General features: G+C 47.8%; 7 protein-coding genes and 1 long non-coding RNA gene across 17 annotated transcripts in view; 3 read left to right on the forward strand and 5 right to left on the reverse strand.

Annotated features, from left to right (window-relative positions):
- Positions 1-51,671: 51,671 nt before the first annotated feature.
- lhcgr (luteinizing hormone/choriogonadotropin receptor) lies at positions 51,672-62,607 on the forward strand. Of its 2 annotated transcripts, XM_029835599.1 has the most exons (12): positions 51,672-52,064; positions 55,074-55,527; positions 55,623-55,694; positions 57,308-57,382; positions 57,631-57,705; positions 58,295-58,369; positions 58,574-58,651; positions 58,812-58,883; positions 59,186-59,260; positions 60,618-60,806; positions 60,876-60,929; positions 60,998-62,607. In XM_029835599.1, exons 2-12 carry the CDS (start codon positions 55,358-55,360, stop codon positions 62,145-62,147), a joined length of 2,085 nt encoding a protein of 694 aa, XP_029691459.1. In that variant the 5' UTR covers positions 51,672-52,064; positions 55,074-55,357; the 3' UTR covers positions 62,148-62,607. The 2 variants fall into 2 exon arrangements, with proteins under 2 accessions (XP_029691459.1, XP_029691460.1); XM_029835600.1 differs by lacking the exon at positions 51,672-52,064 and having other exon boundaries at positions 58,815-58,883.
- On the forward strand, positions 56,424-57,282 carry LOC115249632 (uncharacterized). Its single transcript, XR_003888321.1, has 3 exons — positions 56,424-56,938; positions 57,021-57,101; positions 57,165-57,282. It is a non-coding gene; the product is annotated as an uncharacterized lncRNA (long non-coding RNA).
- Positions 62,608-62,811: 204 nt separating the features above from the next.
- Positions 62,812-73,288, reverse strand: ston1 (stonin 1). The gene is made up of 11 exons (XM_011603446.2): positions 73,143-73,288; positions 68,060-70,003; positions 67,688-67,890; positions 65,525-65,626; positions 65,304-65,427; positions 65,079-65,131; positions 64,779-64,872; positions 64,140-64,702; positions 63,492-63,719; positions 63,336-63,425; positions 62,812-63,262 (listed from the first exon to the last, which is right to left on the reverse strand). The coding sequence occupies exons 2-11, from the start codon at positions 69,918-69,920 to the stop codon at positions 63,155-63,157; spliced, it is 3,426 nt and encodes a 1,141-aa protein (XP_011601748.2). The 5' UTR covers positions 69,921-70,003; positions 73,143-73,288; the 3' UTR covers positions 62,812-63,154.
- A 751-nt stretch (positions 73,289-74,039) lies between these two features.
- Positions 74,040-83,070, reverse strand: ppp1r21 (protein phosphatase 1, regulatory subunit 21). 2 transcript variants are annotated; one of them, XM_003964200.3, is made up of 22 exons: positions 82,396-83,070; positions 81,632-81,700; positions 81,308-81,454; positions 81,090-81,191; positions 80,838-81,002; positions 80,691-80,749; positions 80,497-80,591; positions 80,293-80,345; positions 79,847-79,996; positions 79,657-79,758; positions 79,478-79,566; positions 79,261-79,397; positions 79,058-79,150; positions 78,822-78,949; positions 78,301-78,450; positions 78,067-78,159; positions 77,217-77,471; positions 76,968-77,003; positions 76,746-76,862; positions 75,918-76,016; positions 75,713-75,841; positions 74,040-75,226 (listed from the first exon to the last, which is right to left on the reverse strand). In XM_003964200.3, the coding sequence occupies exons 1-22, from the start codon at positions 82,453-82,455 to the stop codon at positions 75,197-75,199; spliced, it is 2,358 nt and encodes a 785-aa protein (XP_003964249.2). In that variant the 5' UTR covers positions 82,456-83,070; the 3' UTR covers positions 74,040-75,196. The 2 variants fall into 2 exon arrangements, with proteins under 2 accessions (XP_003964249.2, XP_011601747.1); XM_011603445.2 differs by having other exon boundaries at positions 81,290-81,454.
- A 1,205-nt stretch (positions 83,071-84,275) lies between these two features.
- Positions 84,276-98,483, reverse strand: foxn2a (forkhead box N2a). Of its 5 annotated transcripts, none has more exons than XM_011603450.2 (6): positions 98,321-98,481; positions 90,908-91,485; positions 88,632-88,756; positions 88,487-88,536; positions 87,851-87,919; positions 84,276-87,398 (listed from the first exon to the last, which is right to left on the reverse strand). In XM_011603450.2, exons 1-6 carry the CDS (start codon positions 98,328-98,330, stop codon positions 86,974-86,976), a joined length of 1,257 nt encoding a protein of 418 aa, XP_011601752.1. In that variant the 5' UTR covers positions 98,331-98,481; the 3' UTR covers positions 84,276-86,973. The 5 variants fall into 5 exon arrangements, with proteins under 5 accessions (XP_011601752.1, XP_029691463.1, XP_029691462.1 ...); XM_029835603.1 differs by lacking the exon at positions 98,321-98,481 and adding an exon at positions 98,057-98,262; XM_029835602.1 differs by lacking the exon at positions 98,321-98,481 and adding an exon at positions 97,661-98,010.
- Positions 98,484-105,916: 7,433 nt separating this feature from the next.
- On the forward strand, positions 105,917-113,525 carry fbxo11a (F-box protein 11a). Of its 4 annotated transcripts, XM_029835000.1 has the most exons (23): positions 105,917-106,227; positions 107,697-107,821; positions 107,899-107,980; positions 108,172-108,316; positions 108,486-108,615; positions 108,691-108,774; positions 108,859-108,991; positions 109,078-109,184; positions 109,271-109,382; positions 109,455-109,561; positions 109,633-109,770; positions 109,868-110,085; positions 110,163-110,343; positions 110,464-110,586; positions 110,664-110,749; positions 110,861-110,937; positions 111,020-111,163; positions 111,238-111,348; positions 111,452-111,559; positions 111,640-111,748; positions 111,843-111,941; positions 112,017-112,097; positions 112,377-113,525. In XM_029835000.1, the coding sequence occupies exons 1-23, from the start codon at positions 106,134-106,136 to the stop codon at positions 112,390-112,392; spliced, it is 2,610 nt and encodes an 869-aa protein (XP_029690860.1). In that variant the 5' UTR covers positions 105,917-106,133; the 3' UTR covers positions 112,393-113,525. The 4 variants fall into 4 exon arrangements, 3 of the variants coding, with proteins under 3 accessions (XP_029690860.1, XP_011601753.1, XP_029690859.1); XR_003888202.1 differs by having other exon boundaries at positions 111,640-111,690; positions 112,017-112,801; XM_011603451.2 differs by having other exon boundaries at positions 112,017-113,479.
- Positions 113,492-118,947, reverse strand: msh6 (mutS homolog 6 (E. coli)). Its single transcript, XM_003964203.3, has 10 exons — positions 118,545-118,947; positions 118,043-118,245; positions 117,793-117,962; positions 115,147-117,712; positions 114,635-114,909; positions 114,443-114,560; positions 114,273-114,362; positions 114,032-114,186; positions 113,767-113,966; positions 113,492-113,685 (listed from the first exon to the last, which is right to left on the reverse strand). The coding sequence occupies exons 1-10, from the start codon at positions 118,805-118,807 to the stop codon at positions 113,604-113,606; spliced, it is 4,122 nt and encodes a 1,373-aa protein (XP_003964252.2). The 5' UTR covers positions 118,808-118,947; the 3' UTR covers positions 113,492-113,603.
- A 6,010-nt stretch (positions 118,948-124,957) lies between these two features.
- Positions 124,958-140,682, reverse strand: part of kcnk12 (potassium channel, subfamily K, member 12) — an 18,107-nt gene continuing 2,382 nt past the window's right edge. The window contains exon 2 of the mRNA XM_003964204.2: positions 124,958-130,239. Within this exon, the coding sequence (XP_003964253.2) occupies positions 129,347-130,239 (893 nt within the window). The 3' untranslated portion in view covers positions 124,958-129,346. The remainder of the gene's footprint in view (positions 130,240-140,682) is intronic.

Consider the following 140,682-nt stretch of genomic DNA (forward strand, 5'->3'; position numbering starts at 1 on the left):
TTCTACATGCGTTAAAGCCCCAGATGTATGAGGCAGCAATAATTTGCTCTCCTACACGCAATCCTCCACGGCCGCCATACCTTAGCTTGCATAGCACAAAATTTCACGACCATATTGAACAATCTTCCACTTTAGCATATTTGTTTTTTCTTGTTGCTGCACTGAGTGGATGAAAAGTCTGTTTTGTGTGTATTCTTAAATACTGCAGCTGAAAACTAAACAGAAGGACACCGAGAAGTGAGAGGTCACTTAACTTGTTATCACTTGTTTTGATGGCGTTTAAAGGAAATGTGATAAATGACAATATGAATTTAGGTGATATGAGCCGTGCTGCCTGGGTAAAAGGCTCCTTTTTCCTCTCAGACTTCAACAGCTCTGGTGCTTCCTCTTCAGGATGAGGCAATTGTTGTTTAAAATACCAAAATCAATCATCGTGCTTCATCTGCGAGGACCAAACAGAGGCTGCTGCATCTGCTCAGCTAGTAGCCGGATTATCTTATTAGCTAATGCTAGCGTTGGTGTGATTAAGACATGAAGGCTTTGAAATGTAAAAATGCAGATATCTTAACAGTCCCACTTGGGATCATTTGCCACTCACAACTTGACTCATGTTGGAGATCTCTCTTCCATTACTCTTGCCAAGCTGCTAATGATACTTTCTGTCATCCCTCTGATCCAAAGAGCCTGAAATCACCGACATGCCCACTGCCTTGGTTTTATGGACAGACTAAAAGCCACATCTCGACACACTCAATCAACAGAATATATCCTCACATTCTTCACACGTGCGCTGCCCCCACGATTGAGCGCACGCGACACCCACATGTGAAATAGGTGGCGCACTGCCCCCCCCCAACCACACACACACATGATAGCACACAGCAACAATTCTGCTAATTTGGATTTGAATAGATTTTGGCATCTGTGTCTCGCTGGTTAATTGAAGTGCAGAGCTCTAAACTCCAATTACAGTGACAATAGGAAACAAAAGGAACTTTAACATGTCAGATTTGCTCAGATAATGTGGGATTAATAGGAAAAATGCATCCTTAACAAGTGCAATCTGTGGGTAAAGGTGTCCACGGTCTGACAGCCTATATTGTTATATATGGTATATATTAGATTTGTTGTCAACAACACCAACGCAGGGACACGATTATGCTGCAAGTCCCAACATTTTGCCACAAAGTGCCGCATTCAGAGAAGAATTGCTCTATTAAGAACCTTCTATTATAACATTTACTCTCCAGTCGCTTGAAAGCAAAAGTACAATTGTGCATAAAAAGCATAAACGCTGTCCATCAAAGTCAGCTGAAAATCTTTACCACCATTGACTCTAAAGACGTTATTATTTTAAAAGAAAGCATGTTTTTGTGGTGGTTGCATGTCTTGATTTCCGTGTTTAAATATTAAATTCTGCCAAATCCAGTATTGGAGAGTGTGAATTATGAATGTTACATGTCAGCAATGCATCTTTCATGTTGTCATTGGAAGCAGAGGAAGCGTCTGATTGGTGCGACGCGATGCCTTAAGTGAGCTTCTGTGTAATCAAGGATCCCAGATTATTCTGCTTTTCCAGTGGATGTTTAGCTTATTTTTAGCCCTTTCTGTCTTTTCCCGCCCGTGTTTCTGTCCTCGTGAACAGGCGGAGGTAATGGATCCGCCTCATGTTTAATGAAGGTTCCGGTGAAGCAGCAGAACCAAAGCAGGCAGAATATTACAGTACATCTAATTACTGCCGACAACGATCCGGAGCGGGACGCCTGAAATACGCTCGGACGTGTCTTTCTTTGACAGATCCGTATTACAGCTGTGATGGGGGATAATCGCGCTAATGGCTAGCTCCTTCAATTGCCTGACAAATACTTTTAGCAAATGAACAATTGGAGCCAGAAATGAAAAAAAAAAAGACTCAAGCATCAGAACAGCAGCCCTGAAGTCAGCTCTGAAGATAATTGCTTTTTTTTGCTTTTGTTCCCGTTAACGTACTTTAAAATCCTCCTTTTTGTTTATTTTAGACGATTCAGAATCCGACCAGACAGGAGCGAAAACACGTTGCCGACCTTGTGTCGCCTGTGCCGGTCCTGGAGACCCGCCTGCACCTGAACGGGCTCCAGTCTCACCATCATCCACGGCTCACACTTTAAATGAATAAAGGTGTTATAATGCTGTTACCTGTGCGAGACACTGAGCAGCACCGCTCACTGTATAATGGCCTTAAACCACACGGCGGCTGCTGCTGAAATGCCGTAACAGGAAGTTAACGATGGTCCCCGAGGAGCCCGGTGTGTCTGCTCGCTGTAAGAAATGGAGCAATAAGAGCTGCCGTTCCTCCGTGATTACCTCAGTGGGACGGAACCTTTGCAGATTCAGCCTTGAGCCACCGCTGCTGCGTCTCCTCGCCGATGCTAAGTTATTGTCATGTTCTTCGGTTGTGCTTTGCTTCCTCCATTCCTGCTCTGGTTCTCTCCCATTTGATTCTGGTAATCGCTCCTTGTCTCGTTCCAGGAGACTTCCTGCCACTGTTGTGTCTATATTGTCCGTGTCTTGTGACACTTAGACCTTTATTATCAGACACTTTTGACACTTACAAGTCAGTAAAATACTGTGGATGTCTGACGCTACGTCGAGCTAAAGAGCGCTGCTAGGCTGAGGCGAGCTTGAACAAGATACTGTGAACATCATCATTGAGCATTTTCAGCGCCGCTTTAAGGTTGTTATATGTTGTGCTGTGAATTTACACCTGTGTCAAACACATCCTGCTTGTCAAATCCTTGAATTCCCAGGATCTGCTGGTTCAACGCTAAAACAATGAATATTCCGCACGCAAAAATAACATCTGTCACTCATCTGGGGCTTTCAGGCACTGTTTGCTGCTGATCTACGGTCTCCTGGTAGACGGCGCGTCTGTCCTCAGATGTGTTCGTCTCACGTCTTCCATCTTCAGAAATGTCACTGTATTATAAGCAATGCTCAATGCTCGGGAATCACGTGTAGCCGGGGGTGGCCTGCGCACCAACACGCTGCTTCGGGTTTAGGCACAAACTCATCTGTGAGTCCCAGGATGCAGTTTGAGAGGTGCGGGTAAAGGGGCGGCGCCCCTGCTGAAATACCCCGCGCTATAGGGGGCACTTGTTTGCTGACAGCCCCGCAGAGGCAGCGAACAATCACCTGCTAGCGCACGTTCCTTCAGGGGCAGCGATGCTACATTAATGCACGCGGCCTTCCACTCATTATTCATAGCTGCTCGACTCCAGGGGGAAGGCTGCGATGATGGAGCCACTACGGAGCCAAATGGATGCCGGGTCATCTTTGGCTTTCCAGGTGCTGCCATGCAAAAAGGGAATATGGCCCACGGAGACATAGAGGACAGGGGAGTGGGGGGGGAGCCCGTGTCATTTAAACTAGGAGGCGAGGTTAAATTTAGCTTGAAGTGCGCTGATCACAACATGGCGCCCGTCCTCGGGTTTCCTGCGCTTAACCCGCAAATGCTGAAAATAAAAGGTGTCCGCTGTGACACGGTAGCAGAACGTCCCGTTCAGGGGATCAGCTCTTTTCTTTGCTACATCAAAGCAGGAAAAAGACTAAATAAGCTGTTGGAAGGAAGAGATCAAAGCAGGGAAAGAGAGAGACAGTCAGGTGGAGCTTGGTGTCCGTGGCCGTCGACTTCATTGGTATTGTACGTGTGGAGCGGGACTTCAAAGAGACGGCGGCTCGGATCGATAGCGCAGATTCAGGGTATTATGTTGAGTCTTGCAGCTGGTCTCGACCTTAAACGGGGGGGGGGGGGGGGATCCTGCTCCACTCCTGCTGCTACCATTGATCCCATAATTCCAAATAAGTGGAATTCAGACAATTTGGCAAACAGCTAATCTGCATCCCGACCAAGGCCGATGATTGGCTTTGCTTTGATGTAACAGTCGCGAGCGTGTTTCACTGTGGACATTCGTTTTTGATCATTTTCATTTAATCTTCTGGTCACTGTTGCGAGAACATTGATCCAAAGTTAATCTGTGAATAATCGAATGGTGACAAATCTTTAAACAGCTTCAGTCACCCACAAAAACACTCACTTTAAGAAGGAGAATTAAACTATTTCTACTTCTGGTATAATCCAGACGGTCTTTGAGCGCTTTTGTTGGTTTATTTACCGTTATTGGACCAGGAGGTCCGACAGAGTAGCAGCAACGTGTGCAGAAAGGCCTGTAACAAGGAGAAACTGTTCCTTAACAGGAAGAATCCCTGAGCAGGACCTCCTGGGAGACTCGTTAGGCAGCAGGTTATGGATGTGTGATGGAGGCTAACAAAATGTTGCATTATTCATCAACTCTCCACTTGTTCTTCTGGTATTTCTTTACCTGTGATTTTTCTTTTTAATTTCACCCTCAACATCCACAATCGCCCGCTGTCCCGACTGTCCGAGGTGACGGGACATCAAACGCCGCCGTAGACGGATGAACTGGCTAAGGTTAGCGTTAGGGTTAACCCTAAACGCCGCGGTGTGAAAAGAACTGCATGGAAGCGTCTGGGTTCCCTTTAAAGGCTGTGAAATAAAGAGGCGGCATCCCAGAATGATATTAAAATGGCAGGAGAGCCTGTGTACAGGGCGGCTACGTCTGAAGCAGCCGTCTGTGGGGGTAAAATCTCATTTGACTTTCACATTTTAGGAGTCAAAGGTGTGTTTGCAGCCTCCCGTCACATCCTTTGATTCACTGCACGTCTAAAAACAGACATGCAAATGTGCTTCCTCTTAAAAGGAACAGACGACCGTACACGGAAACAGCTCCCCGCGGCTTCAAGGGAGAGTTCCTGACGGCTTTATTGGGGGGTTGACGTAGACCCGGGGGCTTCAAAGTCCAGCTTAAGATAAGGCCGTTAATGTAGATGAAGCCACCCGAGAAGGGCCGGGCCCTGAGAGACAAACGAGCCGGGGAATGTTTCAGCACGTCATCGCCCACAAAGTGTTACACCTGTGGACGGAAGGTGCACCCTCCCAAAGCTGCGGCGGCATCACCGCCGAGATGACGAGTTTAGCTTGGCACAACACTTTTGTCTGCCTGTTGTGCGATGGTCCTGCTTTAATCAGCGGAGGCTCGGCTTTGGTCCTCGGGATTCAGAAGTGCCTCAAAGGACCCTCCGAGTCCCAGGATGGATACTGAAGATCAGGTGTGCTGCTGATTTCACTCAGGCAGTTCAAAAAATGGAAAATAAAACCAGGAGAGCAAATATTTACCCGGTAAATAAATATGTTTAGCATGTATAATTAGTCCCGTGCAGGGTTTGCTGCTTAAACATGCAGGTTTGGAGCTGAGCGCCACCCATAGAGGGCTACAGGTGTGCAGTGCCAGGTACCACAGGAGCCTGATGGCAGCGCCTTCATCCTCATTAATATCTGTGATTTCGCTCTTCGCACGAAGACGGTCGTGCTTTGTTCTCTGGAAAATGACAAAATCCCGACAAACGCGTTCCCTGGCTCCTGAGAATCATGCATTTTTACGCGGCATATTCCCAACGTAGCCCAAGGTGATTGTTCTATAATCCCCCAAAAAACAGAAAAAAAGTTTAATGTCTACAAATGTAAACATAGTAGATTGCGACCTTTTGTTAAGAGGTGCATTTGTAACCATGAATGAGCCCAGAACAGAACGGTGGGATTAGTCCGGAACCATCAAATGTCTTCATGAACGCTGCTGCCTAAAATAGTGGAACCTGAACTGGTGCTGTTTGGACCCAACAGACGTGTTCGGCACCTCCCAGAAGATCTGCTGCTACCTCATTAATCGGGTCATCATCTTGGAGCACGTGAATATATATAACACCCGTGCACGTTGGTGCAATATGTTTGTGTTTTTTAGAGGGTGAAACCCTGAGCAGGACCTGACTCTCCTGCCGATGGCCAACCTGGGAAAGTATCATCTCCACAGTCTCTTCTCGAGGCCTCACCACCGTTATCCCCTTCGCAGCCCACCGCAGCTGGAAATATAGGATTACCAAGAGGTCAGAGGTCATACGTGTGAATGGTAAAACCCTGTTCTGCAGCACTGCTTTCAAGAGAATTTAGCAAAAATGCAGATGATGGCTGCAAAACAGTTAAAGGGACTTCGATTTATGTGCTCTATTACAGCTTTTGCTAGAGCAGCGGCCTGCTTAACCAGCAGCTTCATGTCAGGGGTATTTGAACGCACCAGAACGTAGTGGTCTAAATGATATAATAATGAGTTTTCTACACTGAGTAGTTTTGTAACAATGTGAAATTTACAACCTGCCTCGCGCATGCCGAGGAATTCTCTTTCTTTTTTCGCTCCTCTTCCCCTCATTGGTGGTGCAGGATGTTAATTTATTGAAGAGTTTATTAATTTTAGACACTGTGGATGTTCTGGTGGGCGCTGGGATGCTACAGCGGTGCTGCTTGGTAGGCGAAGCACAAGAAGAAGGATAAAAGTCAGATGTAGACACTGTTAGAGGCAGCTGCCGAAGTCCAGCGGCTTAATAAATCCAACAATCGAGGGCAATGGAGTCGATCAACGGAGTCAGAGACAGAAATCTAGCTGCTACAGCACGACTACAGCTCCTGTGAAGGGCAACAGAAATTACCAGCAAACAGAGTAAACAAAGGAAACTTATATGTAAAGATAAGTGAATCTCCAAAGTCCTCGTTCCATCAGGAAAAATCCCCAAAAGAAGGAGGTTTCCACACAGAATTGGCTTCAGGTTCAGCAGCAGAGCAGCCGAACGACGCAGAGATGCAGGAGAATGCACGCAGGGGTCAAACAAACACATTACAGCGCGGTGTTGTTTGGCTTACTGCGGCGTAAATGTGCAATGCTACGTTGCTAAGCAACTGAATTTCTCATCTGGAGATCTGCTGGCAACATCTCAGTGACTGTACCACGAGCGTATTATTTTAGAAATGTGTGAATATTTGATTTACAAATTAAATCAGAATGGACAATTACAAGCATTAATTAAGGCTAGCGTGCGGTCCGGCATGGAGCCCACGTCCAGCTGCTGTATCCAAGATTCCTTTCTGTTTTTCCTCCTGCCTATTCTCTGATGTTTTGGCCCTTTTTTCTTCATTTTATTTAGTGTTTGTAATATCTGTTAGCTAACAAAAACATCATTAGCCACAGAACATTTATTTCACTGCGGGGACAGATACAATATTTAGCATAAAGCATTAGCGTTATTGTTGCAGAGGGCTTTGCTGCAACTGCACACACCAGTTGTGTTGTGTTGTTGTGTTGCAGCTGCTCTGGCTCCCGAACCGCTGTCACCCAGCGACCAAAGGACTCCTGTGGTTCAGCTTTCTGCAGACATCCGTGCACAAATGCAACCAAATGCTACTGATCTTTATCTCAGCTGAATGATTGCTGTGATTGAGCTCGAACCTGTGTGATAAGATCTGGGTGTCCTGGTAAGATCCCGGTGTCCTGATAAGATCCCGGTATCGTGGTAAGATCCCGGTGTCTTGTATGTGGTCCATGGTGCACATGAACCAGTAGTAATCCTAATTAAAAGCTCAGCAGATGGACATACGGTGTGCAGGCCTGTCCAGCAGCCCTGCCCCGGGCGTGTCTGCCCTCAGGGCTGTGGAGATGGTCCACGCTGCCATCCTCCCACACCCGGTTCATCCCTCGTTCCCTCTGACATCTGACGGATGAAGACTTCAGTTCCAAAGCGACCTCCCATTTCGCTCAGCAATCATTATTATCTCGCCATATATTCATTATCCACATTTGACTGGGTCTGGTTGTGTTTGTTCATGTCTCGGCTTGTTGTGCAGGTGGCAGCACTTTAGCTGCTGGCGGCACCAGCGGTGGTCAGCAAAGGTGTGGAGATGAAAATGTAGATCATTATATTAGCATATTCTCCAACTTAACTCCCAGAAAATGATCAGGAAAGGATACTGATGTGTTCCGCTCCAGCATAGACACCCAGGCTGTGGGAGGCGGAAGCACCACAGGAGGAAACGGTCATTGTTCTGACTTTTTATTTGCAGCTCTCAGCAGCGTGGAGGGAACGGCAGAACGCAGGGCGCAGCGGTCAGCTGATTAATGGCGTGCACGATGCAGGAGGATTAATGCGCAGAGCATGTTCCCACCTGCACCATGGTAAATACGTCATATAGTTTCATCTAAACAACTCCACTGACCAGAAATCCATGAAAACATTGATAAATGATGAGTGCAAATGGTCTCATTTGTTCCATGAGCCTGATGAAGAGAGCTTGGGCTGGAAACATGGTGTTTTATGCATCAAATACGGGAATAAATGTGCTGTCTGGGGATCACCTTTTGGTTTATTTTAATTTCCACACCTGCCCTGTTTAGTGTGCACATTAGATGCAACGCCCCAAATTCCCAGCACCGGTTATTTTTAGCAGCACTGGCACAGCAGCGCGTTCTGTGTTGGGCTGATGATAGTAGAATACAGTAAATTTGGTAATTGTGGACAAAACGGCTGTCATGACGTCACATGACCTACGTCACTGATGCAAAACGAGACGATTTTGGATCATTAAAACTGCGATAGTGAGCAAATCCTCTGGTTCTCTGGGCAGCTGGAGGTGTGAGGAAATGCTGACTAAAAAATAAAAGCACATCTAAAGTTGCTTGGTCACCAATGCGGGGCCCGTCGCTCTGGCCGCACGTGGTCACAATGAGACTCCAGGCAAATGTCCATGGATGAAGGAAGAATCTGTTCCACAGGCTGGAGCTGACAGCCGTCCACTCCTTTCACACGTGCAACAGCGTGCGATGACGAGCTGTGAATGCTAGCGTGTAAATAAAGCGCTAACCTGAGTGTTTGTGCTTCCTGACGAGCTCTGATAGGTTGGAAGCCTGCAGACTAGTGCAGGGGAACAAGATGGCGTGGACGAAGTTTTGTCATCATTAAATTAGCAGATATGAACTATAGAACATTTTTAAGATATATATTCTACAAAGCGTCGCTTTTCTGCCGTTGTCCGTAATTATCATAGCAACAATTAAGGTGATATCGACTCATTTCCCCTCTGTTATTTCTCTCCTTAAATCTGAATTTCCTCGTCTCGCCTATGAAAGAAAGAATGAAAAACCATCTTTCTTCCCAAGCAAGTCTGTAATGAAAGTAATTGTCTGGTTTCAAATCACAGCCTCACTTGAATGGCCTCGTGCTACCTGGGTCGGAAGAACCGTTGATGAAAGAAGCTTCACCGTTTTCCACTTTTTTCTCCCCATTCAGCTGCGTTTTTATTGCTTTTCCTCAGACGACTGTAGATGTTGCAAAGATAAAATTCATACCTTCACCCATCAGGAATAACATCACGACCGCTGCTTGTGAGGCGAGACCTTTATAGATTGGACCTGTTTGTTCAGCCCCCCCCACAAATATGTGTTGTGCTCCATTCTTGAACAGTCTTTGCTTGGTAAGAGGACCCATTATCCTTCTGAAAGAGCCACCAGGGCTGCTGAGACAGGTGGTCCATGTCAACGTAACATCCACATGTGCATCCTTGTCCAGTGTGTAGAGCCGCAGAACCCCGTCATGATTCACCAGACCTGGGTACCTTCAGCTGCTGCTTGGTGGCCCAGTTCTGATGCCTACAGGCCCAGTTTGGATGCCTACAGGCCCAGTCGTGATGCAGGCCCAGTTCTGATACCTACAGGCCCAGTTCTGATGTCTACAGGCCAAGTTGTGATGCAGGCCCAGTTGGATCGGACTGGACCAGCCTCCAGTCCATACTTTAACGCCCCCCCCCCCCATACCACTGCTGACCCTGTTAAACTCAAGAGTGCCTGTTTTTCCTGCTTCTAACGCTCCGATTTTAAGGATAAACTGCGCATTTGTTGCCTGATCTGCCGGGTGGACGTGTCGTCAGTGCCGCTGCTCAGGGCCCATAAGGTTCTGCCCGATCGGCCAACGTACAGGATTCCTCTCCTGTGGCTCTCCGCTCGTCTGCGTATTCATGGGGCTAAAAACACAACAGCAGCTCTATTAATTGATTGCTATTGACCTGCAGATCAGATATGCAGCGCTCCCGTGAACCCAAGGTGGGTGATTTCAGCAAGGTCAGTCTTTTTCTCAGCGTTGAGCGCTGGAGATCAGCAGCAACGGACAATATAATGCAGAGTCAAGGCCGGATAAATCCAATCACGGAGAAACGACATCATTCCTGCCCGGGAAGGACAGTATGATTTGGAGGCAATTACTCCGTCCTGAGGCTGGAGGTGGGGGCTCGGTATAGTAGGCCCCTGTGATGGTGTGAGATTAAGCACAGAACTAGATTATGATTATGGGCTGGAGAGCAGGAATCGTATTTCATTAATGGGACAACAAAGAAGCACAGCCGGAGTAAAGCCGCGCGACTGTTGGAGCCGAAAGAGGTGCTTGAACAAACCTTGACACCAACAGCAGGTGAGTAGTGAAATATAACTTGGTATCTGCTGTTTGTTGGTGATCCTGAGTGAATTAGCATCTATTACGGTCCGTTAAAGAAACTCTGACCCCCCAAACAATTAGTTTTATGCAACGCAGAAAAGGAATAACCCTCCTTTAAAAGGTAGAACCTGAGAAGAGCGCCACCTTCCTGCAGATCGTTGGCCAAAAAGACGAGGAGAAGGGAAGCTCTTCGGAATATAGACCTTTTTAGTGCTCTTCTACTCGTCCGATACGCATTTTACCACCAACAACAGCACTATTACGAAAAAGGAGCCATTTTCTCTGACGAAACATTAAAACGTGACAAATCTACGGGTCAATATCATTTGCAATCATAGACATGGTAAATATTTTTTAATCTGTTTGCATAAATAGGTCTGCAGCCCACACAGGAGCAGCAGATCATGTGATTCGCAGGAATAATCCGGAAAACCCACATATATTTGCTGTTGGTCTGTGTAATAAATATGTTAATCAGGATGAGGTTTTCCCATAAGCAGGCACATGTCCTCATATTCTATACCCACCAAAACACCAGCAGAGTATTTCTTTATTTTAAAAAAAAAACCTGCAGATCAACGGGTTTTGTGAGACCAAACCAAACTAAATGCAGTGAAACGCAAACAGGACTGTTTTTAATTACGTGTTTTGATCTGGCTGGATTAAAATAATCCCATTATATTTTGATATTTTCCACATGTTCCTTTTTTCTTTTTCAATGCTACGAAGCATTTTTTGCTTCACGTAGAGGAGAAACTCTGAGAGACGAGCGGGTGTGAAAGGTCACTCGCTGGAGAAGCGCCTGGCCTCTGAGGTGAGGATCCACCACAGAAAAAAATAAAATAAATAAATAAATAAAGCCTCTTCGTGCATCCGTGAGATCAATTGCAAAGTACTTTGCACTTTGCAATCTCGCTCCTCTCTGACACCGCTGGAGTCCTCGTGGGAAGACGACTGGCGGAGAGCGTAAGCTTCTCGTGTTGCAGATCAAAAGTTGCCACATAGTGGGAGGAAACAGAGACGGCGCAGACGGGGAGGAAGTGATGCGGCGCTACGTGGGCAATAAGGCTGTTCCTGCCAGACGGGGGGGGGGCGAGGTGGCAGCAGGAGGCAGTTTCACTCTTCTTAGGCTTTGTGAAGCCCCAAAGGTCCATGATGGCAATGATAATAATAGTAATGCCGATAATAATAGTAATATTACCAATAATAATAATAACGGTCTAATTAATCACCTATTGCATCATAGTTTGTTTTCAAACTCAAAAAGTGTTCAAGATGGTTTCAAACAGGAGTAAAATGTTCAACAGTGGCGGAAATATGAAAACCTCCCAGTTATCAGGCGATGATGTCACCACCACAGATGTTATATAGGCAGATGTTATAGACAGAGACACAGGTGATGATGTCACCACCACAGATGTTATATAGGCAGATGTTATAGACAGAGACACAGGTGATGATGTCACCACCACAGATGTTATATAGACAGATGTTATAAACAGAGACACAGGTGATGATGTCACCACCACAGATGTTATACAGACAGATGTTATAGACAGATGTTATAGACAGAGACACAACTGATGATGTCACCACCACAGATGTTATATAGGCAGATGTTATAGACAGAGACACAGGTGATGATGTCACCACCACAGATGTTATATAGACAGATGTTATAGACAGAGACACAACTGATGATGTCACCACCACAGATGTTATATAGGCAGATGTTATAGACAGAGACACAGGTGATGATGTCACCACCACAGATGTTATATAGACAGATGTTATAGACAGAGACACAAGTGATGATGTCACCACCACAGATGTTATATAGGCAGATGTTATAGACAGATGTTATAGACAGAGACACAGGCGATGGTATCGCCACTTCCCTCCTACATTTATGTTGCTGCCCGCCGGTGGTGCCTGGATACAGAGAAGTGGGCGGAGTTTGTCACAGGCAGGAAGTGAATTCAGTTTCACTTTCACGCCACATTAGGTTTAATGTCATTAAAGTCCAAAAGAACAGTTCAGGAGGCCTCTGACAAAGTTACAAGGCAGTTTAGTTTCCCGGTCACACGAGCACTGCGGGCTGCCGCAGGGACGTGGGGCTGTTTGTACCGAGGGTGGCGTTCAGGAGCCACATTAATATCGCCATTCAGTGTTCATCACTTTTAATGAGCAATATAATCAGCCAATTATATTCATAATGGCTGGTGCAGATTTCCAATTTACAAAGATGTACAGCCATCCCCAAGTTCTGTGAGTGGGAAGCCATCAATTGATCTAATACAGATGAAAATGGATTTGAAAAGCGCCTCAACTCCAATTAAACAAAGAAAATATCAGATAATAAAGAAAATCCACTTTGATTTGCATTGACGGCTTAAGAAAAGCTTGTTTCAGAACAGTGCAGTGATCACGTTAAGAGTGTGTGTTCAGTGTTTTATCAAAGAGAGGCACAGGCCACTCTGCATCAGCGACCACAAATCTGACGCTTATCACCTCACAAAACGCTCCTTTTGCCAGCGGCTGCGCTCCCTCGATAACGCCGCTGCATAACTGCTCACTGATGTAACGGAGCGCGCTGTAAAACCTCAGGTTATCATTTAAAATAATAGACCTCCACTTTGACCTGCTGGGACTTTGTGTAGCAGCCGTAAAAGTACTTGATCGCACAGTTATATAAAGACACACAGTCTGGAAGGATGGATGGATGGATGGATGGATGGATGGATGGATGGATGGATGGATGGATGGATGGATGGATGATGGGTGGATGATGGGTGGGTGGATGGATGAATGGATGGATGGATGGATTTTATATTCCAACAGTAAAGAAAAGATTATAACTGGTAAATATTATCAACAAACACTAAAGTTCTTCTAAAGTTCTGGGCTGTTTCTGGTCTCTTTCAGTGGATTGATTTTGTTTTAGTTGAATTGTTGTTGTTTGATTGTTAATTGTTCAGTATTATATTAATTGTTAAATATTCAATATTATGTTAATTGTTAATTGCTCAATAATATAACCCACATGCTTCAGAGTCCATGTAAAAGCCGTGAGCTGGGTTACTTCGAAATCCACTGATGTTACCATGACAACCGCTCAGCTCCACATTGTTGGAGTCCAACAATTCAGACAAACTCAAGATTTAATGTACCAGCGAGTATTCTTTGCTTTTTCCTTTCAGGATATGTCGAGCCGCCTCCCTGTGTGGAGGCGATGGAGCCGATGGAACCATCAGAGGTGGTGTCAGGCCCACAGAGACTCTCACAGGCACCGAACACCAGAAACAATTATGACTTTTGAAAGTTTTTTTTTCTTTTCCTCAGTTTCCCGAGCTAGGTTTGTATGCAAGAGTTCTGCTTGAATCCCCTCGCAGACCTCTGTTCTGCAGAGTCTCTTGTTCCATGGACAGTTCCAGGCTTCATTGAGGTCTGCAGGAGGCAGAAATATTCCACAGTTCTCTCCTAGATGCTGAATTTTGTTGTCCGATTTGCATTTCTTGTGCATCTCCAAAGCTGCCAACTGGCTGAAACGTCTCTTGCAGGGAATCGGTATCTTAAACTAATATGCATATATCAATATCAAGACTTCGGCACAGCCTCCTCTCCTGAACTGTTGCTCCAAGTGGGCTGAAGTAAGAAAGAAGAACAACATATTGCAAAGAATGTAAAAGTAATTTTAAATAATCCTCAACAGGCTTTCCTTGGTGGAGGGCTAGCTGCTTGTTCTCAATGCATCAACCCGGCAGAACTTTTTTTCCTCTGGTTTCTGACGCTTGCGATTGGTCATAAATCGGAAGTGGGCGTGGCTTCTGCATGCGTGAACGCTGTCACTCCAGAGGCTGTGCAGCGATCTTTGATTTTGAGGAACTGCCGTGAAGGCGAAACTGGACTAGCAAAAGATGGCGATAGCTCGGTGACAAATTCGCCAAACGTGTTGGGGCCTGGTCCTCAAGGGCCACAATCCAGCAGGGTTTTCTCTCCTTCCAGGTCGAAAACGGCTTTGACTAAGAGAAGGAGTTGTCGATCCGGAAGCTCAGACACCCCGTTATGTACAGATGAGAGGATTTGAGGCGTTCCATGAGAGCCTCCTAGGAGTTCTACCCTTGAGTTTCTGGAGTGGTACGAGATATCCCGGCCATAACTTTGTATTCATGCGAGCTTAAGAAAATGAACTATTGTCATTGGAGATTATGGAAGAGGCTCGAGGCCCATTTCCATGGGTGAAAGAGATCATGTGGTCCACATTATGTTGTTTTTTTTTAAAAGGAGAGATGTTTCCAAACACAGCCACAGAGCGGAATTGTTCCACAGTGTAGGGCCATTCGCACTGAAATGGTAATAACCGGCAGAGAGCCACTTTAGTTTTGCCCTTTAGTTGGCAGAGACAATGTATTTGTTGAGTGGAAATGGCTCTGTGGAACATTAGGGAAGAGCTTCATTTATGCCGCCCAGGGGTTTCCAGAGGACCCAGATTCCTAACGAGATACCCACGCTGCGAGGTTTAAAGCCCTCACCGACAGGAGAATTGGGGTTTTTAGTTATTACTCACGTCCTCTGTTACAAACATCTTCCTGGCCAGAACAGGAGGCAGAGAATTCTCCGTTAAAAACATACCGCAGCAACGAAATGGCGCGTGACTTGTGACGGAGCGAGAGGAGGAGTCCTAAAGGTGGCGGGACGTGGGTGGAATGATGGGGGCAGGATTCCGTCTGTAGAAACTGGGTTAATGTACAGCGACATCTGAGTACACGACTCATGTGCACCGAGACGCCATATTTTCACAGTCTCTGTTTGGAAATGCCGGGGGTGTGGACCAGGGAAGAGAATTTAATCAGGAACAGAAAGAAAAGAGGAAGAAGAAGAAGGAGAAGGAACCCCTCTGTGAAGATCTGTGCATCATGTATAAAGAATGTCGGGGAGGCCTGATTTCAGTTCAAGGAGAGAAAAGATGTGGCAGCGCTGTGATTCTGCCTTGAATGTAAACAGGGTTTCAAAGGAGCTCTTTTTAGATGGATGTTTACATTCGGCCTGTGGAATTTGGATTCCCTGACAGTGGGAGATATCCAGCCAACACAAGCTGTGCATGAATGGCACAAACCTGGAGTTGCAGCTGGATTTTCATGCACGTTTAGCTCAGCCACGTGCACCAATCAGACAAGAAAACATCTCAAGGGCACGGAAAAGCGTACACCCTGAATATTTTAGCTTTAGCGGACCTCCAAAGATCCACTGAGAAATCTCAGATTAATGTTTTAACATTAATTTTTGTCTGGGCTGATGAGCACCACCAGATCCCGACGCACAGTCATGTAATTGATTACTCAGCTGTGCACGGGAGAATTCTACTGCTGGAGAAGAAACGCGATTGGACAGAGTTATCTTAGCACACGAGGGAGCGCATGCTCACGCTCGCCACTTTTGTTCGGTGCTCTGAACCCTGTAGACCGGCTCCCGTCATGTCTGTGCTGATGGTTCTGTCTTTGATCTCCGTGTTCTACGTGTAATCGTGCCGCTTCGCTCCCCACATCCGCACTTTGTGCCATCTTTTACGTCCAACCTTTTATTTTCTGTTGTTCTGGGTGGAGAAATACTGTATGTGACCCTCGGCCGACGCGTTCATTACTTCAAATGGAATAAAAACGACACCACGCAGCTCCCAAACTGCATTTTTCTCATTTGAAAGTAAGGCTGACTTTAGTGTCACGCCATCATTCTTCCGGGTTTTCCCAACTATCAAAGGCTCCTGTCACTCAGGGGTTTAGGTTACTCTTCAGGACACACTTTTATAGTGGGGAGCTGTGACAATAAATATTCAAAAAGAAACTCAAGTTTAAGACAGAAGGTGACCCAAAGGTGACATCCAGTAGTTTACTTGTGTTGGATATTTTGGTGGGGGGGTTGGACCCTTTTTTGGGGTGCTTTTCCTACAAACAACAACACAAAAGATGCTGAGGAATCATTCAACAACCCTGTCACACCGTGTCGTAGCTCTTTAACTGAGACAAAAACACATCGCAGCCTCACGTTTTTATCATAGCGAGTTGTTTCCCCCAGTAGGAGGAAGGAGAACAGGAAGCTGTTCCATGTGTCTCAGCAGTTTCCATTTCTGTCTTTGTTAGTCCAGCTTTGTCCGTCTCTGCCTCTCGCTCTGCTCCGTTAACTGTGTCCCCGACTGTGCTGATAACAACCTCCGCAGAAAACACATCGTCCTTGATCCCAGATGGCCACATCTTCTCTATTCAGACACACTGTTGTCGCTCTGAGGCCGGGCTGCCGACCAAGGGAGCCATTACAGGGGTTCTGAGTGATCCAGTGACTTTGGCTCGTCTGAACATTAAGCTGGAGTCCCTCGAAAGTTCCCAAAGATTCCATCAAAGATGCTCAATAATGTAGCCCATATTTTAAAAAGTCTCCCTCACAGTTGGACCAGAGAGGCAACAGGTCCACATTTCTGCATTCGTAATGTTTGCTGCGCTCTTCATCTCACTCTCACAACACTTTCACCCTCTTGCAGAGGCTCCGCAGTAGAAACAGGATCAGACCTCTCGAGGACCTTTCAGCGAAGCAACACCGACTCACAAATCCATACATTTACGCTTGCATCTGACTTCTCGCCAACGTTACTTCTGCAACCATTTCACTGCATTTAAGCACTCTTTCGACTGGAGGCTTAATGGTGTGATACACCTTTGGACTATTCATAGATAAAGACATTCAAAGCTGATTGGTGTTAAGTGCCTGGCTCGCATCTCCACCTGTAAAGCCTTAAAACCTCAACGTAGACAAAGGTGTAAATAAGGCACATTGTTTCCACAACCCACTGGGAGAAGCGTTCATTACTTCGTGTGTTTAGGAGACGAGCCAGGCTGAGGTTCAGAATTAACCGCGTTAACGGCGGCGGCGGCAGTGTCATCTCCAGTCGGGCTCGTTAACCTGAAGGTCCACGCTTGTTCTCAGAAAATCCTCGGAGACCTTCTTTCCTCCCACTAAGATGATGTAGTCTGAGACTGGCCGCACTCACAGACAGCAAGAGCTGTTAAAAAGTTCTTCTCTGTGCCGTCAAGGTCATTTCAGAGTGAGATTTAGGAGGAGAAAAATGCTGAACGTGCCAGACGTTCAAGCATCTGACCTTCCTTTTTTAAGCTGAGGCTTGCTTATGCCGCTGATTTGGTATCAGTGTTTTACACAATATGTTAGCATGTTATCGCACTCCACATGGAGGCACGTTGACACAGTTATCGCTGAAACCGATCGAGACGCGTTTCAGAATTATGAAAGATTTAAATGTCTAAAATCGTTTTCAAAATCATCATCAGTGGATCAAAGGAAGGGCTGTAGTTTGATGAAAACTACAAGCGTCAGTTGGGGATGAGCCAATGGAGATGGAAGAAAGTGAAATTCTTGCAGAATAAAACTCCTGCAGTGAAATTATGTTTCTCAACAGGGGAGTCGGATGGCTTAAAGTTGGCCACTTCTCCCAAAAAAAGTTTGATGATGGAAATAATTTCAGTTCAAGGCCGCACATCTTCAATCTTCAAGTAAGAAGTTCACAAGCATGACGCTGATGCCAGAGAACCACCCGAGGTGACTTTATCTGCTAAATCTGATGAGTGCTTTTAAAAACGAGCCACCATTTCGTATTGCACGAGTAGTGAGATGTGAAAACATTTGAAGGTTCACTGTGGGAGATCTGGTGCCACCTACTGGTGAGAATGCAGACTGCAGCTTCTTTGCGAGGACATTAACAGTGAAATTGAATTTTGTTGAAGACGTATTTCAGGCCGGCGTGTTGAAACAGGGAGGAGCTAAGCTAGCTAGCTAAGCTTCAAGGTTAAGCTGCGAGGACACTGGAACAAGTGCTGTGCAGCTCATTCACTCAGCAGAGAACAACTCCATTGTATACTCGGGCTTTTAGTGCTGACATCAATATTGTTCAACTCATTTATATAGTTTTAAAAGCCCGGTTCTATTCACTAAACACTTCACTGCAAATATTCAAAGCCTTGAGTTCTAGCTGGTACTTACACACCTCATGCGCCTCTTTCCATACAGCTTGTTTGATGCCTCTTAAAGGAATGTTTCTTTTATCTTCAGCCAAGACTCCCCAGCCCATGTTACACCCCTTTGCTATGTGTTGTTATTTTTCCAATGCGGCGCGCTCCCTGTCAAAGGAACGCAGGTGTCTTTTGTTGCCGTGTGTTTTGAAGCTGCTTTGGTACTTTGTCGCTGTGACTGGGAACATCTATGCAGAGGGAATCGTACGGACCTGTCACGGCAGGACACAGTGGCTGCTATCGACGGGGAAGAGACCCCTTCACTCCTGCATTCTGGTACAGTGTTACAGGGAAATTACTGTCCTGGACGGCCTCTTCCAGCAACAGTATCTGTGTATCACATGGATTATTTGTGTATAAAAGTGCTTTAGATCCATAAAGATCCTCAGAACTTGTTATTAGACACTGATACCTGGTGCTTTTTGCCACCAGAGTACAGGATTACCAGGATATTACAGCCAACATGGCAGCCAACACGGCAGCCAACATGGCAGCCAACATGGCAGCCAGCTGCTAAAATCATGCCTCTCATCTGACTCCGCGTACTTAAGGCTAAAGATAAGGGAAAAGTTTAGAGTTTTTAAGCTATGTCCAGCTGAATCTGTGCATCACAGAGGCCCAGAGGAGACACGAACAGCATCGTTATCTCCTCGTCTTATGTGCTGATGCTTCCACTGTGACGATATGCTTACAGTGTCAAAAAGGAGCTCTGGCTGGGATAAAGTAAAAGTAAATTGAGCGCTCCACTATTCAGACGCCTTGAAAACAGGGTTCAGTCTGATAAGACTCGTCCCCTCGGTCCTTACAGTATAATGAGCTGAAACTTCGGCGTGTACCTGCACCCACAGCTGTGGCACCAGGCGAAGGTCCCGGGATGATTCGGGGTTTCAGAGCAGCGTGCCGTTTCATTCCTTCTCTCTCTCTCTCTCTCTCCTTTTCTGCTAAACGGCTTCAGCTTTCGTCGTCCTGCCGCCTGGGTTTTGCTGTCTATCTGTCAAGGATACGACTTCCTCCCTGAGACGCTGCCATTGGTAATTATGGCCCGAGATAAACTCTGCTGGAACAGCTGGAGCTGGCGTCCGACATAAAGCGCCAAGGTCGAGCTGTGAAGGACGCTCGCTGTAAATGGGCCTTTCGAGGGGGGAAGTGGCAGGACAGTAAAGCCGAGTGTACATATGCCCGAATCCCTCCCCTCACTCGACCTAACGAGCTTTTAATTTGGCTTCTGTAAAGATGTGTCTGGCTTTATAGCGTAACCTTTGACAAGCATTACTTTTTATTGCCTGTGTTTTCTTTTTGTGTGTGTGTGTGTGTGTGTGTGTGTGCACGGTTGCCCCTCACGTCTCTGTCTGGCTTGCAGTTACAGTTTTATGATAGTGAAAAACTGCCGTCAGCTTTACGCCAGCGCTGCGATGGAAGACATTTGGCTCAGAAGTGGATGGAAGTTGATGCTTTACGGCGCTGGGCCGGGCGGCACTTACAGTTGGGAATCATAAGTCTGCCTCCAGCTGACGGATGAAAGAAGCAGGTAGTAAATAATAGGAAGCACGGGGGGACCTTGGAGGTGCCCCCTCCACTAGTTTGATGCTGCTTTTCTGGATTTAAAACAGACGGCTGCTTTTTGAATCCTAAAAATGTCCTCTGGAGCTGGACTAACCTGAACCTAACGTGTTCCGTGCTTTGCTTGTCACGAGTCTTTGCCACCTGCCAGGCGGACGCTCGCCTCCACTTGTGAAAACGAGGAACTCGGGCACATCGATTTTCATCTCGAATCGGTGGGAGGGAAGTCGAAATCAATGAGAGGGTTTGTCTCAGCAGTATTTACACTAAAGAGTGGCACCAGCCAGACCTCTGGAGGGAGACGGAGCACATGTGGGTTCGAGCTGTCGCCTCCCGTTTGCGTATCCGACCCAGCCGCTTCCCGCCAGCTGACCACACAAACATTCGACTCCATTTCCTGTCGCCGTTGCACCGGCAGCAACTGCCTGGATTGTGTCGAATCCTCCAAATGTGACCTAAGATGTTTAGTTTGAGTCTATAACCACAGGCTAGTGGGCAGAATAAAGGAAAAACACTCGCATTCCAACTGGAAAAGAAAAGAACTGGAAACATCGGAAGCTAAAATTGAAAAAGGAGAGAGAGAAAATGAAGGATTTAGCATGCACGCGTGGTCTTTCCAGTGCTCCTCGCCTTCTCCGCGGACAGAAGAGGCGGGTTCCTAAATATTCTGCATTCCGCTTATGTCTGATTCTAAATGAGGGGAAATAGAAAACTATATAAGCTGATATGTTTAAAGCGGGGCTGTAATGTCACGGTTCCCATCACCCCGGGCGTGCAGCGAACATCACCAGCATTTTCCTTCTTGTTTCTGGTTGTCCAAAAACCGCGTGGCTGGGTTCTTTTCCCCTCCCTCCTGATGCGGGCGGCTGTCGGCCTTTGATGCCTGATGATACAAAAGCCAGCAGCATGTAATGGGGGCTGCAGAGCGCCTTATCATGCATAACAGGCGGGTCAGAGCCGGGCGAGAATGGCGGAGGAAGCATTTCTGGATGGCTCATGAGAGGACAGTTGTTTGTTTGCATCCCGAGACACCTGCTGCCAGAGGGTCCAGCGACCCCCCCCCCCCTTAATGAAGTTTGACATAGTGGAGATGACAGGTGCCATGACAGCACTCTACCAGGATAGAGTGTGTGTGTGTGTGGGGGGAAGGGGGGGGGGGGGGGGGGGGGGGGGTTCTTATAAGTAAGCACACCTGTGCGCTGCTGCTCCGCTGTCCAAGGTGAGCGTGTGATGGAAGTGCTGGTGATTTCCGAGTGGACAGGTGATACATCATTCCGCTGCGATGCCGCAGGGACGCGCTTTCAGCGGAATAATGGCACGAGCGGATTTGAATAATTGTGTGGCGTTCAGGCGCAAACACAGGATGGACCTTGACCCGATGTCGTTTAAACCTTGTACGGTGGATCCAGGTGGGGACCAAGCTTGTGCTCCCCCCGGGGGGGGGGACAGCGGCGCCGACAGCGTTTCTGTTCTGTTGTTTGTGTTTTTACACGCCGCTACAGCTGCGTTGTCAGATCGACCCTAATTATTTCACGGATGGATTATGTCTCTGTGAGTCCCGTTTCTCTGCTTTAGACTCGCACCTCCGTGGCTGTTTGGGGAGCATCAGCATCGTGTCCCATGTTTGAGCGGCTTACACATAAAAGTGGAGGATTTGAGTTTCTCTGTCAATACTCTGCCAATTATCGGTTATTGCAGCTGTCATGGAGGCTCAAAGATGGTTTAATGATCTATTTAGTAAATGAATAGACTTAATGGCAGGTTTATGAGCACTCTGATAGTTAGCTCAAATGGTGGCTAAGGGACCCTGAGGTGGCTGAGTTCAGAGGACCATCCTGACCACAGAACCTGTCGATCTCACTGGGTGTTCTTACTGGTTTCCCTGGATCAAAGCTTCCGCCTTAAATCCTAGAATCAGAAGCAGCTAATGCTAATGTTAGCAGAGCAATTAGCCCAACACGGGGGGAGGAAAAGGTGATTTGCATGATCCACACGGTTGATTCACTTATTCAACATTTCTAAACTCCTTTGTTGGCTTTTCCAGCAGTCAGTGACTGGCTCGATCAGGCTGAATCTGGAACAGTTGGTAAAAAAGATCATGTGTTATGTGACGGGTCATAAGAGTAGCGACCTTGGACAATAAATGTGTCCCACTGGGGAGTAAAATGGAACTTAAATGGGTACTTCAGTTCAACGTTATTTAATATGACAGTCAAGACTGCATTTAGGTGCTTTACAGAAGCCCGGAACATTGACCTTTAAGCAAGCAGTTCAAGGTGAATAGAAAGAGTGTGTAATAGGTAGAAACCAAACGCAGGACCAGGGTCCAACTGCCTCCTGCTGGTGGCTGAAAGAGTAAATCAGGAGGAGAGTGGAGGAATGCAGCCACAGAGCCAGTGACACCTTCAGAAAGGTAGAGAAAAAGGCGTGACGAGCATGACAGGAACGCAAAAATCACCTTACAACGCCCTCTACAACGTGCTCTCTCCTTGATTTGACCTTGGCCGGACGTCCCGACCCAGGACGCGCTCAGATATTCTTCACATTTCAGCGCGCGGCTGGTGAATTCGGCGAGCCGTATCTCTGGTGTGGACGTCCTGCGGGGGAGGAAACGTTACAGAAACATGAAAACCTTCCCCGGAATAATCAGGCGCGCGTCCTGGCACGCTGCAGCCGGCGCCGTGTCAAATCCCTGGACTGCACCGCTGCTCGCCTGGAGCGGAGCGCTCCGGGACTCTAACAATGGGAACTCCAGTCGCCCTAATTAAAACTGCAATTTATCATTAAATTGTAATTCATGGATTTGGGGTACGGCCTCAGTAGAAGCGACAGCCTTTAGTGGCGTGCACAGATGTGAGACGAGCGGGGCCGTGAATCTGGGCCAACCCTGACATTCAGACCCAGTTCTTCCACTGACAGACGCCATAACAATTTGTTACCAGCTGCCACTCACTTTAATGACTTATGTGGGACATTATCCGAAGCCACCAGCGCAGCAGAATCAATAGTTTTTCAGGGAACATTTGACAGGCAGAAGTCCCCCTCCCCCGCTCCTAAAACACCACCGCTGGTGGGAAACTCTGCGTGAGAGATGGCGAGGAGCGAGAGATTTTTCTGTTTTTTGCATTTTTCATCTGGGCGCCCTCTGTTTGCAGCGTCCGCCCGGCTCCTGCAGACCGCGGCTGCTGCGCTGTGGCGTGTTTGTGCCGAGGGAACACGGCGCTTGACGGGCGTGATGGACGGCAGCCGGCACTGAAAGAAGTTGGGCTACAAAAAACTGATCTAATATTTACAGAAGGGCTGTGTGTGAGAGACCAGTGACACTCCCGCCTGACAATCTAGTTCTGGGCCGCAGGGCCGACGTGAAGACGCAATACAACACACACATAACACACAAGTGTGTGCGTGTGTGTGTGTGTGTGTGGAGGAGATAACTCTTTCATTTGTGTGTTTGTCAATCCTCTACCAACTCGAGGGACCCTCACGCTTGTTCTCCACACTTTTCTATAGAAAAATACAGTTAGATCCAATTTTTTGGACACACCTTCAGTATGTGGCCTCTGTATTTCAACAATAAATCTGAAATAAAAGCATCAAAATGTGATCAGGATTCAGGAGGCCGACGCCGATACATTCATTCATCCTGGGAGCCGATGGACGCTGGAGTGACGGCTGTTTGGTGGCCAAGCGGCGCGATCCCTCCTGCAGGAGACATGAACGCCAATAAAAGGTCTGCAGGCTCCTTCAGGTGGTGTTGGATCGCTATTTGGCTGCTGTTTGACAGGAACTATTAACGTGACGACCAAAAGGAGGAGCAGCCTGGCTGAAATCCAAAAGGAGATTCTTTGATGGATTAAACCGAGATAAACACGGAGGCCGAGTTCCGACGTTGGACCAGCCGGATGATTTCTGGATGGTATGGATCTAAACTCTGTTCCTTTAGCTGTAGCCACCGTCCAGAGACGCATAGAAATGATTAAGAATAATATGTAAATGGATGAAATTGGGGAAGCAAAACACCGTTTAACAGTGTTGTGTTTAATAATACATAAAATATCTGGATGGTGGTTCATTTTAACTGATGCTTTAGTTAATTTATCAGCTAACAACAGTCTCCAGCTCTTTACCCAACACTAATTTAATTGATGATGGACTTTATTGAGAGCTCATTTTGAGAGAGACAGCTCCCTTTGTTGTCCCCTTGGTTTTATTTTCTACAGCAGAAATTTGACAAGTTGTTGTTTTTTAGGTTGGTTTTTTTTTTTAAATCTCAATTTTACAACAGTTTTCACTCCAGTTGCAGAAATTGCTTCATACATATTACATCAAGTTTTACTTATTTATTCATTACAACTGTTAGCGCCATGGAAGACACACACATTTATACACATTTATGCAGCCAGCAGACTCCACGTCCTTTTTCTCTGCCGCTGCTCAGTGTCAGCTCACTGGAAATCCACATTTATGATGTTGATTTATCTATTCCAGTCTTAGTCGAGCTCGCCTTGTACTGAATGATGCATATCCTCCTGTGTTCTTCTCCTGCTGTGTGGGTAACATCTAAAGCGCAGCAATCAGCGCAGAGCTGCACAGAAACCATCAGCCCGGCCGGATCAAATTGCACATCAACACCTGATGGGATGCCCAAACAAACATTGTCTCCCTCTCAGGAGCCAGTAGTTGCCACCTAAATTGGCAGATTTTAAATCTATCCAAAACCCAGAGGCTGCTGTTGGAGTTAATTAGAAGCTGCCGCTAATGGAAGCGACTACAGCTCAATCACAGGCTGGATTTGATCCGGTTGTTGCAAAGCAGTGACGCAGCAGCGTTTCTGACTCCTGCACCAATTAAAAGGAGGCGTGTTGAGGAGCCCAGAAGCTTCCGAATCGCCTCTGCTGTGTTTCTACGTGTGGAATAATGAGCCGCGCTAATCTTACAGCTCCGCTTTGATTTATGTGGTGGCGGAGATGCTAATAGCTTCAAATCTCCAACAACACTGAACTGTTGGACATCCACGACACGTCTGCTGCCCACAGAATTATGAGGGGCTTCCTCCTCCCTCTGCTGTCTCTTTTGAGGGGGGGGGCACTTTTACAGCTTTGCTGGGCTCATAAATACATGGTTTACACATGCAGGTCAGTCATGTTTTAAAAGCAGGACTCTAATCCTCAGGCAGTTAAAATAGCATAATTCCACATATTACACCATCAATTTGATGTTTGGCGAGTATCTTCCCCAACGTCTTCAGCATAACAAACCGGAACAATGAAATCTGTCTCTGCTCCGTCTGCCCGACCTCAACCTAAACCCAGTTTAACCACATCGCTCTCAAACAGCCAGCATCTTTCACATTTATTTAGATTTATTCAGCATGACCAGAGCGTTCCTGTGAAGCCCCGACTCATGCTGTCATCAGATACCAACGCATTAGTCAGATGGCAGCCAAACCTCCCATTTGGGACAGTGTTTGAGGTCTTCCTGGTGGTCTGTGAGCCCCATCACATCCCAGAGACGCGCTACCTGTCCCGGCACTGACAGGAGGAGTGTGTGTTGACCCCAATAACCTCGGGCAGATGTTTGGGACTGATCTGAAGGACATGCCTCCGTCTTCAGGCCATCTCTGCAGACACCCACACGCGCCTGTGAAGTTGGGAAACACCTCCAATGAGGCGAGAATACAAATGCCGAGTGACGGTTTCCGGGTCCGTTAGGAGGAAAAACCAGAAATCTTCAGATTATTATATCTGAAAGTGACACCCAACTCTCGTGCGCTGCAGCATGTGTTTGCATCTATCCCCCCCCCCCGCCCGCCCAGCGTATTAAATGCTTTATTTTGACCATTTTTTAAAATTCTCTACTCCACAATGGCGAGCTGTTATTGCTGGGAGAAACGGCCGCTACAAGCAATTACAGCTAAAGGCCTCCGCACGCTCGCTCCAGTGAACTATTGTTAGTTTCAATTCTTTCAAGAATATGAGATTTAATGTGAGCGAGGGGACACTTTTCATTCCACGCTACGGCGCCGGCGTTTTGTCCGGTGTGTTTTTTGTTTGCGGGCGCTAAGGTATTGTGTTGACAGCATGACAATTTATTCCTGGCCAAACTCATTTAAATTATCCCAAAGATAAGGTGCTTTAAACACAATGATGTTGTCCATTTCCCCACATATCTGCTGCTAGGTAAGGTTGGTTTTTTTTTTTAGAAATTATAAAATACTCTGTTTATTTTATATGGGCCATTGTTCTGTTAGTGGAAGTTCTGGATTTTTGGAAACACGGGGTCCTGGAGCCTCCAGGTCTCATCAGACATCTTTGTACGGGTAGAAGGAAAATAGCCGAGTCATGTTTGGCGTTTATTACATGTCACTACCGAGAGGCCGAGACAGAGGACGGGACAACAGAGGACGTGTCCACGTGTTCTGTCTGGTGTTGAATCTTTAATAGAACCCTTTAACATTTATCCAGGATTCTGAAAAAATGAATGTAACTCAGTCCTTTTCCATCAAAAACGTTGAAAATCCATCTTTTCTTTTTAACCCAGCTCACTAAATTCCTGGTTTAAAAACAAGGCTCTTGGGAATGTTGATGCTTTTAGCATCAATCGTCAAAGCTTAAGCGGTCCCAAACATTCCAAGCTGGAATGTGGAGCAGCGGGACAGTGGTTCCCTCACAGGAGGGAACGTTCCTCCAGGAACCTCCTCCCGCCGATGTTCTCCACCGATGCTCATATACAGAAAAGCAAATCCTTAAATATGTTTATTATCCTTGTCTTACGCTTCAGATTTCCATGTCATGTGTTTCGTGTGTGTTTTGGATAAAAGCCACTTCCATTTCCCAGCTGTGCAGAGCACAAAATGAGGCACGAGGAATCATTTTGGTCTCTGTCGCCGCCAACGACGACGGTTCGGAGCGACTCTCTAATTGCATCCGTCTCCCATCTCGCCAAAGTCAGGCTTCAACAAAACGCCATGTTTTACCATTAATTAGTAACTTAATCAACACAGCTTTACAAGTGAACTGACAAACTGTGGCTCCAGCTGTGGAAGTGGCGTTTAATTAGACTTCCTGGGGAAAAACACACACTGTCACTTCCTAGACACACAAGGTGCTACAAAAACACGACGCATCGCTGTCAAACCGGCGTTAAACACATCAACTTCATAGACTTTCAAATTAAAAGCTCCGGAATCTTACAAATTGGCCATTTAACTTCCTTTATGATCAACAATGAAACCTGATGATGGACGTGACTCTGAACTTTGAGGGTGTGAGAGGCCGGCAGTGTGTCCGGGGTGCGTTCCTGCCTCCTCATGCATTTTACCCAGCTTGAACTCCTTGGAATTCCATGTTTACTTCATTTTTCTTCCCATTTTTATTGGCTATGCTGGTTCGTTTTAAAGATCAGAACTAAACGTGTGATAAATCAAACTCCCTTTATGTATCAGCCTCACTCACCTTTGAGTGTGTGGAAGAGGGAGGACGGGATGTTGCCTGCTACATGATGACAGATGAGATTTTCTGTTGATGGATCCAAAGGTGAAGCGGCGAGGACGCTGATGGCTCACAGAAAGAGGCAACATTCCCTCGTTTATTCGTGTTTTGTTGAGTTTGGTGAATTCAATGTGAATGGATGAACGAGCTTTACAGCGTCTGGCTGTATGGACGCTATATGCTGAAGGCCAGGCTGTTTTCTTCCCTCCTTTGGCAACAATTACGGATCATCAACAATAATTAGTCTTTAAGCTTTCCTTGGGGTTCTTGATGTTGACTAACAGACCACAACAAGGAACTCAGTTTTCTTTAATCACATCCGTGCTTATTATTTATTCCGCACTCCTCACAAATCCCTGCAAGTTTCAGAGGCTCAAATTAAACCCAAAACGGCTACAAGAGACCATGAAAGGATGCATTCTGTTCTTTAATCTGCACAGTCTGCGAGCATTTGTGGTCATGCATATTGAATAAATGTAAAAATGAAAGCGGCGGCAGTAATAAGAGCGCCACGCATTTATCTTGTTATTGTCATAGTACAGCGGCTGTGCTCACAAAGGGGGAGCGCCGCCATTCGTGCTCCATTAACGCACGTGCTTTTCAGAGGAAGTTTAGCTTTAATGGATAGAATAAAATTTTGTAACATTAGGCAACATTTGAGGGGACCCAAATAGCCAATTTATTCTTAGAGTGAAGAATTATTCGTATTAGAGAAACATGTTTGTGTGGAGAAGAAGCAGGCTGCATTTCAACTGAGGTTCTCTTCCCACGGCCTGGTTTAGCCTCAGGGTTGTAAAGTTCTACCCCCCACCCCCACCCTCAGAAAGGCCTCTGACAGTCTGATGGAGTAATGAGCAGCTCGGCCTGCATCCCACCTGTCAGGCCAAAGCCAAGCACCCGTCCCATCAAAGAACACCTTTGATCTGGCAGGAGGAGAGAGCGGGACGGCACCGGGCCCAGACCCGCGTGGAAAAGAGAAGGCAGTAAGGTTACGATAGTGGGGGGAACCAGAAAACCGCAGATTCATCCTGTGCATCGGCTCGTCCTGCCTGTGGAGTCGGAAACTCGTTTTATAATAAGAATAAAAATAAATTTATAAAAATGAGGAAAGTGCAGCGCTACGGCTAAAGGTAGCTGCTAACTGTCAAAAGCTCCATCACTCGAAAGCTAGCGAGACCCTCAAGTGCTGATGCATGAAAAATGCATCAGCAAAGCAATTTAGCGCCATCTATCACGCGACCTGTGGCGGGTCGGTTAGCAGGCAGACTTACCCGTGATTATCCAAAAGATGAATGTTCCTCTCTGAGCAGAACACAGTTCATCAGCAGTTGGAAGAGTCTTTTTGGCTGAATTCTCCATCGACACTCACACTCTAGGAACCATCAACCACCACAGCCCTCCATGGGGGGGGCAGACAGAGATCAAATCTTACTTCCTGTTAGCGTCTCAAACTGTGCCGCCGCTGGGATTCGCTCTGCCAGCTCGAGATGCTGGTGAGCACAGTTACACGGTTAAACTGCAGCGGCCGCCAGCCAGGCTCCTTATCGTCTTTGCTGGGCCGTCTGACTAACGTAACTTCACACAGCGGCGGCCTCGGCGAGTCAAACCTGCTCAGTCTGGATTTGTGTGGTTAAAAAACATCGGCACAATCTGAACGGCGTCAGATAGAATCGAGTGGAGTTCGTCACTCGGGGAATGAAGGTTTTCCGACAGCTAAATGAGACTTTTGGTCCACGCTTTAACAGTTTAACAGACACTAAAAGACCATCAGGCAACAACCACGGTGTTGTAATTGAGCCCTAATCAACACATATTAGCAGAATCAGTTGTGCACTGCTGATGGAAGCCCTCATTTAGAGAAGAAAAGTGCGATTTAAATAAATTTGAGAGCTTGTTAAAGTAGTTTCCTATAATTGAAGGAATTCATGGTTTTTAACAATCAATCCTTTTTTTATCATCATTATGTAGAGGACAAGAGATCAAACTGTCTGTCGGACATATCTGCACAGACGCAGGACCGCCACCTCCAACCCTACCTTGTCCTCCTGGGTTTCCCAGTCAAACAATCCATCCATCATAACATTGACCTCAAAACCTTGTTGCTGCTGTTTGAAATCTTGAGGTTAGCATTGATAATCAACGGCCTTTTTCCTGTTCGTGTAGCCTCGGCGTCCCAGGATCATATTCCACATCTCCGAACGGAGCACGTCACCCCACTGCTGATCAGGCTCCCCTGGCAACCTGGAGCTGCCCGCGTTACCACCAAGTCACTGATGCTGACCTACAGAGCTCGAGCTGCACCTGCTCCCTCTTCCCTCAACACTCCTGTCAAAGCCGTGCTACCCCACGTGCGCTACATTCCACTCGGGGGTGGCTCGATTGTGACAGCTAAAATGCAAATGTCTCAGGTGAAGTTTGCAAAGCACCAACCCAGAAGGTCCCAACCAACCAGTCAGAAGACTGAAGCTGCAGTGACACAGAAGCCGGGACAGGAACAATGGTGAACAATCCCAGGAGCTGCTGCTTTTTTACGTCCCCTCGTAATCAAACCTTCAGCGAAACAGCACCAAACTCACAGATGTTGGCAGATGTGACAGAGGACATCAGTTAAAACACATGAACAAAGACTCCTGAATAAAAACGATGAGCTAATTAATGTTCCCACTCCCTGAGATCTTGAGCTGTGTGAAGCAGAGTCCACACAGACAAGGTGATGCAGATGGCGGCACGTGATGAAGGAGCTTTAAAAATGTTTGGTTTGGTGCTGACAGGCAGAGAAATCTGTTCCTGCACTTCATAAAGGGGCCCATATAAAACAACCCAGACAATATTAACCAATAAAAGAGACTTTAGCCATAAAATGAAGCTATTTCTGTCTCCTCTGAGGCTCAGGCAGAACCACATACAGTAAATGTTTAAGTCTCTGATATGAAGTTTACAGTGAAAGCGAAGAAAAGTCCAGTTGTCCTTGATGTGGAACCAGTAAACCTGCCGACAGCAGCGTGAATCCAAGGTGACATTTACAGAATCAGCAATCTTCTCTCAGTCCTCCTAAAACCATTTTATATGCGACGAGTTGATCGGAAACGATATTCGCGAGGCTTGGCGTGATGTTTCAGGCTAACACCCTTATTTGATCCCTCTTGTCTCGTACAAACATAAACTGCTCCCAGCAAAAGTCTTGTTGACCATCAATCAGTTGGATCATCGGTGCGGCGAGATTCTCGGGGCGGCTTCGGAGTTTGGGAAAATGCGATTTATGTGCTTCCCAACTACACTTGACGTGAATTACTCTGCTCTAATCAGACCATAAAGGTGCGCGTCGCTCCCAAATGGATTTGAAAATCACGTGCGTGGCGCCCATGCACAGAGAGCGTGCATGACATTTGAGCGGAGACCCATCTGTCTTTGTCACTGTGTATCCGGCTCACAATATGACCCCGAGTACCGCGACTGTTTAGCCACGACTGCGGGTAATTCAATCATCTGTGACTGTACTATTTCATTATAGGTAATCTATAGTCATTACAGTTAACCACGACCATCATTTGTCATAATCTTCCCATCACTGTTCCTGGATTCATTTCATGGTCAAAGATCAGACGCTCCAGAAGCAGGCGCGCCTGTATTAAACCCGACTTGATCCCACTTCTGCTCTATATTTAATCTGTTTTGGGAGGGGAAGTGTGGGGGGGGGGGGTAAATTATTCATAATCCATGTAACAGATCAACCTGACAAACCAAAGATATAAACATGCTAAAATGCTTCACAGTATCTTCTTGTGACACCTGGTATCTGACTATAGTTAGATTACGCGTGTAGCATTAAAAAACCCAAAAAACATCGCTCCAGTAGAAAAGCTTGCATTTCCCAGAACGCCTTCAAGTGTCTCGCTGCAGACTCGGTTCACCTGGACTGGCTGAATCCAGCTGGGTTTTACCTGCATGTGGGGGGATGCGGCAATATTCATGATTGATGACGGTCCAGGGATGCAGGGAAAACAGGCCCAAACCTGCTGGTGTGGTGTGGGGAAGCTGGGTGGACTGATGAAAAATATATTTAATTTAAAACAATCTACGCATGCTTGATGGTTGGCTGAGCCCCACAGAGAGAAATAAAAGCTTTAATCCCTGATCTTTACAGAAGCGACACTCTTTGGATTCCTCCATGTGAGACAAAGTGGGAACACTGGGAAACGCTGATGAGCAGTCAGGGTTTGGCCATCGGGAGCGCTGCGCAACAATCATCCGTGCAGCTGCTGGCTGCTCAGGCACCTAAGTCTGGCACATCTGTCACAGCCGGCTAATGTGTTTACCCAGAGCGCCACTCGGGCTGCGTACCAACCCGGCGAGGCCGCAGAGGGGGCGTCCATCATCGCTCCGCCCTGTCCCTTCCTCAGCCCGCTGATCCAGACCGGCCGGAAGGTGAGTCGTGCTAACGAATTAGCTGTAACAGCTGTTAGAGACAACCGACTTACACGCTCCATTTTGTTGTTCGGCATCTTCTGACCTGTCAGAGAGACCCTTCATCTGTCATTAGGAATATTGGCACAGAATGAGGAAAACTCTGCGGAAGCGTCCATAAATTGTTCCGTAGCAGCTTCTATTCTTCACCAGAGCCTCTACAAAGGCTGCTGTTCTTTAGCCTCTGGTATTACGAAGACACTTCGCCTCTCACAGTTCTCAAAGAATTGGTGCTATGTCATTTTCTCTGGTCATTAGAGGCACCTCATACCTACAGGTACCCTGGACTACACCGGGACATACGTAGCTTTAGAGTATCTCCAATTATTTTTTAGTCAGGATTGCATATATACACTTCAAAATCCACCCTGATGTGCAACATTTAGAAGTATCAACAGTCAAATTGTCCATTTTTCCCTTGGATGGTGACGCCAGGACCCACCTTACCCTGCCTGTAATTGGCTAGTACTCACTGTATTCACAGAGAAGATTGGATAACATGAGGGCTAATGTGCCAATTAGAGGCAGAGCAGGGTCACGGCAAGAAAAATATTGCTAAGAGACAAATTCTTTTTTACGAGGTTACTCTATTCTTTTACCTCTGAAATAGATGAAGAGGTCTGATGAAATGATCTTTTCAAACAAAAATTGTTTTCCACAATCATAAATGCCAGCAGCTCGGCGAATGTTGCACCATCAACAGTTCTGTGAGCATTAGCCCAACACCCACACGGGCGTTGCCCCCCACCCCCATCAGAGAGGAGGAGACGCTGCCTTTAGGTTTGTTGGGTTATTATTACTGTAATTGTTATTATTCCTTCATTTGTAAAGCACTGTAAAACAACCATAGTTGGCCCAATAAGGTGCTGTACATAATGTAGAAATTAGTATAAAAGAGCATAAAACAAACAATAAAAGCAACAGAAGAAGACAAAAAGTCTCATGCAGAGTTAAAGAGCCGAGGAGAAACGGTTGGTTTAAAGATGGTTTTTAAAAATGTGTAATGAAGAAGCCTGTTTAATGTGCTGTGGCAGATTACTCCATAATTTAGGAGCACCAATCGAGGGGGCTCTGCACCCCCTGAGCTGACATTTAGATTTCAGAACATCTGACCAGGATCATCTGATCAGCGGTGCTGAGGGACCAGCAGGAGGAAGCAGCTCAGAGAGGAAGGGTGGAACGAGAACATTTAAGCATTTAAAAACAAATAAGTTCACTCTATAGTGTGCAGGCAGCCAGGGGAGAAGGTCCACAGCTAACGTGCTCCCTCTTCCGTGGAAGCCGAGCAGCTGGGTTGGAGACTGAGAGGAAGGACTGGCTAACTCCAAAATAAAGTGCATTGCAGAAATCCAGTTGATGTAATAAAGGTGTGGATTACTGCTTCAAAGTGCCGGGAGAGGACGGGATGAACTGGCTGAACTCACGTCCATCATGAAACCCAGGTGTGTGTTTGCGTTTGATAGAGGAGGCATCCATTTTAAATAAATCGCAGTGGGAGGCTAGACCACGCTTTCTTAGCACGCATCCCAGGGGAAACGCATAGAAGGAGAAGAGCAGGGGCGCTAAAATTGATCCCTGTGGAACCCCCCATGATGGGACAAAGGAGAATCACAACCGGCACGGCTTATTGATGCACCAATCCAGGGTTAATTTGAATGACGATATTAAATTTATGTGTTTGTGGGTGTGTATCTAACGAGGCATCGTAAAACAGTGTTCAGCTATTAAAAACTTTACATCTTTGCCTCATGAGGAACATCTTTTAAATTCACGTGGTCTTACATGTCGCTGTTTCTAAATCAGGACATTTCCCGGGCAAGTTTCTTTCTTTTTCAAATCACCCAAATTGAGAGTATTCCCACTTCTCCTGGGACTACACCGCTGATGAGAGGTGAATTACCGCTTTCTCTTCGTTGGTTTCGAAGGAGTGAAGCAAATGCAGATGAGCGAGCAGCCCGAGGCTCCTGCCCGCCTCAACCTCAGGCCGTCTTCCTGTCAATCACAGGTAATTGCATCAACAACAAAGAGACACGGGCAATTTAGGAATCGATCCAGGGAAATTGGGGACTCTAATGGCCGCTCGCTGCTGCGCGCAGCGGAGTCCACGTGCACGATCACGTACAAAGGGAAGATGAAAGGGTACCGCATGTTCTTCATGCACTTCATGTTTACACAGTAGCGGCACCTGGAAGTTTGGATTTCTGGAGACTGCAAAAATGGTTGTGTTTCCCTGTTTGTTCTCCAAAGCTGAACTGGTTTGGTGAATCAAGACTAAGTGGTTGCATGGTCCCCAACAGGTGTAACACACTGGTAGGTTGTCAGACACTATCACAGTCCCGGTTTGTGTAAATCCTGGAAGGGAAGCGTGCGGTGGTTCTGCCTGGCTGTCAGCACACTGCAGAGACCTCATCCGGCGTCAGGTGTAATAAACCCGCCTTGTTCTGCACACAGTTGACTGGAAGCACAACAAAAGTGCACAATGGAGCCACTTATCTGCCATCCTGTAACAAATCCATCAGCCACATCCTGCGACATGATTTCAGCTCCGCACGCCTGCCGATGCTTTTCCAGGATCCAACTCCAGCCCTGCTCTAAGCCACGCCCACCTCTTCCTCAACCACATTAAGGAGGCACATTCTCGCACCTTTCATTCCTCCAGGTCTACTTGTAAGTGAGACGAGTTTCCATGGTAACCCCCAGTGCAGGTATTTTCTGTTGAGAGTTTTTAAGGTCTGAACACAGCAAGATGGAACTAGGAGCCGCCATCTTCCCTTCAAAGCTCAGGGAGGCTGAGGACACATGTCAGCTGAGGTGTAATTACAATGATCCTGCTAAACATAACTTGTTATTAAAAGAAGCCGAGCGGGAATCGGTTGGAACAAGTTATAGTGAAATATTAACAGCCTGCTGTCATTTAGAGTCTCTCTTGTAAATGCTGTTGACTGAGGCTCAATCGCTCCGATTCGGCTTTGTTTTTAGCTTTCCAGAATCTCTTTTACTCACGTACAGTAGTTCACTCTTGACCTGCCCTCGTTGTTCAGAGAATCGACCCAGAAAAAAAAAGGTTTTAGCAGAACAACAAAGAGGCAGACGGGGCTGGATTTACTGACTTTTGAAAAAGTCTGGTTTCATTCAACGTTCTGTGTTTGACAGTAGATTTATCTGTCTTTCATAATGTCTGTTTTGCTATTTCAGAAGCAAGGTCAGAGTCTAAATTCACCAATCATTGGCAAACTTCTGCGAGTTACACGGTAGCTATAACACATTTAACAGCCTCACAGTTACACTCGTCCTCCTGTATATATATAGAAATTATATATATATATATAATTGTAAAATTTTCCATGGATAAATTGAGATGTTCTGCGTTTGCGCGTGAGAAAGTTAAAACCAAGCTGATTCTCCAGACGATTCAGTGGTCTGTGTGGTCACCTGACTGTTATCCAAGAGGACGTGAATGAGCAGCTCATCGCCACGACAACACACTTAGTTCCATTTTGAAGGTCGCCATGTCGTGAAAATAAGCGTGAAGATAGTCGCGCTGTTTTCTATTAAAGGTCTTTTCTGTACATTTTGTATTTCTAATCCGCTGCTAACTTGAATTCTAAAACACAGAAAGTGTCCTTTTTGCTGTGAAACGCCTGCAGATTTGCGGTTTGGCAGCGTCCTATTCAGACCACATTAATCTAAGCCGCCACACAGACGAGAGTATTGCGGCTCCAGGAGTGCACAATATCTGCTCACTGTTATATTTAGACGGCATTATGAGTCACGGCCATTGTTTAGCTGTGGAATGCCTTTTGCCTTTTTAATCGGGCCAGTTATTAAATCTCTGCTATTGTCCGGCAGCAGCCACCCTCCAGGTATATATTTACAGTGTTTTGTTCTCCTGGCTGCAATCTCATCCCCCTCCTCTTCCTCCTCCCTTGCATCGTCCACCTCTCCTCAGCACAGATGGGGAGTATTAATCAAAAGAGTCGTGTCTCCCCATCCCTTCCTGATAAGCGGGGAGTGAATGCATGGCTGCCCCCATCACAAATAGCAATGAGACCCTGGACTCCATTACCGAGGGCTTGTTAATTCATGAGGCGCCCTCCTTGGAGGTCTGTGCTTTCACATGCCCTCCTTCCTCCTTTTCTCCTTGATTCCTGGGATATTCCGTGCCCTCACACCGTCACTCCTCTGATTTCATTGTCATCTTTAAGGATGGAGAACATTGTTTCATTTTGGAGGGCTTTCAGTCCAAACCGTGTCTCGTTTCATAATTCAGCGGCGTGCAAGAGGGGGAAAAGTTATTCCCAGCCATGCAAGAATAACTCTGACACTTCCACTGCCAGCTAATGGACTTAGACAAACAGCATAAGGATGGAGAGGAATATTCAGTCTTTCTGGGCTTTATGAGAAAAATGGCTTATCTTGAAAGCGTTTGGCTTTATTCTCGACTTGACGCTCTGCAGCGTGTGTGTTTTTTGCACTTTTATTTGTCAAATAGATTTTTTTTTTTTTTTTTTAAAGTGGCAATAACGGCGTCTGATGATGAGTAAATGGAAGGCTTCATTTTGCTCCGAGGGAACAGTTTTATTTTAAAGCTGTGACATTTACGACGTGAACAACACTCTGGTTTGGGTCAGCACCGGTCCTGCTTATGCATCATCAGCATGTCATAACACTGCATCCGTCTACAAGAGCGGGATGAAAACAGCAACAATTCTTATTCCCAATGACAATATCAGTCCCATGCAGACTGCTGATTCGGGTTAGGCACACGTAGCTGCGCATTACGGATGGCTGCGGGACATCGTGTTTCTGTGGACAGAGATCGTTTCTGAACGTGACATTTAGGAAAATTGGATCATTTGACAACAGGCGAGAGAATGAAGCACCACGAAGGTGAAATGCTCAGTAAAAATTGCCTTGTCCAACCTAGAAAAACACCAACACAAAAGGAAACTGAAGCTCAAAGACAAGTTCCTCCTCACTGGCTGGGGTGGTTGCAAATGTCGCCCCCTAGACTTTGACCTGCACATCAAAAAGCCCACATATTTAAAACAAGTCCCAGTGAGATGGAGTGCTGGGCTTCGACATCCCTGATTTAGGCCGTTACATCATCGTTGTGGCAGCAACTCCTCGGTCAAACATCAGTTTCCCTCCAGTCCTTCTGTGATCTCCCAGAACAGCCGAACAGCTTGACTTAACTGACCGCCTTTGCTCTGATTATGAGCAGCAAGGAACCACTTCATCACACCAACGTCGTTACCTTTTACAACGGCTCGCTGCTCTCTCGCTGAGCTGCACTGCTTCCTCCTTCAGATTCAGCAGAAAACCTCCCTCAAATCAAATATGCACACTAAAATAGTTTAATGGTTATGTGCAGACTGTAGAATCTTTAGAAGGGTGGCCAGCACGACAGGGTTTTGTTGAACAAATAGACTTTTTTTCCCCCTTTAACAAACATTGTGATATCCAGAGACAGCCATATTTTACTACCTAGTTATAGATAGCTGTTTTTTGCAAGATTCAGTCTGTGTCTTATGATTATTTTACAATTAAAGAGCAAAAAATGTTTTTTTCTGGGAAGTCTTAACACACTCCAGCTAAAGGCCGTTAGCTTATTATGCCATTGAACAGGCTGCTCTAAAGTATTTGTTACCTGCAGCCTGCGGCCATGTTGCCTGAGTCTTCCCGCTGTCACCGACATAGATCGAGCACCCCGGTAATATTCGCAGAGCTCATTTGCACTCTGTGTGGCACCCCGAATTGCCATTGACTGCAATCTTGCAAGCTCTCTCCAGCCTGTTATCGACAGTGCTTGTTAAAACCGCAGCAAGAATAAGTCCTGGGATCGGGGCACATGCCTCTGGGGAGTCCAGGGAGGCTAACAAGTACATTAGGTATGGCAGCTTTGTGCACGTTGTTTACAGACACACACACACACACACACACACACACACATGCCCAAAGAACTCGCATGCATTGGCCTTGAATTGGAATGATGAAGAGGGAGTTAAAATGAGGGTTTTTTTTTAAAGCCTTTAATGCAAAAGGGACGCGTGAGTTAAGCGTCGCACGTTGGGGAAGCGACAACAAAAGGTCACAGTCTGGGTAGCGAGTGTAATGAGCTGTCACCTGTCACGTCTGGGGCTCTTTAATAGGCAACGTCTAATAAGCTAAAACACAAGAAAGTTGTGTTTATATCATTTTGCCTAACTGCCTCCTCCTCCTCCTCCTCCTCCTCCTCCTCCTCCTCCTCTGCATTCTGGTGCATTTACCAAAGAATCAGATTTCTCACATGGACAACTTTTCTCCTACTGAGAGATGATTTCAATAAGAAATAAACAGCCTTCCCCCGCAAGGCGCGATCTCGTCAGAGTACACGGCTTTAATAATGAATAATGCATGCGTTCAATGTTAACTAGCTTATAAGAAAGGGGGGGTGAGCTCTCATGCTGCCAATACGGAACATTTTACACCATCAAGAATTTTAACAACACATGCTGCTACTGATGCAGTGAAATAATTAAGTAGCACAAACACACACACATGATTTCAGCTAGCTCGAGCAGGTTTTGTACTGATGCGCTCACATCAGCGCAGACAGAGCAAAATCAATGCTAATAAGATATTTGTAGCTTTGATCGCTGTTGTGTTCAGGCTGCTTTAGCATCGCTGCGCCAGTGCTTTTATAATCAAAGCATTAAATCTGAGCTGTGTTTTAAATTTTACCCTCTGAGAAACTGTAAATGGACACCGGGATTTCAAAGCACACAATCATACAGGAGACGATCCCCCTCCTTCTGGCCTAATGTTGTAATTAGCGCCTGTGCTCCACAACGTTGCACTTGGAACAGTGTCCTCCCCGTAGGAATTTTATTAGCCATCAGCACATACTTTAGTGTGGAGTAACTCAACTTTTAAATAATCCACAGAGCTGTAATGGTGCCCTGCGATCGATCTGGAGGTGATGTAGACATGCAGTGATGTAGTCATGTTCCTCCCAGCTTTAAATGATTCTGGTGGGCCCAGAGAGCAGGTTAAACAGTGTTAGTTTAATCATTTAGCAGCAATCGTTCGTGTTTTCCTTTAACATTTGAAGGCTTCTTTTATAAAATATGGCCTCTGGTAATGGAGCTGAAACCTTTTGGGCTGTAGCCCAGTGAGCGTGTTTGGCTGGCGCCCGGCGCTGTTTCCATTAATCCTCATTGAGATTTTTGGCAGGTGTGGCTAATTGATCGCCGTTACAGTGTGAATATAAACAAGAACGACAAAACATGAGAGAAACGATTGTTCCGCGCTATCACGAGGACTCAGGACATGGATCATAACATTGTGGTGACACGTGTGGAAGGTTGGCATGCAGGGATCAAACCGCGTAGACACAATAATCATAATAATAATAATAATCCATGAGTAGCCTTCTAAGATTACCCTACAGATGAGGTCAGAAATCAGAAAACTGCGGCTCGTGGGCCACAAGCGGTACGCCAGTTCACAACTAGTGGTACAGTAACAACTCCAAGGACAAAAATTGACGTCAACCAGCACGGCCACTTTGTATGAGGGTGGTCAGAATTTGATAACCGTCCAAAAGTTTTTCGCTTCAGATTTGATAGCCTTCTTACATAAACCCGCGTTTTCAGACGCCGTTTTCCATTTCTTTCTAGGACAACATTGTAAATGATTCAGGGAAGTTTTTGCGTGTTTGTTTAACCAAATGGGATCATGTGCATAATGGATGTATGATGATTTGTGAATAATACACAAAAGACCCTCTAAAATATGAAAGGAATCTGTTGGAAATATGGTGCAGACGGATAACTGGTGGGTACTTACACATCTAGCATTATTGCCAGTTGTGGCAGGCACTTAGTGTCTGAATTGTGTATTTGATGGTGACGTGAGCGCGTTACCGGCCCTCCTTTACCAATAAAACACATCTCAGCCTGAGAGGAGTGAATTGGCTTAAAAGATGTTTCAATTGTGTAGATAACACCCCGGTGTACCTTTACAGGTGTTTTGGTGCACCAGGTATCCCAAAGAGACGTGAAGCGTCTGTGGTTATTCAGAGCATTCTGCTGATAAAGGAGCTCTCGTTCATCCTTTTCCTCTTCCCTTGATCAGATTTCACCTCCTCTAGCTCAGATTATCCAGCGCAGCAGCTATAATTATTCTGGAAATCTGATCTGGTTCCACTGCAAGTCTTTTTCTGGAGGCTCTTGTGTTCATATTCATGCAGGATTTACAGTTCAAATTTAGGTACTCAGACTTTAGATTAGTTGATTGCCGGAAAAAGAATCAAAGATGTTCAATTTTTCAGAATAATTTGAATAGTTAATTAATCAGGAAGACTTAAAATATTCTCCAGCTGCTTCGCTGCTTTGCCAGAAAAGTGTATCTTAATCACGTGCGGCTCCTCCAGAATGCAGCTTTGATCATATATTAACATGTTTGTGGGGACGTGCACACGCGCATCGAACAAGCAGACTTGTTTATATTGATTCTATCCTCTTTTCTTTTTTACTCTATCAGTTTTGTACATGAGGAGGAAATTTGCACTTCCCTCATCTCAGCTAAACCCTTTTTTTTTCACGTGGATCTTTTCAGCCGCTCATCTTTATTCAGCTGGTCTGATTACAGTTTGCATTTTTATTTCATGATTAAGGAGAGGGCCCGACGAGCAGGTTGTGTCAAAAAAGTGGACTGATTAGAGGAGGCAAAGAATATTCGGAAGTGGGCGTAGAGGCACCGCGGTTCACGTCGTTGGAGGAACACATCTCAATCCCCTCAAAGTCCACCCACCACTAGGGGGCGACGTAGAGGAGCAGCAGCGGTTATCAGCCTTCCAATAGTCATCATCCACCTTTCTTCTATCACATTCCTTAAAAGTGTCCAATTTACCCTCCTAACACACAAATGGCTCCCCTTTAACTGGAAAATGTGTGTTTTCCTGAATGTATGGACGCAGGAACACAAAAGCAAAAGTTTGACTCCTTGTTGTTGGGGGTTTTTCTTTGGAGAGTGCGCACGTTGTGTGAGGATAATGAGCTTTAGCTCCCAGGCAGAAATAGCAGCGAGCGCTCGAGTGCCGAGCTGGAAAACAGGTCTTTTCCGAAGCACGCTCCAGAAGACGACGCCCTATTTGGATGCAGTTAATTAGAAAGGTTGATTGATTGTTTGGCCCTGGCGGGACGGAGGGAGCGCGCTGGGCTGTGAAGGTGTGCACGCTCAGGTCAATACGGACGCCCTGCAGAGGAGCTTTAATAACAACATTAAAGACTCCTCGTCTCCTCTGCGTCTGTTTCCGGGACACAATCTGCACCTAATTACAAAAAAAGTCAGAGAATTTTTGCTTTTTCCGCTCCAAATATCTGCGCCGGGTTCCTTTAACAGCACGTAGATTCTCATTCGAGGGACAGAAATAGACGATTTTAATGAAATGTTTGCAACGGCCTGCTGTTCAGAAAGACAAATACCACAGCTCCTGCGATAATGATGATGCATTTATCACCACGGGAACAACTTTTGCCTCCAAATAAGCAGCAAAACAACTCTGCCTGGAAATCTAGACATTATTCACATCATGCAGCCCCCGCCCTCTATCAGCAAGCTCAACTCTTTACACACTCGCTGGTTTATAATTACTGGGCAAAACTGCTTATTCAAGAGCTTAGCTGAGAAGATCCTGGAGCATCTGCTGTCATTTAGACCAGGAAACAACAATTTAACTACCTTCATTTGGACGAAAGGGAGCCTGAAACCTGAAGGCACTTTGATCACAACCATGGTTTCCATGTCTGACCTTCTGACCTTCTGGAGTCCTGGAAAACAAGAAGAGACGAGTGGATTCACGTGCACAGGTGTGACGCCGCCGCTGCTGCTGGAAGCTCGCCGCCTCGTCTCAGATATATATGATCTTCCTCACACACACACAAACAAACAATAAAAGTCAATCATTTTCCTCTGACATCCAAATTAAAACCAAGCGTCCCTCAGGGGGGGCGTTTTATTGGAGTGCTGTGTGCTTATGACAGCTTCATCACAGGGGCCATGAAATGCAGACCAGGCCAGGGGGGCATTACTATTTACCCTCCAACCATTAGCAAGCATTCTCTGGTATAAATCATTCTTTCCATCCTCTTGGCCTGGTCGTTTTCACCGTGTTTCTGCTGGTTTATTAATACTGGCACCCTTCATGCTCGGCTGGACAGGATGAGCCCCAGACTTCTGGCATTATCCATGCACCTTGTCATGCGGAATTGATCTTGCTTTGTTGCTTTTGGGTATGCACTGTCTGATGATATCCAGAGCTGTAATTGGCGGAGGGCTGCATTGTGCTGGACTTACATAACCGACCCTCCAATGTGACCCCGATCGTGCCGTTTGGGCTCATCATCGTCATCATCAATAATGCTGACATCATCCCAACCGCAGCTGTAATCTGATCATAGACGGATACGGTCGTGCAGCTCCTTCTATTCTTCTTTAACACACTTTTTTTTAAGACACGCTGCAAATTATCTTCCAACACACAGCGCACATGGTTCCTGCTTTTACACAAACATCTGAGTAATTAAAATTCTTTAATCTGATTCCAATCACGCAACTAAAGACAGATTTTTTTTAAGTGTTTTGGGTTTTTTTTTTGTTAAAAACACCTCATTGATGTGTGCAAGACTGCGGCTCCTCCGTATTTCTACAGTTTCACACCTGAATATAAAAAGACTTTCTTAATATTACTCAAATTTACGTGGTTAAAAATCTGGTTCTGGTCCAGATTCCTAAATATCTGGGGCAGAAACGTATGCATGGTAGCGTCAGCATCTTCATCAAAGAGGATCTTCTTCTTGAATCATGAAGCGTCACGTGATGATAAATCGGCGAATAAAGATTGTCAATAAGAATCGTCGCCGCCTTCAGTCCGTGAAATGGAACCGTTCAATTTATTTGCTGAAGAGAAAGAGCCCAAAGAGCAAACAGAGATCATGAAGCTCAGATCCCACATCAGTGATTCAGGACCTAAATCACAACGTCGAGACTTTTTACAAATATGCGCCGGTTCCGCTCGGTTGATCCAGTCACGTGACGGCTGATCTCAACCTGATCAGCAAAGAACTGATAAGACTTTGGCTCTTGCAAAGCCGCGCATGCTGATTGGCTGTTTATTGGTGACGCGACCTTTAAATTCAGTCAGAGGATGAGAAAATGGGGAGGAGCCGCTCCATGTTTTGGGATGTCGGAGCCATATCAAGCCCCAGCGGAGCCCCGGCACCTCCATTTATGCCCCCAAGCACTCGTGAGCATACACTGCGGGGCGGATGCTACAATATCAATCATGCTGTGACAGTGCCCCCCCCCCCCCCCCCCACCCCTACCCCCCCGCCATCCCCCAGCAGCCAGAGGTGTCAAAAGACTCTCTAATTCTAGTTTTAGCAGAAAATAAACGTACATAAAAACATCTCGGGGGGATTTAAAAACGCATACAAAGAACAGCTAACAATATGTATAATTTAAGGTTGCAGTCTTGTGCCTTCGGCATGTTGGTGGACGCGTGAGAAACGTTCTCAGGTTTAGAACAACAGCCGCAAAACAGCTTTACGTCCTGCTCAACAAACGAGTGCCAAAATACCTCGAATCCAGATATTTTTTGGTGTTTTTTTACACATTAAAGGCAGGATCTGAATTCACCTTGCTGCTGGTAGAGTCCTCATCCACATTCCCGCCCTCCAGTCTCGAGCAAGTTTGATCTGAAAGCGAACTGTGGGCTGTTTTTTGTGTCAGTTTCCACTCTAGTGTGCATATTTTACATCAGAACTACCGACACACTTTACAGATCCCTGAGCTGATCTTCCTTATCTTTGCTCCAGACGGCCACTTGCTGCTCCACAGGTCCAGCCGGCAGGACTGCTGCAGAGCTAGCGGTGGTGCGTTGGTGCAGAGCAGAGCGCCGCAGCTTGGACGGTCGATGCTAACCAGGTTTGTGTGTGTGTAGGACCGAGAAACGCAAGTGAAGAGAGACGAATGTTTCGCTGTGAAGACTTGAGGTATTGTCAACAAGGTGTAAAGGCCTGACAGAGGGAGAGGAGGTGGCCACGTTGATCGTTGTCAGCGTAGCGTCCGCGCTGTCTGGCTGTTTGGTTCCTAAATGTGGGGAATTACCTTGTTAGCTTTGTGTTTCATCTCCTTGAGTTTTCCTCAGCTGCGGCGTATTTGACCTTGTCAGACTAAACCAAGTGTAGCACGCCAGGGCGAAATAATGACAGCGTTTGACCTTTCAGGAGCACAAAGGGAAGAGACATTGGAATCCCTCCTCTCTATTTGTGTTAGCTCGGGAATTAGCGGAAGAACAAAGATATTTAAAATAGAACGGAACTAATGACAACAGATGACATCTGCTCAACAGATAAAGTCTCAGTAGATCCCCTGCTTCAGTATCTCAGACTTGGTTCCTGTCAGGACATGAAATATACATCCAAAAATGTCCGTCCTAACAACTGTATAGCAGTCCCTCGAATGTTTAAATAAAAAGTCCATCATGTAGAAAAGGTCCAAGAGATTTGATTTAGCTGTTGGGTCATTAACTGCGGAACATGTTTCAAGTATCGTTACAGTCTGAGTTCGTCAAATCCCTCTGCTAGAGATGCCAGCAGACATTTCCCAGTTACCCCAGGGCAGGTATCTGCTTCCGTAGCTCCCATTAGCAACTAGCTGATGATTTATCCTGGATGTCTGGCAGGCATTAGCAGACCTAATGAAATTTCACGTTGTTCTTCAAGCAGTATTATCCCCGTGACCCCTCGCTCCTTTCACTCCGGCGAGATTTAACTGCTGAACGTCAACCGCAGGATAAGCCTGCAGCATCGAGCTAAGTTACTTCTTTTTTTTTTTTTTTAAATCCACTCATTTGGATTTGTGTTCCTCTCAGAATAATAAAAAATCACTCCCACCCACACACACATCCTTGTATTTCTATCTTTGTTGAGACAAATAACCTAACGCTGACCATTCTAACCAACCCCTAACCATACCCTAACTTAAACCCGATTAACCTAACCCTTAAAACCACGTCTTAACCCTCAAACAGTCCTTTGAAGTGTTGAGGACCAGCAAAGTCCTCACTTTGCTAGGAGAATGAGAATGTTGGTACTCATTCAACTCAGCAAAAACCAGGACACACACACACACCCACCCACACACACACGCACGCACGCACGCACAGTCCCCTCCCTCAGTCTGAGGTGGACCGCGAGTTAATGACATCGAGCTCCGCTGCGCTTGGCCGCGTCCCCGCACATAATTATGGTCTGATTGTCACAAAAATCGCCTGCACTCGCACCCCGCCACAGCCGCCGCCGTTATTGTTGGCGCTCAGGGGGCCCCAACCATATCTGTCCTGAAATGACTAATTAAAATTTTGCTTTATACCGATAGGTGCAGCCTGCTAATTAATTGCTACGCCGACACCACAATTCCCCGTTTTGCCTGAGATCCACCGTCGCTGGCTTGTAGCTCCGGTACATGCAGCAGTGGTGCAGTGTGTGTGTGTGTGTGTGTGTGGGTGTGTGTGTGTGTGTGTGTGTGTTGGGGGGCTTTAACACTAACAGAGACTTAAAACGGTGTCATAGACTTCATTGTTTGCTCATGATTCAGGTTATTTTCCTTTATTAATTTATCCCGCCCGTGCACAGAAACGGTGCCGCCGGCCTGAGCACGGACCTCCTCTGACATCAAAGGCGTGTGACATCTTTCCTGGCTGCGTGTGTCTCCTGGTGCAAACGCTCACCGTGTCAGCTTCCCCTTTAAAAATAAAGAAATAAATGAAACACTTTCAGGGGTTTTTTTTCCCCTGGGAGTGAGAGTTGTGCGCCGGATGTGACGTCACCCACAACATTTGGCGGTCCTGCAGCAGCTCTGGGGTTCATGGTGGAGCTCAGATCCCATACTGGGTCTCAGCAGCTCCAGTTTAGCCACATGACAGGGAATCTATTAAAGGTGCCCCATATGGACAGGTGGGACATGTGGACAGGTGGGACATGTGGACAGGTGGGACCAGAGAGGGCGCAGAGAGGCTTTTAAATCTGTCTGTTTTAACAGAGGAGCAATTAAAAATTCCTGACCAGGAATCTTCGCCTCCAGTTTCGTGCTCGTCTCCTCAGCGCAGCTTCACCACTGGGATGAAGCGAGGACGCGCACGGAGGACGTGTTGAACACAGTAAACAGGACACAAGCGCGCCACTCTCCTGTCGCCCCTCCCCCCCCTCCCGCATCTCCCGGGACTTACCCCCCAACTTCAGGTGGATGCGGTTGTCATGGTAACCACCCAAGAGCGAGGGCTGTTTTGCATGGTTTCTGTTTGGGGGGGTTTGTGGTTTTTCCAGCTCTCCAGTCATGTTAACCGCTGGCTCCAAACATCTGGGTCTCTCCTCCTGCTCCGCCGCTCTCACACAGCTGAGGCAGCTGGGCATCCGCACCTTTTCATCCAGAGACCAACACGCGGGCTCCACGCACGCCGATGCAAGCGCACGCTGGGCGATCGCCTCATTTCCATTATTCATGCGCACGCGGACTTGACAGGCTTCATCAGATGATTGCCAGACCTCTAGTGGAGCCTCTGTCATGTGACTAGAATATCCATACCGGAGGTGAACTATGCAAAGAGACCAGAGCAAAGACAATCATGAGTTTACTTGGATGCGGGGAGGGGCTGGTTTGAGGAGCACTACTGACATCTGCTGGCTGACATGCGAACTTTATGTATGTATGTTGTGTGTGTTTGTTTGTTTGTTTGTGCTGATTCTGGAGGGTGGGAAATGCGCTCTCAATATGAATGCCGTTCCTCCCATAGGACGCGTGCGCATCCCCGATGAGCGCAGTGGCTGTTTTCTCTATGTTTTCCTTTCATTTCTGCAAAAACCTTCAAAACGCAGAAGTCTTCCGAGCGGGAATTGACGGGCGAAAACAGGAGCTTCGTTTTGCCCCTCTCCCTTGTTTAGAAAGGGAAAATGTCTCCGTCAACATCTGCGCGCAGTCGTTGGATGCGGGGAAGCCGGAGCAGAGGAAGTCAGGTGCTGTCGTGTAAAAATGACAGATTAAAGCCTGGGAGACATGTTTTAATCAGTCCTGGCTGTGTGTATGTGTGATCAAGGTAAAAAGGGAGAAGACCCAGAGGAGCGTGAAGAGGCCCTGGAGTCTGCAGGCTCTTATTGTGGCTCTGGATGGATGCCAGTGCTTCACCAGCAGAGCAGCTGTTTGCTGAATTCACATTTCTCTATCCAACCGCTGAGTGTTTAGTCTGCGCCAAATCTTCCAGCATGAATGATTTTAAATACGTGGCGTTATAACATAATCAGCAGGTGCCACTTTGACCTTCATATTTGGTTTGGCCCATGCAGAAAAATGAGATGTTTAAGTACCAACATTAACTCGGAAGCATGTGATTTTGAATGAACATAATTTATTAAAAACTCGTTTATTCCTGCTACCGGTGGGGAGGTCACCATTGCTGACCAGTTCAGCCCCCCAGTTTGGGCTGCAGCGTTCATTAGTGACGATCCAAAACCCCTTTCAGTTTATCTTTATAACCAAACCCCATCACATTACAAGTCAGAGCTATTGTTAGCAATAAATCTAACGAGTGCAGCCGATGAGAGCGTGTATCGTCGCAGGGCTTCTCCAGAGGATCTTGTTTGGCGAAGGGAATCGATACCTCCAGGAGAATGAATTCTGTGCTCTTCAAAAAGAGAGATGAAAACTTTTCTCAGCTTTTATTACTGTAAACAAAGCCCGTCCTCCCACTGAAGATGCCTCTGAGTTGACCTGCACGCCGCAGAGGGCCCACGAAGGAAACAGCCGGGACGGTGAATCACAGAGTCGACACCGCCGGGGCAGTGGGCAGTGGAGGAACATGTGCTGCCACTGAGAGCTTAATCCATCTTATCGATGACAGGCCCGTGTCTCCGCGGAAGCTCACAATCGATGGCACTTGACCCCTTTAAACAGCCGGAGTGCCGACATCCCTCTTGTCTCCGCATCGCTCCCAATCAGGATTGATTGCAGCGCTGCGCTGCCTTGCTCGTCCACGGACAAGTGATTGCCGGACGTTCCTCATCTTTAGCACTGATGATGTCGCGCATTGATCCCGCCGCAGCTGTGTGTCATTCTGAGGCCTTTTGGAGTCCCGGGTCGCCGTTCGTCATGACTGATCAGATCCGGGAAGCACAGACGCAAATACGGACAAAAAATATGTGGTTAATAGTGCACGTGCTTCTGAAAGGGAAGAAGGATTTCCCCCCTGAGGAAGGAACCAGGCAGCCTCCTGCTTCTGTCGTCTGCCTCAGCTCCCCCTTTACCTGGGCAGCCGTGAGCAGGAGGGTCCTGGGCCTGGTTGAGGTTTCTTCCTGTCAAAATGAGGCGTTTCCAGCCTGTGTCAGGGGTCAGACTCTGTTCTTAATGCAGAGGCAAACTGGATTTTAGGGTAGAATCTTTTTAAGGGATCTACGCCGTCGAGTGCTCTGACCTGATGAGCGTGGCTCGGTCTTTCTGATTATAGTTGTCGGATGACTGGAGAGCACCTGTAAGTGTCTCCGAAGGAGCCCCCCCCAGCGAGGCCATTGACCTTTGTTTTCACACCGACTGTATTTCAGGAACGCTGTAACAGCCAAAGCTGGATAACCTGGAGGTGCGGTTTATGTGGTGATTAATGCTGCTCTGCCCCAATCTCTGAGTCGCACAAGGGCCTCTCTGCCAGCGTGATACACGTCCTCCCAAATTGAATCCCCCCCTTTTTCATCCCCTTTCTGATGTAATCGCACATCCTCCTCACAGGGCCCCTGTCCTCTTTTCATTTCCAGCAATAAAGTGCTGCGTGCGAGCCGGCATCATCAGCGGCTGCCAAAATTCATTCGGCGCTTTCGGGGTCAAGGCGGGCATTCATCAGCGACCCCCCCCCCCCACCCGCGGAGGCCGTAATGATCAAAGTTTGAACGCTGCAGGCAGAGCGCAGTTTGCAGCAGCCCAGAGTGTCCTTACGCATCGCTCGGCGTGACACTAAGCTTTGCATTGTTGGGACCAATTATTTGGGCCGGCGAGGGGAGCGCCGCTGCCATTCTGTGCCACTGCTTTGCCAAATAAATACAAGCTTAATGACCCTCTTACCCCCCTCCTTTTCGGCTTAATTAGAGGGTAGCAGGTTTTCTGGATGGATGACTCTAAAGCGTGCGACTGTGGATCTATAGCAGGCGGCGGCCAGCCTGCCGTTTGGTCGGCAGCTGCGTGATTGTTGCCCGGGCGACTTGACTACAGCCGACCGCCATCACCGTCTTCCTGCTGTCTGAGCGACCTGCTGCAGGCTGTTGATGAGCGACCATGAGGTGGATTTGAGCGTCTTTTCTCCAAGGGTTTTAAACCCGTCTCTCTGTTTCTGGCTCTCTTTGATTTATCCTTTGATTCGTTTGTTGAGCCTTTGATTCCCTCTGTTCTTGCCTTTGATTTTCTTTGATTTGTCCTTTGATTCTCCTTTCTTTGGCGGTTCTTCAGATTCCTTTTTTCAAAATACGCCAAATAGTCTCAAGCCGTGTTTCTGCTCAGAGCCCCCACGTGCACGGGGGCCCAGCATCAACAGGTTGCATGTTCAGGACAGCGCATGTTTCCAGCGTCGGGCTCTGCCCGGCACCCAGACAGAACCACAAATTCAGAATTTGAGTCAAAAATATTGTTTTTTTAGATGATTTTTCCTTACGTGAGTTCAGGAGGAGCCAAACATCACTTCTATTCCTGTCAAATCCAGTCACAGTGATTGTTTTAGGGTCACGCCGTTATGCAACACAGCACGCACACGCCCACGTGCACACACGGATATAGAGGTGTGTGTAATTTATTGATCCTGAAAAAGAAACAACACAGACCTGTGCTGTGCGGGTGCCTCAGCACCATCCGTGACACGTTTCCAACAAAATAGATGTTTTCTAAAAGCGCTGCTTCCTCCTGGGGGAGAGGCTATAAAGGTGCTGTGCAGATGACAGAGCTCCCAAATCTGTCTTTGCTGAGGCCATGAGTCCATGTAAGAGAACCTAACAGATCCTGGATGTATTTTTTCCCTGACATCTAGGAGGCACAAAGGCAGGAAGATTTAGAGAGGAGGAAGTGTTTGAAGAAGACTGATAAGAACACAACCCGGAGCACCATGTATCATCCTCAGTCGAGGAGGAAATTCTCCAAGCAGAGAGAGACACTTTTGTTTGGGGGCTTCTTTTTTTTTTTCTTTGACCAGCAAAACAACACACTCCTCAACGCCATTTGTCAACACGGTCGACTGGCAGCACAACGAGCTCGACTCTGGGGGCCCGCAGGTTCCATACATTCCTTTACAACGGCCTCTCTTCTAAGGATGCTTCTTTTTAAAGTGTCCTCATAAATATTAACACGCTTTAGCCCAAATGGGTCGGTCTGCTGTGACTAGGTGGCCTAGAATTATTAAATGTGGTGTAATCTCATTACAGTTGAGGCCTTCCCTATTTCCAGCTTCATATTTAGCATATTTGGTAGCCACCAGGAGTCCCAGCTGCTCGTGCACGTTGATGGGAGACGCCAGCTGCCCTCTGAAAGCCTCACGCGCTGTGGTCTCGTAACGCCGCTGCAACCCCAGAGCGCGGGAAATCAGGGCACGCCGCGGCCTTCTGCCCATGATGGCGTCCACAGAAAAGGGTGCACGGAGATGTGTTTATCTACATAAATGTACCAGAAGCTTGTCTTTGTCTCACACACACACACACACACACACACAGGTGCACGTGGTGCGAGGGCTGTTCTGTCCAGCTGGCTCTGAATGGACCTCTTTGATGTTGTGAGAAGCCAAGAGAAAGATTTCGCTGGAGCTGAATAAAGGGTGGGAGTTGTGGAAGTACCGTAAACCCATTTGCAGCGAACCCGGAGACAACAGAGGAACTTCCTCAACAGATGCACCGAGGTCGCGTTGCTTTACTCGTTGTATACGGATGAAAATTGAAATTTCCGTCCATGATCATTGAGACAAACCAAACAGTTCCCCGTTAGATTGCTTTATATCTTCAAATGAGTCGTCACTCTTCCTGCCAACATTCGGCTATGTTAAATGAGGACTGTAATGATCACTGATTGCTAATTAGCTGTAATTATTCTGGGAAAAGCATGAAATGGTGCCGATTTGCATTCCACCAATGTGATGCTTGAGAGGAATATTGACTTTCTTTTTACTTCTCAGCGCTCCAAACAGTCATTTAGCTGTTCGTTATCTGGCTGCACATCATTCAGATATTCCTCTCCTAAGATTCGTCTCCAAAGAAGCGGCTCCGGTCGCGCGTTTGAGCGCGTCCACGCAAACAGGAGCTCAGTTCCGCGCCGCTGAATGGAGCTTGCTGGCGTCCACGGAAACACGCGCGTATCCCATTTCCACAACATTGCTTATAGATCAGAATGAAACCCATTTGATCGCTGATTCATTGAATGATTGAATGCAATCAGGGATCAAATAACAGCTGAGTTCCAGCCAAAAGGCGGCGCGGGATGCACCTCGATGGTGCTCCCACGCACGCTAATGGTCAAAGGGGGGATCCGAGTCCAGTCCGAACGGGTCTGAAGGGTTAATCCTCTTAAAGTGATATCTCTGCGCTTCATTTCAGATGTCCAAGGACCAGTGAATTCCTGTCCCGATAAGCCGCCGAGTGTGTTGCCCTCTCTGCAGACAGCGTGCACGCTGCAAGGCGCGGAGGGATGGAGAGAGCACGGACACGTTCAAGGTCACACACTTTCGACAGGGAAAAACTGCACAAATGCCACAAAAAGGGAGAGAAAGAATGGAGGGAAAGTACTTATTACATGTTCATGTTCGAACATCTCATCATGTGCTGGAGTGAAGGATATTTTTGTGTGCTTTTTTATCTCTACTTTGTCATGTTGAACTCTCTCATTCTCCTTGGCCGCCACTTCCTTCGCTGGTGATACGAGACGGCTGCGATGGCCTCGAGCCCAGAACCTTGATTTTCGATGTTCTGAGGTGGAAGTTAAAACAAGATCATCATCATCCTTCCAGGTGGGTGCTCCAGGTGACCCTTAGATCCAGCCAGAGCCCACGAACATTTACAGCACCAACAAGCCAGTAACAATGAATTGTTTCTGAAACATAAATATGCAAGAAAAAACATTCTTTTCCAGCAGGTTGCAGAGATCTGCTGACGTGTTTTATGAGATTTGATTGTTATTCAACGGAGATATTTGTTATTTAGGTTAGAGGAAGGTTTTCATTCAGTTACGCTGACTGGTGGGAGGGAGAAAGCGCATTTAATTGGAGTTGGTTTGATCAAATTCATTAAATTGGTGGCTCAGTTTAAATTTGCAGCCTCATGTTACAATGCTGGAACCTTGTTTTGACATCCAAAAGTGTCAACAAAACATGAAATATTTGCTGGAACGCAACCCAGATAAATCAGACAGCGGGGTCATTATCATGTGGCTGCGAGTGTGTGTGTGTGTGTGTGTGTGTGTTTTGCTTTCACCAACTGAACCAAACACAAACAAAGCAAGTATTCCATCCAGGATAATGAAATTAATTTTAAGGATTCGAGGGACTTTAATATCGGACTTTATTACCACATTAGTGTTTTGGGGACACTAACGACAGGTGTTGCATTCAGGTTCAGGTGGAAAGATGTTGCTCTTTGCTGCTGAGCTGCAGCTACACAAACTAAGTGAGAAGAAGACGCTCGGCGGCCCCGTTTCCAATTACTCCAAATGTCGCACGGCTCTTGAACTCTGTCCCTGAAACTCTGTAAGCAAACAGCATTTGACATCAGTTACGCCTTCCGCCATTTTTAGTCATGACCACAGGCCTGTTCGGACCCGGCGCCGGCGTTTGTTCTTCGCGTGCGATTTAAAGTTGTGATGTGCTGTTTGTCGTGTCCTGATTCACTTTTTATGAGCTACAGGATGTTGACAGGTCAACAGCCCTTCAGCCACAGGTAGGAAGCCTGGAAGGTGACAGCGTGGGGGGTGAACGCACCACGAGTTCATGCCCATTGTGAACGCTACCTTCCCTTAATTACCAGTAACATTGGGTGGGTTTCTTCTCTTACAAAAGGAAAATAATGAGGCCAAATAACTGGCAAGACACAAAAAAGCTCCAAAAGCTCACAAATCTACCACAAAGCTGCTCAGTCTCACGTAAGAAATGACAGGAAATGACGACAAGCCGGTTATTGAGGGTTACCATGTTAGTCCTGCTGCATGGGGGGGGTCACATGACACGCCAAAGACCGAAGACGTTTATTAACATCACGCAGCTTCATAGTGGAAGAAAACATTCTGGTATTTTTAAATATGTGTTCATACTAACATCAGCTCCCCCCTGACCTGTCGGGCCTTCCAGAGCAGTTATCTTCACAGCTGCTCTCACCACTTGGTTTTCACGGTCAGTGTGAAAGTTGAATGCACAGTTAAACCGGTGAATCTGTTCATGTGCTTTTCTTTGAAACCCCCCCCTCCCCCCCTCCCCACCCGCTGCGTGTGACCTTCTGGGTGTGAAGTGATGCACAGCACGGCAGGCTCGCTCGTCGCATACGTTATTACTCTGTGTGTGTGTGTGTGTGTGTGTGTGTGTGTGTGTGTGTGCATATGGAGACTCAAAATACTCATCCTAATAGCAAAGTGGGGTCATTTTCTCTGGGCCATCCAACTTTAAAGGACTGCTTGAGGGGTAAAACAGGGGGTTTAAGGTTAGAATTAGATGAGTGATGCATTAGGCCTATGAAAGTCCCCGCAAAGATAGAAATGTGTGGATCCACACGTGTGTGTACTGCTGTTCTCCACAGCACCATAAATGGGGCCAAGGTATTGACAGCAGAGGTGACGTAACGCTTTTCATTTGACACAAGGGTGTAAATGGGACCTCGGGTTGTCGTCACTTGTGATGTTAAGTGTCGTGAAGCAGACGTCCAAGAACAGCTTGTATTTGAGAATCTTTCCTTTCTACTCTCCTTTCCAAAGAGGAACCGCTCCTCGAGTGCAAACAGCTTTCTGACAGACAATAGAGGCCTCTGACTTGAGCTTTATTCGCAGTCATGTCAGACGTTCTGATATTTGTGGATGTGGTGTTCAGTCCAAACCAACCTGGAGGAATCATCATAGAGGTCTACAACCTTTGAATGTAAATGGGGTAACGGGGTGAGCAGGTCCGCCTCTCACACGTGTTAAAAGTGCTGCTCAGTTGCGGAGAAACTTTCCACGACTTCACTCCTGCCCTGGCTTTGAGTCAGCAAAAAGGCACTTCCACTAATTAAGCTCATTGGTTTTCACTCGGCTGGCTTTAATGTGTACGGTGGAGCTGTAACCAGATGTGAGAAACCATCCTGTTACACCGCTTCCATGTCCATTCAGGCTCAACACCAACAAATTCCAACAAAGTACACTTTGTCACTTAGGGTCCGAGTTTCCAACCTCCTCCCTCGTCAAAAATAAGATCACAGTGAAATAACGTCTTGCTGCAAGAGGCATTTCTACCACTGAAATATATCGTTCCGCTGGGAGACTTTATGTTAGGATATTCAGCCGCTAGAGGCTAAAGGCTACTTCCTGTTTCTATAAGCAGAAGCAGCACAAAACAGATGTTAAATATTAAAGTAGCAGTAACCAAGCTTGTCATCCAGTAAGGTGGAATCAAGAAAGAAGTGATGACGCAGTTGTGTCAAGATGATTCTTTTCTAAATTACTTTTTTGTTGTTGAAAGAGTTGAGTTTTACTGGAACGTGTTGAAGATAAACTTAAGTTATTTCAAACGCTTCTGTCTGTGACCGGTTTCCACCAACTCACCTGTGATTGTGATGGATTATTACTGAAGGATAATATAAAGGTTGACGATTTATATTTAATTCTTATCCATTGTCCAATTATTTTTGTTGTTTTACGTTGTTTTACTTTGCCTCATGTTTCGTCGTGGATGACCTCAAAAATCTAAATGTTAAAACCCTGAATTTGCCTCAATAGGAGGAAAAAAAATCCTGTGAAGACGGAATGAATCCTTTCAACAACTTTGCTCTCCTCCCACTAGGACGTCACGTCTCTTCTCCTCAGGCTGTCAAAGAAAATCCTTCTTTCCACTTTCCTTCGTCTTCTGACAGCAGAGTTCTCGTAGTTACGACAGCGCCTGAAGGCAGCAGCGCACTCATAAGGAGTCCCACGTGTGGAAAAACAAAACGACCGGATCGTTCTTTGCCTTCGGTCCGGTGACCCAGTGCTTCATCCCTTTAACTTTTCAGGAGGATCTGTGTTTTGGTTGCCGGGGAGGCGCGCGCGTGTGTGTTTGTGTGAGGTGTGCGCGCCCCGGTCTCATCCATGGCTCCCCGGGCGGTCTGGCTCCTGGTCGCGCTGTCCGCTGTCCTGAACGTGCGCTCCTGCTGCGCCTTTAGCTGCCCGGCCATCTGCCGCTGCAGCCAGCACACCTTCCAGTGCAGCAGGGACACTCAGCTGGCCTCCAGGCCAGCAGCCAGAGCGGTGCCCAGACTGTAAGTAACCCCTGAACGCACCACCGTCAGCTTTTCTTTGTCTTTACTGGGACTTTGCTCAGACTGTGATGGAGGACTTTTATTGTGTCCTGCAGAAGGCTGACGCACATGCCTTTGAAAGAAGTCCCCACTCACGCTTTCAAGGAGCTCATCAACATCACGGCGATGTAAGTTCACTTTTGCTCACATTTTCACAGTGGAGAACGATGCAACATGTTTGATGGGGAGAGGATTTGGGCTCTATAGCCATCCCAGTCACCATGCGACACACGTGACTTTTCACCTAAATTCGAGATCATCTCACGCCAGTTAAAGAAAAAACAAATCCGGCCACTTTTCCCAGGAGCATCGTCTGATGGTGCTTCTGTCCACGCAGAACATTTACAGCATGTTCTCCTGGGAACAGATAACACTGAAATGCCGAGCGCTCCGTTTCACACTGCATCCAAATATGTGCACACGCGCCGGTGCTCCGGATGCTGAGGCCGCACGGTGGATTTACGGCCTCTGGATGGAAGCGTTGATGCGGGCTATGAAATCCCCCACTGTCGACCACCATTATATAAAGGCACATATATGGACGCCTGTGCCATGACGACGTTCTTAAACGACTTAAATCTGGTTCGGATCTAAATGTGTGCGCTGTTTGGGGGGGGGGGGTTACACTGGGAGTGTTGAGATTGAGAGATAAAGGCTCAGAAAGTAAACAAAAGCGACTTTAGCAGCCGCTGAAGTTTGTTTTCATATTTCAAGTCTTTTTTGGCTCAACCGTTTACTGGGATTTCGAACATTTTTCCCCGGTGTCTGACTAAAATTTAAGGGGCGTTTGTCTGCGTGAGCTTAAGTCATTTTCCAATTGAGAGTGTTGGGCCGTTTGCCCAAGTCAGGGACGGCTCTTATCAGTCCGGAACACTTAGAGTACTCACGCGTAATGGGTTCATTATGTTCCAATTTAGCCCCCTATCGCCGAGACGCTGCGAGCGATTTAAGGGAAGGAAAAAAGGTTGACACGGAGTCACAGCCTTTAAGCTGCCACGAGTCCGCGCTCCAGCCTGCTGCAGGCCTATAAACGGCGGTGTCAAGGTGGAATGCTGCGAGGAGCCCCGGTGTCTCAGATGACGCACGCGTGGTGTGCGCGGCGTCCGCCGAGGCGAGCGCGTAAAAGAGGAAAGATCTTTTACGAGCTGCGAGCGTCACACCGGCGCCTTTGGCCGTCTGTCCCGAAGGGGAAACCGAGCCAAATGTTAGAAAAAGTGGCAAACTTAAAGGGATGGTTCACCAAAAAAGAAGAAGGGAAAAAAAGGAAATTGTTCGTGAGAGTTTACGGCAGGTTGAGGTTCAAATATCTTCTGGTCTGATGATAAAACGTGGTGTGAAGGGCCTGAGAGATGCAGTTGTTCGAACTTAAATGGTAAAAAGACGTTTGGGTTTGAATTTCTTTAAAAATGAGATTCACCTGCTCCAAAACGTTGGTTTGTTCCTCTGATTTCCAGACATGCGGAACACGTGTGTGTGTGTTCTGCTAGCAAAGTGGGGACATTTCTGGAAACGGAGGACATTTTGGATAGAATTGGGTTGGTTGGAGTTATGGAGTAAGTTGTGATGGTTTGAGTCTCCCACACAATCTCTTGTCCTAGTTTTTCCAGCGAACCACGTTAAATACGAACGAGGACGCTGGAGAACGGCCCATGTCGTTGTGCCTCCTCATCATCTGGGTGTTTAGAAGGATCCTGTGTTCGCTCCCGACGTGCTAACCTGCTGCCGTGCGTTTGTGCCACAGCGAGATCTCCCAGAGCGACTCCATCGCGCAGATCCAGAGGCACGCCTTCCTGTCGCTCCACAGCCTGGCTCAGATGTGAGTGACGCCCGGATCTCCAGCACCCGACACGTCCCGACCGCACAACACGAGCAGTTATTCGCTGGAGCAGCCGCTTTTTTTTGTCCTGCATTTCTCGGGATGGCGCTGCCAGTCACGACGCTGCGCCTTTAATGCTCCACATCCAGGAGGGCTCGTGTGTGACCGACGCGCACGCGTGTGGCTGTTGACAGCAGAGGGGTAATTACAGCTGATTTCCACCCACAACTCTCCTCTCGTTTCTGCAGTTCTGTGCGGAACATCAACAGTCTGAGGGTCATTGAGAAAGGGGCCTTCACTGACCTGCCCAGGCTGGAGCATTTGTAAGTCAACGTCTCCAGCTCACACAATGCATCAAAAAGAAATCCACACCCCCAAAATTACACCAATTAAGGATGTTGTTCGTGGAACTGACGAGTGTGTCTCTTCCAAAAGGCGCCCATGTGTGTTTTTAATGTAAAATGTCACTTTGCCTGCTTTTGCTTTCTTTTGAAAGTCAACGCAGCCAGTCTGCGAAGCTTGTTTCTATATTTCAGGTCTCTTTTTTTGCCTGAAATATTAAAGGTGGGATTTCGAACCTTCATGAAATGTCAACTTTATGAAGGAAAGAGATCAGGCAGCAAAAAGGGGCGACAACATACAGTATATTGATGCTGTTTGGAGGTCTGTCCTCCTCTGCCCAGTCTCCCCTCCTCCTCCTGCTCCTGCTGGTGTTCCACAGGAGCCCCCCCCCCCCCCCCCCCCCCCCCCCTTCTTGTAAGAAGGCAGTTTTTCCTGCCACTAGCTTGTTCAGGGGCCTGACTCTGGTTTTCTGTAAAGAACCCAGGAACAACCTTGAGTGTAACAGATGCCAAAGTAAAGTTGGCCTAAACTGACCTGTGAGCTAAACGTTTAACCGGTTTTATCTCACAGGAGCATCTGCAACACCGGACTCATACACTTCCCCGATTTCACCACCGTCTCCTCCCTGGCAGCCAATATCATCCTGTGAGTATGTTGTTCCAGTCGACGCAGAAATCCCGCTTGTTTTCGCTCTCAGCCTCTCTACCGGCGTCACCCTGCCACCGACGCTGCCCCCAACATGGTTGCTCTCCTCAAACCACCACTTTTCCTTTTCATAAACATGAACACTTTGTTTTTTAAATCGATGAATGAGGCAAACGGCCGCTCGTTGGTATCTGGCCTGTGCAGGGAAATCGCTGATAACATGAGGATTGAAAGCATCCCTGCCAATTCCTTCCAGGGGATCGCGGAGGAGAGCGTTGACATGTGAGTACAGAAACTGCAGTCCTGCCGCGTTTATCTGAACTCACAGCAACAAGTTGCCACTGTTGTTAGAGAATGTGTTGAATTTTTTGAATATACCGTAAGTGGATGAATTGAATGTTCAGTCCTCTGGTTTCTGGAATGAAAAACATCGTGTTCTCAGCAGGAACCTGGTCCGGAACGGCTTCAGAACAATCAGGTCTCACGCCTTCAATGGAACCAAGCTCAACACGCTGTAAGCATGAAGAAAAAGTTGTCTTTCCCTCCAGGGTTCGAGTTTACGCTGTTTTATCTAATCAAAAAAGGAAAGAAAACCAGAAAGTGCCAGTAAACAAATATTATGTAAGACTAAACACAGATTGGCGTCCTGTTGTTTTCCCTTCGAGACACCCAGCAGTTTTAAAAATAATGCTCATCTCCTGCAATGTCAAGTTCAGGAAAACAAAACAAAACCGAAAAAAAAAGAAAAAGAAAAAAGCGGGTGCAAGAATGCGAAGATGAAGGACGCGGCGTGAACCACCGCTTTTGTTTTTGCAGGATACTGAAAGACAACAGGCACCTCCAGGACATCCAGGAGGACGCGTTTGAGGGAGCCGCAGGTCCGACTGTTCTGTAAGTGGGAGCAGCTGAAACGTGCAGGATGATTGTATGACGTGTAAAGTGTTCCAGTACGCTCTAGCTAGCTCTTTAGCTCTAGCTCTATCCGTCAGCTCGCTCATGAGCGTAGCGTTTAGCTTTGGAAGGAAATGAGATGCGTGGCTGGTTTATGTTGGAGTAAGATGAGCAAACATCAATCCACCTCAACAATAGTGATTATTCTTTACTCCTTTCCACCCTCTCCTTCCTTGACTGAGTTTCCCATCCGTGCTCAGCGATGCTGTTGGGATGTTTTTGTTGTTTGTACTGTAAAGTTTAGCTCGGTTTAACACTTCCACGGAGCTTCCCGTGGAGAGAACGGGCCGTACGGGCACACGCCGCGTGCCGGTTGAGTGCTTTTAGGAGTTTTCTGGAAGGAAACTTGCAGGCTATCAGTGTCTGTCCGGCTGAGAGTGCAGAGGGCAGCATGTCCCTCCACCAGTGCAACAGGCCTACACACAGTTTGTGATGCTTTTATCCTGATGTCAAACACAGTTTGAAATATGCAACTGCTTGTACTTCATTAGCGAGCTCCTGTTCTGGTAAAACAGGACTCATTACACACGGTGCCCTGCTGCTGCGGCATCTGTCGGTGGGGGCAGAGACATCCCACTCTGCAGATTACAGGAGGCGAAACAACGTTTAGAGTCGGGGAATTTCTTTATCTGCGTCGAGCAGGCTGTCGTTTGAAGCGAGTCCAGTCGTGGAGCTGTTGCTAATTTCAATTTAGCAACATAATGAAAATAAGGTGGACGAAAGAAAAGTTGCCATTTCACAGAAGAAGAGTCAAACGGCCCGAGTCCGGCTGTAGCGGCTCGGCCCCCCTCGGCTCCGTGGGCGAGCCGTAAAAACCAGCCCCACCTAAAGGTTACGCAGTATCAGTTAATGAAATCTGCGACGCCGTAAAACAAACGGGCAGAAGCAAATTTATGTTTGTGGCCTGGCTGGATGCGACAGTCGTCTATCTGCTGTTGTTGAAATAAGTCAGGCGGTCACATTTGAACTGGGTCAGTGAAGCTTGATTAATATTCCTAACAAACGTTATCGTTCTATTGTCCAAACACTGACAGCCTGTCTGTGTAAACAGGCAACAAGGCTGATTAGTGAGCAAATACCAGTAGGGAGGCAGAGATACGACGTTCTCCGAGTGTCTGACACAGAGGAAAGGTCAAAGGTGAACATGCGCCCTGAGTGGGGCTTTCAGGTCTTAAATTACATAAATAAGAGTAAAAAAAATCCCAAAGGTTTGATATTTTCCACTCAATTGTCCTCTGCTTGCATGGAGGGAAATCCAGCAGTTTTATTAATGGGATGTCTGCTGGTCTCCATTCAGGGACGTTTCCTCCACAGCTCTGAGTTCCCTCCCACCCAGGGGCCTCAGGCAGGTCACGACCCTGAAAGCCACCTTGACCTTCGCCCTGAAGACCCTCCCTCCCCTGGAGAGCCTGGCGGACCTGCTGGAGGCCGAGCTCACGTACCCCAGCCACTGCTGCGCCTTCCACGCGTGGCGCAGGAAACAGAGGTAACAACCCCCCCCCCCACACTGACAGTCTTTTTCCTGGTTTGACCTTCTCTTTGTCTTCTTTAATAGGGAAAGTTCCTTAAAGAATCTGACCAAGTTATGCAACCTCAATGCAAATGAAATGTAAGTTTCAGTCCTTTTTCACCAAACGATCCGTAAATGTGGGATTAAAAGCCGAGCGTCTTCTCCAGAGAGTCCGCCGCCGAGGACGCCGCGCTCAGCGATTACATCAGCTTCCAGTATCCAGACCTGGACCTTTACTGTCTCAACAACCCGCTTGTGAAGTGCACCCCGAAGCCTGACGCCTTTAACCCCTGCGAGGACCTGTTGGGCTTCTCTTTCCTGCGCAGCCTCACCTGGATCATCACCGCCTGTGCCGTGACGGGGAACCTGGTCGTTCTCGTCATCCTGCTGGCGAGCCACAGCAAGATAACCATCTCCAGGTTCCTCATGTGCAACCTGGCCGCGGCCGACCTGTGCATGGGCCTCTACCTGATGCTCATCGCCTTCATGGACTTCCAGTCCCGTCACCAGTACTACAACCACGCCACCGACTGGCAGACGGGGCCCGGGTGCGGCACCGCCGGGTTCCTCACGGTGTTCGCCAGCGAGCTGTCGGTGTACACGCTGACCGTGATCAGCCTGGAGCGCTGGCACACCATCGCCAACGCCATGCGCGTCAATAAGAGGCTGCGGCTGCGCCACGTCGCCCTGATCATGGCGGCGGGCTGGGCCTTCTCCCTGCTGGTTGCGCTGCTCCCCCTGGTGGGGGTGAGCAGCTACAGCAAGGTGAGCATCTGTCTGCCCATGGACATCAACGGCCCGGGCTCCCAGCTCTACGTGGTGGCCGTGCTCGTCCTCAACGTCGTCGCCTTCCTGGTGGTGTGCTACTGCTACGCGTGCATATACCTCAGCGTCCGCAACCCCGAGCACGCCACCCGCCACGGAGACACCAAGATGGCCAAGCGCATGGCCGTGCTCATCTTCACAGACTTCGTGTGCATGGCGCCCATCTCCTTTTTCGCCATCTCCGCGGCGCTCCGCATGCCCCTCATCACCGTGTCTCACTCCAAGATCCTGCTCATCCTCTTCTACCCCATCAACTCCCTGTGCAACCCCTTCCTCTACACGCTGTTCACGCGGGCTTTCAGGAAGGACCTGTTCCGGCTGCTGAGGCGCTGCAGCTGCTGGCGTTCCAGCGCCGACTTCTGCAGGTCGATGAAGCCGCCGCCGCCACCGCCGGCCGAGTCCGGCCAAAAAAAGGCGGGCAGGAAGTCGCTCAGCTTCTACGCTTATCACATCAAGATGAACGACTGTTTCCTGAACAAAGGGACCACATGACAACAGGACACCGACGTGTCCCGACGGACCCAAACACACCGTCTGCTCTATGAACGTAGCATTTCCAGGTTTAGCTCAGACTGAAGAGATGGTCGATCTTGTGTGTCTGATTCGACGTCAGTTTTTGTTGCTTTTTAAGAAAACTGAAGGCGAGAGCTGTTGGAGCCTGGACTGTTGAGATGGTTCCAACGAGGAGCTGGCAGAGCCCGAGGACGCTTTTACTAACCAGCTTCTCTCAGTCTGTGCGCAAGTGACGCTGATGACTGCGCAGATTGTCGAGATGTTGCAAAAAATGGATTGAAATCATGCAGAGATGAGTATTCTTTAAAACCTGTGGTTTGGATTTCTTTGTAGTCCAGTGATTTTAGTGCCGTGATCAAGTATCTGCACAGAGTTCTGCTCTGGAAGATACAATGTTGTTCCAATTCAGCTGGATTTTCAACAATAAAAGCGTTATTTCAAAAATCAGTATTGATTTCTGGCGCTCGTTTAAACATCATAATGGGATAATCGTTAGCAGATAACAGCAGATCTGAGAGATCAGATTAACACACCAGATTTCTGCCCCAACATCCTCGTGTGCCCGTTACCGTTTCTACATCTTCCCAAGTTTTTTAAATGCTCCTAAAGGGTTACCTTTCTACCGTTCAGTTACTATCTACGGTGACCTTTATAACTTATTTTATTTCTCCAGAAAGTGAGAACATGATGAGCCTTTACGGTGCAGCCGATAAGATGGTGCATGAGTCTGCAGATACGGAAGATTTATTGTCTGAAGGACAAAAATGTTTGAAAATTAAGCATTATTAAAGCTGCATGAAGCCAACACACACACAGCAAAGTCCTTTTTTTCTTTTTAAACAACTCAGGAAATCTTAAACATTGCCAGCTTAAACCGAGTTATCTCTATCTTTAATTACACAGAACCAAAAAAAGAAAGGCCGACATCCATCTATGCTTTTGTTTTCTCTCCTCAGCGTGACATTTTCACACCTATCACGCGCTCGTTACCACTCTGCCTCCCCGACAGCTTTAGAGAACACGTAGTCCCTGCCTCTGTGGCACATCACTCCATCCTTAAGGTGAAACTTCCAGCGGTTCTTGCTGCGGTGAATCTGCGACAGAAAGGAGGTTAGAGCCCCCGCTGTCGGCGCCAGCGCTCGCCATTACTGACAGACGACCGCCTACTTTGTCGTACTGGCAAACGATGACATTGTCGGTGTCAAAGAGATCCGGGATGTCCTGCTCGATCACATCGTCACCTGAATTCAAAGGATCCTAAAGGAGAACAGAGTGCATTGTGGGAAAGCACGCAAGCTTTTGCAGGATTAACGAGCCTCTCACCTCGTCCTCCACACTCGCCAGTTCGTCAGCGCTGTCACCGCTGGTGGAGCCGCTGGTGTCGTCGCTGCTCACTTCGCCCTCCTGCAGGGCCTTTATGGCCTCGGCGTTGATCATCCCAAGAAAGTCGTTCTCTTCCAGAGCGCCCGTCTCTTCCTCCTCGCTGTCGGTGTTGTCGGCAGCGCCGTCCAGCTGGACGATGTCCGACAGGTCGCTGTAGCTGTAGACCAGCTTGGCGGGGATTACAGGAAGTGTTAGCGTTGTTAGCATCAGTACAACCTACGATCCGATGCTTCCTGTTACTTCCACCTACTTTAGGATTCAAACTTCCATCAACACATCCTCTTAATCCTCTCACCTACACACTTTACACTGAGATTGAGGGCGGGAAATATATATATTCATCAGCAGAAGACATAATCTCTTAAATACAAGATACAACCAGTAGCCGGTTGGTTGAGCATAAAAGATGGATTAACAAAAACCTAAGAGGCTTTTGAGGCCACTGCTGGCTTCAGAAACATGTTTAACAGATATGGGAGTCCTCATTAAAACTGTAAATGAGATTAATCCTCAAAATACACAACTACGTGCACGCACGCAGCGCAGCAGAATCTATGACGATATTTCCTCAGTGATTATTCAAATTACCCTGAGAACCTCCTCAGACTGGCTGTCAGTCTTGGCTGCTGCTCTGGCCTTCTCTGCTTTCTCCTGCTCCTCCTCAATAACCCTCTTAAGGATGTCGTCGATGTCGCTGCTCTTTGACTGCTCCGCTTGTGTCAGAGGCTCCGACGTGCTGATCTGGAAGTCTAATAACTGACTGCAGGGCGATTCGTTCGTGCTGTGGTTGAGCGCTTCCGTTTGGGAAGCGGGCTCGTTTTTATCTAGAGCCACCTGCTGCTCCGGAGCCTGCAGATCCTTCAGCTGTGGGGCCTCTGCAGGAGCGACTGGTGGCAGCACAGGGAGGGTGCTCTCCTGACTGGAGGGTGAGCCGGTGTTTGGCTGGACTGCACTGGGAGGTGTGACAGAGGGAGCCTGAACAGAGGATGGCTCCACCTCCTGGTGCCGAGTGGGATAGGAAGAGATGGCGGCCAACTGAGCGGCAGACGCTTCCTTCCACGCGCTGATTTTGTGTGTCTGCTGGGCTGCAGCCTGCTGACCTGCTGCAGATTGAGTGACCACAACAGGAACGTTGACCTTGTAGAGCTGCCCTACATGACGCAGAATGAGCCATTCAATTAATGCAAATTATAATCCCGGACGGGAGAGTCCACACAGGTGCGTTACCAGAGGCTGTCTGCAGCGTGACTCCTGCTGGGATCTGCACGGGATAAGACAGCCCAGCAGGGAGGGAAAACGTAGCAAGAGTCTCCGAGTTGTTCTGCAGGGAATGAAGAAAACATGAGTGTAAAAAAGCTGCTTAAATACGATTAGAAACTAAAAAAAAATCCTAAAACCTAACAAAAAGCGGTTCAATTTTCCTGTGGTGCAGTGTGAAAAATGAAGTCAGGGTTCGATGAAAATGTTCCGATTTCGATTCAGATATGGACCGGAGATTTGGAAGTAGATGTACTGGGAAGCACTTGCCTTGAGCCTCGAGAAACCGTGGATATTCTGACTGGAGGGGATCACAACTGATGCTGGCAGAGAAAAAACGGAGCAGAACACACACACACACACACACACACACACACACACACACACACACACACGTGAACTGTAACGTGAACTCTAATGTGAGCTGTAATCCTCCAGACTAGTGCTCTGGTGGCTACACGCTTAAAAAGGCGTCTCATTCCAGGCGGTTGTTACCTGCGGCCTCCTGGTCGGCGCGTCGGTAGTTGGCAGGGAGCTGCAGCAGGAAGTTGGCCGGGTTTACGATGCCCTTCCTCAGGTCTTCAATTGCTCTTGACTGCATCATCTTTGATTCCCAGAGCTGCAGAGCAGAAGACACCTCTGTCTGACTCCTGCTAACGCACATCCGACTAAGATGGTTGATATTGCGCAACTGTGCCAGGAGGAACACAACTTACATGTCTTAAATGGTCCACAAGGCGGTCTTCAAGCCCCTCATCCAAGAAGAGCTCCCTTATACTCTCAATCACATCATCAATTATGGACAAATAGACTTTAGCCTGCATAATAAAAAGACATTTTGGGGCCGACTGTGAGAGTAGATTGAACTAGCTAGACTCTTCAAAATTAAGGAAAGTAGCTTTGTTTACCACCGGTCCGGTGTTGGTCAGCATGTTTTAGATGAAAAAATGACTTCGATCCTCAAACAATAACCTTTGGCAACATTAAGCGTCTGTTAACGATGACAAAGTTGGTTTCGTCTACATCAACTCCGTGAGCAGCGTCGACGCAGGTGCTAATAATCAACACAGGTGAAGGTGACATAATCATGGGAGCGAAAGTAACTACGGCTTTTTGGTTGTTGTTGCTTTGTAACACGGGTTTGATTAAAACAACGACAATCCTTCATCTTTCCACGCACTTAAAGTGTGCTCACAGCTTAAGAGAGTTAATTAATGGCCCCATTTGCCACATCTCAGAATAGCGCGAGGGCGAATTTCCCAGATGTCCTTAAATGCACCATAAATCATCGCAGAAATGACGTCAGTCTCTCAGTATTTCCAGTATTACATTTAATCTTCTTACAAAAAGCTGTTTTTACTGAATGTCTTCGAAATATTGATATTGAACACTGATAAAGAGAACCCATTTCTGTCCATCGCAGCCTTGCCAGTTAGTGTTCATCGCCTCATTCTTGTTTTTTGTTTGTTTCATCAGAACTGGGAGCTCAGAGGTTCTGATCCATCTTTGTGTGTCCCAGAGTTCAAAGGCCTTTCATCTCTCATTCTAAAACCCTCGTGCCATCGAGCCGTGGCTGCGGGGCCCATAACCTTCATCCTGACGCCCCTACAACAGATTAAGTCGAATGCGTTGCTGAGGAAGAGAAAAGACATTTCATTAGGCGATTCCTCCTCCTGAGATGAAAGTCATCGCACTTCTCCACATGTGCACGCAGTCAGGAAGCCGAGTTCAAATAACACGCAGGATGGGCCCCTCAAAAGATACCTGACAAGTCATTTATCTGCTGCTCACTGCTGCGTCACAAACGCCGACTTAATGACATTTAAAAATAATCTAAATTACAAGTTCTATTTTTTTTTTACTGCATATTAAACATGATTGCATTTGCCAAGAAAAGTGCCTCCAGATGGGTTGATCGGTAAGGAACAACTTAAATCAAAGAGGAAGGAACTTAAAAGAGAAATATTACAGCATATGTGAATAATTACCAAGTACAGCAGGTTTAATTAAATCTTTACTCTTCATGTTCATGATGTCCAACTTTAGCCAGGTCTGTTTAAATCTTGTCTCACAAACCTGGCTGACAACCCAGTGGCAGTGGTAGTTTGCTTAGCTAAAATTACAGTCTTGCAGAATACAAAATTGGCATAAAGTGGGCAAAAAAAGAGATAAACAACAAAAGTAAAGCGATGGTTATTGACATGTTCTGAATCTGATTCATCAGATTGTCCTGATAACTGTAATTAATTCACTTCATGTTTGTTTTCTCTTTAACGATCCAACGTCAGCTTAGCTTTTAAATATATCAGAGCAACAAAAGAAAAAAAAAATCCAACAATAATGAACTTTTCTCAGTGACAGTAACTATTGCTCATTATCTAAGCTCTTTATCTGATAAAACCCGTACAGCACGCATTTATAAAGGATGCCAATCACTCTGGAGGACAGTGCAGACAATGCAAGCTTATATACAGTACGTAGATTGTTATTTTAAAGTTAATTAAACTATTAGATGTAAAGTGCTAGGCAAAAAAAAACAAGAACACCATGAGCTGTTAGGCCCCGACGGTCGAGGGTCAAGGATGCAGAGTTATTTCATCTCGTGAGAAACACTACGAGGCTACGTCTAATTAGAGGAAGTTCACACCAGCAGTAAGCAGAAATGCCCTCATCACCCTTGGATCTGTTCAATATTGCTTCTCCTTTAGCGCCGTGAGGAAAATGTCTCGGACCAAAGCGTCACTGTGTCGTACAGCCAGACTGCCTCTGGGACTCTGTGTCGATCCATTTCTTTTCTACTTCCACCTAAAAGAGGGGGAAAGTGCTTAACGGGTAACGGATTTCGAACGAGCGTGTTTGCAGGGCGCCGCCCGCCTCACCTGACAGTGGTAGCGCGTCCAGCTGGTCACGTGCTTCTGCGGCTGCATGTCGCTGCTGGTGCCCAGTGACTTCACCCTGGTCTGGGAGACGACTGCGCCCATGATTTCACACTCCATGGTGACGAAAGGGTACCAGTTGCTCGGAATTTCCTGGTCAGAGCCCAGCTCCAGCTTACAGGAGAAGGAATGGGGATGATCCACCGCTGCGAAGGGAGAATCAAAGGCTGAGCACAACCGAGGTGGCGAGCTGGGCTTCTACACACAGCACGACCCTGGAGCTGCAGCTACGTGCATGTAGCATGTAGCATGTAGCATGTAGCACTGAATAACGTGCACATTCTGGACAAATAAATACTTAGATGCAGGAGTTACCCGTGTTCTTTGCCGGCAGTCTGTCGATCCTCCAAACAATGGCCGAGTACACATCCTCATACTTGACCGTCCCGACTGACACTTGCATGACGGGCTGCGAGTCGCTGGCGCTGACGGCGCCCAGGCAGGCGTTCCTGTTCATGCTTCTGTTCATGCGGGCCTTCAGCGACCTCTGCCGGAGCAAGGCCACCGTCTGCGTCACTTTGACCCAGTTGGCCGGCACTGGGACGCGGAGAACCACGTTCTCGCACAGCGGGTGCGCGTCCGACACCCCCGTGAAGGACAGGAACGAGGGCGTCATGTTGAGAAAGGCCTGAAGCTCCACGTAGGCGCCTTGGACCGTGACCACAGCTTTGATGGAGAAGGGCATCTCCGTGCAACCTAACGTGGCCGTCTTGTACCGCATCAGCTCTGCCCTGCAGGCCTCCGGGGGTGAGAACTTAAGCAGTCGACACCTGTGGAACTCGGACTCGTCCACGCATCTGTGAAAACAGCAGTCGGCGATCTCCATCCACAGTTCGCCGCCCTCCTCGGACCCATAGCTGGAGTCGAAGCGCAGCAGGCCCAGATCATTGAGGGCCAGGAAACAATCCCCTGGTCCGTTCAGAAAAGCCAGACAGTGGATCTGGGTGAGTGCCGTCCGCGCCATGACCTTTCCACACGTGTCCAGTTGTATCCAGATGTGATCGGTGATCTGCAGCGACAGCTCCTCCGCCTCGTAGTGCCGCCGGGGTTGGTGGGGCGGCGGCAGTTTGAAAATCTCCTCCTCCATGGAGAGAGCCAGGTCCTCCATGTCAGCGTGCACAGTGGAGCCAAGCTTGAGCAGCTGTTCCACCTCTGGCTCATGGGCGACCTCCAGCTTGGGGTGGTAGCGTTTCCTTTCAGTGTATGAAAAAAGCTCCACCTTGAGGGTGAGGACCTTGCGTGGCTCGCTGTAGCTTTCCACTTTAAGATCCGAGACCCTGCACTGAGGGAGCAGCTGGAACTCCTTGTAGGGCCTCTCTAGGCCCTTCTCATAGTACATCTGCAGAACCCCTCCCGGCAGCAAACGGAGATAGATCGGACCCCACTGTCGAGAGGACATGCGGTTCTTTTTCTCTGGAATTCTAATCAGGACAGGCCAGCCGTCTCTCTTCTGACTGCGGAACAGACCCCGAGGAACCAACTGGGAGGATCCCTCCGTGAAGATCTCGTTCCTGCCACTTAGCTGCCTCTCTGCATCGTGTTCCGTCTCCGCCACTTGGTCCGTGTCTGCTCGCAGGCCTTCCAGTTTGTGGCAGATGAAGGAGAAGGAGCTCTGGAGTTGGTCTTTCTCTCCCTCTTTGGTCCGAATAAAGAAACGGGGTAGGCTCTTCTCCGATTCCGAGTCTGAAGAGGAGCTATCAACATCCTCACTGAAACTAGACCCATTCCAGAAGGGGTTATAGTGTCCCGAGTTCCCTTGGAAAGAAGGAAATGGGCTTGGTCCATCTGAGGTCTGAGTCAGTGCTTCTAGGGCAGTAGAGGAAACAGAACCGGTGGAGGTACTGGAGCAACTCCGGAAGAACTCGTGCTTTTCCCACGTGTTGGAATAAAACGGGGAGGAGGTGTTAGTGGGGACCCCACTCACGGGAGTGCAAAAAGGTGTGTTACATGGTACACAGGAACTCTCATTCAGATTTGAGTGACTTTGAGGGGATTCTAGGGAGCTAGTGAAGCTCCACGAGGTGTCTCTGATCGGAGGAAGCACTAGTTTCAGACCATTGGGGCGCGGTATTGATGTTTTGATGTTCCCGGGGGACGGCGTGGCCTTCTGAGGAGAGGAGAATGGTGTGTTGTCGTCTTCAAATGTGACCCAGTTGGAATGGTTTGTGGAGCACATGGCCGAAGAGGAATGTTGACCAGTTCAAAGGGAGATTCCTCTTTTACCACATTGACTGTAGCCCACTTCACAGAGCTTCTCCCCTGCAAAAAAAAGAGGTGGAATATGAAAGAGAAACTAGACATATTCAGCAGTATAAAACAAATCAGTGTAGGGATGTATGAATACAACACCCGCGCTTAAAAAGGCCTATTAAAAATTTAAATCCAGGCTGATCTGGAGAACCTGGGAGCCATTTTGTTCATTGTTAATAGTTAAATTATCAAAGGAGAAGTAACAGCGGGATTTCCCAGCTTGGTCTGGCACACATAACCAGAACTGTAAAGCTTTATTATCCGTCTTTGGGGGAAATTCACAAATTAGCAGTGAATAAAACCATCCAGAATGCCAATGGAACACGTCTACGGAGCTGGAACGACATCGATGAGCAGTAAAAGAAGACAGAGTAGCTTCTCCTCAACACCGTCGATGCTCCAGGAAGAGGATTTTTGTGTTAGGTTCCTGACGATTTATTCATTACGCAGGACCTCGGTGCAAATTTTAATTTCTATGAACTGTAACTTGGGCAGCTGTTAGAAACGGTGGCACGAAGCAGAAATGGGGCCTAAAAATGCCGGATGAAACACTGATCCTGACCCTTATGTGAGCCGCACTGACAGTGTTCTCACTTGAACTGCGTTTCCCATGCGGCCTGTAAAATTCTGGATGTTATTAACTGATTTAATGTCTTCCTGTTTCAGATTCATGCTGCAAATAACACAGGCAGGAGACGTGATAGCAGAGAACGCAGATCATTTCCTGGTAACAGATTAGCAAGATTGATATTACAGTGATGTGCTTAATATAGAAAATCAGATTCTTCCTTTAAGAAGTTCACTCTTATTAAACCCGAGAGCCTGATTTCCATAACTTGTGTATGAATAAACAGCTTTAACTCAACAGCCTGAGCTAAAGTGCGTGAGAGATTCAGCCACGGCAGCAGATATCACGCCTCATTAACCAGCACGAGGCCAGCGGCCAGATTCAGGTAAAATCAGACGCGGTAGCTCGCTCCCAGTTAAACGTGCGCGATATCGCTGCAACATTAGCCTCCCGCCCTCTTCGATGGGACACCTGTATTCATCGGGTGTTCTGGCACTAAATAACCAGCAGGCGCTCAATATTCATGCCGTTGTGCGTTTCATTCGTGGCTCCGCTCAGCTCAGAGACCACAGAGAAGTTCAAAACCAAAACAATAATTGAATCCAGAAAGGCGGCTTCAGTGACAGCCTCCATCTTCCCAGCCGGATCGCAGCATCGGAGCGGTAAAGGAGACATCCAGTGGCAAGTTTCTGGAGCTATAAATAAAGAGGGACGCGAGGATTGTGATCCGGGGCGGCGGACTGTCAGCAATGCTGGGAAACATCTCTGTAATGAGATGATGTTGGCAGCAGCACGGGCGCGTCCCTCCACATCAACGGAGCCACTTTGCTACAATTACACTGGCGAGGAGGAGGGTGACCTCTCCGTGGGGGGGGGGAGGTCACCGACAGGCCTTTATCCTCCTTTCCACACGGCCATCTCTTCCCCGAACTGTAGAGTCCAGAAACGGGACTTTGCAAAATCCACAGAGGACAAAAGAACACATTCCTGGGATTCCACTGGGAGCAGCAGCTTTGCACACAGGAAATACCAGCCTGCTATATTTACGTGGACCAGCAACAAATATTATCTTAATGATGTCCAGTCTGATCTCAAAACACAGCAGACTTGAAGGTCATGCCCTCGGCCTCGAAGGTCCTCCAGCGGGACGCCGCTGCCGCTTCCAAACCTCCGAGGCTTTAATAAACGCTGTAAAACGCAGCGCTGCAATTACCACGGGCTGTATGTCAAGATTTCTGTCACAAGTTACTGCCACACGCTGAAATTACTACCTGCCCTTGTGAAATCTGGGCTTGGCACCGTGCACGCACGCACGCCCTGCGGATTCTACTGCTCAAAGCCATTTTCTCTTAATTATTAACCAGTTTTGTGTCACACTGTGTTTTCAGATACCACAAACTTTAAAATAGGCCAGCCAAAAAGTCCAGACAGATCCAATTACAGATGGGAAACAAAGACGTGCGCGGGAATATCACGTGCAAATACACGCGACAGCTTGGGGAAAGCACATTTTACTCCAAATCCATCCTGATTTGACCGTATATGAGTTCACTGGGGCCAGTGTGAAACGGTCCCGACTGCAGTTGCTGAATTTACTGATGAGACGGAGAAGAAATGAAGCCTGATACACGTGGACAGGAACAGCGGCCTCGCACGCGATAACAGAGAGGAAACTGGTGTGGGACAACAAAAGTGCTGCTTTTCAATCATATTTGAAGTGGAGGACAGATGCTTCCTGGAGTTCCACCGGGAATCTCCAGTTCAATCCACCCGCCCATAACCCGCTCGCTGTCATACTTCCAGGTCTCACTACATCTGATGGAAGGTTCTGTTCCGTCTAAAATAAACATGTGAGGGGGGAGAGAAATAGGCAGAAACGAATGAGAGAGACACCTTTTCCATCCACTGGGCTCGAGTTTCCACAAGCATCTCTGATTCATTGTGATTGCAGCCATTTAGGGAAGGTAAACATGTCATATTTTTAAAGTCTCCTTCAAATTCATGAACCATAACTGTAACTCAACACTTCCCTGCTTGAGGAACTTCAGCCTTTTTCTGAGTTGGCTAAAGTTACTCAACCACAGTTTTATAACAGAAACCCTGGACAACTTTTCTCCGCTCTCGTGAGTTTTTGTCCATTATGTTGTAGGTGTCAACAAGTATTTATCCTGGCTGACAACACTAAATGGTTTAAAACGCATTTTTCTAGCATGGTGTCAGTAAATACCAGGGAAAAAAAACAGAGGCACATGAGTTACCGGGTCCCCCCCCCCCCCCCCCCACCGACCCAGGCTGGAGAAAGAAAACAGTTCCCGCATGCTGTCAGCCCGCAGCAGAGCCAAGCCCGTGTCCCGGGACACAGGGGCCCACTTTCGGGAATCACTATTCCACTTTTGTTTTGATATAAGCAAAGTTAAGAGTAAAGTTACCGCTGCGTTACTTTGGGTCGCTACTCTGCAGAAGTGGCGCTGAGCGCCATTCACGTCCAGCCGTGGAAACTTTTAAAGTCGATTATTCGCGGGGCTTCCACGGTCCTCTACCGAACACACCCGGCCGTAAGCACAAGAGAGGCATACTCACTTATCTCAGAGCCGCTTCGCTTGTTTGGGCCATGACATGTCGACCGGTTTTGCTCAAAATGGCAGAGTGTAAATCCTGGGAGTTTTCCTCTCCCGGGTTCACAGACGGTCCGAAAACACAACACCGCGTCGCAGTGGTGCCTTCACGAGCGTGGGAAATGTCAGTATCAGGAAATGGACGCTTACGCCGATGCGTCGGAGGGGAAAATAGAATCCAGTTTATTCATTTCAAATCACTCATTTCTTTATTGGAGACGTTTTTATTTGTACAAGCTTGTGTTTGTGCGGTGATTATTTATTTTATATAGATGGAGGTGCATTTTTTTTAATTCTAACGTCATAAAGAACCAATTAATGATTGGGAATTATATAGTCACATCTTCATTTTACATGATAAACGCGGGCTTTGAAACGGGGTTGTGCAATTAAATAAAGCTAAAAAGTGAATGAAAATCTCTTCAATTAATGGAATGTTTCACAGATGATTTAAGGTGGAATCTGTCAATTAATTTCTAATGGAGCGAATCCATGCAGTTGCTATGGAATAATTTTAATTTTCACCAAAATATCTTTTTACCCAAGATTTCTTGTATATTCTTGCAGTTTTTAAATACCTGATTTACCTACAGAGGAGGTGGTGATGACTGATCTCTGTAGGTTAAAGACAGCTCCACGAATGCATAAAAACAGTGCGAGTACACGTAGAATGAGAAAATAGTTCTCCTTCCAAAGCAAAGTGACGACATTAAAATGTAATCCTGGAGCTGTGCAGCAGTATTTCCCAGTTGGGAGGGTGTGTTCAAGGGTGTTTTCCACTGGTAAATTTCAATTCCCTTTCTATGAAACCAAACAGGGAAGAGACAGCGCGGACATTTTGAAGAAAACCATAAATCAAACCTGACGGACAAACGTGTGTTTTATTTTATTTTATCTGCACATTTATGATGTGTTCCTGAACACCTCACGCTGGGAAAACAAGAACGTTCTTCAATCTCTGGGGGCCGAGGCTGACCGGAGGCATGAACGAGTGGCAGTGTGGGCGTCTGAGCACGTGTCACGACAGGCCAGAAACTCTTAAATCACGAATCCGACACTTCACAGCAACCTCATCTTCCAGGCAAATTACCCAGAATCCTCTGGAACATGACTACAAGTCTTTGTGTACACGGATATATATTAGAAATTACAGTCCGGCAGTATCATGATTTCCTTTACACGTATATTCACATGAACCCTTTCTGTCCAGACACTCTCCAAGGTGAAGAGACCTCGGCGCCACGTCAGGCTTCTGCCTGGAGGTGCGACTGACTTTGGTGATTAGAAACAAAGAGCGTTGCAGATGCATCAGAGACAGGTGAGCACGGTTTCACGAGCTCCGGCTTGTCCGTGCTGTCCTGTCCCGTCCCGGTAAACATGCAGGGCGAATCAGTGCTTGGAGTACCTCCTTTGTTTCAGGTTTCCAAATGGCAAAGTTCAAGTGTGTTGCTCCTAGTTTTAAAAGCCCTTGGAATTTTTAGACAAATCTGTGTTATGAGGATTTTCCTTTCTATATGCAAACAGACAGGGGGCCACTTGAACAAGCATATATTGAATTAAGTGTAAACGCAAAACTAGCCTTTAAAGCAAAGTAACACAATAACAGCACCAAGCAGATGAAAAGATGAACAATGACAATGCAGCTCGTGTCACACACACACACACACACACACACACACGGTGATTAACAGGGTTTGGTCTTCAAGTCTTGACTTCAGAGTTTTTACTGTCCCTTTTGAGAAAAAGCTGCTTCTCTCCCACTTAAACAGCTTCTGCTGCATGTTTTTTTTTTTTTTTTCGTTTAATGAAAGTCCCGTTAAAACTGCTGCCGTCACGCTGAAAGGTAACAAAACAAGAAAGAAAAGCTCCTCAGTCAGAAGTGTAAGAGCCTCGGCTCAATGGTCGCTTGTACTGCGAGTGCCTGACAGAAGAGGAGGCTCCTGTGGACAAAAGTATGGGTCTTTACAGACGAAGGTGGGGTGCAGGAAGTCAGGTGGAACCACAGCCTCAAAGGCGGCTTTAACGTCCTTTGTTCTTTTTGGCATTTCCCTAAAAGCAACAGAAAATGCTCAAGTTTAGTTCAGCAAACAGTTTAAAAGTCACCGCTGGGCTTGTTCAGATGGGATGCATTCAGGGGCAATAAAGACCGTCCGATTTTGCATTCATTCACCTAAGAACGTGTGGAGGCTGGTCCGAGACCTTTAAGAGAAAATGACTACTCTGAGCTCTCGAACATGTTCTTTCCTGCCACTTTCACAAAACGCAGCTGCCTGCGTGCGCATGAAGCAACACGCCGCCAGCGCCGGCCGCCGCTTCGCTTTCTGCGACTTAACGACTTTTCCAGACGGCTCCAGCGGGTGCTTTTCCCATCAGGCGCCGCGGAAACGGCAGCGGCGCTCGGTGCCACCTGGTATCCGGCGGAGACTCTATGTCACGGCGATCTTTCACGCTCCCTTTTACGTTTATTCCTCGGCTAATGTTGACAGAAAGGGAACGAACCATTGAAAGACTCCGGAATCGAAATGATTTCCCGACCTTGCTGCCCAGTTTGAGCGTGTCGATCTCCTCCCTCTGCTTGCTCAGGGTCTCGTTCATGCTGCACAGGTGGTCGCTCATCATGCTCAGCTGGTCTTCGTAGCTCCTCTTCGTCGTAGTCAGCTCGTCCTGCGCGAGAGAGAGAGGCCGCGGCGTCAGCTCGGCCCGGCTGCCGCCGGCGTGCGAGGAAACCGTGCCGACGTACCTGCAAGCGCGTGATGTTCTGGTTGGCCCGTTTGACGTCCTCGCTCAGAGACTCTCGGGATTTCTCTGCAATAGCTAATCTCTTGGCCAAAGCTCGACACTAGAATGAGGAAAAGGGAAGTTAAAGTACTATATCCGTCACCTAGGTTTGATAAAAAAGGGAAATATTACCCTGAGAACCCAGCTATACATCCAGTTTTGTATTAATTACCCTCTCAAATGATCCACCCTTGGTGGTAACCAGCTACAAATCCTCCCTCGGCCCGAAGGACATGAACTAGAACATCTAGAACATCCACCTTGCTTTAGTTCAGTCTTGGTGAACTTTGATCAGGACAGTGGCAGCACATATTTATATAATCCTGGACACCTTCCTGAGCCTTCCAGGACCTGCAGAAACGGCCCCACAGCGTAAAGTGGCCACCGTCCCGATTCCCCGAGGGGAGGGCGCGTCCGTGGTGACAGACACAGTCTAGACTGACTGTATAGACTAGACAGCCTTTAGTCTATAATCACTGGAGACACATTCGTGGTCTCCTGAAGCTATCATGGGTCCAATCCCACCAGACTTTTCTTTGATTAGGTCAGTCATTCTTCATTGCTCATGACTGCTTTGCTGATTTTGTGCTTTTAAAGGAAGAGATTCAAATGGGGAATTCCAATGAGAGGATTCTTCGCATTCAGCGGAATCGAAAAACTAGAAATGCGAGGCGCCACATGTACTGTTAGACATGAGAGCAGGGGGCGCGTTTATTCTCTACTCGCTCGGAACCTCTTTGTTCAGAAACGGGCTGGCGAGTTGGACAGAAGATCCCCGTAGGAGCTTCACCTCGGAGTGGAAGTGCACGGCTTTGCTGTCTGAGATCTGGAGCTGGGTGGTGAGCTCCCCCACTCTGGCCATGTAGTGAGTCTTGATCAGCTGCTCTCTGGACTCCTCGTCTCCAACCTGCAGGCACAGACCAAACATCGGGATTCTCGTCCTTCCAGGGACGTCTCCCCACGCCGCTGACTGATTTTACGCAGCACATTTGCCAATGGTGAAACAACTCACATGCTCGACTGAAGGGGTTGTGCACAACATGCCCACCTGGCGACAGCAAAAAGAGTGATGTGGAGTGATGCGTGACATTTTTTAAAAGGTTAACACTAATGACGGAGCAGCGCACAGACACGAAGCTCTGGATCGGGACAGCATAAATACCAATTAAGCTAAGTTACAGCTTTGCCTGAGAAGCACATGAAAACAAAAACAAGACGACACTCAAAGGCAGAAGCTTCGCTTGGAGGAACACACACTCACCAGGCTCGTGCACAGCGTCAGCTCTTTCCCGGCAGCCGTTGACTCGGCCTCCGTGTCCTCGTGGCTCTGCGTGAGCGTGCCGGCTGCCGCTGACTGGGCAGCCAGACTTCCCCCTAGAGCTGCGGCCAGCTGAGCTTCCAGGTCTGCGATCCTCTGGTTCTCCTTTTCCAGCCGCACCTTCCCCAGCTGGGCCTCCAGGAGCCAGTGTTCCTTCTCCTGCTCCAGCCGGGCGATCTTCTCCAGGCTTTGCTGCACCTGCAGGAGTCCCACAAGGGCCGACAGTGAGCTCGTGGGGAAAGCAGAACTATACGATTCATATTTCCCATCCAATGTTCTCTTTTATTTTACTAGCAGTGCTTTTATTTTGTAGATTCCCTGGTGCGCCACTGAGGTAATAAAGTGGGAAAAGAAGGGTTTGAGAGGCTGATCTCAAAATAAATAGTAATAAATGATGACAAAGACATTAGATAAAAGCTGTCAGGAGGGTCTGGGTCACTCGATCGGGCCTCACTGGGGTCACCTCTGACATGTTCGTCGAGCCTGAAGGCTTCAGAGCTTCATGGTGACGGATTCAGGGTTTGAGCTGCTGACGCTCAGCTAACGAGCAAGCGCCTCTTCTGCTCGTTCCAGCTTGAACCACACAAACAGTTGCAACCCTCCTCTGTTTTTACTCCACCGTGCAAACAAAGACGGCCAATAGTGATTCACACATGATTACTTTGTTCAGCGGCGCTGTAGCCGCCGGCCACGTGTGACCCATTTGGGAGAAAATGAAACGTGCCCTTTGCACAAATCGATTCTCATTCGCTGAAGTGGGATCTGAAAAGAGTTTTTCGAGGCACTGACGTACCTGCTGAGTGAGACCTTCTCTGCTCTCGGTGGAGCTCGTGAGAATACGCCGATTCGACAGGGCTTCGCTGTACGGAACTGACTGTGGCCTGGGCTAAAGGTGGGAGAGAGAACAAAGGCAGAGGGAGGGAGGGAGGGAGCGATTATTTTAACAAACTTCGTGTCAACTAGTTCCATTATGTTCAAAAGCAGGTGGTCAGAGGAGGATAAACCACTCCTGCAGAGACCATCTAACCTTTTTAATGGCACTGATATAGGCCGAAGCTTTCTTCTTGTTGGCTAGCATGGTCTCTGCTTGCAGAGGGCTGAGGGCCACGGTGCTGCCTTTAGGGCTGTAGGCTGGCGATGTGAAGAAGTCCAAGTTGTTGCTGAAGAAAGTGGCGATCTGCAAAGACGGACAAAAACAACCTGCAGTTCTGGGAGCAGGTCCTCACTATTCACACCAGAGGGAATTGACGCGACATCCCGAGTGACAAACTGGTCACATGATCGCTGCAATAACGCACCCTCAATATGACACCAAGCATTGTGTGACGGCTTGTGTGCATGGACCTTTTAATCCTGATCCTCAATTCATCCAGACAAACCATTTATCCAAATCAGAGAATTTAAACAGCATGTTTGAACACCTACTACCTGTCCACCTGAATCATGAAATTCTGTTTCCACATTACTGCCTAACTATAAAATGATCCAGTAACAGTGAAGACACCTCACTGCTCATGCTTAGGAAAGCCTGCCCCCTGTCGGACGTACCTTTCCAGTGCTGCTGGTCAGAGACCCTAAAGATCCGAGCAGGCACTCTGAGGTGGTCAGGAGCTTCTGGGTGACCGTGGGCAGCTCTTGCTCTAAACCAGCCTTCTGATTATAGTGCTTTGACATCTCTGGGCACACAGAACGTGAACACAACAGGGTCAAGTCACGCAGAAAACACCGTGTCCACATTCTGATGGGTCAACTGTTAGCGGATGGCTACAAAGGGGGCTGCTCACCTTTAATGGCATCGTGAAGACTGTGCAGGCAGCCCGCCAGCTGGGTAAAAACAGCCGAGGTGCTGCTCTGCGGCACCACGTCCTGACACACACCTGCGGCACGTTTAGAAAAGGACAGTAGTCGCACACTTTCCCTCCCATTAGAGAAGGGCACAGTCACAGAACTCTGAGCTCGTCTCAGCCCAATGTGAGCGCTAACTTACTGGGTAAGGCCAAAACGTTAATGTAGTTCTGCAGTTTCTCAAACATCGATGTGACTCTCTTCATGTCGCCGTGTAACTCCTGATTTTTGGCAGTGAGGGCAGCGGTGCAAAGAGGAGCCTCGCACTCTTCCTCCAGACTGAAAGGAAAAGACGAGACGTCCGTTAGCACAGCCTCGTGCGCTCCAGGTCACTATTACCGCACACACACAGCACGGACCTTTTCAGCTGGTAAGGGAGAATCTTTTTCAAAAACTGTACGTAAGAGGAGAAATGATCCGCAAAGCTCTTCAGTTTGACAACAGTTTCCTTCAAAGCAAAACGGAAAGAGACAAGGATGAAGAGCGAAAGGGAAAAATCAATGAAACAGCTTCAACGTTAAAAACAAAACCCTCTCACCAGGACCGTGACAGTGTCCTCAGTGATGCTTTGGTGTAACTGCAGGAAGCTCTCCTCCAGGGGGCGCACGTAAGCTGCGTTTTCATGTAGGTACTGAGAAAACTGGTGGGAGAGGAATTCCAGGGTAAATCAGGAATACTCACTCAAGGGATCCTTTCATTAACGACAGTTCTGCCTGAGGAGGCTTCACCTTCTGGTTGAGGGCAGAGATGGGCTCGATAGAAGAGTCTCGGGGGTAGATGTGAACTCTTTGTTCTGTGTAGGAATGGAAGTTCAACAGAGCGGCCACGAGGTCCTGGATAAAGCTCAGCGCCTGTCCCACCACATCCCGGGCTTTAAGCTGGAACAACATGAAAGAAAAGCACTTTTCTTAAGTTTGAACTTCTAAATTTGCTCCATTTACACTGTATTAAAACCTCTGTTAGCTTTGATGACCGCAGGTTTATGGCGTGGGACGTTAAACTTAAAGCTTAAAGAGAATATGGATAATGGATAAATGGATAATGTCTGTTCGTCTGACGTGACCACGTTGAGAAGATGAGAAACATACAAATTGGAAATTTAAGGTAAACAAAAAAAAGGAAAAGTGAAGCAATGGTTCCCCCCGAACACACACAGACACACACACACACACACCTGATGCCTTCGATTGTGTGGAGGGACATTGAGGCTGTTGTAGTGGACGAATTCTGCAGGAACGAAGGAGAAGAGCAGTGAGCAGAAGAGACTTGATTCTATGGACCGGAGCGGTGGAGCCGTCGGCCCGTCCGTGTTGAACAGACGCCTCCCGCTCTACTCCTGGGCCCCGGTACGAAGGCAGGCGTGGGCTCAGGTACTCACTGGTGTCGTTGAAGGGCACTTTTTCCTGGATAACGCTGCTGCTTTGCTTCACCTGCCTGCTCAGCTCCGTCTGGCACCGCCTCAGCTGCTGCTGGCTGCAGAGACGGGAGCGAAAACTCCGGTTAAACAGCTCAGGTTCTGCAGCCTAACTGGTTAATTAATCTCAAAGCAGCCAGTGTGAAGGATGAAAGTACCAGTCTTCCGCTCGCATGCGGCACTCCTGTGCTTCCCTCTCCATGGTCTGTGTTTTCAGCTGTAAAACGGTACGAAGTGTTAAAGTGTTGTAAACATGCCTGATAATTAGCTCACATCAGTTAGCTTCAGTCCGTTGATGCCCTCACCTCTAATCGCGCTTTGTCGCTATGCAGCCTCTCGATTGTGTCCGTGTACTTTGTGTTGAGCCCGTTGACGGCGTCCTGGTGCTGCTCCGCCTCCCTCTCCAGCTCCTGCAGTCGGGCCCTCAGCTGGGCCTCCTGCCTCTTGTGCAGCTCGTCTGCTTCATAAAACTGGATCCCCCATCCAGCAGGATAAATGCAAGGTCTCGACAGTACGGTGGAGTTTTAAAACAATAGGGGCCGGAGCCGGGGGCTTACCTGGATGTGAAGTCGTTCATTTTCTTCGATCTTTTTTTGCAGGTCCTCGTCAAACACGTTCTTGGTCTCCAGGGCGTGCTGTGAGGGAGAGTCGCCCTTGTTCTGCAGGGCGATACAAAACGAGCCTCGGTTTTTTGTTTTCGCTTCAGGACGACTTTAGATTCGTCCTGGAAGGGTAAATGCACGACCAGCTAACACACCACACAAGCCTGGATCACCTTCCCCTTTTTGCCTTTGGCCTCACACACAGCGAGCTCCTCCTGCAGCAGCTCCACCCTCTTGGCCAACTGTTGGTTCCTGAAGCTGAGACTGTCCATCTCCTGCTCCTGCTTCCTCAGGCTCTGGTCCCTCTGCTTTAACTGGTCCTGTTCAGGTTCAGAAGAAGCAAAAATCACAGCGAGAAACCAGGATATGAAGTAAACAATGGCGCCGGTTGGCTGTTAATACATTTTATGACGCCATAATTGCACGGAGACAATTATGGCTCATGTAATAATTCAACTTTTCTACTGCTGAGTGCCACTGTGACTGCAGCATTCTACCTTGAGGGAGACACAGTTGGCCTGTTCATCTACGACGGCCTTTTTCAGAACCTGGTTCTGAGCGCGGAGCTGTGAAAACAAAGAAAAACAGCACGTGACATTTGACCAGACTGAGATTTCCAGGTGATTTTCAGCTCTAAACAGACCACAGGTTTCCCACAACGAGCTGGATGTGAGGTTTGCTCGAACCTTCAGATATTCACCACAAGGCAACAGACAACCACGTCAAGGTGGGTTTGCAAACCAGGACAGCAGCAGTAAAACGGAGTAATAATTAAGCTACAACTGCACTTGTCAGAGTTCCATTTGTCAGCTCTTTTTGAGCAGGAAATGTGCTGCCGATCAGATTTGAACAGGAAGCGTCACACACTCCACAAGCTGTCAGCTGACACAGAAACACAATCAGTTAATGGGTTGTAGCACTCAAAACAGGATTTTAAGAGTTTTTAAACTCTTTTTCATCGCTGAATGATACCTGGGTGCATATTTAGATGTATTTACAGTTGCTCGGAGGCCACATTTAATGCCAATTTCCTGATCTTTGCTTCCGCAACCTCAATAAATAGAAGACTTTGGTCGCTTTAAACTTTGCAATAATGGGTCGGTAACATGGAGTTTAAACTTCAACAGTACAGAATTGTGAACCCTGCAAACACGTCAAAATGGGTGAACATTTAGTGTTAATAACGAATGTGGTCCTGTGCTGTCAGGACAGCTTTAATGTCAGCTGTAATAACCACTAATCTGGAGAGGAAAGGGTTTACCTTGGAGTACTCCTGTGCCAACTTGCTATATTTCGTCTGCAGGTCTGTAACGTTAGCCATTGCTGGTGGAAACCTTCCCGTCGATGATATATGATGCTTTTAAACGGTGCCAGTCGTCGGGTTGCTGCTTGTCCAGTTAGCTTAGCCGGCACCGCTATCTGCACTTCTTCCTAAAGCCTGAGCTACTACCTGGCAACCTCCAATTAGCCAGCTCACCGTTATTACAAGTTAACTAGCTTCTTCAAAGATGCTGGCTCCCTCATTTTCTTCGACTGCCCACAAATACATCGTGAAATAAAACATGCGGTGAGTGTGGCAGAATCACAACCGGTTGCTGGTTATCTGATGTATGCTAATTTCTTTAGCCGGATGTGCTCCCGACTTGACAGCGACCCGTTTTAATGTAGCACCAGTAGCCTTGATGCTAGCCGACTGGGCTAATAGCTATGTTAGCATAACAAATGCCAACAAAGGACACCAATTATAGGCCATTCTGTATCCCTGCATCCGTGTAAACGACTGTATTTGCAAACCGAATAAAAGAATTCATTTGTTTTATGATAATCTAGTAAAAAAGAGCTGTCAATCGATTAATGTGCAGAATACTTTCTTTTTTTTAAGCCGCTTACACCCTGAAGAGACGAGGCGACCGGAAACAGACGCCGAAGTGAAAGTTCACGTGACATGTCAGGGGCGGGACTTAGGGCGCCCTCTAGTGTCCGCGAATGATTTATGATTCCGGTATAGCGAATAAAGGTTCCGATCTAATTTTATCTATTTGTGAATACATATTGTAAGCATTTGGTTTCAGCGTGTATCAAGCCTAATTTTACTGGAAAAGCAATAGTCAACATCAGCTTACGCCAGTCGTGTTATATCCGTGATGAAATGCTTACATCTGAATTTGAGTGGGAACAAAAACAGGGTCAGAAATGATCATATAGACTCCATATGATAGAGTCACTTCAGGAAGGACAGCCTCCCCGGTTCCTCTTTCAAAACGCACATGACCTCATTTATAGATCACGACTGAAACGACATGTTGCTAATGCAGCCATCGCTGGTCAAATCCTGCAAGATTAATTTCAACTAATCCACGGTAATCTCCTCATATTTTCACTGCGGCCTCTTTATTTCCTTACACCCTATAACGAGTTCCCCGCTGCTCAGGAGTTTGTGCCTCAATTCCAGCATTTCTTGCGATGCCTCATCCCTTCTCCTGCCCTGAAACTCCCATCCGCACGCCACAGCCAGCGGCTCCAGCATTGTCTGGTTGCCTGGCAACTGTTAGCGTGGCGTGGTTGCTAGGACTGTGTGTAGTGGGGGGAGATGTTCTGATTTCAAGCTGAATTGAGGCAGTCAGTAGGGAGAAGCCCCCCTTTTCCCATCCACACACAGGACTCCATTGAACAATAGAGCTCTGCCTGCGAGCCTGAGGCTAGTCAGACAGGCCCTTGTCCAGGGTCACACTTTCCTCATCCTACATTTCTCCCTGACAAATTAACTTAGAGCCAACAGTGCCATTGGGAGCTCCGATGGCGTGTCCATCGCTGGAGTCTCCTTAGAATTTACATCTGTGCAAGGTATATTTGTAGCATGCCTCCACGCCGTTGCTCTCCACCAGGAGTGTCGCGCCCAGCACAGCTGGTTCTGCAGCACCAGCTGCAGGATCTGAACCCCCGCGTGAGGAACGTGAGACAGCAGCCACATGGAGAAGCAGCCAGCTGAACAATGGGCAGCCACAAGGTGGAATTTCCATCGCAAGACCTTCACAGCAGGTGGCAATGTTGATCGTATCCCTGTCAAACGTGGGCTCCCAGCTACAGGAGGGGTTTTTTTGCAGAGGAAAGCACAGGTTAATTAAAAACTGTCCACAGGGGTAACAAGAACAGTTTTTTATTAATATTTTGTAATACCATATATAATGCAATTGCATATCTTTGGCGAAAATAAATCTTATAAACATTTTATCAACAGAGGTTAGCATACAAAATGAAACCAGAAAAAAAACAAAAACAAGGTGTGTCGTCCAATAGACGCGGCAGACTACTGATACTGGATTGGCAGCTTTGTCAAATGCAACATAATGTTTACACCCATCACACCCAAAAGCAACTGCAACAGAAGTCTGAGAGGAATAAATATTTAACAGCCATCAGTGATGAAGCAACTGCAATCTGTGATTGACCAGTCAGACCCTTAATGTCTTCCGGTAGCTCGACCGGTGTCAACATTTTGTTTGCAAGTGCTACTGGGGATAGGGGGAGAAAAATGAGTGGGAGTTCCCTCTACGGGTCTCAGTAGAACCGCTCCGCGCAGTTAAACCATGTCTGGAAAGCGTTTGGTAGCAGCGACCTGCGTCCAGGCTGCTCCAGGCGTCACCGGGAGGTTTCAGAAGCCAAGAATACAACCTGGGAACGCAAGATACGATTGGCAGTGTGGTTCCACGCCGGCTGACGAGATCGGGAGCGATTCCCGGCTTCTTGACTACTTTACATCTACACATAAACATAAAAACAAAGGAAATAAAATGGATCAAGTCCTTTCCGTAAAGCACGGCACGCGTCTTGTCTCTGTGCTGTACGTTTATTTTGGCAACGAAAAGGGTTTCAGGCTTCAATGTTCATTTACTGTTGCTGATAAAGCAAAGAAAACATCATTGTAAAATTTAAAGAAATAATATCCTCTAAATATATCGTCAATTACCTCATCACTATAACATAGTGAAAGAAAACACAGGTATTGCTGTAAAATAAAAACCAAAAACATCTTTAAAAAAAAAAAAAAGAGGAGCTCACAGATGGAGGAAAAATGTAGCCATTTCTCTGAAATGACCAGTATTTGACAGTATTTATTAATCTTATAAATTAATGTCATAAATAAAATGATTAATGAACAATCAATGTGCTCATTTTTTTCACAGCTAAATAAAACCAGTGTAAGTGACAGTTCCCACGCTAAAGCCACACAAATGAAAGCAAAGACCGGTCGGGTCGCCGCTCGCGAGTCCGCTCCCATTTCCTGTTCAGATGATTTCCAAAAGTAGGACACTGCTGCTCAAAATCTCAGCTACACGGTGGAAATGGGGGGGTTGCATTAACGTTGGCCGTTCGGGTTTTAGTAGTGGCACAAGAAATGGTTTGGCACCGGCCAGGCCTGCTATCTAACACAATCGGGTTATTTGTGCGCTGACTCATTTTAAAGGTTATTTTCCGCCGTGTCCTCGTGTGCTTTTAATGCTACCATGTACTGTACGACGAGACGTGGCTCCTTTATGTAGCTCAGGACGAAAATCCTGGTCTTTTAACACCAGAGCCTCCTGATTTCCTGTAGTCGACTGACACTAAACGCTCCATTTCGTGGCGTGAGAGAAGAGCACGCACTTCCTTATTTTGTCGTAAGCGGAGGAGGACACAGCGCTAGCAGCCGGGGCCGAGGGGCGGAACCCCGCCGGCCTCTTGCTCGCGCGTGTTAGCACCAAAAGAATACGCTTGTGCATTAATTTGGCCAGAGGATCACATGACGGGGACAGGGTTCAAGTCAAAGTACAGTGGAGCTCAACCCGTGGCGTTAAAACGCAGTCGTAGTTTATCCCGACGCGCAGCGAGGCGTCTGGTCGCGCTCGGAGGAGCAGCGCCACCGACGATCACCTGCGGGCACGCGCTCCACGGCTGGCGACGCGCGGCAGATGTTCACTTTGCATAGGCTGCGTCACAGCGTCGCCGAACATGTGAACGCGTGTTCCGCGCCGCCGAGTGCACCACAACGGTTAAATGGGGTCAGCGGGATGAGAGGGGGATTTTTTTTTCTCTCTCTCTCTCTCTTTTTTTGGCTGCACCGTTGAGCAAAGCTTGCAACTAAATTTGGCAGTGGTAGACGAATACTATTTCAACATGTCGCCCAACCTGACAGGCGTTCAGGACCCGGGCGTGACAGACGTGACGCAATGATTACACGAGCACATTCACACCGCGTCTTCCAGGCTGGGAAACCAAAAAGGTCCTTTTTGCCTCCCTCGTCCAAGAGGTTCCCCGCTTCGAAACGGTGGCTTTCTCTTTTTTTCCCCCCGCTATCGCTAAAAAAAAAAAAAAAAAAGAGGAGAGACCGAGAACAGCAGGAGGTTAGAATCCGTCTGATACAAACATGCACTCTTTCGTGTCATAAATAGGTTTAACTTGGAAGAGGATACAGGTCTGAGAAGGAAGCATGCAGTCCTTGAAGTCCGAAAACGTTCAGCTGTCCCCCTCCGTTCTGTCTTTCAGAGGAAAACTTTTTGATTCACAATCTTCTAATCCAACAGAAGGTGGTTTTGGATAGGCTTCGTGATGGTTCGCCATCGCCCAGACACCCCGAAGTTCCGAACGTCTCTATATGGCTTTGTTCTCCTGTGTGAGCGATACTATTGCCATTTGTTTTTGTTGGACAGGGACATCCCGGAACAAAAAAAAATAGCTTGAAATGGTCAATGAACGATCAGATGAGGAGAAGGAGGCACACTGGGAAACGAGATCAGGGGTCAGAGGTCAGGGTTCACAGGGTCCGGAGTCTGATAGGAAAAAAAAAACCAAAACAAAAACTTCATTTCCTGTTAAATTTTGTGCTCTTGACAGTATGTTTGGTGCCCTCTGTGCAGCTGCGTATGCCTGCGAGGTGCAGCAGGGAGCCGGCGGCTTCCTTCAGCTCCTCGTCCACCTCCGGCTTGACCTCTCGCCGTGACCTCTTATTGATGGGCCACTTAATGGCAGGCGGACGTTGGGAAGTCTCGTGGAGGCCTCTCTCTTCCCAGAGGTCAGAGTCCTCGTCGCTGTGGAAGCCCTCGCTGCCAGCACGGCGGGACTGCCCGCCGTTGCAGCCTCCTTCGTCCAGGGAGGACAGGGACGAGGAGGAGGAGCGGGAGGAGCAGCGCTGCAAGGCCACACTGCTGTAGTTGTGGTCCTGCTTCGGATCGCTGCTCACCAGGACTGAATCTGGCCGAGAGAGGTCCAGCGGACCGTCAGAATTGCCTGAGGTGGACGAGAGAGAACAATAAAAAAAAAAAAAAACAGACAGAATGAGGTTTGACTGGCTGTAAATTAGCTTTATCGACACATGAAATTAGTTCATTGCAATGGAGAGAGGCTGAGTTTAGCAGGAACAACAGCAGGCTCTATCAACTCTGCCTGCCAAAAAAATAAACCACCTGCCACGTAATAATCACTGCTAAACTCAGTCTGGATTATTTATTAGTTACTCTTTAGAGGCTAAATATTTAACTGGTTTTAAGGCTAAGGTGCGTTTCCAAAACTGCTCCTTTAACGTTTTTAAAGCAGCATCCACCAGGAAAACAAGTCAGGCTCATGTGACAAAGTGAAGCACACAAAATGAGATAAGTACTGAAGCGATGAGAGGATGGCGCAGGTGGAGGTGGCACACAGAGAGAAGAATGAGGGATGTCACTGCATGGAGATTCTCTTACATGGGTCAACGTGGTGCCCGGGGGCAGAGTTTAAGAGCATCATGGCAGTGGCAGCATCAATGTCAGACTCTGGAAGAGGAGAGAACATGCATGACGGTCAGTCCTAAGGTGTGAAAGCAATGGCGGCGTGGCGTCTGTGCTCGGACTGCGAGGGATTCCTTCGGATCCACAGCAAGCCCGACAGCGTCGGTGTCAAATGAAATGGCTGCACGTTGGGCCCAAAACACAACAGGAGGATAAATCAAAGCCACCGTGCGTCTGATCTTTAAGAGCTGACGAGTAAGAAAACTCTAAAAGCCTCGTGGCTCACTTCTGGCGCTCTAAATTATTAATGATTACAGAGAGTCTGAGTGCTTGACACGCAGCACCGGCAGAACCTCTGCCTGTCGTCAAGGTTACAAATCCGAGAGGCAGAGTGGGGAGCAGGAGGAGGCGGAGACGTCACCGGGAGCACTCAACATTATGGTGTACATGAGGCATCAATGATTGAGAGCAAACAAATCAAACCAAGAATTGGGGATAAAAGCACAGCGATGCCGACTGTACCGAGGCAACGTGATCGGAATACTGCAAACACACACGCGTACAGAGGACACAACGGCGCCGGCGGCGAGGCGAAGACGCGTCCAGCCTTACCTTTGAACGAGCAGCCTTGTAGAAAGAGATGACGAGGGGGTGAAGAGGCACTGCGCCGAAGAACAGACAAACGTGGCGGGTCAGAGTCGGTTTTAACCAAAGGAAACGCACCCGCGGCGTCGTGCGCGCGCCCTGACGTCCTTACCTGGGTGGGGAGGCAGGTGGTGTGGAGAAGGCATGTGCGGCGGGGAAGTGCTGCTTCTTCAGAGCTTGGATCAGGTTTGGGCGGTACTCGGGGTCAACGCACCAGAGAGAGCCTTTCCCACTGGCCTGGAGGACAGAACAGAGTCAGCCGCTGTCCCACATGGCGCCGCTGTCCCACACGGCGCCGCGCTCACAGCGCAACAGTGCAGAAGCAGCACGGCGTGAAAAACAACAAAAACCGTTGTGTGCACAGATGCATAGTGCACAGAAGTGGATGGCAAGTGCCTATTAATAAACAGCACCTCTCCATTAGGTCACCAGCGGAGCGCTCAGGCTGAGAGCTCGCTATCAGGTTTGCCGATTTTAATGGGACGCCAGAAACAGGTGACCTTTAGCCCTGCCGACGTAGATTACTCAGGCATTTTAAGATTTTTAACAATTTGCCAGCAGAAATTGGAAGAGACAGGGGGGCACGTGTAGCCGTTTGTGCGCTCTGAGCCTTAGTTGAGACTGTTAATTGACTTGAAGATGCAATTCAGCTATAATCACCTTTAAGTTGTAGAAACCGAGGCTGCGTGACTGAAGCGTGTTTACTGCTGCCACGGCAATACCTTGATTATGGTATTGAGGGGCATTCGATTCTTGTCGGCGGTGTTCTCCCCGCTCAGTAGATCACATATTACATGCTAAACATTTCAAAGATACGATGGAAATAAGTAATTTATATGATACCATTAGGAGAAGGACACTGAAAGTCCATCCAGTGGCTTTGTTTCCGCCAAAATGGTGCAAATTAAAAATGTAAACACCAGTTGTTTTTTTTATTAAAAACACTTGATGTAGCTTTTATGGCTATTCTGAAAAAAAAAAAAAAAAACAGAAGTTCTAAAAGCACGTGTGGGTTGAGGAAGAGACGAGCAGTTACGCGTCACTCAACTTAGTAGTTAAGTCATCCGGAAGTTTTAAATCCAGAATTCTTCTGTGACATTTGAGCCGTGGCCTCGGAATAATGACGAGGACATACTGTCGCAGGAATTAGCCTGGACGCTCCGGACGTCCATCGTCAATGTTCTGACTTCTCGTGAGAGTCACGAGAGCTGCTTTTCTCTGCACGGCTTGTTTGCATGGAAACAGTCGGCGTTGCATCTGTCATGTGACTGACGACCTCAGCGTAGCAGATCAAATTTATCGGGCCACTTCAGCTCGTTCGCGAATGCAAACGGCAGCGTTTTGATGAGCAAAACTGTTGAGAAATGCCTCAACGGGAATTCCTCAAGAGCCCAAACAAAGGGAGGAAGTGCTGCATGTGCTCCTCGGCAACCGTGTGAGGAGCGACGGCGTCTGTTGGCGGTGTGTGTGGGAGTGTATTAACTGTCGCTTTATCTGATGGCGGGGTAATGCCCAGTCTGGGAGGAGAAGAGAGCGAAGGAGGGAGGAGAATAACCTTGACTCAGATTACCAACCCAGCCTGATGCAGGAAGAAGGAAACATCTCCATAGCAACCAAAACCACCAGCCAGTGTCATGTGACAATGGTGTCGAAGTTGGCTCCGTACAGAAGACAGACTCGTGCACACGCGCGCCGAGCTGCCTGCACCTCCCTGGCGTTTCTTGCCGGGGGGGGGTGGAGTTTGTGGCAATCAAATTCACACTCAATCCAGGTTAAAGAGCCTAATTAGGCATATTTTCAGAATTCAAAATCCTTTATGAGGGAATTTAGTCCCGAGTTCTCGTTAAAAAACGCATTTCCTAAAGAGATTATCGTTCCTTCTCATTCCGTTCGATTTTAATTCTCAGGAACTAAAGAGTGCAGCTTGAGACAAAAACTAATATTCCAATAATGCTGCGTAATAACACAGCTCACCCATCACAATCAATCTCCAGGGACCTACAACGTTCTGTTGCTCGAGCCTCACCTGAAGCATTTGTGCTCGCCGTGACGTGCTCGAGCGGCCTAAACGCCTGACGCGGCAGCTTTGCTTTCCCTCACAGTTTTACCACTGTGGGAAGCTTCGTTCTCTGGGTGCAAACAGCGGCGCTCCGGCAGATAAACAGTTATCGCCTTTCTGCTGTGTTTGCACTTCCTTTGAAGGAGTATCTGTGACCTTGACTAGATTCCACCCTTATCACAGCACATTCAGAGGACCTCGCCGGCGTGCCCACGGCCCAAACGCAGCCCCGCGGACCACGCCGCAGTATGCCGCTAATGGTGTCGTGAACAAAAGTGCATGTGGAGATTGTGTCCCGTGTTCATTCGGGGAACAAACTGCCAACCTACTTTTCCCAAACTCCTGTCGACTTTCCGGAAGCATTTGTTTAGAGACAGGTTGTGGCGAACCGAGTTCTTCCAGCCGGTGGGGGCGTTGGAGAAGTAAGGGAAGTGCTCGAGGATCCAGCCGTAGATCTCTTTCACGGGCAAAGATTTGCTGGGCGACTGCTCGATGGCCATGTAGATGAGCAGAGAGAAGGAGAACGGGGGCTTCGACTTCAGCGAGTCCCTCTCCCTGCCTCTGGCGTGTGACGACGGCGAAGAGGAAGATGAGGCGCCCTGGCTTGACTTGTAGTCGCCTTCGATGTCAAAGAGGGGGCCGCCACTGGCTTGAGCTTCTGGACCCCCCAGAGTAAAGTTCTGAAGCAGGTTCTCGTGCAGCCAGTTGAGGTTGGTGAGCTCCTCGTCCTCGGTGCCTCCGGTACGATCCACGCTGGTCGCCAAGGGACTGGACGCACATTCAGCTTCCGGCAGCGTTCCCACGCCGCAGACGCCTCTGAGCCCTGTCCGCTCCTCCTGCATACCCGGAATTTCCGTTTTCTTGTCTGGTGACATCCCAATGATTGGACCCATTAAATCAAGGAGGTCTGGAGAGAGACAGAAAGAGAAGATGTCGGTGACGTCGGGCTGAAAACACAATTTCATCTGAATGAACTGGACGCATCTGAAATGAATGCATTGGCCCGGTGTTTTGGATTCTCCCGGGAAGGGGGGGGTGCGGACTGCCTTTCATCGCACCGGCCGACCCTCTCACCGCCCCTCTGATTGAGGATGGCCACTTGACCACTTGAGAAAGCCGAGATCCTCTCAAGAACCCGGACCGATCTCATGGCTCCACTCCTCGACGCCCCCCCCCCCGTTTCAGAAAACACCCAGCGCCTCGTTAAGTGTTAACAAGTGTGCTTCCATCCAATGACCACGCCAATGTGCACAAGGACTCCATCTTAAAGACTAAATGGCTCTTACAGATTGATTGACATTGAGGAAGAATTAAGTCTGGTTTTCAACAACATCGGATTAAGCAGCACAAAGAGGGCGCAGACTAACCAGTTATTAGTCACTTAAGAGAAGAGAGAAATTCAATATCACCATGAGCCCTGTATTATTACAGGCACCCATCCAAGTGCCCTAAATAGGACAATGACCTTTACTTTTGCATTGTCTCACACAATATATCGCCCACATCTGATAGTTTTGGTTTTAGTTGAACCTGGTGAGTAACAATTGATCACAAATGCCTTAAAGACGTTCTGCTCGGTGAAGCTTCTGCTCATTGGTTCACAGCAAGCTTCGCTGTATGTCCTGATATCACCATGACAACCCAGCCACCCCTTCAATTAGAGCAATCCCATAAGAAAGATGTATGAGCTACAGTAATAATTCAAGAAGTAATCTGTGATGGCAAGCTGACCCACGGATGGATATCAGCTGCCCCCCGACTGGGGTGGTCTGGTTGCCGACACAGATGAGAGCGTGGCAGGTAAGCGTGCACGGAGAGTGGCGAGATGGGATGTCTTTTCCTTTCTGCAATAAGATTAGAAGTGGGTCAACCAGGAGAATGAAGTACAGAGGAGGAGACAGGAGAAGGACCACACACGCACGCAAACACACAATTTGTCAGAGCCAGACGCTCGCCTCTTAATGGCGTGATAAACACGGAGCAGACAGATCCGACTGTGATTAGTTTGATGCTTTATCGGCCCGAATCTCCCGTGTTGACGCCGCATCCTCTCAGCCTGCACAGGTCACTCCAAAACTGGCCACTTTTGTCACCATCATTTACATCTTTGTCCAACTCAAACCTCTGCAAACGTGATCCCCAAAGAGGCGAGTGAGCAAAAGACAAAAGGAAAAGAGTTTCTGGAGGGGGGATGGGGGGGGGGGGGGCAGTAAGCAATGCAAGTTATCGTCAGTCTAGGATGAATAACAGCTCAGAGGCAAAGTGGAGCGATCAGTTCTGTCAGCCGGCGAGAGAAGTGCCCATTTGTATTAAAAGAAACTCTCTTCTCAGGAGACCCAAATACAAAAAGATGTCCCTCGGCATGACAGGTTCCTATAATAAAGGAGGAGCAGGCAGAGTGCAGTCAGACAAGCATGCAAAGCACATCTCTGCAAAAAAATAAAAAAAATCACACAAATCATGGTGTGTGTGTGTGTAAATGATAGACAATGTACCCAGTCCGACAAAACCACCAGATTTTACACAAAGTCTGGTGTAAAAAGAGTCACGCTCTGTGCGTTTACAGGCCGTCTGAGGCTTAAGGTCGTTTGTTGCATCAGCAAAGCAACATCAACGACCTGTAAACACAATCAGCGCGTCGCCCGGACCGTCGTGACCAACCGTGCGCCTGCTTGGAGGAAGGGACGGTTCTCAAAAAGATGTTCTGCATCCAGAACAGCTGGAAGTTTTGTACCTTTGTACCTGTTTATAATCGCATGATGGAAGCGTCGGCTACTCTTATGACGCTAAATAAAGGTTGGCGGGGGTGCAGTGCATCATGGGACGTGGGGTAAAGGGCCACCCTGGGGGACGTGGGGTAAAGGGCCACCCTGGGGGGCGTGGGGTAAAGGGCCACCCTGGGGGGCGTGGGGTAAAGGGCCACCCTGGCCCGCTGACTGCAGCCTGTACTTGAAAATCCACCAAGGCTGCATCGGTCGGCGCTGACCCGACGGCTCATCTGCAAGTTAAAATAGCCACAGTGCGCCGCCACCCTCATCATATTCATGTGCAAAAAGGCAGGCGGTAACAGCAGGTGCCCAGCCACATAACCCCCCCCCCCCCCCCCCCCCCTCAAACTACTCTTTTATCCCGTTAAGCACTTATCCTATTCAAACACGCACAAAGACGTGTTCAGATCGCTTAAAGAGGAAAATCAAGCCATCGTTGTGTGTGTGTGTGTGTGTTTTGTTTTTTTTACATACGTGTCAGAATGTAAAGGAGATAACCGCATCATCAAAGCGAGAAGGTGCAGGTTTGGAGATGGCTTCTGGTAGCGAATCTCATGATAGGCACTCAGTTGCCACGGCAGCCAATGCTGTAAGGGAAGCGATTGTGCTCATGTCTGTGCATGAAGAGAGAGCTAATGTGGGGAGATCAATACAGGCGGAAAATGCTGAGGCCAGCAGTCTGCCGCTGTTCTCCACAGACCTGGCTGACAAAAAGCTGTGGGAAAGGCCACAGGCAACCTGGGCACCCCTGAATACGCCACCAAGTAATGACTTTATGTCTCCACGTATCATCCGTTTTAGGAACTGAATGAGAGCTTTACGTTGATGGGGGATTTCTCCATATGTATGACGTGTAACTGCCCTCCTTTCAGGAATGTAAATGTGCTACACCCTCTCTTTCCATGGGATAAACCAGTTGACACAAACCAGTTACACCTCTGTACACAAAGGTGTGTCGCAAAGGCCCACAGCAAAGGCTGTAATTTGAAACTCTTAACTGATATTTAGATGAGTACCCAGCTGGGCTGGAGCTGCAATCTCCATGAGGCAGAGTTGGTGGTTGGCAGTGAGGTTGTACAGGAGCGTTAAAAAGATAACCAACCCTCCTCCGACCCCCGTCCTGCATACACAACCATGCATTTAATAAGACAAAATCTAGACGCACTAGATTGGGTGAAAGCAAGAGGAAGAGTGTTACAACTGGCCCCACACTCGGCTCGTACAAAGGAGCAGTTGTTTTTGCTCGAGCCATGTTTCAAAAGTGTTCAGTATTCACCTCACAGCTTCAAACACAAGACCAGGAGGGAAGGAAACACCTCCTGCCTGTTGAGGAAGTTCATTTTTAAAAAACAAACGCAGACTTACGCTGTTCGGAGAGCAGGCCTGCTGCACGCCGAGCCCAGAGAGAGAGAGGAACTCTACTTATAGCAAGCTGACAATAAAATAATCCGAACCTAATCATTCCGACGATACGATCAGTAAACACTTGAGGGGAAGACGAGATTACAAAACAATGGAGAATGCTTTGTGGGGTTACAGTTACTTGAGTCCACAAACGCTGCAGTTGGACCGTCAACAGAGGTGAGGCCTATATGTGCAACCCCCAACCACCACTGAAACCTTATCTCTTCAGTCATGTGGCTGGGTTCAGCATACAAACACCACCAGACAAACACACAAGCTTATAGACTTAAAACAGCAGCTATTGCCACATCTGTCGCTATTAGCTCAAATACAATAATGACGTTGTTGTGTGTGGGTACAAAGAGCATATGTAGGAATATTATATACAAGGTATCAAGATGTCACGTGTGAACTTTGCAGCATAAGCTAATAAGCTAAGTCAGGCTCTACATGAGAGGAGAAGATGGCAGGGTCAGCTAGCTTCATGTTTTAGCTTGCCTGGACTCATGATGTAAATCCGCAGCTCGTCGTTACCCGAGCTGACGTTGACCTGCAGACGCTGAGTCCTGGAGGTCCAGCCATCCAGTCTCTCCTGCAGGAATATTGGGATCCCACCCAGGAACGTTTTAAAATCCAGATATGATAGGTGAGGTCAAAATTATTATCTAGTTCTTGCCAGAACTAGGCAGGATTTATGCAACGTGCTAAACGAGCACCATTTAATTTAGGGTGACCTATTCAGGCATGCGTCAGCATGTGTCAGGAACGATGCAGCCCCCCCCCCAGGACAGTTTTGGGGGTTATGAATGGGCAAGAAGGAGGACGGGGCCCCCCCCAATGAAGAGGCAGTGCACGACCTTAGTAGCCGATCAGGAATTACAATAACTAAGGCGGTCGGAGGGGGGCCAAAAACAACAAAGAGTTGTGGTTATTGGGGGGGGGGGGTGTCTTGAACTCTCCAGATACGCTCTGACATGAATCCAAATAATATTGAAAACAACACGTAAATGTCAGGAGGGTAGAGCACGTGGGTGCAAACGTGGGTGTTTACAGACAAGATGACTGGGGATGTCCCCCCACCCACCAAAGGAAGGGTGTGGGTGGAAGCTGCTGACTAAACCTGTGGCTTCAGTAATTCAATCCCTCACCAGTCACCTGTATGACCCAGACAGGTGTACAGCATGTCACAGCCACGGGACGCCTATTAGTGACTGACTTCACCTGTTTAACAGCCTACCAGTGAAACATTACCCGCACATGTGCCCAGCTGTGTTACTAATCAGTTAGTTGTCAGGTGGAAGCTGCCATTAACCAGGTAGGTATGTCGCTCCGACCCATTTAGCCAAACCTGAACCATTTCGCCTTCGCACCGTGTTAAGCAATCGCTGTGGTTTCCACCACACGGTCAGCTTTCGTAACCAAATTAAACACAGTCGCTAATGTGTCTACGAGTGCATAGTGCAGTTCAGAGAACCCAGCCTTTCATTTGCTCTGGGTCAGAGTACACGAGGCCGCGATAAGACAGATTACACGCCAACGCCAGCGTTTGGGAGCAGGTTCTAAGCCACTCTTGCTTAGACAACTTCACATGGTTCCATGTAAATGTAATCACGCTCTGCGTTAACGCAATCAGACAGGACAAAAGTGCTCCATAGGTGTGTGCTGTGATTTAGGAATTGACTGACTGCTTCATTGTTATCGTACATCCTCTGAGAAACATCTTCCTGTTCCATCAACTCCACAATACAATGAACGCTTCTCAGGGGACCCAAATCTGCATAGAAATGGAGGTTGGCCTTCACACAATCTGCTCTTCTACACGACACGTCGCTCTTAGTGGTGGGATAGAAACATGGAGCATTACACTGCAGCATATAACCAAGTATCACCATGTGGGGGGGGTAAATAAAGAGGAAATACGCGTTGTTCGATGTCATCTATCAAAACCCTTTCAAAAAGCAGGTCATCACCTTCAGGGTTTACAGACACAATATATGGTGAACCAAATATCAAGTGACTCAGTGGTTTACGTCTCCTCCCCCCGCCCCGTCATTATCGAGCTATGAAAAGCAATTTCTTGGAAACAAGATGAAACCGAAAATACAACAATCTGTCTCTGATTTCAGCCGTAGTTCTCCTTTCACGGGACCTACATTCATTTAAACCCTTGAGTAAAGTTACATTTACTTTACATTCACTCCAAACCATTAATGTACTTCAACATAAAGTCCAGACCCGTCATCTCAGGCTGGCATTTACATCAGCGATATGTACATCACCGGGTTACAACAACCCTTATTTATAGTCGTGAATGTCAGGAAAGTTAGCAGAGCCTCTCATCTATTCTGGGAGGCCAACGTGCTCACCCGTCAGAGGCTTTTCTATGTACAATCGTGCACAGTCGCCAACATGCTACCAACAACGTAAATACAACAGATGGTTTGACCTACATCACGACCAGCGAGGTTCTGAATAATGGCAGATTAACATCTGTTTCTTTTCCTTCTGGCCCCTTAAGCAGCTCCATCCTCTCTGTTTATCACTTTTATCACAAGAAAGTAGCATCACCGACACCGACCCAGAAAGGAGAAACTACACAACACCTTTGTCAAAATATGCATTAAAAGGGGTCCACACAATGGTTATCAGACGGATTTTCAGATGCCGGCTCAACAGCCAAAACATGAGGAATTCCACAGGAAAGATGGAATATTCAAAGTGATGAGGAGGGATCTGATATTGCGAATATAACACAATATGTGCTAATTGTGCGCATTGTGCCATCGCAAACTTTGATAAGGTGAATATATATAAAACGAAGGGACAAAGAAATGCGGCTTGACCATGACGCGCGTCTAAAATGAACTAATGTCACAGTATAGTGGACGAGATAGACAAAGAATGACTCACAATCAAAGGTCCAATCGAATCACGCACCGAGCGTCCGCAAAAGACCGTTTAGAACTTAAATTAGGATAAATGTGAAGAGTTAAATCGCCACCGACTCGCGGATTCAGCAGCACAATGAGTAACACAAAGTTAAACGTAATGACGTGGACCATTGCACAACGCTTCCCGACACGGATATATTGTGGAGTAACTTAGCACGGGGTGGTTAAATCTACGTTTTCGCCGGGGAAATCCACCGGGTTTCGGTACCACCGACACCGGCTCACGCCGCACTAAACCAGGGGGAAAGTAGCGTTAGCAGCTGCTCGCTGGGTCACCGGAGGTAAATCCACTGCTAGCGTTAGCATAACATTTTAACTCCCAGCGGCACTTTATTACAAATGTAGTTTCGCGTACCGGGCGACAACCTCTCGTCGGGGCTCGGGGCGTCCTCTCTACTTTCAAAGCCTAAAGTTCGACGACTAAAAGGCCGTGGCGTGAGCGGCGGTCCGCTGGCCACATGCGGGCGCTGGATCTGCCATGCTGCCTCTAAGCAAAGTCACTTGACCGCATTTACTTTTAGCCTGTTCCGAACGCAGCCCACGTTCGACAACGTTTAAAGGCCACAAAATAGCGGGTGTTGGGGGCGCTGGAAGAGGTAAGAAGTGGAAGAATACTCACAATCATGCATGCGTGCCCCGGTGCGGTGTGTTTAAAGACACGTCTGCGCGCAGTTTATTCCGATGTCTGTCTAGCACAATGTCAGAGATCAGAGCAGCAGCTGCTTCCTCCATACACGCAGCGCGCAGCAGCTCGCACAGCGCACGCTACCAAACCCATTGCCGTCGCCATGGCAACAGGGCCACTTCAGCCAATCAAAACCCCTCCCCTCCTATCTCCCCTGGCAACTGCCGCAGCGCCGGAGCTGCGCGAGCGCGCACGCCACCCTATTTTGCGTCGCGCGGCGCGTTTTTACTCCCCCCCCCCCCCCCCCCCACAGCTGCTTTAGCTAACGTCGAACCGATTAACGTGGCTGACAGTCAACTTTTCTGTCGGTTTCTTTAATGTCCCTTGATAAAGGCGCGGATTATGGATTGATTGACGCGCGTGGCCGAGATCGAGGCGGTATTTGGGATACACAAACACCTCGGGGCGTGTCACTACACCCAGCCTCGTGACGACGGTGCACCCCGCGCGGGGCCCCTCCCAGGGAACCAACGGGTCTAACGTGATCTGTGCACATTTCCTGTTGCAGACACATGCGGGCTAATGCCAGGTGATGAAGAGGCAAAGGGAGCTGCTTGTGAGATCTATACGAAGCACTGCCTGTATACAGTGTTGCATTTACCTCGTGTGGGGCGTCAGTACAGCCAGCGAGTCACCTTTTCCCTCAGACATTCGAGACCAGCCAACTGACTTCACACCAAACTGCAACTTTCACGCGTCGGTGATGCTTTACTCGTTGCAGCCACTCCGTTTCAGTCGCATTCTCGAGTAGCTCTCTGTGGTCGCAACCGATAGCCTCTTTATTTGCTTTTACCTTGTGGGCCTGTGCCCAAATACCTGCCGTGTGTCTGTGCAGCAAACACTTCTGCCCTGGTATTCATACACACCCTTGTTTTTCTCATGTCAACTGGACCAACAGGCTTTTCCCCAGACCGAGACAGGGTGAACTGGACTAGCTTTATAGTCATGTTTTACAACTTAATATGCTGTAACTTACAATTAACCCTATGTTGTCGAAAGGAGAAAGAACATCAGTGAATTTAAATATGCAACAAAGAAGTGGACGACCTAGTTTTTCCTGTTTTTCCCTTGGTTGATGATGATGATGATAGAGGGCCAGAGAGGACAACAAGATGGATCGCTGTTATACGCTTGATTGAGGTTGCCTTGAAGAGACATACGCATTAGTCAGCGAGCCTGTGACGGTGCTAATCTGATTGTGAAACTGTTAGGCTAAAACAACGTGCCCTACAGACAACCATCAGGATGATACCCGAGCATTTCCTGGCCCATATAGCTCGCTGCCCTCGCTAATGGGACGGTCTTTTGGAAAGAGTAGCATTGTGTCACGACGGTAACAAAAAAAAAACCCACTGTGGGCATTTAGTTAACGAAGATACGAATGATTTCAGTAAACGGATCGCAGCACATCAGAGGGCACTGAGGTGAAGAGAAATTGGGCTGCAGGTGATGAGAGGAGCTTATATAAGGCAGTAAAAGTGCTCCAGATGAAGAGATGAGCAATGGAAGGGAGCCGGTCCGAAGGCCGGGGACCAGAGGAGTGAGGGTCTTAGCAGCCGGCCTATGGTGGCATATAATGGTCAGGAGGCCCGCTGCTTTAATGGTCTATAAATCTGTGTGGACTGACTGGTCTGATGCTGCCCCAGTGAGACCCTCTCATGCAGAAAATGAATCAGCCCGTTTTTACGAAGCTCTCGCCCTCCCCTGCTGCCAGCGCGCTGATAAGAGCCGCTGCACACGAGCGCCACTCCATTTCTGCAGGTCTGGAGCTCATAAAACTCTCTATTAGTGACAACCCTTGTTTGTGCACCTCTCCTCATTCGATCTGTACTCTTGGTTTCACTCGCCTTTCTTATTTTGGTCCTGCAGAGAAAAAAAAGGTGGCTTTTCGCATCATGAAATGTGCATCAGGATCCTCTGTTGAGACCTGATTAACATCCTGACCCTTTAGACAAAAAAGGAGAAACCAAATGCTAAAGAAATAATTATTTGTCTGCATTTTATATGATTTGACTGATTGTTGTTGAGAGTAGAGATACATTCCCTAAAAGAGAGACAAGGCTCAACGTTTTTAAAATTACCGCTTGATTTAGTAAACCTTCCCCAGCACGAGGGAGGATGGGGAGGACTGAATCTTATAGCAGCTAAACTAGATCTACCTGTTTGTCACAAGGTGGTCCTCTTATATTCCCAACGCAAGGCTTTCTTTGTTCTCCAGGTTTGGTTTTCCCAAAGGTCCTTGCAGCTTTTTGCCTGCAGTGATCCTCAACCGAAGGTTCTGTTTGTCTACAGAAGCTTTTGTTTGACTATCTTTTCTGCTCACCGGGTCTCATGAATTGTGTCAGCGCTGTTGACTGTCTGTTATCTCTCGGTTGATAAGTGGCATCTTTAATGCGCTGGCAATAAAATGCTCAGCGTGTAGGGCAGAGGAATGATCTTTTCAACAGGCAAACAAATATCCTGCCATTCGCTCTTCATTCAGTCTGTTTGTCCTGGTTAAACGGGGACCAATGCTTAGACAAACAGGCCTAGTGTCAATTTGGAGGATTACGCCCGCTGAGGAGCAACGGACAATATTTTACAGGAGCTCACCCGGCCGTGACTGTTTATGTAGCTGCTCCACGTCCTCGTTTTAATAATCACTCATCGTCGACCAAAGGTAAACGAATTCAGAAGCAACAGGAAAGCCTCGCCACTTTGATAATCATATAAAAAAGCAGGGATAACACATAAGAAGTATAAGATCTGTTTAAGATATTCACAGTACTGGATTTGTGTCCGTTACCCTTTCAACAGGATTTTCCCCACAATGAGTCAAAGAACTTTTGCTGTATTTATCTACCTGCTGCCAAAGACACAGCCCTGAACTTTGCTCCTTTTTGTAATCATTTCCTCGCCTTCAATGATGTTCTTTTCTCCTTTTATTGGCCAGCGTTCATGCTATCACTTTTCACAGATTTAAACACTAAAAGGCGCGTGCCTCTCGTGTGAAGGCCTTCGAATGGCCCCGCTATACAATACAGGGGCCAATTGAATTAACCCATCGATCCTTGGCTGCTCCCTTGCTAAATTTTGTTATTCAACCTTAATGACTCTCACTCGCAGGCAAATGAACACTTGTAGTCATTTAACTAGGAAGGAAGTGGATAAAGGTGGGACAACCCGATCGGAGACGGTGAGTTTGAAGAGCGGAGACGTCTGCGGGAGCTGTGGTCTGATGTCTTGACTGTAAACAGAGACACAACGCCACGGCTTTGTTGTTGGACACTCCCTTATCTTTGCCGCTGCTCCGCGCCTCCTTTGCATCGTTTACAAGCGCACTTTATCTTGCGGCACAATAGGGGTCTTGTGTCCATCAACATTGTCTGGCACGACCAGCTCCGTAGATGGTGGTGACATGGCTGAGGGGGGGTGCTAACGTGCTCCCGGCGGCGGCGGACATGTGTGGTTGTTCTTTCCTGTCGCATTTTTACGTCATTTATTAGCATCGACACTCACTTTTGAGTTGACTGAAAACTACATTATCAGCCAGAAAGTTGTCACCAATGAGCAACTCAATTATGTCACATTGAGACCATTTCAACACCGGCTTCAGAGGATCCAATTAGTGAGCGACTCAATGCAAAGGAAGCGCGTTGGTATAAACTGTGGGATGAGCCCGAGGAAGGCATCTGAAGGCCGACTTCATCGCAATCGCTCAGGATAAAGTGTTAAATATGACGCGGTGGAAACTGCCAGATTAGAGTCCTCACAAGTGCAACCGCAATCAAGCCCTTGCGTCATCATCACAGCGGCTCTGCAATATCCAGAAATATCTGGTCCACCTATCGGGAGACAGAGAGGGATGAAACACATCGGGACAATTCTGTTGCGGACCTACAGTGCTGTGCACGGCGCATGTAAAGAGAGAGTGACCCGAGGAGCTTGGCTGCGAGCTGACGCACGGCTGCAGTGTGGAGAAAGTGGTTCTGGGCTTCTGTGTGCCTGGTTGAACACGGGTAATGAAGCGTGGCTGAGGAGAGAGGAGAGGAGTGTGTCTGCAGGGTGCGCATGGCCCTCGTGTTCCTATGCAACCGGGGCGGATGGCTAGGTGATACAGGACCGCCTCTATTCTGCTTACTTGTCATGCTGTTGCCACGCTTTGCTTCCCTCTTTTCTGGCTACTTGTCCCACCCCCCCCCCCCCCCCCCCACCCCCCACTCGCTTCTGCACCGCTTCGCCTTGATTCCCCAAGGATGACGCACGCAATGTCCCGCATCTAATCAACCAGGATGAATCATGTTATATGGTAAAAATGCAGGGAAAATATATCGAATTTTAAACTGACTTCCCTTTTTTGTTCACGAGGCAGGCGGTCAGAGGTCAGAGCAGATGTGCTGTGGCCTCAGAGGTTAAAGGTTATCTATCTATCTATCTATCTATCTATCTATCTACCTATCTATCTACCTATCTATCTATCTATCTATCTATCTATCTATCTATCTATCTATCTATCTATCTATCTATCATCAGCGTAACTACGCATTTCCTGTGGGCAACAAGTGTGGATCTATTTCGAGTCTTTTTCTGAGCTTCAGCAATTTCTGCTTCTTCCGAGTTTGGATGGGGTAAGGTGTGATTTGGCCCCCGTTGGGTCCAACCGGGCCCAGCTGTAGGGACAGTGGGGCCCGTCCACCATCTGTCCCTGGCCGGCAGATTCGAGGCTCGCTCCCCAGAGCAGGGAGTGATGGGGTGGGAGTGAGATGAGGTCGTATTAGGGAGTCAGCATTGTGTCGCTATAAAGCTGTCTTCCCTCTCTCCTAGCAACGGCCTCCTATTTCCTCGTTTTTTTTTTTTCAGTTTTTTTCTTCTTTTGGGGCATCATTGGTCCTGTCGGTTGATGTGCATGGCCCCCTCGCTCGCTCACTCTCTCTGCTGTCCTATTTATGGTAATGAGCCATCTGCCCTCTCTGTAGCAGCCGCCCAAATAGAGGAAAGGCTGGGGGGTTGGGGTGGGGTGGGGGGGCAGCCTCTGACAGACAGGAGTCTGAGACAAAGACGCTTATCCTGTTGTGTCTGCCTCTGACACAGTAGATGCCTTCAGACGTGGAGAGGATGTAATGATGCACCCAGTCCTCAAAACACATTCTGCAATTTTCCACCAGAGTGCGTGTGCGTGTGCGTGTGTGTGTGTTTCTGTGTGCGCGAACACACGTGTGTTTGCGTGCGATAGACAGAGAAAGTGACACATGCAGAGTGCTACCACCTGCAGGTCAGTACATTAAGTCGTTCAGCACAAAGAGCATTTGTAAAATCAGCACTGGGGTCACCCCCTCGCCAGTATCCCTCTGTTCTCTCTCTCTCCCTCACACACACACACACACACACACACACACACTCACACACACACATGCAGCTTAAACCCCTGCTTTGCACCTTGCACAAGCCTGACATTATTTGGTGCTGGTGTCTGTGTGTATACACACACACAGACACACACACACAAAAAAAATATATATATATATGTGTGTGTGTGTGAGCGCCTCTGTGACTTGATGACACAGGAGAGTGGTGGGCACACCAGTAAACACAGAGCTTTCAATAGACTTCTGTTGCCACTGGATACTGGATTGGTTACCAAGCCAACACATGTGCTTTACTGTCATATCTCCAACAGATCAGTGTTGAAAACAAAAGCTATCTTGGCACTCGGCTCTTTGTGTTTCAGGCTTGAGTAAAGTAGTTCATTTTCTCAGAGGACCACGGTGACTCAGTGCGAACTAAAAAAGACCGAGGAGGTGAAAAAAGCAGCACTTCTGCGTGACTCCAGCCGCTGTAACTCAGCAGATGTGATCTTGAGACCACAAATGCACAGTGCAGCCTCATTATCGTCGTGATTATTATTATGTGTTGAGTTTAGCCATTTATAATTAGAAAAACAGAAATGTACAATGAGGAGACTTTTAATCACAAATATTGACCCTCAATCGAGGCCAATGACTGTTATAGGTCACTGAGCACAAACTAGTGAATCACATGTGCTCTCTGTTAGGCTGATTGCACCCCCAGCTAAGGCTGAAGCAAACTGCTGCACAGCCAAAAATCAAATATTAAATAAAGCTGCCTAGGAGCTATGAAGTCTGGAAACAAAAGCACAGCCATCTAAAGGCAGCTGCCAGTTACTCTCAGACTCTTTGCTGCGGGTAGTTAATTAGTCATTAATTACATAATTCATTTACTGCTGATCAAATGTACTCATCTGAGCATCACGATGACATCACACCGCCCATATCAAAACAGGAAAACATCTGTATTCTGTATTATATCGCATCATGGCAACATCACAGGACTGATGCTGGTTGTTTCAGTGAGGAGCAACTAGTTCTGATAATCTGGCGGTAGATTTTTTTAGAATAAATATAAAAAATAAACATCATTTATCAAACTCACGGTGTTATTCTGCCATCCAAGCAAGACAGACCACAGAGTTAAGTATCATGTGACGGTCACGTTACATGCAAGTACTAAATGCATAGAAATATAGCGCCACCTAGCGGCCACCCATCGCATTGCACAAGAAAGGAAGTAAACATATCTATTTATTCAAGTAATTATTATATGAAAATAGTGCTGAACATGGTGTAATTATTGCTGTGTACGTAATTTGAACCTGTGGTTAAATACAAAGTGATAATAGCACTACCAAGTGACAGATTTTCATCTTAATTTCCAACCAAATATAACTTTCAAAAAGTCATTTAATTACATACGATGCAAAGATTTGTTGTTTATGGTTTGTACGCCTCTTTTCCTCTGTTTACAATCAAATCTGTGTAAATATGTGCATATATTCTATATGAGAGTGATGACTTATCTGTGCATCGGGTTATCGTTGTCTTAAGTGCATATTAGTATAAACCTAAACATTTTGGGAGGATGGGATGGGAGCTGTGCTGCAGCTCATGGCCGGATGGTTGAAATTCCAGCCATCGGGTTGTTCCTTAAGAAATGAATTAACAGGTAATTCGACATAATTCTAAGTTTAAAACAGTGTTTAGTCAATACACATACACTACTAATACACTACACTGTTCATTTCAACATCACATGAGCCTCAACTACAACACAAGCGCACTTTACACAGGTTTGGGTTTGTGACACTTCATATGAACCATTTAAAGGTTTCAACATAACACACTTTCACAAAGTGGGACCCAGTTTGAGTTAAGAAGCCACAGAGATGAATAAATCCTCCTTAATCTTTGTGCAAACTTCTGACACAAGTTAAGCTGCATTTTTACCATATTTCGAACAAATCCGGTACCAATAACTACTGGGAGATATAACAGATCGCTTTATGAATACCAGAAGTATTATTTGATTTAATGATGGGGGGAAAAAACACAACCCATCAGAAATTTGCAGCTCGAATGAACATCATTTATAACCTGGTAATAGAGCAGCAGTGGAGGGCTGGTCGTGCAGCAGTCTCACGCCGTTGAATGCGCCGCCGTGCACGCTGAGAGGTCCTCCCATGTGATGTGACCGAGGCCTGACGGAGCGTGTCTGCCTGTTATGGCTCCTCCTGCTTCGGTCGGACGGGGCAAGACGTAACAGCAGTGCGGAGGAACGGCAACAGAAAGCAGTGCGTTTCCATTAGCAAAGGCTAAACATGGCAGATCGCGCAATCCTGGAGAAAAACACATAGACGAGCCGCCTCTTCTGCTGTGAAGGCTTCGACGTTTCCTCCAGATATCCAACACCCCAAATGAACTCCGTCAGAGCAAGCAACGTTAGCAGAAGACCCAGGCGAGTGTCGAGGCCGCGCCCGGTGCAGCCGGAGAGGAACCACCAGGAAAGAGGTGAGCTCGGGCGGACCGCCGCTAGCGGCGCTTATCGGCCGGGAAGGCGCCGTTGGCGGTGACGGCTTAGCTTCGCTTGGTGCGCGTCGTGGCCATTTTAAAGCCGACGTGCATGCGGAGTTCGCGCGAGTGGGGCGTTAATTGTTTCGGTCCAACTGCGTTGAGGGCAGGGGGGGGTGGGGGGGGGTTTAAGCGTCGCGGGCCACTCAGGAAACACCGAGGCTTTAGGGTATGCGCTAGCTTACAGGCCGCGCTTTGTTTTGGGTGATTTTTTTTGCCCCGAGACGGCCGCGTTGTGCTCTTATCGCCCCGCACATCCGCTGGATTTTATTTCTTTGACAACCGCGGTTGCGTTATTATCAAAAAAGGGACGTCGCGGTCAGCCATGGTTAATTCGCATGTACGCAGGGAGGGATAGTCAAATTGGTTTTGCCAGTTGTCATAGCATGCTAACTGAAGCTAGCATGCGCTAGCTGTTATTATTAGCCTTATCTGCGTGTTATGAGCGTTCTTGTTCTTTTTTTGTTCTAAAATGGTCTTTATTTTACCGCCGTTGCAAAGTTAAATCCGTAATGCATTGGCACAATGTATTTTTTATTTATTTTTTACGGGACAATTTCACAATCTGCCAAACACGACCAGTCCCATTATGCTTTGTTTTACCTACAATGCAGACGCATCTGAAAGCGAACCCGGGCAAAGTAAACATCAGCCCGGGAGGCTCTGAAACCGTGGCTGCCTCGGCTGCTAGCCTGTCAGGCACCCAGTCGGTCTGGGCAGCAATAATCCCGTTTGGTTTCTGAATCTGATTAAGTGTTCTGGGGGAGACTCTTACGGTGACTGGTTTGGATGTCACGGAGGCGACGACGGATAGTTGGAGCCGGAAAATTGGCAGAATAATACCCTGAAATTGTCCGTTAATGGGGGCTTGTTTGGTAACGATGTAATCAGTCCATCTCCAGTTGGCCTGATTAATCAGATGTCATTTTTGGGCAACGTTAAGATCATAAATGACTCCATGAACATAGGGTAGTTCTGTGGTCCATGCAAGGTTGTCACACAGTTTGTAGTGGTTACTGTTGGAGTAGCCCAGGAGAACCTTCCTGCAACCAGAGCAACAGGCCGAGAGTTTGCATCTTCCATCAGATGTAGCTGTGCACCATGGTGAAGGGGCTCGTGCACGCTCCTCTGCTTTAGCCCAGGTCACAAATGTTTTCTTGTTTCGCCGTGAGTTGCGTTTGTGTTTAAAGCCCAAACCATTTACCACAATTACCACAAACTTTGGAGATTTAAATCATTCATTGGTCCACTTGATGATAACGTTGATTTAAATTAAATGAGTGATGGTGAAATAATTACATCGCTGCCTTCTGTTGCATAGATATTTCTGCTGATTTGTATGCCATGAAATGAGGAATAGAGTTCATAGCATATGAAATAACTACCCTGTTGTTCTATTCCCTTTGCAGATGAGGACGTTCCTGCAGATATGGTTGCAGAAGAATCCGGTCCAGGAGCTCAGAATAGTCCCTACCAACTTAGAAGAAAGTCTCTACCCAAGAGAACAGTGTGCCCAACAAAGACAAGCATGGAGGTAGGCTTGAACCTTCAAATTAGCTCCTTTTTCTACCAAAGCTATTTGGGTTGAGACGTGTCTTCCCCTTATTATAGGGGGCTTCAACTTCAACCACAGAAAATTTTGGACACCGACCCAAGCGCCCCAGAGTGACAGGGAAATGCCAAGACTTACCAGGTAATTTGAGACGTGGCTGAAAGTTTTCGACATGAAATGCGAGCGGGTGACGTGTGGGTTGGTGTTTTAGTTGGCTTGAAGCGGCAGAAATGTTTTATCCCACAATTTAAGAAATGCCTTAAATCCTTCATGCGATCTTACTGTTGCTTCCTTTTTTCTTTTCTTTTTTTGTCTTTCTGGTGCAAATTCAGCAGCTCCAGCAGAGCAATATTTGCAGGAGAAGCTTCCAGACGAAGTGGTGCTGAAGGTCTTCTCATACCTGCTGGAGCAGGACCTGTGCCGCGCGGCGTGCGTGTGCAAGCGCTTTAGCGAGCTAGCGAATGACCCCATCCTCTGGTACGGCCGCGGCTGACTGGTGCCCAGTCGTGCTTAGTTTTTTTTTTAAATCTCTCAAAATATTTGATCCTCACAACGACTGTTCTTATTACGATGTAACGACGCAATAATGAAGGCGCACCAATATTACGTCCCCCGAAAAGTTCATTTGTCTTTTCTACCACATCAGGAAGAGGCTTTACATGGACGTCTTCGAATACACGCGGCCCATGATGCACCCCGAGGCGGGCAAGTTCTACCAGATCAATCCAGAGGAGTATGAGCAGCCAAACCCATGGAAGGAAAGCTTTCAGCAGCTGGTACGGAGCCTTGTGTGTTCGTTATTGTCACGAAAGTTGTGTGTTGTGCTCACAGTATCTGTTTGTCATTTGCAGTATAAAGGCGCCCATGTTAAGCCAGGCTTTGCGGAACACTTCTACAGTAATCCTGCCAGATACAAAGGGAGAGATAACATGTTTGTACGTCATGGCTTTGCAAGCTGTTTTTCTCCCCCTTTTCCCGTTAAAACTCCCCTCACGGTGCTCTGGTGATATTTTCTCCAGTATTACGACACCATCGAGGACGCGCTGGGAGGTGGTCAGGAGCCGCACTTTGACGGCCTGATCTTCGTCCACTCTGGAATCTACACAGATGAGTGGATCTACATCGAGTCGCCCATCACAATGATCGGAGCTGGTCAGCGTCTGAGTCCTGATTCGATTTCCTGCCATGTGCGCTAATCTGGTCCGCTCCCTGATGAAGGCTTTCTGATTATTTCGTAGCTCCTGGAAAAGTGGCAGAAAAAGTCATCATCGAGAACACCAGAGATTCTACATTCGTATTCATGGAGGGCTCAGAAGACGCCTACGTTGGTTTCATGACGATTAGGGTGAGACGAGCTTCTTCTTTTTTTTGTGGCGTGACAAAGACGCAGCGTGAGAAACCCTCCTAAATGTGTGCGGCGCTCCCCTGCAGTTCAACCCTGACGATAAATCTGCCCAGCACCACAACGCGCACCACTGCCTGGAGATCACGGTCAACTGCAGCCCCATCATCGACCACTGCATCATCCGCAGCACCTGCACAGGTTCATCCGCCATCATCCTTTCACACAGACTCATATTTTGGATGTTGTTCTAATCACGGATCTCGACTCCAGTGGGTTCGGCCGTCTGCGTCAGCGGTCAGGGGGCGTGTCCCACCATTAAGAACTGCAATATCAGCGACTGTGAGAATGTCGGTCTCTACATCACCGACCACGCACAGGTACTGTCCACAACGGTGCTGGGTCGGAATCATGGATCACATCAGGAAATGAAACCGTTTTTGTCATTCAGGGGATTTACGAAGACAACGAGATCTCGAACAACGCTCTGGCTGGCATCTGGGTGAAAAACCACGGCAACCCGATCATCAGACGGAACCACATCCACCACGGCAGAGATGTGGGCGTGTTCACCTTTGACCACGGCATGGTAGGCTGCCACGCAACACTGGGGCGTCGTACATTTGTGTTCTTATGAACGGTTTGTGGATGCGGGCTGGAAATGGCGTCGTCCTCTCCGTCGCCAGGGCTACTTCGAGAGCTGTAACATCCACAGGAACCGGATCGCCGGCTTTGAGGTGAAGGCGTACGCCAATCCCACTGTGGTCCGCTGTGAGATCCATCACGGTCAGACCGGTGGCATCTACGTGCACGAAAAGGGGCGTGGTCAGTTCATTGAAAACAAGATCTTTGCCAATAACTTTGCTGGGGTGTGGATCACGTCAAACAGCGATCCTACAATAAGGTCAGTGTGGGCCGGCCAAACGTAGAGCAACAGCCGGGACACTCCTGCCACTTAAAATGTCTTCTCTTGACTTGTAGGGGCAACGCCATTTTCAACGGCAACCAGGGTGGCGTTTATATTTTCGGCGACGGTAGAGGTCTCATCGAAGGGAACGACATCTATGGCAACGCCCTGGCAGGGATCCAGATCAGGACAAACAGCTGTCCCATAGTCAGACACAACAAGATCCACGATGGCCAACACGGTGGAATATATGTGGTCAGTCCGGCGAAAGAGTCTTTCTTTCTATAGCGAAGCCTTAAGTCCCGATGGCGTCGTCACATGACCTCCGACAGACGGAAACACAGCAGTGACGCGCAGTGGCTTTGTGTTCCACAGCACGAAAAGGGACAAGGCGTCATAGAGGAGAACGAGGTGTACAGCAACACCCTGGCGGGAGTGTGGGTGACGACGGGTAGCACGCCAGTCCTGAGGAGGAACAGGATACACAGCGGGAAGCAGGTGAGGGTTCAGGCGGGACGAGAAAATAAGAGGCAAAACCCCAAATCTAACCCGTGTGTGTGTGTGTGTCTTCACAGGTCGGGGTCTACTTCTATGACAACGGCCACGGTGTGCTGGAAGATAACGACATCTACAATCACATGTACTCTGGAGTTCAAATTAGGTCTGTAGAACGTCTGACGCAGTAGATAAATGAGACGCGAGTGTGTGGAGTGACTTGGTGGCGACTCGTCCGTCACTGGTGTGATGAACGTCGGATGTTTTTTACCGACAGAACTGGCAGCAATCCCAAGATCAGGCGCAACAAGATCTGGGGAGGCCAGAACGGAGGAATATTGGTCTACAACTCTGGTGAGAGGAGGACAAGTCCTGCTTTCTCCCATCTGTCCACGTCTTCACGCCTCTTCCATAACGAACCCTGCGTGTGTTTCAGGCTTGGGTTTTATCGAGGACAATGAAATCTTCGACAACGCCATGGCGGGAGTGTGGATCAAGACGGACAGCAACCCCACCCTGCGCAGGAACAAGATCCACGACGGCAGAGACGGCGGCATCTGTATATTCAACGGAGGGAGAGGTAGGCGGCTCGGGCGGCGTGCGTCCGTCCCTGTGCCTCAAGACTTTGGAGCTCAACACCATTCCTGTTTTTAGGTTTGTTAGAGGAAAACGACATCTTCAGAAACGCCCAGGCAGGCGTGCTAATAAGCACCAACAGCCACCCGGTACTGCGGAAAAACAGAATATTCGACGGCTTCGCCGCAGGTGAGTCACGCCTGCGCAGTTCAGGTTGATAATGGCGACTATCGTTACCGTTATTGTCGTCGTATTAGGAGCTTTGGTGACGCCGTTGTTGTCTTCTTCCAAGGTATTGAGATCACCAACCACGCCACAGCGACGCTCGAGGGCAACCAGATCTTCAACAACCGCTTCGGGGGGTTATTTCTGGCATCTGGCGTCAATGTTACAATGAAAGGTACACAGGATGACGGGATTGTTCTTCGGAGTGGCGTATTTTGAGACGTGACCGGCCCCTCTCTGCCCTCTTTGCTCCAGATAACAGAATAATGAACAATCAAGATGCCATTGAAAAGGCTGTGAGCAGAGGTCAGTGCCTGTACAAGATTTCAAGCTACACCAGCTACCCAATGCATGATTTTTACAGGTAATTTCTGCAGTCATACTCGCAGCAAAGCTCGATATTTGCAGCCGGTGGTCTCTTATGTGGTGTAAACAAATGAAAATGTGGGCGCCTACAGGTGTCACACCTGTAACACGACAGACCGCAACGCCATCTGTGTGAACTGCATCAAGAAGTGTCACCAAGGACACGACGTGGAGTTCATCCGACACGACAGGTCAGTCCGATATCGCCCGAAACCCAGGATGCAGCCGTGTGCACGTATGATTTCATTCTTAAATCTGACCCGCAGATTCTTCTGTGACTGTGGTGCAGGGACGCTATCGAACCCTTGCACGTTAGCCGGGGAGCCGACCCACGACACAGACACACTGTATGACTCAGCTCCTCCTATAGAGTCTAACACACTGCAGCACAACTGAGCTGGACACGCCAGGTCCTCCAGTGCGTCAGCGGCAACGGACACCAGACTATTTTACATTGTGCAGTGGTGGAGGAAACTGCAGTAGTTATATTTTTTTTTTTTTTTTGACAGCAGATACAGTAACTTTTAAATAAAAGATGTGAATATGCTAAAAAAAAAAAGAGATAAAAACGAAAGCGTGACTATGAATGCCCAGAAATTTCCTTATTTTTATTTTTTTTTTTAAAGAAAAAAAAAAAATTGAGTAACAAGAAGATGACACCGATGGGACGGAGAAGCAGCTGACTCAGGGTTTGTGGGTATGTCAGTTCGGAGGAGTGAGCGAAAGCGGCACCAGGCGGACAAACGGCCGGCGAGGACGAGGCTGTGCTCCTGTACAGACCAACCGCGGGCAGACCCGTTCAGAAAGGGTGCAGCTTCCCTCACGAGGGGGGTCCGGCCCTCGATTCAATGCTTCCATCACTGGGCAACCAACCTGCTCGTACCAGTACGGGAAAAGTACCTAGCACTTCAGCTTTTGCCCCCCCCCCCCCCCTCAAAACTGTTCAAGATTTGATTTTAATGCTTTTTTGTGTAGTTTTGTATTTTCATGCAAAAATCTTACTGTACTTGAATGTCTTTATTTTATTAAATGTGTTTAAAATTTTGGTTGTTATATCCTAGAATTGCTGTAATTATACGTGTCGCAGTATCTAACTTCTTTCTGTGAAAGAGATCAGAGAAAAAGAGGAAAACACTAAACATTTTCTCCAGCAACGTTGACGCGGTGCAGAAAACCCCCCCAAATGTGCTTTCACGAGTCTCCCGTAGCCTCTTTTGTTCGCAGTAGCAGTCGTCCCATCTCCGCTGGGAGCAGGTTTAATCTATGCATTTGGGTTTTTTTTGGTCCTGCGAGGACTCGGGACCGTCTCTGGATCTGTCCAGAATGGGATCTTTTTGTTAAAAGGAACGCACGTACAGCATTTTGGGGAAATGTCCAAAGAGATTGAAATGGTGGGTAATAACACGTGTAATAACCCTCGTGCTTTCTTTTCTGCTACAATCATTTTCCACTTTAAAGTCTTGTGAAAGCAAATTTAGTGGGTTTTTTTGGGTTCTCAATCTTGTTGGAGAATCTATAAAGCTTTTACTCTACTGAAGCTGGGACAAGTATCTATCTACAGCACTATATGGTTTCATTACCCCCCCCCCTTCATATGTACTGGTGATTGTGGGTTCTCATACAGACAGAAATGTATGCATGTATCATAACATCTAGACTTAATATATTGTGAAGTATTCAATAACCGTTATGTAGGCGCTAGCGTGAATTAAAGGGGTTTAATTTCCTAGATGAAACATTGTCCTTTTTTAAAAAATAAACTTTATTAGATCATCGCAGTAGTGTGTTTTTTTTCCTTCTTCTTTCTAACGTGCCACAAAAATGAAGCGGAGGAAACGAAGCCCGTTTGCAAACTACAGGTTGTGAAGCATCTGGATGAGGGAGGCGAAGTAGGCGTTGTCCAGCGTCTTGTCTTCGACAAACTGGCAAATCTTCCTGCCAGAGGGGGAAGATTGTGCAGCGATTAGCGTCGAATCCAGACACGTTTGGAATGAGCAGAGCTGCAGCGGCGCATACCTGAACAGTCGGAGGCTGCCGGTGCTCCGCTCAAACTCCCTGGCCTTGTCGTGGCCGCACTGAATGACCTCTTCCGGCAGGTTGGCCAGTCGGGCGGCGTTGAAGCCGTAGCTCTTTGGACAGGCGCCGGACACGAATTTGTAGAGGAACGTTATCGTCTCCTGACTCGGATCCTCGCATTCATTCTCCACCATACAAGCCTGAGGGCGAGGCAACGGTCACCATAACGATCTCCGAGCGTTCCGGCCCGCGTCGCCGTACTCACCATGTGGCCCAACCTCACGGCGGGGTTTTTGGCGTAGTCCTCCACCAGGGAGTGGTAGTGCGTGGAGAAGAGGGTGCGGCAGCGGATCCTCTCGGCGAGCTCGTTCACCACGGCGCTGGCGATGGCGGTGCCGTCATAAGTGGCCGTGCCCCTTCCTGCGAAACGCGCCACAGGAGGCGAAACGTGAGCAGACTCCACTGCCTCTGCTCTCCCCTCGTCACGGAAACGCCAACAAACTCACCCAATTCGTCCAAGAGCACAAGGGAGTGCTTGGTGGCGTGGTGCAGGATGCTAGCAGTCTCGCTGAGCTCCACAAAGAAAGTACTCTCCCCTAGAAACACGCACAACACACATCACGGGTTGAAACACCCACAGGGATCCTTGGACGCGCCGCAAAGCGTGAGCGGATACCGGACATGATGCGATCGGAGGCGCCCAGGCGGGTGAAGACCCTGTCGACCGGCGTGAAGCGCAGCCTCTCAGCGGGAACAAAACAGCCCAGCTGGGCCAGGATGACCACCAGTCCGCACTGAGGACACAACGGCAGCGCCTCAGTGGGACTTCTGAGTTTGTTCATAAAATCTGGAGATTTGTTTTATTCACCTGTCTCATCAGAGTGGACTTCCCGCCCATGTTCGGTCCTGTGACGAGGACGCAGGTGGCGTCGCCGTCCCCCTCCTCTTCCCTGCTGTCCAGGCAGCCAATGAAGATGTCATTAGGGATGAAGTCGTCGCCGAAAAACGTCTTGGTGACGCAGGGATGGCGGGACCCGGCCAGCTCCAAGAAGGGTGCCCGGTCACTGTCGGGCAGCACCGCCTCTGGTCTGGCCATCGGACCGTCTCCGCCCTGGCTGTAGCGTGAGAACGCCAGCAACACGTCTGGGAAAACACGAATTATTACCTTGTGAAACTAGCAAGTTGCGGATTCCGAACAGACTGGTGCAGCTTTTCAGTGCAGAACTCGCGGTGTTGGCTTATCAGTAAAACCTACAGGAAGGAATTTAGGTCAGACAGCTGCAGCCTTCACACTTTCAGAGGTACCAGAGGATTTTACGCTTCTAAGAACCTGCTGCTCTCGTGTATGAAGATGAGTGAGCGCGTGGGGTTTGTAGTTACCCAGCACTGCCATGCACTCCACAGCAGTCTTCCAGTCCTTGTAGTTCTGGTCAAAGTTGTAGAACAGCCTCCTCATGCAGTCTTTCAGCGCGGAGTCTCTCTTCTCCTCGAACCCCTGCAGCTCAGAGAACAGCCGCTCCGTCTCCCTGGTTACGTAACGCTTCCAGCCCTTCTTGGTGGACTTCACCTCGTACTCCCGGGGAATGTTCCTGTCCGAGACGCTGTCGGGCACCTCCATTTGGTAGCGGTTCCGCCCCGTCCCCCAGTAGGCCATGTTCTTACAACCAAGCCTTTTCTTCTGCCTGTCCAAGTAATCGTTGAGCTCTCCTTCGCAGGTCTTGATACCAGCCAGGGCCTGATCGTACTCGGGATCGAAGCCAGCTTTCGGGGTGATGACGCCCGTGGTGCGTGCTTTCTGGTGGTCGAAGGCCGTTTCCCAGCGTCTGAGTTCGGCGGAAAGGTCCGGAAAGAGCCCGCCTCCTTCGCCTTTCAGACTGACGACCTGCCGGAGCAGTGTGGACTGGCAGTCCCCCGAGACAGAAGCCAGAACAGAGATGATCTCCTGCATCGTTTTGAAGCCCTCCAGCGCTGACAGGAAGTCCGCGATCTTGCGCTTGCTGTAGGTGACCTCCTCGTAGAGAACCGCCCTGCTGTCGGGGTGGTCCTGGCCCTTCAGAGGGGTGCCGATGCCGTGGATCTTGCTCAGCAGACGCTCTAAATCTGGAAGCTTCTTTAGCAAGTCTGAAACCTCACCGGCCTGGGCCTGAAGGCCCATCAGGTCTTCCACCGCGTCCAGCCGGTCTTTAATAGACAACGGGTTGCACAGGGGAGCGCAGAGCCACTGCTTCAACAGTCTCTTTCCAAACAGGGTGCAGCAGGTGTCCAAGCGCTCAAGCAAAGTCCCTTCGCTTCCCCCCGAGCCGTTCTGAAAGATTTCCAAATTAGCGAGAGTCACGCCATCGACGACCATCCTCTGACGAGTCTGGGCGAAGAAACTGGCCGGTCCGGCGGCTTTCTCCATCTCCACGTCCACTGGCACATATTCTTCAAAGTTGGCCATGGACAGTAGCTCCTGGTCCACCAGACACTTCTTCAGGTAGAAGATGCACCCGCCCAGTGCCGACAGCGCCAGGTCGTAGCCGTCTTTGGGCGTGAGGCCCAGTGCATCGCTCTCAGAGGTCATCTGCTTCAGGAGAGGCGGGGGACTGTTGTTGCCCCCTGCCTGACCTTTATCAGCACCCTCTCTAAAGTAATCCTCTTCAGAGAGGGTTTTGAGGGTCTTCTGAGCGTCCCAGAACTGCGTCCCAGCGCTGAGTCCCTCCTGGAGAGCAGAGGACAGAGAAGCCTTCAGTATTTTGCGCGTTTCCACTGATGGGTTCCCCTTCTCGAAAAGCACTTCGGCGGGCGAGTGGTGGGCGATCAGGGTGCGCAGGCGCGAGCAGTGGCGGTCGTCCGGAAACTGGCCTACGTGGAAGTAACCCACAGAGGTGTCCACAAAGCAGACGCCGTAGGTGCGGCTTCGCCCGGAGCTTTCCTCCTCCGCCTTCTCCTTCAGGCTGAGCAGGAACTTGCTCTGGGACTCGGAGGGAGCGCCGTCCAACACGCTGAAGGTCTGGGTGCCGCGGGTGATGATCCTGCACACCTCCCTCCTGACCACGCGGTCGAACTTCGTGGGCTTGGCCATGGCCTTGCAGCGCGCCTCCATCATCTCCGGGGTCTCCGTTTGCTCCACCCGAGCCACCTTGTAGCCTTTCTGGACGAGCCCGTCGGAGAAACGGCCGAAGCCGATCTCCGGGAAGCCCGAGTGTGCCCACGTGCCCTTCATGAAGGTCAGCCCCAGCTCATTGACGCCAATCACAGCATCCATGTGGTAGAGCTCGTAGAACTTGCCGACCTTGTAGAAGATGACGGTATCGAACATCTTGGACTTCAGCTGCCACCAGCGGCGCATCCCCGGGGTGATCCTGTTCAGGAAGTCTTCTGGCACGTACAGGGTGGAGGGGTCGTAGTCCTCGCAGCCCTGCCGACGCCTCCCGCCGTCTTTTCTCCTGCCGTCCCGCAGCCACTCCAGCTTCTCGTGGTCCCAAACCGTGGCTTCTCCCTCCACGCCCGATCCGCTGGCCTGGCTCTCGAAACTCTCGGGCGCAGAGAACGCTGACAAACGAGACTTTGTGTCCGCCGAAACCGCCGCCGGAGCTCGTTTGGGCGGATTGGAGGGAGTTAGAGGGACCTTGGCTTTCGTGGGCGCCGGTTTGCCCGCTGGTCGCTTGCGCTTCGTGGGCTTTACGGGGCTGTCCTCTTCCGTCTCCTGGGCCATTCCCTCTTCTTCACTGCTGACTGCCGCTCCTTCCTCCTCATCCTCACTGCTGGACGCAGCTTGCTCCGGTTTGAATTCGTCGTCGGACTCATCGCTGTCCGAGGCTTCGATTATGCGACGCCTCTTGGACTTGTTGCCCTTAATTGCCGAAGCACGGGACGAACGGCGACTGCCTTTCATCGACTTCTCGTTCTCAGGTTCCTGCTCTTCCTCACTGAACTCTTCCTCACTGATGGTTGACTTGTCAACCTGGGAGAGAAACATAAGATCATGACAGCTCATTGTCATAGAATAGGTGTAACAACCAGCAATTTGGGTGATTATTTCACCTCCATTTCTTCTTCACCCTCTTCATCAGACGGATCCACACAAAGAGGCATCGTCAACCTTTCGTCGGGGCTGTCGGACATCACCTCGTCGGCAAGCTTCATTGCCTGTTGGATTACAGGTTTCCCACAAAAGAAAAGGCCTCCTGGTTTAGCGTCGCTGCTGTCAGACCCTGCAGAGCGGGAAACACAAAACGACACATTTAACTTCTGCAGCCCATTCACATCAAGTGCGGCTCTAATTTCTTACGACCTCGGTACTCTCTGACATATTTGGTGCTGACCCATCCCCTAGTAGGTGGTTCATCGAAGAAATGGACATGTATGCGTTGGTCTCGTCCTCGGCCCCTCATCTGCTGCCCACTCAGAGGCTGGGGCACCACCATGCACGGCCACCACGGGTGACCTTCCAGTTTTGCCCACACGAGGGCGCCAGCGTTAAATGGGCACTGGGAGCTGTTTGGAAAGAGATAAAGCAATGCCGTTACCGAGTGGCTCTGAAAGTGTTCTGGAATCTTAAATATAGCTGAACTCCTTTAAAAGGTGTTCGGAATATTTAGAAAGATCCACAGTCCACAGGTTACCGGAGATCTGTTAATGTTATTACCTGAGGCGCCAAAGTTAAAGACTTGCACTGACATAAACCACCCTTCAATCACAGACTCAGGAAGGCAGCGAATCTATTTTTAAGTTATGTGGGTTAATCTTTTAATAACCTGTTTCCAGGAATTACACGGTCCCCGTTTTTTACTCACGTTTGTTTCGTCGCTGGAGCCTTGTCACCAAACAGCTTGTTGAATCCGAGTTTTACGGGTTTGGGGTTGTTCTTCTGTGCAAGGCCGCCGGTCTTTGCTTTCTTCTGTTGCTGCGTCTCTTTAGCTTGCTCTTTTGGAGACGAGTTGGAATTCGCTACGGAAGAAGGCAAATCTGCTTCGGCAGGCGAAGGACTCGGCTTCGGCTTCGATACCGGCGGTGGAGACTTGGTGAAAAAATTAAAGAGGGAGCTTTGCTTCGCCATGTGAGCTACTCAAAGGGCTTTTTTTCGCGGAGCGTGTGAGATCCTTGCACAACAACACTGTCGCCGTGTTCTCGCATCTCCTAGCAAACAGCTAGGCGGGGCGCGAGACCATGAGGTTCGCGGGAAAATAGCGTGGAGGATCGTGACGCGTTTCGTCCAATGAGAGACGAGTGGACCGGAAGTGATGCTTTACGTTGCCCCTCCCTTTCCTGTCCCTCCACATTTTTATTCCTGAGTAGAGGGGCGCTGGACAGTATTATGTAGTATGTACATTTCCTTAGGTTTAAGTTCTATGGCGTCGGTTTACGTTATATGGCAGTCACATGTACATAAACCTCTCATAGTTAAAGAGCACAACACACTCTATAAAGTTATTTTGGGCTTAAGCTATGCTTAAACAAACCCATCATGTGTCATGTTATCTAAATACTAATACTAACTGGGCTGACTTCTTTAAGATTAACTGAATATACGATTACTTCAGACATTACAATTGCTGGTGATGATAAATATAAATTTTGATTGTGCAGCACTTATTTTAGCGTACGGATAAGAAACTTTAAAGGGCGTCCCCTGGCACCAGGCACCAGCCCGGGAGCCGGGCCTCTGTTCTGCTCCTGATTCTAATGAATCCCCTGGACACTTCTGTGGTCTGTAAGCGTCCCCATAAGTGGCTCATAATTGGTCTGCAACATTTTTTGTTATTTAGGTAACACCTGTGTAGACACCACAAAGTGCATTTTTCCAGGTCAATGTTGCATTTTACTATGGTGCCATTATGGTGGTAATTATCATTCGTATCACGGGTTAATGGCTTTAATGGTGTCGCTCATTGCGACATAATCTGCACTAGTAATATATCACCAGCAGAGCGCAGTGGAATACTGAGAGCATAAAGTGTCTGGCGGAACCTAATGTCGCTCAACTTCTTTCCAAAATTATATTGAACACAAAATAAAGCTATGTGCCTCTAATTTGTAGTCTTACAAATTTACCACTAAATTATCATGTCAATGTGCATTGAAGACATACAAATTGGACTTACTGGTCCCAGCGGAAATTATAAACTGAACAATTCCAGCATTTGTCTCTTTTGTCTGTTTCAGCAATTTATTATTCCCACCTGTACAAATCTGTGTTGTTGCCACCAGAACAGAGTGGGCATCCAGACTCCAAACATCCTCCCACTTGAGATATTTTTGCATATGGTATGTGGGTGAGAGAGAACATTTGATTAAGACTGCATAATGAAATCTTAAATAGCTGTTGTAGACAGAGGGGATTTCATCCGGACAGACTACATTTGCCTGAACTCTGACTAATGAGGAAAGATGAACCGAGCTCTCATGCAAAACGTCTCCATCTGAATGTGCGTGTGCGGATTTTGAGCGTATAATGATTAAAGTTAGTGGTCTGATCAGCGGAACTGCATAATGTGGTGGATAAAAATTGCTCCTGCAAGAAAATGTAAAAATAACAGCGTGTTAATTTTTTTAAAATTATGTTTCCCAGTTCGATGTTGAAAAGCCACTAAAGAGGTTAAACAGTATTGGCTCACACGCCTGCCTCCCACAATGCAGCACAAAACCATTATAAAGGATTCAAATCATGGATTTTTTACCCTTTATAAGCTGCTCTAAATATTAACTGTTCATACCTTGTCTGTATCAATGCCTCGTGTATTTTTACATTTTTATACAGACATCACTTTTCTTGAATTACATCGAGCAGAAATCCAATCAGGGGGAACATCTGAAGTCGTGACCTCAATCAGACCCATATTCAAATGTGGTTGTTTTAGTAATAAAGCACAAGTCAGGCGCTGATTCCCCTCCTCTCCCCACTCGCCTGCTTCTCCTCAAGCCTTCTATTACTGGCGGAGAATCATTTCAGTCATTTCGACCTTGATATTTTTGACTTGGACGCTGGAAGCTTCTTTACATTAAAAGAACACGTAAACAAAAACACCGAAGGATTTTCCAAGGAGAGGAAGTTAGCAAGCCCTCGTGTGACACCAGGTATCGCAAAAAGCAGAACGAGGATGAAGAATTACGCAGTATTAAACATGTAATGTGGTTTTTTTTTAGACAAAAAGGAGCTTCAGAGAGATCAGCGTGTGCTGGATTAGTGCTGAGATTAAACAGAAAACTGTTTTTTCTTAATGCAACATAAATGCCAAGCTTAAGACAATTTTCTGGCTAATTAAATTCTTCAGCCGTGCCTCTTCAGTCCCGTCAGATGTTGCTCTTCCTCTCGGTGGTGGCCACAGCGTGCCTTTTTACCAACTCCTGCAACAATTCACGCAGGGCTCCGTTCTGTTCGTCTTTTATAATGTCAAGTGTTTCTGGGCCTCACGACCTTTTCCACCGCCGCAGCAGCTTTTAAGACGAAAAAATGAACGCGCTCCAAACGCCGTAAAGAGAGAAGAGCCTTTATTGCAGGCGTTGGGACGTCCAGTGCTTTTTGACTCACTACGTCTGATTCCACCTTTCCAGATGCAACTCATGCAACCCCATTTGGGGCCCAAATGAAGGCACAAATGGATCGTTGTGGCGAGAAAGTGACAAATTAAATGGGGCTATTTCCCCCCAAAACTACGGTGAGAAAGTCAAACTGCGATGGAAGAAATCGTTCTCCGTTCCCCTTCAATAATGATTATCTTCAGCTGTGCACTGGGCCAACCGGCTGTGCGTTCCATTCACTGTCTGGAAAAGAAGCTTATTAATTTCCTTGTTGAAGGCAGATAAGAAGACAAATTTCGCTGTCATGTCATCAGCCCTGCGTTAAACTAGGGCTCACCGCCGTTAAGGCTAAAGCAAAAATGTAAATAGAGTGCGACACATCTTTTTAACACAAGACTCTTTAATAATATTTGAGTAAATGATGAAATGTGAGCACCGCTGAATTCAAAGAGCGCCTTCTCCACCAACATCGGCCTGTTTATTTGTGATGTTTTCGAATGTTGCACCTCCTGGGTGCCTTTACGCCTCTCCGAGCGCTGTTAAAGCAGCACTTCTGGAGCCAGAGCTCCGTGGGACTCCTCTTTGCATAATGAGAAGTGCGCATCAGGCTCACAAGAGAATGTTCTGCTGTTGCTGGAGCAGAGAGACCACATGAAGCCTTCCTCCCCCCCTTTCCTCCTCCCCCTTTCTTCCTCTCTTGTCTTTTAATAGGGCGCCCAGGTCTTTGTTGCAGCTCCTAAAGACAAATTTGACACTGGCAGGATTTCTTTTATTTGTTTTTTTATTTGGCTTTTGTTTCACCCAGGCCAATTAAGTCTCCTGCTCCAAATGAATAATGCCCCTTGCCACTTCCCCTCCTTCCAGCCATCCGTTCAATGATTTCAGTCTCCCTGTGCAACTTGTGGGCTCCCCTAAACCTGACTGATGCGTCACATATGGTGCAGCCTCCACTAACAACTTCATCCAGCTGCCTTTGGGGAGCTGAAGCGGAGACGTTCACTGATAGTGCAGTCAGCAGATTTCACTGCAGAGTCTATCTCTATAGACAGAGAGACGGGGATTAGCATAGATCAGAAAGTGATAAAGGGAGATTGAGAATGATACTGTGATACAGAGCGCATTGTCCTCCCTATGGAGCCATGAGAACATTTTTTTTTTCTATATTTAGATGCATTCAGCGGCTGCATCTTTGTAAACAAGGTTATTTAGAGCAAGCGAGCAGAATAAAACCTGCAAGAATGTGACCACCATCGGTGTGAAAACACCTTTTATTAGTTTCTCATCATCTCTGCAATTTCTGCTGTCTTTGTGTGGACCGAATTACAATTCAAACCCAAATTTACCTCCCCACAATAGACTGAACGGACTTTTTTCTCGGTTGCAGAAGGATTAAATTCAAAGGTTTTTCCTGTTTGGCCGTCTGTATCTTGTGCTGGCAGAATGTTTGTCTGAGGTTAGAGCAGGTTTGAAATGGTAACAGCTTCATTGTGTGGGTGCAAGATAGGATACCTGCATATTTAATTCTGCCTTCGCTCTACACTGCCTGGTTAAATTTGTTTCTGTGTCTGGGATCATTGATCGTTTGGGCAAGAATATAATGAATAAAGGTGAAGCCTACAATATTTGACTTGTTTTTATCTTCTCATTAGTTCTAAAGGCCTACAATAATGTCAGGATCCAGCCAGGATTTGAACAATCCCCCACTTACACACAAAAAGATGGATATTTTCTGCCCAATCTGGCCTTTTCTTCCCTCCGCTGAAGATAAGAGGAGAAGCTTAAGCCGACATCACCGCTGCGAGCCGCAGAGGTGATTAGCTGGAAGGACTTCACGTCGGCCCCTTTAAGACTTCATTAGCATTCATTCAAGTTTATCTGCTGTGCACCGCCTGCTTCTCTCCACTTAACACAGATGACACTCTGGAGTTTCTGCGGAGGTGAACGCCACCATTTCTAATCTGGAGACGGGATCACATTAAACTTCATTAGCAGAGCTGGTGAGTTCCCCTTATCTACAAAGCCCTCGCTCCTTGCTTCTCCTCCCACGGTAATTGAAAGAGCAGATGTTACAAGGTAACTGCCTCATCAGTCAGGGTGCTCGGCCCTGTTTGGTCTCCTCTCACGCCATTATCAGCGGGCTCCCCTCACGTTCTCTGTAAACAAGGACGCACACTCGCAGAGTTTGCCTGGAAATAAACAGGCTGCACCTCACCGGGTTCGTGTGGCGCCTGTTTCCTTTTACTGTCCAGGTTCAGCAAAAATAAATGAGTTATTCCACGTGTCTGAAGCTACTTTAAATGTGTTATTTGCACCATCTGAAAGTCATTTGAATAGAAAAACATATTGTCACAGGCTTCTATCATTCCTATTATTTTATTTATTTCGCTACAGATGTGGTCTCAGTCTGTGGGGGCACAGCGCAGATGCAACGGAATGATACAGGAAATATGGAAATGTAGGACTAGAGTGTGGGGGGGAGGGGTTTAAATCAGTTTAAGGGAATATTATAGATCTACCGCGAAGCCTATATTAGGAGAGGGAGGAGGGAACGACGCACGGGGCTGAAGGATTCATCACAGCGACAGGGAAGAAACAGGCAAAAACCTCAGCTAGATAAACGATCAATAAATCAACCGGTCGAATCCAGTCAAATGATCGAGTCCTCTCCCTCTGCAGCTGGGCTGAAGTTGGACCCCGCTCCCCACAGAAGTTGGGGGCATCTGACTCGAGTCTCCAAGTTCCCAATCAAGACAAATGACATTGTGCCAGAGCAGAAGTGGGGTAGAGACGGAGCGTGATGTTCCTCCTCCTATACATCATGCAGCTGCACGTATATAATGCTCAGTTCGGGAGCGTGCGTGCATCAGATTACTGTAGATCACCGGAGCTTTCATATGTTCTTGATTTAAAACAGGAAGAAGCGAGAGGGAGGACGCTGAGGCTGAGTCCCAGGAGAACCTGGGCGGCCATGATGAGACGGAGGGACGTGCCTGGCAGGGGAAAACAGAGGGAAACAAAAGATTTGACACCTTCTGTGCAAGTGTGAAGCTCCGAGAAGTGTTTTGGTGTCAGCGCTGAACCGCACGCGTCGCGGGAAGGGTGGAGCTGTTGGCGGCGATGGAAGCAGCCACAGGAGAGGACGCCACTAGAGAACGCCACTTTATAGAGCAACAGCTTGCTGCTGCAATTGACCTGAAACGGGCTCATTTTAAATGTGCCGCCTCCCCTTTAAGACTAATTCCCTGATCAAACCAGGGCTGATGGTCTTCTAACAACAGAAAGAAAACCCTGGGAAGGAATTTCTGGTTTTCTTTTTGGAGCTAAACCATTTCTTTCACCGTCTGCACTCAGATGACGGATTGTACCATTAACGCCAACGTCAGCCCACCCCCCCCCCCCCCCCCCCCCCCCCACACACACACACACACGTGATTGTGGTGTTGAGGGGAGCTTGATAACTGTGAGTCATTGGGGGTTTTTTGTTTTGCCACAAAGAATGATTGAAAAGTTCTTTCCGGACAGCAGGCTCATATTCCGGGTAGGACACTAACTGACCGTGTGTGGATGCAAATTTACCCGACAGGTTGTAATAAGGTTGTTAAAAGCTTGTTATTGATCAACTCCCCCCGCTTTAAAAATGACAGTAAGAAAGAACACGAGCTACTATCAGCGTTTCTCTGTTGTTTCATATAGGTTTTACTTTTAATTACATAAATAGAAAAGTACAATCATTGGTATAAATGTGCAAGTTGCAAACAACATGGATGTCATACATGTCACACCACAATGCAAGCAACATGAGACACACACCAGGGAGTGAGACGCACACCTGGGCTGGCGGTTAGGGTTCTGGCTTCTGCGGCTGGTGGCGCCACATCATCCATCTTCATGATAACAGACCCACCAAGAGCGTTTGGAAATCGAGACCCAGATCTGAGCAGAACGACCCGATTCTTGTTAACCCGCCAGGCGGCGCGGTAATACATCATTCTGTTACCGGGCCACTCAGCTGTTTATCTGCCGGCGTGGAACTTTTCCAACGTGCTCCCACCGTAAATCTGGAAGGAACGGCCCCGCAGAATTCGCACGCTCTTCCTTGGCGTGCACGCTGCATTATGTGCCGCATCACCAAATAATAGCTCTACTGATGGGGCCATTAGCACCGTAACAGCATTCAAGATTAGCAATAACCGTGAGTCAAATATCTGATTACAAACAAATCCTTTGATTCTGGGCCTTGTAACCAGCGATGGAGCGGGACATTTTGTTGCCATGGATACATTACAGAGTGCTGCCTGAAATCATCGCTGGCCTGTTGATTCAAATGGATCCAAAAGGTGCCGCGATCCAAGTTTGCCACTGTCTGAGCACAGAGAGGTTCCTCAAACGCCTCCTCTTTCCTCCTCGTGCAGAAGACTCGGAGGGCGGCGAGGGACCCAAAACCACTGCAGTCAATGGAGATCATTTGTTGAAAAGTGCAAAAGGGTCTTTTAAAACACGCTTCTTTAAAGAGGTGGGAGCATTATAGGGCTAGCAGGGGCTAAAATAAGGCAATTTACTTCAAGCCACGCATGCAGTTCTTTTCTAAACTCTATATATTCACTGTCTTAAAAGGGTGCAGACTTCATTGCAGGCTTCAGGAGGACACAGTCTAATGGATAATATATCAGGTCGAAACCCCTGTGTAACGGTTCACGCACCGCAGTCTTTTCTCATTGGATCGGATGCACAAATGCACACGTTTAAGAGGACGTGAGACAGCTACAGAGAACCTGTCGGTCACTGTCTTTAAAAACAAAACACGAGGAAAAAACCCAGTAAGCATCTGTGACACCTCTGCCACTGCAGCCTCCGGGGGACAAACTGTAATACAGCAGGGGCGCCGACATTCGTTTGAGACTCCAGCGTGTCATTTGCTACATGCCTCAGTTGCTCAGCCCCCCAATCAGTCAGTTTCTGAAGGAGTTTTTCCTCTAATCTTTTACATTCAGCAGCTTATTTCTACGCACAGACCGCCTATCGGAGGACAACTGTTGGAAGTTCTGAGCCATCTGGGATTCCCGTGGTGTTGTTTACAGCCTAATGGAGCTGTGGTATCGATGTTTAGGTTTATAGTGCTACCGTGTGTCACCCCGCTCAATAAAGCCTCATCCCTTTGAAACATCCATTAGTTCTTTACAGCCAAATGTACAGAATTTAAGAACTTGACCGGACTAGAGGATGAAGGTGGCTTCGCGTTGTTGTTCAGCTTTAAATAAGGATATAACGTCTCCAGACAATGAGATTTCTATAGCTTCTCTTTGATTATTGACAAGGTGAGCATGACCGTGTCTGGAGGCAGCGATCGTTTATCTGCCATGCAAGTGGGTGGTTTTTATTACTTTAGATCCAGCTCAGGAAGCTGCACCACCAAGAGAGGAGTGGGAAAGCTCCACAATTCAATGATTAATGGGAGGACGTGGCGGGCTTTTTCCCCCTTGAGACTTTGGTTAAACGTGCGGGTAACGGTTGAAATCCTCATCCTGTGGAAGGAACTTCCGGCAGAGGGTGGAAGGACTGGAAGCAGCTACCTTGGATCAAAAAGTCGAAACAGCCGTTCGAACTCCATCGTGTCAGAAAATGATACATTTCTTTAAAATACAAAAAAGAGCTATAATTTATGCTAACTTCACCGCTGACCTAGCCATGCAGACATTAAGGATATGTTGGGAATCTGGCGCTTGGGAACTATTTGTCTAATGTGCTTTTCTTTGAGGACGTGTGGAGCGAGCGTGCCGCCTCCAGTGCACCGTGATACTGCGACCAACGCCATTTTCCTCCCCCGCCGTTGTCTCGCTAACTCCGCATTCACCTTCACATGTGAGCGGCGGGAACTTCCAGTTTTTCCTGATCACAAATAAAAGATACTCGTGTACACAGACGCAGCGGGAGTTAGCAGGACAGCAGTGGGTAGTCTTTTTGTTTTTCGGATAAATGTAAATGTCAGGTGGGATAAACATCTGCACGGCGCCACAGGAGCAGAACTGCTAGAACATTCTAAATGTTTCCCTTCACAGAGACAAGGAGGGAACAGCATCGTTTTCCTGTTGGGTTAACAGTCTCATTGGAACTGTCACCAACAGATGTGAGAGTGGGATCGACCTTCTGCCAAACCGGGGGCGAACATCTGGAGAGCTCCTTGCTTTAGTTCTTTATCAATAAAAGGGTAAATGGTTCCTCACGGATGGACTGAGCAGGAGAGATGACAGTGAGACAGTCGTTCTTGTCCGTATCTGAAAGATATATGTATAAAAATAGACTTGAAAGAGTCCTCTGTTTTATATACAGCTATCTTGTATGGCTTTACCATAATAGTATGCGGGGGGGGGGGGTAAGACAAGCCTGAAGATTTAACTACCTGAGTCATTTTCTCTATTCTTCTTGGTGAGCCTGGGGAAGGGCGGAAATTATTCAGATCTATGCACAAACGGGGTGTAAATTAGGTACGGATAGACCCAGATCGACCTCACAGCTTCATGGAAAAGCACTTTACATGATGTAGCGGCACACGTATTACACAGGTCATCGTAGTCACAGTGTGAGGGTGATGAGTGCGGAGAGAGAAAGAGAGCCCACGTATGCACGGAAGTGGCGGGTTTTTGGTGCAGCGTGTGTGTGCGCGTGTGTGTGTGTGTGTGTGTGTGTGTGTGTGCGTGTGTGAAAACAAGTTAGGGAGCAGACAAACCAGCCAACATGGGAGGCCATTCAACGCTAACGACGGTTGCCAGGAAATGCTGAGTCCCTGGCAGCAAGAAGCCATTTATTTTGCCCGGGCATGAATTTGAATATGTGGGGAGCAGATTAACGCGACCCTTTCCTCATTCCCCCCTTGCCAGCAGCTCCTCTCATGATTTCTGTCCTTTCATCACCTCCCGGACGGTTTACGTAACGTCTCTCGCTCGCCTATTTGCAAACGCATGGCACGCCCTGGCGGGGGCCTTAAATCACCGCTGCCCTGGAAGTGCTCGTAAGCAATGAAGGCATCGATCTGACCCTGCAAACATTCCATCCCTTAAAGAGCAAAAGTTACGAGCCCAATTTCAACGTCGGCCGACTGAAACAAACCCACCCTTGACTTCATTGAAGAGCTGCAAAAACATAAAAAGGAGGGGGGGTCCCAGTTCATTTCAGGAAGCTCTGTATTTGCTCTGCTTTGAAAAATATAAGCCGGCATTATGCATTAGGGAGTAATTACCCAACGCGGGCCTTTATCTTATGTTTGCCTTGCAGACAGCTGTAAGCATAAAAAGAGCAGGAGGGCCCTTCCTCTGCCCTCAGAGTCAAAGTCTTTGGCTGCTAATGCATTTTCTGAGCTGATAAGGGGCCAGTTAGGCTCTGGGGGGGAATTTTATTTCTCAGTGCTGCTCTTTTCTCTATCTTGTGCTGGGAAAATTGCTCTTGCCTGTAGTGTGACCCGCTGTCAAACCGCTCATGACTACAATCCTGCAGCGCGCACATGTGCGCGTGCGCGCTCAAAAATGGGAATGGGAGATGGAGAATGGTGCAAAAATGCACAAGATATATAATGCATAGATCATTATGTGCTATATCGTTACACTTTTCTATAACTGCATTCATTATGTACATTCAGACGAATTGAGAGGCCAAAGCGATATATAACGCTATATAAAGCGATATATAACGCTATATAAAGCGATATATAACGCTATATAAAGCGATATATAACGCTATATAAAGCGATATATAACGCCGGGTTATAACACCGTCGATGTGTCCATTGTGTAGGTCTAATATCTGGAGCTGGTATAACGGATTCGTTTCTCTGCGGCCTTACACTCAGAATTCTGGGAATTTTCGCTCTGAGATGAATGAAAGGTGATTCTTGGTCCACGTTGTTACAGAACAGGTTTTCCTTGTTTGTTGTGCCTTCCAGGACTCGCTGGGCTTCAGGTTCTGACCAAAGGCTGGGAATGAGTGACAGGCGCCGCGCGGCACAAGTTAGCAACCCCTTTTTTTAAAATCTCTTGTCACAGTATGAGGAGAGAGTGTTTCCCACATGTTTCCTGTCAGAACCAGTCTACCTGGAATTGCTTGTCTCTGCCAGTCTGTTGTTCATGATACCGAGGGCACCGACGCCGCCTGAAAATCCATTATGGAGCGAGCTGCTGCAGACTGTCCTGGGATACCCGTTGGCTGATTCCGACAGCTGCTTCTGCATGATGGCCAGCGACACCTTATTGGAAGCTGCCAAGTCTTTCATCGAGATCATCTCCCCCGATAGTCGGCGTCCCTCGGTGTCACTGTCCCAAGGCCCATCCGAGTCAGCCGCAGCGCCAAGCCTGGCCTGGCGGCCCTTAGACCCCGGCCGGATAGCGTTGCGCCGTCCCAAAAAGGCGCCGGCTTTATTGCATCGCTGGCAAAACAAACAACTCATCTTTTCCAGCATCCAGTTGAGGACCTGCTTGATGACAATAGAGATGACGTTGAAGAGCGAGTAGATGCAGCACACCCCCATTAGCATGAAGAGGAAGTTGGCCACCCTGTAGAGGCTTTGGTACTCATAGGCGGCGCTCTGGCTGCTCACAAAGTCCCCGAAGCCGATGGTGCTGAAGCTGACGAAGCAGAAGTAGAGCGAGTCTAAGTAAGCCCAGCCCTCCACTGGGGTGTACATGGCCGACGCGCAGCAGGAGATGGTGAGGGCCGACAGGCCAAGAATCAGCATCACGTGGTACACCGAGGGCTTCCAGCCCGGGAGGGAGTACGCCGAGAAGTCGTGACGGATGCCGGGCGGGAGGAGGCCGCTGTTCCTGATTCGTCGCTCCCGCACGGCCTTCATCACCACAGCCAGCAGCGTGATGATGCGCTCCAGGAAGAGGTTGAAGAAGAGGATGGTGGCGGCGCAGCCCAGAAGCCCGTAGAAGATGAGGAACACCTTCCCTGACACCGTCACGGGTGTCGTCATCCCAAAACCTGCAGAGACGGAAGCCAGACATCAGACAGATGCTCCTCTGTTTACTCCTTTTGAGATTTATACCTTTGTTTTTTTCTTTTTTTTTTACATCAGATTCGAATCAATACGGTGTTAAAAGAGTGCAGAACATAGTGGATGGTGGCGACGGCACGAGTGGTTTGGCATCACTGCAGTGAATTAAGGATCCTCTTGTCGCTGACAGAACACACACTTGTAAACATTTGATTATTTCTACACGCGGTGTGTTTAAGGACTCCTGCTGTGAGCTGGGACATCGTAGTCAGAGCGAGGGAAGGACACCAGGTTAGCTAGTAAAGGATCCCAGGAACTCCTCTCATTCCTCAGGAGTCAGTTGTGCCGCATCGACTGTTGCCATGACGTTAACAGCAGTCGAAGAAAGTCTTGTATTTTTTTCTCTGAGCTCGTCATCGGAGCAAAAAAATCATTGCATCAATGATATTTACCATAAAAAGCACGAATTGCCGAAGAGCAGGGTACAAAAACAATTAAGAGAAGATCGTTAAGCTCGATATCTGAGGGGGGGATTGACCCGTGTAATTTATAGCCCTGGTTTTCAACCATTATAGTTTGTGATGCCCTAAAAACGTTAATGAAATTTTAACTGCTCATTACTGGGTGAGGACGCAGATGTGAGGAATGCATAACGTCTTCCAGCGCGTCTCGGGGAAGATTTGCTGTCTCGCTGATGGCAGAAGTAATGTTTACTACATTCACTCCCGTGTTAGCATGTGAACATTCACGTATTTGCTTTTAAGAAGAAGAAGAAGAAGCAATTCTGGCTTTTAAACGCAGTAAAATGACTTGAGGGCTCGTTCACATTCAGTGAGTCAGAAGAACTTATTTGATATCAATCCAAAAAAGAAAATCTCTATTGAAGTGCTTCTGGAACCATCTTTTTAATTATCTTTTGCACATACATTAGCATATCAGTATGGAACGGATACGCCTGTGTTCTGGTTTAACATCGACGCATCAAACCATCTACACTGACGGGAGCCATGGATTCTATTTGGGGACACCAGAATAATGTCTGAAGAAGGCTCAATATCGTCCTCGACGGGACGTTGAAGCTCTGTTACACCATAAAAACAAAGTGAGATTTCATTTAACCTCTGGCTGATCTTCAAGTTTCTCCGCGTCCTGCAGGTCGGACACGCCAATGAACTCACCGGCAGCTCACGTTTCTCCTTTTGCTCGTGCATCTTCTGCCCTTGCCTGCGTCTGGTTTATGGCTGTTTGCCTGCAAACGTCTCGCGTCTCGCGTCTCTCTCGACTCAGACGCCGAATCTGATGCCCCTTATCCACGGAAAGACAGATGGTGTATTTGTCAACAAATAAAATCGTGCTGAAAGATCAACTGGTTCACTTCCAGGACAAGGTTAATTGATTTTTCCATCATGTCCAACCTCCATTTGAGGCTCCTCTGAGCATTAGAACAGCGCTGTCCTCCTTCTTTTTGCCAGCCCATCTATAACCGTCCTTGTCAGGTAATAAATGACATCAATATCTAGACAATACTTCCTTGATGATACCCAAAATGGCTTTTTTGACCTTATCTCTTGGTGGAAACCACTCTCCTGTGGCTTCGCTGTTGACATGTCAGGTCATTTAGATCAACGCTGATTGATACAGATTGTTTTATGGAGGTAGGAGGAAGAGAGGGAGGGAAAGGATATATACCTGCTCCTACACACACACACACACACACACACACACAGATAATGGAGACCGATGTTGAATTTGAACACAAAACGAGACACAGAATGATCTCCGTCCGTCACAGATAGTGACAAAAGTTCACTAACACTAACTGTTGGGTGACGGACCAGCGAGGGACCCTGATTAGCCAAATTAAGCCCTTCGGTGAAATCCTATTTCAGAGGTTCGTGCTTAATTAATTAGTAGCCCAAGTCCTTTTAACCAGACTGAATAACAGGGAAAACAGATTAGATCTCCTCGGCTTGCGCGGAGACGATCTTCTGCAGCGTCTCTCATTACCAAGTAAATTACCTCAGAGAGGAAAAGGCACCAGGCATCGATTCAGTGTAGCGTTTCAGAGCCATTACTGCGGACCGCTGTGCCAAGACGCATTAGAGGCCAGCTGAGCAATACCAGAACGCAAAGCACCAAGAAACTGAAACCAAATGAGCACGAAGCGTACAGCTTCGCTTTGTCGAGTCAACTTCAGAGCTCTTAATTGTCCTGAGTGGCATCGGTCGACTCCGGCGCGTCCGTGTTGAGACGACCCGATCCGTTCCCCACGTGTTGAAGAGGAAATCACACGCGTGCCAATCCAATTAAAGCGGAGCCCTGGGAGGAGATTCATTCATTAACATTGAGTAAAGTATACTCAGCTCAAGCACAAAATGCTCTCGTGGTCCAACGATTAACGACGCCGGCGCGTGGAATCGCTCACCAGAGATTCAACCAGAACCTGATGGAAACTGTACCATTAGTATCCATTAATTACCAACCGACGCTGTTGGTGACGAGAGAAAGAGGACGCTGTGGCGGTGATGGCCCTGTAGGGAGCTGGGATGGATGAGAAGGGATTATTAGAGCGCCTGTTTAGGTCGGATTTCATCACAGCTGCAAAGAGACAGCCGGCGCAATCCAGTGGTGAGCGTGAGACGGGTCGTTAGGCCACGTTGTAAAACCAGGATCTAAAGCAAACAGGAGCGTTGCTGGACCATTAAGTGGTCGTTTTTAGCTTTTACACCAAGTAACGATAAATAAAAGCCACGACGTGAGCGAATAGATGTGTAACAGTGTAAACAGTGTAAAGCCAACAATCAGCGCTAAATCAAATAAGTGATCTTGGCAGGATTGAAATGATGCTTCTCTGCTGCAGCGGATTTAAAGGCTGAGGGAGGACATTTATCTCCCAATAACACACAGATGCTCTTCTGAAAACCCTGGCAACAATATTCACTTTCATTTGTTGCTGATGATCACAAATCTGGCCAGAAAAGAGAAGACTGACATCCAAATAATATCGCATTAAAATCTCATTCACATCTTGTTTCGTAAGCTGCTGTGAACTTCCCAAACCATCCCAAAACACTCTTCCTCCCATTTGGAAGCTCACCTGTCACCTCATGGGATTTTTGGATCCGTTTAAGGTGTTTAATCTCAATAAAGTTCATCCCACTTAGTTTCATACTCAATAAAAAAAAAGTCAGATATCTGAATAAATATTTAATCTGTGTCATTTTTGGGCAAATGCAAAATAAGCTCTCCATGACAGACCTTCGGTTCTGATTTTGCCAATTCATGCTAATGAAGACAAGACATTTGCATTCTGAACAAGCTCACACACATTGTGAGAGGCACCATAGACGATCATGGGAGCCTCCGGTACCAAATGTCGGTTATGACGAACGACGGAACATTTGAGGTTTAACCGAGTCGTCACTTTAAGAGAGCGAGAAACGGTTCGGTGGCGTTTTACATCCACAAGCACACAAACTCGCCACGTTGAGCCTGGCACAGACAGGAAACTGAACGTGTTTCCACTGAAAACAGATGTGTGGAGCGACCAAAGCAAGATTATAGCAGAACAGGAAGAAAATTGGGGAAAAAAGACATTTTAGATATAATCTCCACTGCCTTAAAGTGCAATTAAAAGCCCTTTTCAGAAGCTTTTACTTCCTGTTCAATCGAAACGTGTTTATTCGTTTTGTTATTACATCATTTAATGTTAGCTTTAGCATTTAAGGTTCAGCATTTTGTCCCATAACAGAATTGTTCCCCCAATCCCTGAAAAGCCTCCTGCATATTTAAAAAAAAGACGCATTTAACAGCTCACCTTGAAGCCACTTTCAGTAGGTATTCTTTGAGGTCCATTATGAATAAAACATCTTCGAAAAGAGCCATAGATTCATCGTACTTGAGGCCAAACAGCATTTCTCTCTCATGTAAATACACCGACTCTAATGCAGCTAAAGAAGAAGCCCACTTCAGTGTGATATGGAGTGGGCCGAATCACTTAATGGCTAATTAAAGGTTACTAAAAGCACTCATGCCTGCGTGTGTGAACAAAGCTTTTGCCATGTGGTCACTTGTCTCTCTAATCACTATTGATACGAAGGTCAAATTGTGTGATGAAGGACAACACCGATCCACGTGTGCGACTCCCACAAGGCCTGAAAATGGACCCAGAGGGTTCATTAGGTGGCTGTTTTGCAAGCCAAAAATCAAATGACAGCCTCCTATGAACACCAATGTCCCCAATTAAAGGACTTAAAAAACAAGCTTCAACTCAAACTGTGTCCCACTCGTGGGGACGGTCTTAAATTGGCCTGATAGGAACAGTAGCAGAAAACGCCACGTCCCTCTGATGGCTGCGTTTCCGTGACGAACAGGAAATAATTAGTCATGGTGGGGGTCTGGGGGGGGGGGGGGGGGGGGGGGGGGGGAGACGAGGAAGCGGCCAGATCGCAGATATCATCATCGCGCCATCTGCTGAGGAGCTGTCAGGATTAGGCGGCGGTCTGCACAAACCCAGGAGCGTTCACACCTGACCAGTTTTTCTTACAAGCTACACATTTCCTCAGCAGCCATGCTGTTGCATGAATAATTTAAACGAGTGTGACAATTCGAATAAAAACTCAAAGCAAAGCAAAGAAATGCTTTCCCCATCTAGCTGAGCCACACCAGCTATAGGCGAGACTTTAATGGGGGCTGTTGTGCTTCCCAAAACACTGATAATGGCTGTTTTCTGTTGCGCAATAATTAGAAAATACTGAGCCGAGGTGATTAAAACAGGGATTTACTAAATTATGTGAGTGAGACACTTCATTGGAACCCAACAACCCCCCTTTCCCCCTTTAAATGTTGGTCTCTTCAGTAAATGTTAAATGCCGTCTCAAGTTGTATCTCCGGTTAATTCACCTACGAAGGCGGACTGAGATGATTGATGACTCTGCTGCCGTCTCTATTGATTCACTGTAAAAAAAGAAAAGGAAAAAGAAAGAAAGAAAAGCCGCTTTTTCTTCAGAGCTCCGCCAGCGTTCCCCCGCCCATCAACTCTCTTCTCCCCCCTTATGTGCTGAGCAAAAGCCCAAAAATGTCACATGAATGGAGCCCTCTGTTATGCAGCTTTTATAGGCTTTTCGACTGATATAAAGGAGATTAAAATTCAGGAAAAACGAGCTTCCATCTGCCAGGATTCGGCACTTTCTCTGGGTCTCCTCCTGCGGCTTCTCCTGGCTGATCCAAAGGCTACGCCGCGTCCTCGTGCACCCTATTATCTCGTGGTGTGTACACTGTCAATGTTTGGATAAAAGCACGCCGCGGAGTGCCCTCTTGTATTATTCCCTAGAATAAACACACCTGGCCAGGTGAAGCTTTTGAAACAGCATCCGAGCGCAGAGCGCTGCGCTACGTTAGATGTGTAGTGCCATGCTAACCGCCACGTTACAGGCCACCAGCAAACAGATCTCAACGGACATGAAGCTAATGTGGGCCTCCGCAGGAATCTGGATCCTGTCCAAGGGCCGACGGGCTGTTGAAAGCCGTGGTAACGACGGTGGATCATACACGGATCACACAGGGCCGCGCTCTGTTGCTGGAAATTAAATGGTGTTTCACTTCCTATTAACTGAATGTGCCCGTGAAGAGCTCGACGCTGCCTGAGGCTCGTGGGTCCCGAGGCGGCGGAGCAATTTGTGAGTTCTGCAGAAAATACACAGGTTTCAGCACATTGGGATGTGAGATCCTCGTGTTTCTCTGGAATTACAAAGGACTGCGCAGGGTTTAGTTTATGACGCCGTTGTGGAGGATGTGGATTTAGTGAGAATCTGGCTGACCCCAGCTGGATCTTAGCTGCCTGAACACATGTTGTTTATGTCAAATTTGAACCTCCCATGAGCGGCCATTAATAGGACCGTCAACCACCCTCGTTCTCTCGTTTTCTTCGTTCTGAGTTTTGCTTTTGCCGGTGAGGTCACGGCGAAAACCGTGGCACGATGAGTCCTACGGTGGAGACGCGGTCATCGGCGGTGTCAAGCGAGCGGAGCGGTTCCTGTAAAGTTCTCGCCCCCAGCGTTTACCAGCAACTCCCACAGTGGGAACACACCTCCGGGATCAAAGGAGGGGCGGGAGAGGATGCTGATTGGTCAGAAAACAGGAAGTTTCTGTTGGGATCTGAAGCGTCGCGGCGCACGTCCTCCCGGTCCTGGACCTCCTCGCAGATGGAGAGCTGCCAAACCTTGCCATTAAACAACCAGCTGCCAGCGTTTCAAAACAAGCCCCGGTGACCCCCGGGCCGCACGTAAATGTCAGTTGATGCGTGATTGGAATTTCTGTGCCAGTTTCCCAACATCTCCAAGTTGCCTGCGAGAGAACTTTTCTGCACATGGTGCTGAGTTTCAATTAGACTTGCAAGTCAGCCTCGGACTGTCAGAGAAATTGATGGCGATCCAAGTATTAACGGTAGATTATAATCTAAAATGAGCCCCGACGGGAAGCAGGTCGACGGACGGCGGCGTGCAAAGGGCACGCGGCGTTCAACCTGCCTTTGATTTGCCGGCTCAAAGAGCAGAAGCAGTGAAATGCTAATCGTTCTGAGGATGGGGGGGGGGCAAAAATCTGCTGCGTTCTCCAGAATGAACTTGGTATCACTCTTCCGTGTTGATGTGAGTTTGCGTCCGTTGGCGGGCAAACGGCCGAGCGAGACAGAAGTGATTTATAACCTGCTGAGGTGTGTACAGTCATCCTGAAGCTGCAGTTAGCCGAGATCAGGGCTCGTTAATGCTCATCCCACACGTGCATGCGCGCGCACGCACAAACACGCTGGGTTTATTGGTTGCAATGATTTACTATCCTGTTCCTGTAACTGTTTATTGATTATGGAATTACGTGGTGTATTGTTCGTCCCGAGCTGCGCGTTAATGGAAAATGTCATCAGCAAATCTGAGGATCGTGAAATCTCAGCGCGGACCTCCACCAAGCAGCTCTTTCCCCCATACTGGGACTTATACCTGTAGTATATATACATATATACACACAGAGGCAGTAGAATTACATTACATAATATAGTAGGTTGCTGTATGGTCAAAACCTCTTGACTTTCATCTGTGTAAGGTCAAAGGTCAAAGCACCTCCAGAATTCAGAAGTTAACGAGCTCTTCCTGGGCCTATTAATGAGCAACATTCCCTGAAATCCATTCAGATCTATTTATAAAGTATAATTGTGTAATGACGCTTCCTGTCAGTAGGGGACTGCAGGCCTTCACGTTATGCAACGTCATTATTTAAGCATTAATATTTTTAAAGTTGTTGCAGGTGAAAGATTTCTGCCCTCCGTGTCTGAACCGCCGACCATCTGAGACCTCCCGAGTCTTTTATGTCGCCGAAGGCTTTCGTGCCTATCAATTTTTAACAGTGACATTTTGTGAGTCTGAGGTTTTGCAACAGCAGAGGAGGCGCAGCCACACTGGCCTGCTTCAAACGCGCTCTGTAAGATCAACTTTAAAGTGATCTTCATCTTATTATGTAATACTGGTTGCGCAATGTGCGCGCTATCTATTTTATAACATTAGCGAATGGTTGGAAACGTTCTGTGGAAGACGGTCCAGGGTGCAAAAAGATGAGCCAAAGTTTCCGCTGAAGCCGTGAAAAGTGAGAATAAAGCTGCATTTTGTGATCGAGGTTTAACAGCAGCCTTCACGTCTCAAATTAAACAATAAACGAGCGACAGGACCAGTAACCGTCCACACATGTGGCGTTCGCTGCACCTTAAATGCCAAGCGCACGCTCTGTTAAGATGAGGATCTGTTATGTTTCAGCTTCAACTATCTAGAAGAGTGAATCTAGTAAAGAGAATAAATTATTTTTGACATTTGAACCCGAGCTGTGGCCGCTTGAGCATGTAATAGTTACGCTCAGGTCACCAGCGCCTCCCCCTGTTTCCCAGGGGTTTATTTAAATAGATTTCAGAATATGTTTCGAGTGATGATTAAAAACAAGACCTCTGAAAATGATTCTGTTCGGAGTTCAGGAGCTGAGGTCGCATCAGTCTCGCGGAACCAACCCCGGGCTGTCAGCTCATTCCGCATGCCTACTTCACTAGTGGTCGCTGACATTTAACCATTAGCCGTCTTTGTTCGTTTGCCTCCATCAACCCTGTCTCTGCCCTCCCCCGTGGGCCAAGCAGCCTTTTCATAGGAGGAACTCCACTGGAGTGTCTGGAAGGTCCGACTGACAAATGAACCCACCAGTTTCTCACAGCGCTGCTTCAGCAGTAATTAACAGGTAATATGTCGGTCATTATGTTATACAGCCAATAAGCTCTCTTTATTTCCATCCACCCAGCAACATTTTACTCCCAGTGGACTCTAGTTTTGCTTCATAAGCTGTCATATTAGCAATGATCTGACTTCTTATTTTAGAAATCGAGACTGCAATCTCTACAGACTTTAAGCTATTAACCTAATGACAGTTACTTAATTAATATGGAAGCAGTGGTTTGTGAGGCATAAAAGACTCTGTTATCCCCATGTTTCCTGGGGGATAAACAGCCTATCAGTTAAACGCAGCCCAGTTCTCTACAATCAGTGTTAAGCAGAGGGTGAGCTTCCCTTTTCCCTACGCCTGCCTCTGCCAGTTGTCCTTATTTCCTGCATGTTAAATCAGGATTCAAGTAACTGCAGAAGTTTTCACTATATGGATTTTATTTCTGTTTGTTTCGTCTCGCTGAGCGTCTTCTGCAGGTGGGCGGATGTGACCGAGATGGAAGCAACAGTGGCTGCTGGGGGGGGTAAAAAGAGGCAGAACTGCCTCTGACCTCTGAGATAATCAGCCCAGAACACCATCCCGCAGCGGAATACTTCGTGGAAAGCCTGTCCTTGCTCGATCTCAACAAGTCTGAAGTCACATGTCAGGCAGCGTTCTGAAGTGCCACTCAGATACAAGTAGAGGTCCAAACACAGCTACAGACAGCTGCGCTTGCTGGCATTCATCTGCTGTCAATGACCACTGAGGGGTATAAATAGAAACCTAGAAATCTTGAGCCCTCCTTCTCGAGCACACACACAGAAACATGAGGCCTGAACCAAGTCAACCAGGAGGAGAATGCTGAAAAATGCCCTTCGTTCAGATGTGTTCACAAAACACCGCCCCAAGTCGTTTACCACTCCTGCCATCAGCACATCCTCCAAACACAGCTCGTTTGTTCCAGGACCCAGAAGAACATTAGTTACACGAATGCATATGCTGGCCAGAGTTTGGTTGAAGGTCATTGTGTTTTTATTGAAAATAAAAATGACTAGGTTAATGTTTTGGAACAACATGTCCTGCTGCAGGAAATGAAATAACCACTGGTTTGATCCCTGACAGCACCGTTCTCCTATTTGACATTTGCAAATGTTCCATTAGTAACGTTATGACCTACCTCAATGTCTTTTTGCCTGTAAACAAGCTAGCAGCTATTTTAAGCAACAGGTTGTCATTATTCACCTGATTAAAGACGACACTTTGTGTGGAATGGAATTGAAAATCATCAAAACCTGCTTTTACTTTTGGTTTTCAGTCAGTCTGACGGCTTAAATGGTGTCATATCATTTTGAAATAGAAGATAGGAGCAACATGGTGGCTTGCAAAGCTTACTTTTATTTCAAAAATCTTTATAAACTATAGCTAGCACCGTTTCCCTATGCGATTATGTAAGGATCTATTTGGTCCTGCTCAGGCCTCAACAGCTCAGTGGCCATTACAAGTTCTTAACCTTATAATAATTTGTTTTCTCTACCCCTCCGTTCTCATGTTTATCCATCAGGTTGATTACTTTGCCAGCGAGTAATGATCTGATATATGCACTTAATAAAGTTAAAAATGTGTCACAACACAAAGATCAATATGTCCCTTCTCCATCTGGAAAAAGATGTAGCACAAACAGACGGACGAGCAGCTTTTTGTCCAGAGCCGAAGCCTCCATCAATGCCCCCCCACCCCCACCCATGTTCAGTCATAAACACACCTACAACCAACTGTTAAAGACTATTTTGCACACTTTGGCCCTGTCAAGCTGCAAATTCTGCCACAAAATGGCCGCCTTTAGGCCGGGACCCCCTGGGGGTTTGTCAGTATGATTCTTTCTTCCAGTACCACCAACAGCTGTCCAGCAGCTGGTGGTACTGGAAGAAAAGTCAAGGGATCAGAACAGATCCACTGGTTCATCCTCTGGGGATCATGGGTATTTTCAATAAACGCCCAGACATGAAGAGATCTCAGTAATGTTCTGACCCTGCCCGGAGCTGCAGGAATATGCGGTGGCAGGCTCATTCTTTGCCTTGTTTTCTCAACAGTGGCAATATTTCCATGACAACCTGGTCACTGCGGGTCGAAGATGGACTTTCCTGTCAGCTTTTACGGCAACATCGCGTTCCAAGCTACAGCGGCGCGGCTGATGCGATTCCGTG

The sequence above is a fragment of the Takifugu rubripes genome, chromosome 4 (assembly GCF_901000725.2).
Source record: "Takifugu rubripes chromosome 4, fTakRub1.2, whole genome shotgun sequence".
Lineage (NCBI taxonomy): Eukaryota > Metazoa > Chordata > Actinopteri > Tetraodontiformes > Tetraodontidae > Takifugu > Takifugu rubripes.

Excerpts from the sequence above, each read along its gene's own strand:
- lhcgr (XM_029835599.1), top strand. The coding sequence starts at position 55,358 with ATGGCTCCCCGGGCGGTCTGGCTCCTGGTCGCGCTGTCCGCTGTCCTG. Across the intron at positions 57,706-58,294 it reads CTGCCCAGGCTGGAGCATTT|GAGCATCTGCAACACCGGAC; the intron begins GTAAGTCAACGT and ends TTTATCTCACAG. Across the intron at positions 59,261-60,617 it reads GCCGCAGGTCCGACTGTTCT|GGACGTTTCCTCCACAGCTC; the intron begins GTAAGTGGGAGC and ends GTCTCCATTCAG.
- ston1 (XM_011603446.2), bottom strand. The coding sequence starts at position 69,920 with ATGTGCTCCACAAACCATTCCAACTGGGTCACATTTGAAGACGACAAC. Across the intron at positions 63,720-64,139 it reads AGTCTGAGGAGGTTCTCAGG|CTGGTCTACAGCTACAGCGA; the intron begins GTAATTTGAATA and ends ATCCCCGCCAAG. Across the intron at positions 63,263-63,335 it reads TCGTTTGCCAGTACGACAAA|ATTCACCGCAGCAAGAACCG; the intron begins GTAGGCGGTCGT and ends TTTCTGTCGCAG.
- ppp1r21 (XM_011603445.2), bottom strand. The coding sequence starts at position 82,455 with ATGGCTAACGTTACAGACCTGCAGACGAAATATAGCAAGTTGGCACAG. Across the intron at positions 81,455-81,631 it reads CCAACTGTGTCTCCCTCAAG|GACCAGTTAAAGCAGAGGGA; the intron begins GTAGAATGCTGC and ends GAACCTGAACAG. Across the intron at positions 75,227-75,712 it reads CGCTCAAACTGGGCAGCAAG|GGAAATGCCAAAAAGAACAA; the intron begins GTCGGGAAATCA and ends TGTTGCTTTTAG.
- foxn2a (XM_011603450.2), bottom strand. Across the intron at positions 88,537-88,631 it reads CCACCTGCCTCCCCACCCAG|TGCCTCTTCACCCCCTCGTC; the intron begins GTAAGGACGTCA and ends TCTTCGGCGCAG. Across the intron at positions 87,920-88,486 it reads ACAAGGCTGCTCGTTCAAAG|AGTCTGACATTGATGCTGCC; the intron begins GTAAGGCTGGAC and ends CTCCTCTTCCAG.
- fbxo11a (XM_011603451.2), top strand. The coding sequence starts at position 106,134 with ATGAACTCCGTCAGAGCAAGCAACGTTAGCAGAAGACCCAGGCGAGTG. Across the intron at positions 107,981-108,171 it reads GAAATGCCAAGACTTACCAG|CAGCTCCAGCAGAGCAATAT; the intron begins GTAATTTGAGAC and ends GTGCAAATTCAG. Across the intron at positions 110,086-110,162 it reads AACAGCGATCCTACAATAAG|GGGCAACGCCATTTTCAACG; the intron begins GTCAGTGTGGGC and ends CTTGACTTGTAG.
- msh6 (XM_003964203.3), bottom strand. The coding sequence starts at position 118,807 with ATGGCGAAGCAAAGCTCCCTCTTTAATTTTTTCACCAAGTCTCCACCG. Across the intron at positions 118,246-118,544 it reads GCTCCAGCGACGAAACAAAC|CTCCCAGTGCCCATTTAACG; the intron begins GTGAGTAAAAAA and ends CTTTCCAAACAG. Across the intron at positions 114,187-114,272 it reads TGTGCTCTTGGACGAATTGG|GAAGGGGCACGGCCACTTAT; the intron begins GTGAGTTTGTTG and ends CGCGTTTCGCAG.